Genomic DNA, 143,057 nt, shown 5'->3' with positions numbered 1-143,057 from the left:
CCTTTTATTACTAAACTGTTCTTCTTTCCAGTTACAGAATCAAACCCCGTGTATCGCGAGGGAAACCGCGTCTGCTCCACAAGAACTTTCCTGAGACGTACATTCATTAAACACGAGTTTCAATACTTGAATGTCCCGCTTGTTGGAACAGTGGCAGTGTCTGATGTGTTTCACTGCACGTTAGGATGTCTCAGTAATCCGTTCTGTTTTTCTGTAAACCTGGCCGCCTTCAAAGGAGCCCATGGAAAGCTTTGGTGCGAATTTTTGTCATCTGATAAGTTCAGAAACTCCACAGAGTATAAAGGGAATAAAAGTTCGCATCATTTTGCCATTGAGGTAGGAAGCATTTCTTAATTTTGACAAATAAACGTGTTAAAAGTTTGACAGCTTTGTCAAGATCGTTAAGAGAAGGCAGTCAGGTTAAAGCCACTGAAAATGGTGTCGGTTTGTTGTCGCATTCATTGTGGTGACAACCGTATTTCCATGGCATGTTGTAAAGCATGCAAACACTTTCTCGTGCCGCGCACCATCTTACTTACCTACCACCCTCTGTTTGCCAGGCACGTCGGCAGACTAAGAAAATACATGTGACTCGGTTGAAAATTTTAGTCAAGATACCAGATTCTGTTTACTTAATTAAAGAATGGATCGTTGTTTAAATCGTCAGTATTTGGTCAGCCTTAAGTCAATTTTTGTTTTAAAATGTTTTATCGACAGACTTCTGCGTTTACTGCGAACGTTCGAAATAGTTAGAAAACCTTCCCAGACTAAAATATAATATAAATTATATTTTTAATCTCATCAAGCCACTTTCTCAAAAACCAACAAAGGAAGTAAACTCAGCCAAAATCTTACTACTGTAGATGAAAATAAAAATAAATAAATAAAAAAATAATTAAAAAAAGCTTAGATACTATCATGTGAGGTCTATACGATGAAAAATTTATACCAAAACAAATCCGGACCGGATTGACGGAATAACGCGGATTGGCAGATTCATGTATTCCCTATTCAAAGTACATGAACAATTTTCCTACTTTGTTTTTCTACAGTCACCTTGCTCTTCGTCACCTTGTCAACACGAGGCTACCTGTGTCACGTACTACAGAGATGGTTCATTCGGATGCCGCTGTGCAAAAGGCTTCATAGGAGAATATTGTGAAAAAGGTGAACAGTTTGGCATGGCATTAAATACTATAATTCTCAAGTGACTGATATAAATATTTTTACTTAACTTTGCGGCTCGAAAATGTTCTAAAATAGCTAGCGAAAATAGATAACTAAAAAACATTTAATGCAATGCATAAAGATGTTGTATCTGTCGATGCTCAAGTTAATTAAGGATCTGACGGAGATATCGAAGGTCTGAGGTGGAGAACTGAATATTTATTTTTGTTTTTACTAACTTCTCTTTAGGGACCAATTATCATTTACCACGGGGGAGGGGGGTGGAGGATTTGGAGGATCACATTATTTTCAGGGAGACTGAGGAGAGCGGATACATGAGAATATTGCAAAGCCTTGACTTAGGGGGAGGGGAGAGTTAATTTTATCTTGCCACAACCAAAATCCTCTCACCTCCCCCCCTCCCTCGGCAGTAAATTGTAACTGGTACCAAAGTAATATTTAACATCTCTTATTGCTCAAAGATTTTACTAATAGCTTGATACAAGAATGTACAACGACTCTACTTTTGTGTCCCCTACTGGACTGTGATGGAACAGAAATATTTCAAACACCTGACTTTTATTTTTTTCTTTATATTTAGTGATTGGGTCCTGCAAAGAAGCTTACAACCTTTTCAAGTAAGTGATACCAAATGATTATCTTTTCGAGCATAAAAAAAGAGTCAAAATTATCGAATAGTTTCGACGTCAAGAGAAGATTGTTCGCCGGAAACTAATATTTTCACGGAGTAATTTATTATTATCAACTGAGTTGATAAAGTAAATTGGCAACCGTAAAGAGTTTCAAAGCTGACGTTTCGAGCAATTAACGAAGGGCTCTGACCAAGGGCTAACGCTCGAAACGTCAGTTTTGAAACTCTTTACGGTGGCCTATTTACGTTATCAACTCAGTTGATAATACTAAATTACCCTGTTATACTCTCCCACCGACGCAGCACCACAGTTTCTTGAGAAACTTACCCCCTCTAATAATACGATAAAGAATGGATGTTTTCGCATCAAGCAGGTCAAACGCCAGTCAACTGGTTCCACTGGACCTTGACTCTAAACCAATCAAAGTCCTTTGTCAGATGGGGGATTTTGGATGCGGAGATGGAGGATGGACGCCTCTAATGAAGATTGACGGCAGCAAGGTAAGCCCCATAAGGCGGAATATTCTTGGCGGGGTTTTCTTGCGGGTGATGAAGCGGGAGCAAGAAAGTTTCAGAAGCGTCGAAACTACGATAGAATCTCTTAGCAAATTGCAAATATTCTTATCGCGGTCCCTGCTTGCGGAAATTCCTCTGGCATGAGTGCTACAATACCCTAATATCTAAAACGCCTGCAAGGACCTGCAAGTAGGGTATAGATTGATGGCTTGTACGCTAACTTTATTACTGATTTCATGAGGTCCTTCCTTTGGTGATGCATCTTGTTATTTACATTCAAGGATAAATTAAATCCTCTTAATTCTTTTTAGACAACGTTTCACTATAACTCTGACTACTGGAGTGATAAAAACCAATACAACACTCTTGGCGGGAGGACTGGGTTTGACTCACAAGAGACCAAGTTACCAACCTATTGGATCACACCTTTCTCCAAGATCTGTCTCGGTATGAAGATAAGTGGACAGCTCAGGTTTATTGTCATTAACAAGCAAGCCAACTCTCTGCACTCACTGATTGCTGATGGGACATACCGCGCTACTTCACTGGGTCGTAACGAGTGGAAGAAGTTGATTGGTGCGGAGGGCTCTTTGCATTTGGGCTGTAACAAGGAGGGCTTCAATGCTGTATGTACTGCAAGTTCTCATTCTAAAGCAAGAGTTGGTTATGTAGCTAACCAGGAAAACGATTGTGGCTCTTGTGACTCCAGAATTGGTTTTGGTACCGGAGGATATCCTGATTACTCCGCTACGTGCGGAAACGTAGCAGCTCATTCCCCAGATAACGGTAACAGAAATATCAAAGCTATGGGATATATTTTGGTGCAGTAAACTCTTTCAATCCATGTATTACGTTAGAAAACTCACGAAAAATGTGGGAGGTGAGGTGGGGTACCGAAAAAAGCCCTTTTCCATCTATCCATCCCTCTCCTTTCTCCCCTCAAACGCCAAAGTGAGAACTTGCTAAGGAGACGATAGATTGCTTGCTGTTTAGTTCGGCTTCTAAATTGCTTTTTTTCCAATTTGCGGCGAGTGCGAAGACGGGTGGAGACGACTTTTCCCGCATGGGTTCCATTTGTACAACGTTTTGAGCCCTATGTTTTACGGAAATTCAGTTGACTGGTTACTAAAACTGCTTTGATGTTTAAATCTTAAAAAAGAAGTAAAGCCAGGATAGCAACACGAGACATTTTCAGGCACTCGCCAAACATTACCACTAATAATAGGCCTTTGCTGACCAAATCATATTGAGCTTTATCTGTTTTGCTTTTTGCATATTTCTTTGACAACCCTTAGCTCGTGATTTACAAACCTGTCCTCCTCCTCCAACATCCCACGTGAGTTATTAAGCCAGTAAACTGATAGAAAGTGTGGTCTATTGTTTAATTATTACTAATTATTATTATTAATAATAACTATTATTAATTATTTTTAATCATTAAGATTTGCGAACTAGCCCTTCATGCAAGTATGTAATCACTTGTAAAGACTATATACTATACCTAACACCAGGGCCTAGTTGTATAAAGGGTAGATAACGCTCTCCAACTAATCAATCGCTATCCAGCGGATAAAATAGCAAAACGTAGAGCGTTATCCACTGGATAGAGATTTATCCAGTGGATAGCGTTATCCGATCTTCGAACAACCGGGGCCTGATCTGTACGAAGAAATACGTCCGACACAAGAACCTTATTATGCAGCAATTTCTCCACAACCGCTAAAAAAAGTGCATATGATAATTTGATGACAGTAGGTATAAAATAAATGAAAAACAAGTAAGTCATTATTCACCACTTGGATGGTTTATTTGGACCAGCTCCCAGTTGGCTCATTAGCTCAGTTGATAGAGCGCTGCACCGGTGTCGCAGAGGTCATGGGTCCAAATCCCGTGCGGGCCTGAATTTTTTTTCAGGTCTTATTTCAACTACTAGTGCAGTAGTGTTCATAGCTGCGAGGATCGTTTATATTCGTTTCTTCACCGCATTGAACAAATATGATTTTTCATATATTTATAGTCATTAGGCAAAAGATTATTTGAATAAAAATAAGTTAAAAAGAGGGGCGCCGAGACACCATATTAGAAACACCACAGTAAGACAATACGACTAGAATCAAGATTTCTAATTCAAATTCATAATTATGTAAATTTTTTGCAATTAGAAGAATTACAATATAGTGGAGTAATCTTAGAATTGAATGTTCACTGTGCCAAATACAAGAGTTCATCAGATACTTAAAATAAGATGATGTCTGCTCGGAATAAAGGTTACAAATAATGAATACCGTATATCCTCGACTGAGCGCCCACGCTCTAATAAGTACCCTTCCCCGAATAAGTGCCTACTCCCTCTTTCATAATGTCAAAAAAGCGTCCCCCCCTTTGAATAAGCGCCCACCCCTTCCCTCACTTTCTCAGTGGTAGGAATACAAGATAAAATTGTTTCTATTGGCATGTTTGAGTGAACAATGACCGCATTGGTTTGCACGTCAGAAAAGTCGAAGCAGCTGCAATCATTTTTAAAATTCTATTGGTTGAAGTCAGCGCCATGGAAATGTTCACAGGAAAATTAGCTCTTGACTGCAGTTCGTCACTGATCGCATTTGAAACAAAGCTAAGATTCGTTCCTTTGCTGACGAGAAGATTCGATTTCTTTTAACATGTTTTTTTATTTTTGTCTATTCCGTTTTATTTCAATTCTCTGCTCTGATGTCAGAAACAGCGTTTTCTCAAGGTTTTTTTATTTGCACTTGATACTTGTTTGATGTTAGCATCTGAATATCGCTTTTGCCCGTTATTATTCGTTTATACTTGGGAAGAGGAACAAAAATTTTTTTAATTATCTGGACACACGCCCAATGAATCATGCCATCAACGCTTAAACATTTCCTCGTTAAGAGGAAATTTGTGCTCTGAAGTGTTGCTAAAAACCAAACTTTATTGAGAATTAATCATACGTTGGTACATTTATTTCGAAGTCCTTTATGTAAATTATTGAGTTAACACGTAAATAGGAACCCATTTTCACAACTTATTAAAAATTTAAACCAAAAGACTCTCTTTAAAAGTTTTTTTTGTTATCAGTCTTTAATGATATGTATAGGTTTCCAACACCTAGTAATTGATTTCTGTTTTTTTTTTTTGTCATAGCGCAGAATTTCACGACAACTCTTCGATTTTCCTTCTTGCAAAGTCATCTGTACTGTCATTTGCGTTTTCGTCGGCAAGTTTTTCCTTAAATAGCAACTTTGGCCTTGATATACTCGAAATTATCTTTCATTAACACTGCCGTCGCAAACTTGTCAATGGGAAAACTTATCAGGTTACACTTCCTTTATCATTGTTATTAACCCTTCCCTCGCACTCCTAATGGCCACCAAAAAGATCTAACTCGCAGTATTATAAATTTTCCAGGAAAATAAGCGACGAAAGGAAAAGGAAGATAGGGAATAAACGATTTTGTTTGTGTTAACGCTAAAATGTCACAGCGGAGAAATGTTCGACAGACGGTGCGCAGAGTTGGTATACAGATCCCACAAGTTAGCGAGTTGATACGGCGGCGTTCGTTTAATACAACGTTTTCCGCGATTGCAACACTAGTGACATGGAAATGTTTTCAGGCCTTGTGATTTCGGTGATTCTACAACATTATTTCAAAGCACTCAGTCTTAGTTGAGCATTTCTCGTGAGGCCTGCGTTTACAAACTGGATATTGTGAGTTTATCCTAATTTTAAAACAGAGAATTTTATCTGGACGATTTAGGCTGCCTTCAGAAACAAACCCAAACGACTGGATGTTACTGGCAAGCTTAGATGTAAATAAATGCTCATTGCGCGATCAGTTCATTAGATATTATTTAAATGTTTCCTTTTTGGAACTAAGGGAAGAGTAAAACGGAAATTGAGTCATGGGATCATTTTATAACTAAAACGAGTTCAAACCCCATTTTTTGACTCGTTTTCCCCTCGGCCCTTATAAAACTCAGCCATAGCACTGAGACATGTTTTTGTTGCAAAAACAAAGGAAAGGGCTGGCTTGGTTTGTACGTCAGCAAATTGGGGGCAGCTGGAATCACTCAAATTATATTGGTTGTAGTCAATATTTCAGTTGATTACAAGTCGCATAAGGGGCAAGGCAAAATATCTCCGGATCAGCGACGAGATCTCCTCTCCGGCAACATGTTTTCTGGTCTTTTTTTATCCCATCCTATTTGAAATTTTTGCTCTAATTCCAGATCTAACCTTTTCAAAAGGTTTGTTAGATGCGTTTGCATTGTATCTCTTATTGTTTTTAGTGTTAGAACATTAATGTTGGCAATATTCATTCATTTGTATTCATTCAACCCAGAATCTGGATATAAGTCCGATGTTCCCTGACTTCCATCAGTCTTCGTTTTTTTTTGGTTATATTTTCTCTTGACATGTGGTGATGGGAGTTGAATGCTCTTTAGAATCTTGTTTCGACAGTTTTCTTTATAACTGATATCTTAGGACGCTATTGAATGGCATAATCTCAATGTTTAATTAACTTCCTTTCATATATACCTGCTGTTGTAAAATTTAATTCGTGCAAGTTACACAGTTGAAGTCGATCTGTTGCCCTGTAACGTCCAGCCCTTCAACTTGGTTAAATGCAAATAGCACTCCATCACTCCACATTAAAAAATGTTTTTCAAGACTAAGCTAAGTCATTGATTGAAAAAGCCTTTATTCAACTTCAAGTTAAATTCTAAATGTTGCCAGAAAACAGCAACATTTCTTTAGACCTGGATAAAATTGCGGAGGTTAACTACAGGCTTTCGACCTTGCCAAGCTTTTACTCAAAATAGTTTATCAAAGACTTCCAAAATTTGGTTCGTAGAAACATTCGTATCTTATGCCTATCAGATCATTGACGGATTTTCTTCCTTTTTCTGAAGGAAAGTTCGAAAACAATATGTTATAGTTAGATAATTAATCTTGAGGAAGAGAACTAATGATAACATTACAACACCGAAGAGCTAGAAATGTTTACAATTTGAAGGTTTGTGACTTTATTTGCAAAATGCTATTCTAAGATGTTGCCTCAGTGAATAAATACATTTAAGTCTCTCAGAATGCACGTATATCTATAATAAATGACACGGCAAATGTTGATAACTGAGAAGGTAGGATAATAAAAATTTCTATGAAAAAAATGTTTATGAGCTCCCTGAACAAATATTGAATAAATTAAAATCGAAATGGCTTGTTGAAATGGCTGCTATATGATCATTTTAAGTGTTCCACAAAACGGTTTTTTTTCCACCGAGCTGAATTTTTCACATGTTATCCTTCTTTATCTTGCGAAATATCGCCTGATTTTGCCCAACTTGACCGAGGGCCTCCAAGGCTGAGCACCAAACAAAGTTTGGGGACAACAGTGGAGGAAAATTGTTAATAAAATTTGGCGAAAGTCAAAGGGCCCAAGATGTTAAGACAGCTAAAAGCTATTGAAAATAATCACTGCTTTGCTTCCAATTGGCAAAATTTATGAATTCTGAAATTAAAACAGGTACCATAATAACAGTGTCGCAAGATTTTCCAACTTTTCAGGTATTTGGAATGGATAGCTACCAAATAAACACGAGGGAGCTGACAAAATTTGCCTGCAACTAGAAAAAAATTCATGGAGAAGCTAGAATTCTTTATTAACGACTGTTTACCTTGGTCTCGTATGATCTAATAGCACTTTTAGGCCTCTAATCAAACGTCACATATCTTTCCGTAAATAGAGGGCCCAATCGTGTAAATCACTTAAAATAACTCGCATGTTTGTTTTCATGACGAACTAAAGTTAAACTTGTATTAAGTGGTCACCCACGGGGAATGCAGGGCTGACCGCTTAAAAAGGTTCTAAAGATTAAGGTTAATTTAGGCAACGATAAAAAGGCACCATTTTGTGCCATAATTGACAACTTTTTGTACAAAACCTCGCTCAAAAGTACTACTTACATTGATTTCGAAAGGGAAATATAGATCAAATTTTTCTTGAAGGATAATTCTTCGATTTATTCAAGTAGTTCCGCTTTGTGACCGCTCAATACAGGTGGAAGATAATACAAAGAGGCCGTTCAGATTCACTCAAAGGTGATTGCGACCGCTTCATAAAGGTGACCGCTTAACTGAGGTGAAAATCACGGGGAAACAAATTCGGGACTTACTGAGCCGCATCAGGTTTGACTGTAATTTTGAATCAAGTAAGCCAACATTTTCATTTGTGTGGGTTTAAGAATAAGCAAAGAGACTGTCAATGATTGTGTTGTGGAAAAAAGGACAGTGAAACAACGTCCAACACAACTTGTAAATGGTTAATCAGCTGATAACCATGACAACAATTCTGGCATAGAACTGAGCGCTGTCCCGAAAACAAAGCGAGAGAAAATCGCATGCATTAGCTTAAAATTAGCTCTCGATACTTCAAAATATCCCTGAATTTTTTTCATTTCTATTGCTTTCCACCATTCTCAGTGACCTATTCGCTGTACTCCACAACATCCTAATACAGCAGGAATACAAATTCCGTTTTAGTCACAAAGAGGCAGGGGTCACCCCGGAATTATTGAAAGAGCCGGGAGAGAAGTGGAGGGGGGGGGGGGGTCCCATAGTTATGATAAACATCAATTCTTTTGAACGATATGGGGAAGGAGGGTGCATGTTACGGTATAATCTTACTGACAGAAAAACGCTTCAATTCCATAAACTCAACTACTATATTAAACGGCGAAAATGTTCTTAGCGAGGAGCGACTCCTAACAGTGATACAATACTTATCGTTAATAAACCACCACAGTTTATATCCCAGCTCACCACTGATACAATCTCAGTGCTGCCTCCAAAGTCCCCTAGAACGGGCAATCTTCCGCAGTAACTCTCTCTCGGTATAGCTTTCAAAAACAGTCGTCGCTCCGACGATAACAATTACCCCTACTACTACTACATAAGCGAGTCTTTATATATATTCACAAAGTGTTCTGGAAAATTCTAAAAGCTTATTTAAGAACTATATATTTTAGAAGTATTACCTAATAAATACATGACTTGATAAAAATTTCCGGAAAGCTCTACGGTATGCAAGTCAGCATGACTCAGCCGTCTGGAAATTTCTGGAAGATTATATTAACAACAATTACTCATAACAGGGGGTGGTGTTCTATAGGCAACTTTATCCTCTCTTCTAACTAGCCAGTCCCTTCCACGCTGCGATACCACCGTCAGTATTCATTAACAACAATTACTCATAACAGGGGGGAGTGTTCTATAAGCAACTTTATCCTCTCTTCCAACCATCCAGTCCCTTCCTCGCCGCTCTCTCCTGTGAGTAATGCCATCATGTCCTTTTATTACTGAACTGTTCTTCTTTCCTGTTACAGAATCAAACCCCGTGTATCGCGAGGGCGACCGTGCCTCCTCCACAAGAACCTTCCTGAGACGTACATTCATTAAACACGAGTTTCATCACTTGAGTGTACCGCTCGTTGGAACAGTGGCAGTGTCTGATGTGTTTGACTGCACGTTAGAATGTCTCAGCGATCCGTTCTGCTTTTCTGTAAACCTGGCCGCCTTCAAAGGAGCCCATGGAAAACTTTGGTGCGAATTGTTGTGATAAAAGTTTGACAGCTTTGTGAAGATCTTAGAGCGAAGGCAGTCAGGTTAAAGCCACTGCAAATGATGTCGGTCTGTTGTCGTATTCATTGTGGTGACAACCGTATTTCTAAGGCATGTTGTAAAGCATGCAAACACTTTCTCGTGCCGCGCACTATCTTACTTACTTACCTCCTTTGTTTCCCAGGCACGTCGGCAGACTAAGAAAATACATGTGACTCGGTTGAAAATTTGAGTCAAGATACCAGATTCTGTTTATTTAAAGAATGGAATCGTTGTTTAAATCGTCAGTGTTTGGTCAGCCTTTAGTCGATTTGTGTTTTAAAATGTTTTACCGACAGACTTCATTTTTCTGCGAACGTTCGAAACAGTTAGAAAAGCTTTCCATACCCATAGATCCCAACGGCTTAGCAGTATATTTTTAATCTCATAAAGCCACTTTCTCAAATACCAGCAAAGTCAGAAAAACTTAACTAAAATCTTAATACAGTAGATGAAAATAAAAAAAACATAGATGCTATTATATGAGGTCTTTACCATGAAAAATTTATACTAAAAATAAATCCGGACCGGATCGACGGATTAGTGCGGATTGGCGGATTCATGTACCCCCTCTTTATCGCATATTCATAGATTTACAACTGCGTTTCGAAATACATGAACCACTTTCCTACTTTGTCTCTCTACAGTCACCTTGCTCTTCGTCACCTTGTCAACACGAGGCTACCTGCGTCACAGACTATAGAGGTGGTTTATTCGGATGCCGCTGTGCAGAAGGCTTTGTAGGAGAATATTGTGAAAAATGTGAATAGTTTGGCATGGTTTTGTGACTGATATACATCCAACAACATTAAATACTATAATTCTCAAGTGACTGATATAAATTTTTCTGCTTAACCTTGCAGCTCGAAAACTTTCTAAAATAGCTAGCGAAAATATATAACTAAAAATAATTAACACAAAGTAAAAAGATGTTGAATTTCTCGATGCTCAAGTTGATTGAGCATCTGACTGCGAAATCAAAAGGTCTGACGTGGGGAACTAAATGTTAATTTGTATTTTTACCCTTCCGTGGGGATCAATTATCATTCACCACGGAGGAGGGGGGAGGACTTTAGAGGATCACATGATTTTCAGGGGGAAAGGAGGGGGAAACAGTTGTCGCCGACAGAGTTTAAAGGGGGGGGGGGGAACTGTAGAAATTGACTGCTAATTTTAAAACTGCCAATGAGTAGGGGTCGTAAGAATATTGCAGAGCCTTAACTGAGAGGGAGGGGGGCGATCTGATTAATTTTATTGTGACACAACTAAAATCTTCTGACCCTCCCCTCCCTTGGCAGTAAATTATAACTGGTACCTATGTAATATTTATCATCTCCTATTGCTCAAAGATTTTGCTAATAGCTTGAAACAAGAATGTACAACGACTCTAGTTTTTAGTGTGTCCCCTACTGATCTGTGGAAGAGCCTAAATATCTTATATATCTCACTGTTATTTATTTTTTTCTTTACATTTAGTTATTGGGTCCTGCGAAGAAGCTTACAACATTTTCAAGTAAGTGATACCAAATGATTATCTTTTCGAGCATAAAAAAGAGACAAAATTATCGAATAGTTTAGACGTCGAGGGAAGATTTTTCGCCGCAAACAAATATGATCACGAATGGATTTCTTTTCGTATCAAACAGGTCAAACGCCAGTCAACTGGTTACATTAGATCTTGGCTCTAAGCCAATCAGAGTTCTCTGTCAGATGGGGGATTTTGGATGCGGAGATGGAGGATGAACCCCTGTAATGAAGATTAACGGCAGCCAGGTAAGCCTCATACGGCGGAATATTCTTGGCGGGGTTTTCTTGCGGGTGATGAAGCACAGCAAGAAGTTTTCAGAAGCATCAGAACTACGTTAGAATCTATATTAAAGTTCACACGGCAACCAGGTGGACAATCAGACATGGTTTGATGCTACTCTGGTTTACAGATTTAATAAATGTAACCGAAGAAGTTACAATTCATAGACCCAACGTTTCGACACTCCTGCCTAGTGCCTTCATCAGGAGTGATCTAAACGCTGCAACAAGAGGTCCTTTTATATGATCCCTAATTAGCTGCCTTTTTTCTGACGAGGTGTAAATAGGCGTCAGGAACCAAGTCGCCATCGTCACGATTTAAAGGAGCGTGGGCAGAGTTAAGAGGGTGTCTCTGTAAGAGCGGTCCGGTCGATTTTGCTTGAGACACGGATTTCGCTCGTTTCTCGTGTGTTGTAAGACATTCATGTACCTATACTAAAACCACAATCAGTTTGATCGGATCTCTTTATTTTTCAGAGTTTTACGGAAATTAAATTTCACTCGAGCGAAGGCTTGTTGTGACACTTTTCAAGACTTTAATTTCATACAACTTTAGAGGACAATTTACAAAAAACTACGGAACTCAGCAAAAAACAAATACCACAGCCATGTATATTAACTCTATCTTATCTATCGAGGCGACTTTCGTAAACATCACGTGTCAATCAAGGAAACAGGAAGACTTGAATGACACCTTATCGGTTCGCCTAAATCAAACACGCCAAAACCGATCAAATTCAAGGTAAATTTTTGAAAAAGTGAGGCGTTCTTAACTGATCCAACTAACATAGCTAGGAAGTAGGTGCCATAGAAAAGATAACTACAGAAAAAAACTTTGCGGCCCGACCTTTACGAGAACTTTATAACTCCGTGAACTTACCTAATTTTCGGCAATCTCCAAGTTTGGCCGCCATTTTGAGGGACTTGTCAACATGAAGCGTAACCGATATAAATCAAGCAGGTAAATCTAAAACCGTCAGAAATACATACGAAAGCAATTCAAATGAACTTTTCTTTCAATTCAAGCGGCAAAATTTGAAATTGTTCGTTAAACTTACAATCCTCATGCGACCATTTCTTTCAACAATTCAAATACTACAACTAGTGTTCGAATTCCCCTCGTCGATTCCACCGCAAGAAATAACCTGTGCCACCCAAGCTTCGACTCGAATATGAAGTACGAATCAAGTAACATAATTGCTTCATCTTCGCGGCAATATCACGCTGGTATTTTGATTTTCCGATCGACAAGAACGGTGATTAGGAATAGATCGGTTTGTTTACCTCGTAAACGTGACCTCTGACCAGCCGCTAAGTGAAAATAGCATAGCGCGGGGTGGGGTGGTTGGCGGGCTTATCGTCATAAGATATTCGAATGCATGCTCAAAAAGTTTTAGGACTATCAGTCTAAACAGTGAAGGCATGCTTCGAGGTACAGACAATTTTTATTTTATTCTCATAGCTTTCTCCTTTAAATTAGAACTGGTATTAATTAATAGAGCTATCAATATATTTTTGGAGGGGTGTAATAAGGGGTGTTTTAGTCTGCAAATTTAATCATATCGGTTAATGATCATGAAAATCATACAAACTGAGGAAAACTGACCGCAAATAATTGTGAACCGTACGCATGAGTAAGTAGATTGCGTTGTCAGGTGATTTGATCTTCTACAAAAACATTATTGATTATCAACCGAGCAACTTTGTACATACTTCCATCTGTGATGAAAAGCACTTACACATAGATCTATTTTTTTCAACGTGATGTGTACTTAAGTACCCTTCATCTAATAAAGAATTTCTTCTCTTTTCGAGCAGATATGTCACGTGACAAAAATAGATAACAGAAAATGTTACTGAAGACCACCTGATTCAACTGGAATAATAACTCCAAACAGCTTTTGAACGTCCTGAGACATATGCAAGACATATGTAAGGTAATTACATCTGCCTTGGATACGCTTCCTGACACCATCATGATCAGGATACTGACGTGTTACCTTTGCACTTCTCCAAAACTTCCCTAGAGTGTAGCGATGCCTATAGCAAATCCACATTTTTTTGTTTATCCTCCTGAGCGAGGTGAAATAGGCCAATTCTTGCCAAGATTAGCTCATTTTCACTTAAAAACCTCTTTAGACAGGTGACAGCTTATCAAATGATGTTTTACTTCGTCATTGCATTCAGACAGTCGTACCAAACCACTTAAGCCACACGATGAACCAAATTTTTTTTCCATCTTTGCTATTCAAAAAGCAGTCCTGAGACATAATGAACGTCTCGCTTGTGAACGACTTCTTCCTTTACTTGTAATTGTTTCCAACGCGATACAAGTTCGGGAGATCTAAAGGAACTCATTATAACTTTGTATATTCGATACGATTTCAATTTCCGCGTCAAAGGAGAAGCCTACTGTAATTCGTGAGTGGTCAGTGGTTACGCTCGTGAGGTAAAGAATGGGCTTGTGACTTTTTCATTCAATTGAAAGACTCGCGTCACTCTTATAAAATGGTTGAACGGAATACAGACTTCGAGTAGTCTCTTATTTTTCTTAAAGATAGTGAGGTCACGCGTATCCTGTGAGCATGGTGAATCCGCGAGACGCGAGACTCGTATCTCGCGTCTTCGCCGCTCCACGCTCTCAGAGTTGGGCAAAGACAAGAAACATTATTTCCGGTGCGATACAAGAGGTTCAATGGTTATCTCGATTATCTAAACACATTTATTTACGTGGTAAAGATTTGTTTTTAAATCTATGAACTGATGCTGGTCCTATTTGGAACGAAGTGTATTTGAAATAAAAAAGAATACTAAGTAAAACAAAAGTTGTCTGCAACACGAAGTATGCCTTTGCATTAAGACTGAGAATCCTAATGTTTATCGAATGTTCCCAAAAACCTTCTGATAATCTGCCCGCATCCACCCCTCACCCCGCTCCTTGCCACTGAACCGTACTGTTTTCACTCAGCAGCTGGTCAGCGGTCACGTTCACGAGGTAAACAAACCGATCGATTCTTGATCGCCGTTCTTGTCGATCGGAAAATCAAAATACCAGCGTGATGTTGCCGCGAAGATGAAGCAGTTATGTTACTTGATTCATACTTCACATTCGAGTCGAAGCTTGGGTGGCACAGGTTATTTCTTGCGGTGGAATCGACGAGGGGAATTCGAACACTAGTTGTAGTGTTTGATCATGAATTGTTGGAAGAAATGGTCGCATGGGGATGGTAAGTTTAACGAACAATTTCAAATTTTGCCGCTTGAATTGAAAGAAAAGTTCACTTGAATTGCTTTCTTATATATTTCTGACGGTTTTAGATTAACCTGCTTGATTTATATCGGTTACGCTTCATGTTGACAAGTCCCTCAAAATGGCGGCCAAACTTGGAGATTGCCGAAAATTAGGTAAGTTCACGGAGTTATAAAGTTCTCGTAAAGGTCGGGCCGCAAAGTTTTTTTCTGTAGTTATCTTTTCTATGGCACCTACTTCCTAGCTATGTTAGTTGGATCAGTTAAGAACGCCTCACTTTTTCAAAAATTTACCTTGAATTTGATCGGTTTTGGCGTGTTTGATTTAGGCGAACCGATAAGGTGTCATTCAAGTCTTCCTGTTTCCTTGATTGACACGTGATGTTTACGAAAGTCGCCTCGATAGATAAGATAGAGTTAATATACATGGCTGTGGTATTTGTTTTTTGCTGAGTTCCGTAGTTTTTTGTAAATTGTCCTCTAAAGTTGTATGAAATTAAAGTCTTGAAAAGTGTCACAACAAGCCTTCGCTCGAGTGAAATTTAATTTCCGTAAAACTCTGAAAAATAAAGAGATCCGATCAAACTGATTGTGGTTTTAGTATAGGTACATGAATGTCTTACAACACACGAGAAACGAGCGAAATCCGTGTCTCAAGCAAAATCGACCGGACCGCTCTTACAGAGACACTCTCTTAATATGCCAAGCCTCCAAACAAAGGCGCTGGTGGTAACGCCGATTAGTGGTAATGATTTTACAATTATCCCACCCAACTGTATGGTTGGTTAGGCTGGTTCCCTTTCATCAAGGGAGTTTCTAGTTATAACTTGTTTTTGGCAGTTACGGAGAAAGGTTTTTATGTATAGCCATTTGCCTTTAGGACATTACAAACACATTTCCCAGACAGTCAGCCCTCCTGAGTAAAGTTTTGGCTACAGACTTTTTATGGCAAATAGGGTAGTGAGAATCCAAAGCGAGGTATTTCACGGTGTGGGTAGGTTTACGTTAGATACTTGTCTCTAAATTACCCTGAACCCCTCTGGACACATTTAAATCAAGGAAGGGCAAATGTCTACCCTTTTCACGCTCAAGGGGAATTGGATAGACGGGTCTACTGAATTCAGGATAGGAATTCTACTGATAGAAAATGCTTTATTTCCGGATACCGCAGAAATAACATCATCGACATATCGTTTCCAGAAAAAGGGTTTAACCGGTGCAGTGACTAAGGCCTTTTGTTCCACGTCTTCTATTACCATGTTGGCAATGACAGTAGAGACGGGCGAACCCATAGCTGTACCAAAAACTTGTTGATAATAGGTGCCGTTATGTACGAATTGCGTGGTTTTGAGGCAAAAAGACAGAATCTCTTAGCAACTCGTCCATATTCTTCTCGCGGCCCCTGTTTGCGGAAATTCTTCTGTCATAAATGCTACAATACCCCTAATATCTAAAAACGCGACAAATTTCTAATTAACCCGCCTGCAAATAGAGTATAGATTGATGGTTTTTACACTAACTGTATCATTGATTTCATGATGGTCCTGCCTTTGGTTATGCATCGTGTTATTTATGTTTAAGGATAAATTAAATCCTCTTAATTCTTTTTAGGCAACGTTTCACTATGACTCTCACTACTGGAGTGAGAAATACCAACACAACACCCTTGGCGGGAGGACTGGGTTTGACTCACAAGAGACCAAGTTACCGACCTATTGGAACACACCTTTCTCCAAGATCTGTCTCGGTATGAAGATAAGTGGACAACTCAGGTTTATTGTCTTTAACAAGCAAGCCAACTCTCTGCACTCACTGATTGCTGGGACATACCGCGCTACTTCCCTGGGTCGTAACGAGTGGAAGAAGTTGATTGGTGCGCAAGGCTCTTTGCAACTGAACTGTAATAAGGAGGGCTTTAATGCTGTAGGTATTGTAAGAATTGGCTGTGTAGCTAACCAGCAAAACGATTGTGGCTCTTGTAACTCCAGAATTGGGTTTGGTACTAGAGGAGGTTTCAATACGTGCGGAAACGTAGCAGCTCTTTCCCCAGATAATGGTGACAGAAACATCAAAGCTATGGGATATATTTTAGTGCAGTAAAGTCTTTCAATCCATGTATTACGTTAGAAAACTCACTTAGAATGAGGAAGGGCAGGTGAAGTACTGAAAAGAGCCCTTTTTCATTTATCATTCGCCTCCCCCTTCTCCCCTCAAACGCCAAAGTGAGAACTTGCTAAGCCGATTATAGATTGCCGTTTACGGCTCATGACTTCTCTTCCTCCTCCAAAATCCCACGTGAGTTATTAAGCCGGTAAACTGATAGACAGTGTGTTCTATTGCTTTATTATTACTAATCGTTGTTACTAATAATAATTGTTATTAATCATTATTACTTATTAAGATTTCCGAACTAACCCTTAATGCAAGTATAAAATAAGTTATAAAGACTTTTAGTATGCCTAACACCAGGTCTGCACAAAAAACACTTCTGACACAAGAACCTTATTATTCTTTAATTTCTCTACAACAGCTAGAGAAAGTGCATATGATAATTTGATAACAAGAGCTATAAAATAAATGAAAAACAAATAAATAATAGGTAAAATAATATTTGAATAGGAACTAATAAAAAAAGAAGGCGCCGAGACACCATATTAGAGACGCCACAGTAAGACAATACAACTAGAATTAAGATTTCTAATTCAAATTATAACATAGTAAAATTTTTGCAGTTGAAAGAGTTACAGTGTAGTGGAGCAATCTTGGAATTAAATGTTCACTGTAAGCAAGTGACTTAAGTAACTTTATTTCAACTCAGGTTAATGGGGCTGATTAGGCCCCTAGAAGAACATAGGTAGAAAAAGTGTGTATGATAATTTGGTAACAATAGGTATAAAATAAATGAAAAGGGCAAAAATAGTATTTTAATAAGAACTAATAAAAAGGAGGGCGCCGAGACACCATATTAGAAACGCCACAGTAAAACAATACAATTAGAATCAAGATTTCTAATTCAAATTCCTAATTAAGTAAAATTTTTGCAATTAAAAAGTTTACAATACAGTGGAGTAATCTTAGAATTGAAGATTCACTGTGCCAAATACAAGAGTTCATCAGATACGTTAAATAAGATGATGTCTGCTCGGAAAAGGGGCCGGTATAAATAATGAATACCGTGTTTCCTCGACTATGCACCCACGTTCTAATAAGTGCCCTTCCCCGAATAAGTGCCTACCCTCTATTAGATCTTGACTGCAGTTCGTCACTTATCGCATTTGAAACAAAGCTACAATTTTTTCCTTTATTGACGAGAAGATTTTAATTCTTTCAACATGTTTTTTTATTTTTGTGTTTTCCGTTTTAGTTCAGTTCTCTGCTCTGATGTCAGACATCGCGTTTCCTCAAGGTTTGTTATGTGTTTATTGTTAAGGAGGCTGATAGAGTTTTTGCTTAAAGTTGGCGCGCGCGCCAGCGTATTATTTTTCTAGAAAATTTTTATTATAGACTAACATCAAAAAGGCGATGAGCAAGGTTCACAGTCTGGAAAAGCCGAAGTTGTTACACACGGGAACTTAAAAGTCGGCGACATGTCACTTTAAAATCTCCTTTCCTCTTACAGTTTCCTTTTTGTGAACTGTGCGATAATGCTGATAAACAATCAAATCATAGACTAATGATTGTTTTGTTCTATACAAAAGCCATATTTGCTGATTTCAACAACTCTCCAAAGTGATAAACGACAGAAGAAAGAAACGCTTCGATTTTCCCATCAACATTTCGCCCACATACATCTCTCTAAACGTGAAATTTTCCGTTCCTAACAACACTCTCGCAAGTTGTTCACACTTTTTTGGCTTCCTTGATCAATCATCTTGTATAAAGAGATATAGAATGCGGGTTTATTTGCTCACGTGACCGCCTAGGGCCGGAATTGCGTGACAGTAGTTGCGAGAAGCTTGTCACAGTCGCAGATTTTAAAAGGCATCCAAGACAAAAATACGGCAGCGCCCACAGATGTTTTTGATGATTTCAGAAATCAAATGATGGATTATAAAGGGGAATTAAAATAATTGTTGTGGCTTTCTGGCAAGGGGAGATAATTGACCTCAAAGTTATCAATCATTTAAATGAATCGAAAAGTCTGAAAACAGAGTCATTTATTTGCCTCCGTTGATTGACATGCCGTAAGTCAAATTGACTGATTCTTGAGTCGTACATTCAGTAAGGATGTAGCAATATGTATACAAACCTTCAGAGTAATCAGGCAAATATCATCGCATTGAGAGCTTCATGCATTTTACCTATTTTAAGGCGATTTCCATGGTGAAAAACAAGAAAAACCTTTGGGGGGGGTTGGTCTATTTCCCCTCGGAAATAACCAAAACAGAAACCAGTTTGCCTGTTTGAGTTTTGGGGTAGACCCTTTAAATTTTGACAACTCAAAATAAGGGACTTTTATATTCTCTTGATCTTGAGCTTGAGGAAATTTAACTCGCACGACGATAAACTAATAGACTGCTCTCGCAAGAAACGCCACAGATAATTTTCAATGCAAATTCTAGATGACGATCTCTTTATTTACAAGCCATGAATGAATCTAAAACCGATTTTTTTTGTTTTCGAAAGAAGCTTTCTGGGTAATTTTGGGTCTATTTCAGCCCGGATGGCAAATGATAAGTAGGTCGAAAAGCTTGTATTAGGACCGAATTTGTTTATTGTGAAATTTTTTTTGAGTCAGCTCTACTCATCAAGTTCTTCAACACATTTTAATTAAAAGACATCACTTGTGCTCATGAATCAGGAAAACGCATCCGCGTTCATTAGATGTCCTAAGTTTTGGGTTTTGAAAATGCAACGGATGGCTCAAAAAGTATATGTAGTATATAAAAAAATATTGTATGATCACTGACACGGTACGTTTATTTCGAAGTTCTCTTAGTAAATTATTGAGTTAACACGTGAATAGGAACCCATTATCACAACCTATTAAAAATTTATACTAAAAGACTATCTTTGAAAGTTTTTTTGGTATAAATCTTTAATGTTATGTCTAGGTTTTCAACACCTAATGTACTTCTTCATAACGCACATGTGGCATTTCTGTTTCTATTGTCATAACGCAGAATTTCACGAAAACCTTCTGATTTTCCTTCTTGCCATGTCATCTGTACTGTCGATTGATTTTTCGTTGGCAAGTTTTTTCTTGAAATAGCAACTTCCCTCACAACAAAACTGGCCTTGATGTACTCGAATTTTTTTCCATTGACACTGCAGTCGCAAACTTGTCCCCGGGAAAACTTATCAAGTTACTCTTCCTTTATTATTAGTAACTCTTTCCTCGTACTCCTAATGGCCAGTAAAAAGATCTAACTCGCAGTATTATCATTTTTCTAGGGAATTATGCCATTAAGAGAAAGGGAGCTAGGAAACGATTTTTTTTTGTTTTAAAGCTAAAATGTCACGGCTGAATTACGGAGAAATGTTTGACAGACGGTGCGCAGAGTTGATTTTCAGATTTCAGCTGGACGATTTAGAACGGCGTACGTTTAATACAACGTTTTCAACGATTGCAATACTGGTAACATGAAAACTTTTTCAGGCCATGTGATTTCGCTCATTCTACAGCATCCATGGTTTCAAAGCTTTTAGTTTTAGCTTAGCATTTCACGTGAGGCCTGTTTTTTTCATACGGAATATTGGGAATTTATTCCAATTATAAAACAAAGACTTGCTTATCTGGACGACTCGGGTTGCCCTTAGTAACAAACTCAAGCCACCGGGTGTTACTGCAAGCTTATATAGATGTAAGTGAATGCCCATTGCGCAATCAGCTCATCAGAAACTATTTAGAAAATGATGCCTCTTTGGAGTTATGGGAAAGGTAAAGCGGAAATTGGGTCATAGGATTTTAAAACTAAAACAACTTAAAAACCTGATTTTCGACTCGTATTCCCATCCGCTCTCATAAAACTAATCATAGCACTGAGACATCCATTGTTGCAAAAACAAAGGAATGTGCTGGTTTGTAGGTCAACAACTTAGGAGCAGCTGGAATCGCTCAGTCTATTGGTTGTAGTCAACATCTCAGTCGCTTACAAGTCAGTTACATCAGAGGCAAGGCTAAAGATCTCACATCAGCGACGAGATCTCCTCTCAACATGTTTTTTGGTCTTCTTTATCCCCTTCTATTTGAACTCTCTGCTCTAATTCCAGATCCAGCCTTTTCACAAGGTTTGTTAGACGCGTTTACTAATGCGTATCTCTTTTTGTTTTCAGTGTTAGAACATTGATGTTGGTAATATTCAGTTATTTATAGTAACTCAACTCAGAATCTGGATATAAGTCAGATGTTCTCAGAATTCGATCATTCTTCGTTTTTTGTTATAGTTTCACTTGGCTAGTGATGGGCGTTGAATGCTCTAAGGAAACTTGTTTTAACAATTTGCATTATAACTTATAATTTGGGACGCTGTTGAATGGCACAAAGTTTAGTTAACTTCCTTTGATATATATCTGCTGTTACAAAGTTGCATAATTCAAGTCAATCTGTTGCCCTCCAACGTTCAGCTTTTCAACTTGGTAAAATGCAATTAACATTCCATCACTCTATATCGAAAAATGTTTTTCAAGAGTAAGCTTAGTCATTGATTGAAAAAGCCTTTATTCAGCTTCAATTTAAATTCTAAATGTAGCCAAAAAAACAGCTACACTCCTTTAAACCTGGATAAAATTACATAGGTTTACCACAGGCTTTCGACCTTGCCATGCTCAAAATAATTTATCAAAGACTTCCAAAATTGGGTTCGCAGAAACATTCGATTCCTATGTCTATCATATAATTGATTGATGTTCTTCATTTTTCCGAAGAAAAGTTTGAAAGCAGTTTGTTATAGTTAGATAATTAATTCTGAGGAACACAAATGAATGATAACATTACAGCACCGAAGAGCTAGAAATGTTTACAATTTAAAGGTTTGTGACTTTAATTGCAAAATGTTATTCTAAAATGTTACTTCAGTGAATAAGTATATTAAAGTCACTCAAAATGCGTGTATATTTATGGTAAATGACACGGCAGATGTTGATAACTGAAAAGGTAAGACAATACAACTTTATGTTTGAGAGGTTCCTGAACGACTATTGAATCAAGATCAAGTAAAGTAAGATCGAAATGGCTTGTTGAAATGGTTGCGAAAAATCTATCTGTGATGTGATCGTTTTAAGTGTTCAACGAAGCGAATTTCTCTTTTTTTTTACCAAACTTAATTTTTCACATTTTATCCTTCTTTATCTTGCAAATTATCGCCTGAATTTACCCAAGTTGAGCTAGGGCCTCCTGGGCTAAGCACCAAACAGAGTTTGGCGACAACAGAGGAGGAAAATTGTTAATCAAATTTGGCGGAGGTCAAGGGACCCAAGATGTTAAGACAGCTTCAAGCTGTTGACAAAATAATATCTGTTTTGCTTCCAATTGCCAAAATTTATGAATTCTAAAATCAAGAAAGGTACCATAGTAACAGTGTCGCAAGATTTCTCCAACCTTTCAGGTACTTGGAATGGATAGCTGCTGAATAAAAACGAGGGAGCTGACAAAATTCACCTCCAATTAGAACAAAAAATTTATGGGGAAGTTAAAATTATTTATTAAAGGCTGTTTACCTTGGTCTTGTATGATCTAAAGGCACGTTTCGGCCTCTAATCAAACGTCACATATTGTAAATGCTCAGAATGTTTTTAAATATCTTCGTATTTTACTAGAGGGCTAAATATCGTGTAAAACACTTAAAATATCTCATAGGTTTAATCAGCTGATAACCATGACAACAATTCTGGCATAGAACCGAGCATCGTCCCGAAAACAAAGCGAGAGAAAAAATGCACGATAAGCTTAAATTAGCTCTCGATACTTCAAAATATATCTCGATTTTATAAATATCCTATGCTTTCCACCATTCTCAGTTACCTCTTCTATGCACTCGACAACATCCTAATACGGCAAGAGTACAAATTTTGTCTTAGTCGTAGAGAGGCAGGGGTCACCCCGAAATTATTGAAAAGAGCTGCGAGGGAAGGAGAGGAGATGAATGAGAAGGACAAAGGCTGATACTGATCGGCCTTGAAACCATTCCTGAAAAGGTTTTTTTTAGGGTAGGCCTCAAACGTTGCAATTTAATGAAGCTGATTCACTACTGACTATAGTAAAATGATTTTTTATCTCCCTACACAGTGGATTTCGCTAAATGAACGTTCATAAGATCTAACGCCTCATAGTTATGATATAACTCAATTATTTTGAGTGGTACGGGGTGGGGGAGAAGTGTTCTATAGGCCACTTTATCTTTTCTTGTACCCAGCAAGTCTCTTCCTCCCCACTCCCTCTTGTGAGTGGTGCCATCATGTCCATGTCCTTTTATCATTGGACTGTTCTTCTTTCCTGTTACAGAATCAAACCCTGTGTATCGCGAGGGCAATCTCGCCTCCTCCACAAGAACCTTCCTGAGACGTACTTTCATTAAACACGAGTTTCAATACTTGAATGTGCCGCTTGTTGGAACAGTGGCAGTGTCTGACGTGTTTGACTGCACGTTAGAATGTCTCAGCAATCCGTTCTGTTTTTCTGTAAACCTGGCCGCCTTTAAAGGAGCCCATGGAAAACTTTGGTGCGAATTGTTGTCATCTGATAAGTTCAGAAACTCCACAGAGTATAAAGGGAATAAAAGTCCTCATCATTTTGCTATTGAGGTAGGAAACATTTCTTGATTTTGACAAATAAACGTGTCAAGATCTTAAAGAGAAGGCAGTCAGGTTAAAGCCACTGCAAATGGTGTCGGTCTGTTGTCGTATTCATTGTGGTGACAACCGTATTTCTCGTGGCGCGCACTACCTTACTTACTTACCGCCTTTGTTTCCCAGGCACGTCAGCATGCTAGGAAAATACATGTGACTCGCTTGAAAAGTTTAGTCAAGATACCAGATTCTGTTTATTTAAAAAATGGAATTGTTGTTTAAATCGTCAGTATTTGGTCAGCCTTAAGTCAATTTGCGTTTTAAAATGTTCTATCGATAGACCTCTTCATTTTCTGTGAAGGTTTGAAGCAGTTACAAAACCTTCCCAGACTCACAGATCCCGACGGCTTAGCAATATACTTTTAATCTCATAAAGCCAATTTTTCAAATATCGGCCAAAGTCTTAATACTGTAAATGAAAATAAAAAAAACTAGATGCTATCATATGAGGTCTATGCCATGAAATATTTATAGTAAAACAAATCCGGACCAGATTGGCGGATTCATGTACCCCCCTATTCACCACATATATATAGATTTACAACTGCGTTTCAAAGTACTTGAACTATTTTCCTACTTTGTTTCTCTATAGTCACCTTGCTCTTCGTCACCTTGTCAACACGAGGCTACCTGTGTCACAAACTATAGAGATGGCTCATTCGGATGTCGCTGTGGAAAAGGCTTCAAAGGAGAATATTGTGCAAAAAGTGAATAGTTTGGCATTGTTTTGTAAATAATATACATCCAACAGCATTAAATACTATAATTCTCAAGTGACTGCTATAAATTTTTGTGCTTTAACTTGCAGCTCGAAGACTTTTTAAAATAGTTAGCGAAAATATGTAACTTAACGTAATGAATAAAGATGTTGAATCTCTTGGTGCTCAAGTTGATCAAACATCTGACAGCGAAGTCGAAAGGTCTGAGGTGGGGAACTGAATATACCTACTTTCCTCAGGGACCAATTATTAGTTACCCGGGGCAGTGGGGGGTAAAGGATTTTGGAGGATGACATGATTTCCAGGGGAAAAGGAGGGGGAATCAGTTGTCGCTGACAGAGTTTAAATGGGGGGGGGGGGGGGAAGAAGACTATAGAAATTGACTGCCAATTTTAAAACTGCCAATAAGTGGAGATCGTAAGAACATTACAGAGCCTTAACTGAGGGGAGAGGGGGGGTGGTTAATTTTATCGTGACACAACCAAAATCCTCTGACCCCCCCTCCCTCCCTCGGCAGTAAATAATAACTGGTCCCTAAGTAATGTTTATCATGTCTTATTGCTCAATGGTTTTGCTAATAGCTTGATACAGCAATGTGCAATGACTCTAGTTTTCAGTGTGTCCCCTACTGGATTGTGATAGACCCTAAATACCTTAAACACCACACTTTTTTTTTTTCGTTACATTTAGGTATTACGTCTTGCAAAGATGCTAACAACCTTTTCAAGTAAGTGATACCAAATGATTACCTTTTCGAGCATAAAAAATGTCAAAATTATCGAATAGGTTCGATGTCGAGAGAACATTTTTTGCCGCAAACTAAAATGATCACGCATGGATTTCTTTTCGTGTCAAACAGGTCAAACGCCAGTCAACTGGTTACATTAGGCCTTGACTCTAAACCAATCACAGTTCTCTGTCAGATGGGAGATTTTGGATGCGGAGATGGAGGATGGACGCCTGTAATGAAGACTGACGGCAAGAAGGTAAGCCTCATATGGCGGAATATTCGAATTCTTGTTGGGGTTTTCTTGTGAGTGATGAAGCGCAAGCAAGACATTTTCAGTAGCGTAGAACTACGAGAGAATCTCTTAGTAACTCGCCCATATTCTTCTCGCGGCCTCTGCTTGCGGAAATTCTTCTACAATACCCTAATATCTAAAAACGTGACAAATTTCTATTTAAACCGCCTACAAGTAAGGTATAGATTGATGGCTTGTACACTAACTGTATTACTGATTTCACGAGGGTCCTTCCATTGGTGATGCATCGTGCTATTTAAATTCAAGGATAAATTAAATCCTCTTAATTCTTTTTAGGCAACGTTTGACTATGACTCTCACTACTGGAGTGATAAAAACCAATACAACATCCCCGGCGGAAGGACTGGGTTTGACTCACAAGAAACCAAGTTACCGACCTATTGGAACACACCTTTCTCCAAGATCTGTCTCGGTATGAAGATAAGTGGACAGCTCAGGTTTATTGTCATTAACAAGCAAGCCAACTCTCTGCACTCACTGATTGCTGATGGGACATACCGCGCTACTTCCCTGGGTCGTAACAAGTGGAAGAAGTTGATTGGTGCGCAAGGCTCTTTGCAGCTGAACTGTAATAAGGAGGGCTTTAAAGCTGTAGGTATTGCAAGAATTGGCTATGTAGCTAACCAGCAAAACGATTGTGGTAGTTGTAACTCCAGAATTGGGTTTGGTACTAGAGGAGGTTCCAATACGTGCGGAAACGTAGCAGCTCTTTCCCCAGATAATGGTGACAGAAACATCAAAGCTATGGGATATATTTTAGTGCAGTAAAGTCTTTCAATCCATGTATTACGTTTAGAAAACTCACTTACAATGAGCAAGGGGAGGTGGGTTACTGAAAAGAGCCCTTTTTCATTTATCATTCGCCTCCCCCTTCTCGCCTCAAACGCCAGAGTGAGAACTTGCTAAGCAGATTATAGATTGCTACTTACGGCTCGTGATTTACAAACTTCTCTTCCTCCAAAATCCCACGTGATTTATTAAGCCGGTAAACTGATAGACAGTGTGTTCTATTGCTTAATTATTACTAATCGTAGTTACTACTAATGATTATTATCAATTATTATTAGTTATTAAGATTTGCGAACTATCCCTTAATTCAAGTATAAAATTAGTTGTCAAGATTTTAGTATACCTAACACAAGGTCTGTACAAAAAATGCGTCCCACGCAAGAACCTTATTATACTGCAATTTCTCCACAACAGCTATAGAAAGTGCATATGATTATTTGATAACAATAGCTATAAAATAGATGAAAAACAAATAAATAATAGGCAAAATAATATTTGAATAAGAATGAATAGGTGCCTAGGCAGCTCGTCACTAATCGCATTTGAAACAAAGCTGCAATTCTTTTCTTTGCTGACGAGAAGATTTTATTCCTTTCAACATCTTTTTTTATTGTTGTGTTTTCCGTTTTAGTTCAATTCTCTGCTCTGATCTCAGACATCGCGTTTTCTAAAGGTTTGTTATGTGTTTATCATTGTAAAGGAGGCTCATGGGATTTTTGCTCAAAGTTGGCAATTTAGAAAATTTTTATGATCTCGCTTTTCTAGGTTACTAGAAAAAAAAAAGGGCGATGAGCAAGGTTCACAGTCTGGAAAAGTCGAAATTGTTACACACGGGAACTTAAAAGTCAAAAAGCACGCGACAGGTCACTTTAAAATCTCCTTTCCTCTCACAGATTCCTTATTGTAAACTGTGCGATAATGCTAATAAATAATCAAATCATAGACTAATGAGTGTTTTGTTCCATGCAAAAGCCATATTTGCTGATTTTCCCATCAACATTTCGCCCACATACATCTCTCTAAACGTGAAATTTTCCATTCCTAACAAAACTCTCGAAAGTCGTTCACATTTTTTTGGCTTCCTTGATCAATCATCTTGTATAAAGAGATATAGAATGTATGTTTACTTGCTCAAGTGACCACCTAGGATCGGAATTGCGTGACAGGTGTAGCTAGGTGAAGCTTGTCACAGTCGCAGATTTTAAAACGCATCCAAGACAAAAATACGACAGTACCCAAAGATCTTTTTGATGGTTTTCAGAGATGAAATGATGGATTATAAATGGGAACTAAAATTAGTGTTGTAGCTGTCTGGCAAGGGGAGATAATTGACCTCAATATATATCAAATATTTGGATGAATCGAATAGTCTAAAAACATAGTCATTTCTTCCCTTTGTTGATTAACAAGTTGTCAACCAAATTGACTGATACTCAAGTCGTACTTTCATTAAGGATGTACAATATTTATGCAAAACTTCAGAGTAATCAGGCAAATATCATCGCATGGAGAGCTTCATGCATTTCACCTATTTTGAGACAATTTCCATAGTGAAAACCAAGAAAAACCGTAGGGGGGGGGGGTCGGTCTATTTCCCCTCGGAAATAACCAAAACAGAAACCAGTTTGCCTGTTTGAGTTTTGGGGTAGACCCTTAAAATTTTGGCAACTGAAAAAAAGAGGACCTCTTGATCTTGAGCTGAAAGAAATTTAACTCGTACGATGATAAACTAGTAGACTGCTTACAGAAACGCTAAAAATAATTTTCAAAGAAATTCTAGATGTCGATCTCTTTATTTACAAGCCGCGGATGAATGTAAAACCGATTCTGTTGGTTTTGAAAGAAGCTTTCTAGGTAATTTTGGGACTATTTCAGGCCGGATGGCAAATGATAAGTAGTTTTGTATGTCGAAAAGCTTGTATTAGGACCATATTGTTTATCTTGAAAATTTTTTTGTGTCTACTCTACTTAAAAGACATCACTTGTGCTCATGAATCAAAAAACAAACCCGCGTTCATTAGATATCCTAATTTTGGGTTGTGGAAATGCAACAAATGGTTCAAAAAGTTTAAAGTGTTAGCCATATTGTATAACCAAGGACACGGTACGTTTATTTCGAAGTTCTCTTAGTAAATTATTGAGTTCACACGTAAATAGGAACCCATTATCACAATCTATCAAAAATTTATGCTAAAAGACTCTCTTTGAAAGGTTTTTTTGTTATTAATCTTTTATGATATGTGGCATTTCTGTTTCTTTTGTCATAGCGCCAAGTTATCTGCACTGTCAATTGATTTTTCGTTATTATTAGTAACTCTTTCCTCGTACTCCTAATGGCCACCATAAAGGTTTAACTCGCAGTATTGTCAATTTTCTAGGAAAACATGCGATTAAGAGAAAGGAATATAGGAAATAAACGATTTTTTTGTTTTAAAGCTAAAATGTCACGGCTGAATTACGGAGAAATGTTTGACAAACAGTGCGCAGAGTTGATTTTCAGATCCCAGTGGTGAACGATTTAGAACGGCGTACGTTTAATACAACGTTTTCACGATAGCAATACTAGTAACATGAACATTTTTTCAGGCCTTGTGATTTCGCTCATTCTACAGCATCCATTGTTTCAAAGCTTTCAACTTTGGCTTAGCATTTCACGTGAGGCCTGTTGAAGTCCTAAATGTAATAACTGTCCTAAATGTAAAACTAGAGTCGCTGTACATTCTTGTATCAAGCTATTAGCAAAATCTTTGAGCAATAGGAGATGATAAATATTACATAGGTACCAGTTATAATTTACTGCTAAGGGAGAGGAGGGTCAGAAGATTTTGGTTGTGTCACGATAAAATTAACCAGATCGCCCCCCCCCCCTCCCTCTCAGCTAAGGCTCTGCAATATTCTTACAACTCCCACTCATTGGCAGTTTTAAAATTGGAAGTCAATTTCTATAGCCCCCCCCCCCCTTTAAACTCTGTCGGCGACAACTGTTTCCCCCTCCTTTCCCCCTGAAAATCATGTGATCCTCTAAAGTCCTCCCCCCTCCTCCGTGGTGAATGATAATTGATCCCCATGGAAGGGTAAAAATACAAATTAACATTTAGTTCCCCACCTCAGACCTTTTGATTTCGCAGTCAGATGCTCAATCAACTTGAGCATCGAGAAATTCAACATCTTTTTACTTTGTGTTAATTATTTTTTAGTTATATATTTTCGCTAGCTATTTTAGAAAGTTTTCGAGCTGCAAGGTTAAGCAGAAAAATTTGTATCAGTCACTTGAGAATTATAGTATTTAATGTTGTTGGATGTATATCAGTCACAAAACCATGCCAAACTATTCACCTTTTTCACAATATTCTCCTATGAAGCCTTCTGTACAGCGGCATCTGAATGAACCACCTCTACAGTCTGTGACGCAGGTAGCCTCGTGTTGACAAGGTGACGAAGAGCAAGGTGAATGTAGAGAGACAAAGTAGGAAAGTGGTTAATGTATTTCGAAACGCAGTTGTAAATCTATAAATATGCGATAAAGAGGGGGTACATGAATCCGCCAATCCGCACTAATCCGTCGATCCGGTCCGGATTTATTTTTAGTATAAATTTTTCATGGTAAAGACCTCATATAATAGCATCTATGTTTTTTTTTTTTATTTTCATCTACTGTATTAAAATTTTAGTTAAGTTTTTCTGACTTTACTGGTATTTTAGAAAGTGGCTTTATGAGATTAAAAATATACTGCTAAGCCGTTGGGATCTATGGGTATGGAAAGCTTTTCTAACTGTTTCGAACGTTCGCAGAAAAATGAAGTCTGTCGGTAAAACATTTTAAAACACAAATCGACTAAAGGCTGACCAAACACTGACGATTTAAACAACGATTCCATTCTTTAAATAAACAGAATCTGGTATCTTGACTCAAATTTTCAACCGAGTCACATGTATTTTCTTAGTCTGCCGACGTGCCTGGGAAACAAAGGAGGTAAGTAAGTAAGATAGTGCGCGGCACGAGAAAGTGTTTGCATGCTTTACAACATGCCACGGAAATACGGTTGTCACCACAATGAATACGACAACAGACCCACACCATTTGCAGTGGCTTTAACCTGACTGCCTTCGCTCTAAGATCTTCACAAAGCTGTCAAACTTTTAGCACGTTTATTTGTCAAAATCAAGAGTGTTCCCTACCTCAATTGCAAAATGATGCGAACTTTTATTCCCTTTATACTCTGTGGAGTTTCTGAACTTATCAGATGACAACAATTCGCACCAAAGTTTTCCATGGGCTCCTTTGAAGGCGGCCAGGTTCACAGAAAAACAGAACGGATCGCTGAGACATTCTAACGTGCAGTCAAACACATCAGACACTGCCACTGTTCCAACAAGTGGCACACTCAAGTGATGAAACTCGTGTTTAATGAATGTACGTCTCAGGAAGGTTCTTGTGGAGGAGACGCGGTTGCCCTCGCGATACACGGGGGTTGATTCTGTAACAGGAAAGAAGAACAGTTCAGTAATAAAAGGACATGATGGCACCACTCACAGGAGAGAGCGGCGAGGAAGGGACTGGCTGGTTGGAAGAGAGGATAAAGTTGCCTATAGAACACTACCCCCTGTTATGAGTAATTGTTGTTAATGAATACTGACGGTGGTATCGCAGCGAGGAAGGGACTGGCTAGTTAGAAGAGAGGATAAAGATGCCTATAGAGCACCGCCCCCTGTTATGAGTAATTGTTGTTAATATAATCTTCCAGAAATTTCCAGACGGCTGAGTCAAGCTGACTTGCATACCGTAGAGCTTTCCGGAAAATTTTATCAAGTCACGTATTTATTCGGTAATACTTCTAAAATATATAGTTCTTAAATAAGCTTTTAGAATTTTCCAGAACACTTTGTGAATATATATAGACTCACTTATGTAATAGTAGTAGCGGTAAGTGTTATCGTCGGAGCGACGACTGTTTTTTAAAAGCTACACCGAGGGAGAGTTACTGCAGAAGATTGCCCGTTCTAGGGGACTTTGGAGACAGCACTGAGATTGTAACAGTGGTGAGCTGGGATATGAACTGTGGTGCTTTATTAACGATAAGTATTGTATCACTGTTAGGAGTCGCTCCTCGCTAAGAAAATTTCTCGCCGTTTAATATAGTAGTTGAGTTTATGGAATTGAAGCGTTTTTCTGTCAGTAAGATTATACCGTAACATGCACCCCCCTTCCCCATATCGTTCAAAAGAATTGATGTTTATCATAACTATGGGACCCCCCTGTTGAAGTCCTAAATGTAATAACTGTCCTAAATGTAATAAAGTCCTAAATGTAATAACATTTGGTCCTAAGTGTAATAAAGTCCTAAATGTAATAACGTTTGGTCCTAAATGTAATAAGCCTCCAATGCAATCGTTTAACTGCGCTAGCGCACTGTTGTTATAGCAGACATCCACATTGAGATGTTAAAGTGACAGCTGTTGCACCAAAGAATCCTCTGACCAATCCTCATGGCATATTGCGAGCTCGCTGATGTTAATCAGCATCTTTTTATATGCTAAAGACGTAGGTTGAGAAGCATTGTCTACAAAACCTTATACTGATGTGCTTTTGGCATCAAATTGACAGACGCAAAAACAATGAGAACGCTGACCAAGAGCTCTCTTTATATCATTGGCTCAAACTCTTAAGTGAAACAGATTTTGACGATAACTTGTGTGATCAGTGCTGAAGTTAACACCTTATGAACCGCGTTACAAGAAAAAGGTAGTCCACTGACCGATACGTCTGACAAATTCCGGGCTCGGAAGTGCATTTTTTGTACTGTCTTCCCTTGCAAGATTTGTATGAGTCTGCATGAAATATATTCCTATGCGTTATTGACCAAGCGTGAGGTCAAATGGCTGGATATTGGCCGAGTTTTTTATTTGTTTTTGCGTTTTTAGGGACTGAGACGAAGTCTTGGTCCAAAAAAAAGGAGAAAAAGAACGAGGCTAATATCCAGTCATCTTGACCGAACAAGCTTGGTCAATGCAAGAGAGTTTATATTCTCTTGGCTTAAACGTTAAGGGATTCATTGTATAGCAAAAGATTTCGCTTTGATAAGAATCAAGAATGACTTGTTTATTTCGAGAGCCGAGAGTGAAAGCCAACTGTTTTTGTAGTACAATAAACCCAAGAGGTCGTTTAATTTTTTCTAAGTATATGTCGACATTGTCCAAAATTTACGAACTTTGTGAGTTTTCTTGCGCAGTATCAATTCGGGGAATCTCGAACGGGCGAGGGAATTATCTTGCCCGCTCAGGTATCCAATCAGAACACAGGATTCACTTCATCTTGCCCGCGGGCGCTGCTAGCTATATGATAAAGTGACTTACAGAGCTAGATATCTATTGACCAATCATATCTTATCCCATTTCACGATCACAGGTCTCGACATGTGGCTTTTTTTCCACGCGAGCGTCAAATTGAACTCTTGAGCTACAGCATTCAACACATGATGGTCAGTTGATGGTCTAATGAACCATTCTTTTTTTTTCCTTTAGCCCCTTAAGACAGGTTCATCAGTTCCCGAACCGAAATATCGGGAAAAAATATATACCGCAGTCAATCTCAAGTTTTTATTTCATTTTTTTGTCTTCATCTCTTCTCCCCGTCGTGAGGGGAGAAAATGAATAGATAAATAAATAAATGAAAAAAGATAGCTCAACAGTTTCCACTTATAGTCATATGGTACATGAACTGTTACCGAGGCGGAGTGAAGCCATAGAGGGCTAGAAATGCAACATCCTAGGTTCAAAATTGAATAAATCAAGATAGTCATTCTTATAAATGAACTCAAATGCTTCATTAAATCATTTGACACTGAATAACATTGATGTTCAAAATTTCAGTAACACTACTGATAATAATACTTTTGGATTAACATGTGATACAGCGAAATCATTCAAACTACTCTAAAATGGTGCATCACTACTAACGACTTTAACACGAATGATAACATCAACAATAGCATGCTAGTTTATCATCAATTGCCGTCAATTTCTCTTCCAAAAAATTCCAATGATTACGTACCAATCGAGTTCATCCACTTGAACTTCCAGCCAAGCATTAGCCCACTTTGGACTAGAAATGATTTTCTTCAGCTCGATCAATAGACCGCTTAAAGGACCATACTTTTTTAGAAGGCTTCGAGCGCTGATTAAACAAGACTTCAATCCACCAGAAACATGAAGCCTTGGTAGAAATCGTTTCAGACGTTGCACCGACGCTCTGAATCGTGTATTAACTTTACTTAATGTTTGGTATGTGTGGCATGCATTACCAGCAAACAGGATGGCCGATGACGCTAACACTATTTCTAAGATTTTTTCTAAAACTTCATTGGGAAGTTTTCCAATGTGACATTCGTCATCTCCTCTCGCCGCAAATAAGTCGATGTCTACATCTGAAACAAACTGAACCTCCATCAGCTTATCACCATCATTCGCTATACCATTGTCGACTTCATTTTGCAATTCATACTCTGTCTCGTTTGTTCGGCTTCCATGAGTAAGTCCCTTAGCTGTATCTGTAGCAATGTCCGTGTCGTCACCAATGCCGACGATACTGTCAAGTCCAGTTTTTGCGTCAGAGTCACCCATTTCAAAATCAACGACGTCCTGCTCTATGTGCATTTCATTCGCATAATCCTCGGGAATTTCTCCTTCTCCTGGGTCATTTTCATCGTATTCTTTTTCACTAGCGTCGTTGTGATCCGCAACTTGTTCCAAGCTCACATAGTGTTCGCCTTGGTTCTCAGCAAGATGTCCAAGGTACACGGTAGCTGCTGAAACACTTGCTGACGGACTGAACACATGCTGCCCACCAACTCCTAGAGAGGAAACTATTTGGATATCGATATTATACAAGTTTGCTGCTGCATAAAGCGTAATCTGATCCCCATAGGTCCCATCTCGCACCATATGAGTTATATAATCGTCCCAGCAAGCGAACTCATCATCTGCCAAATGCTCCAAAAGTGGGAAGCCATCGCTATCGTACGGATTACTTTTTAAGTACTCTACTATTTCTTTCCTCATGGTTTCAGGAGATCTCAAAATGCCTAGTCTCTTTGCCTGATGCGATAGTGCAGCAAATTGGCAATTGCCATCTCCAAGAGGATTGTAGACCAATTTAAAACCCTGATCTTCAATAGCCTTTGCATAATCGTCTCTTCTCATAGGTATGTAATACTTTTTGTAGTGGTCAATTTTTTTCTTTTTAGACAGCTTGGCGCATTTTTGTTTCTGTTTTTCTCGCTCTAGTGTTATGCTTGTGATATCGTCCACGGTGACCCATTTCCTTTCTTCCTTTCCTGAAAGCGGTGAGGTGTACGAAACCTTATAGGTATGCAACTTGATCTTACGTTTCTCGATACAACCCTCCGTCACATGCCGTTTATTCGATGGTTTCCCTCTCAAACGTATATACACTTTTTCTCCGATGCTGTAAACCGAGGGAAGATTTAAGCGAAGTTGTGCTCGCTGCATCCGCTTGTCACATCTGCTCGTGGCTCTTTTTGCTTGCTTTCGTAATTTCAAAGTTTGCCGGGAACGCCGATTACGGTCATTGTTAGTTGGGCGAACCCTCCCAGCGCTAGGAAGGATTTCGTCTTGTAATCTGCTCTCTCTAAAGGCGTTGCACTTTCGTGAAAAGTATATTTCGAATGGTGTTTTGTAAGCTATTACTTCCTTAGGGTCGTTATTTAGAATTCTTTGATAAAGAGGGAGCTGTTTCGCCCAGTTTACACCGTCTTGACCCATTTTTTGAAGGTCATATTCCATCTTGGATCTTAGTGTCCTGTGGCAACGTTCCACCTTGCCTTGTGATTGGGGATGGCGCGGGCGACTGTAAATCAATTTTATATTCATGCGATCGCAAAGTAATTTCAAAGCTTTCTTGAACTCCCCTCCTTGGTCGCACTGTATTATTTCTGGCGATCCATGTTCCATATAAATAGATTCCAATTCACTTGCAATAACCTGGCTTGATTTGCTTTCCAAAGGACGAAGCCAAAGGAAGCGGCTGAAAACATCAATCACTGTTAGAACGTATCTGTAAAAATGTCCATTCATCTTCACGGATTCTCTTTTGCTCATATCCATCAAATCTATTTGGTGCCTAACATGAACATCTCTGGCTCTGATAGGTTTCAGCTTCGCCTTATTAAGAAACTTAGCATTTCGGCGATAATGACTTTTGTCCGTGTTTAGAATGGTTTGTATTTTAGCTCGACTTACTCCTATAAAGTTGTCCCTCAGTGAGCAAGCCAACTTCACCGCACCAGATCCTTTCGTCTTTTCAAATTCCTCAACCACTACTTTGTTAACCTCTGATGATTTTTACAGTCGCCGCCCCTCGTAATAAAGTGCCTTATCACCATGGTCTGCTTTCACTGATATCTTTCCGCCGGCTCTCCAGTATCGCACAGCAGCTGCACGCATTGCTCTCGTCCGTTCTTTCACCGGTGGTTGTGCCTTGCCTTCAACAAGGTCAAGCAGTGCTTCATGAACGTCGTCTGCTAAAACAGAGGGTTTCCGATTCCCTTCGAAGTTTTCACGATCTTTATGAGCCACAGACCTATCCCACAATGATGCTAGTAATGCTAAAATCATAACAGCTAAAACAATAAATCTCATGTTGAATCAATGCAAGCACTAGCGTTCCACATTCGATCTAGATCTTAAAGAAAACTGCCGGAATATTTCACAGGCTCGTGAAATGTTTATCAGTCGGATCCGCACTCAAGAATTTTTCCACACTCAGTTCAACCAATCAATTCAACGTTGCTGGGCAAATCTTTGTGTTACTGCCAGTTATTTTGAAACTGGAAAGTTAAGCGCTTTACGTGCATATTATTCTCATAGTGCTAATTCAGTAGAAGAAAAGTCCGTTTTTTTAATTCTTTAAATCAATTAGTATACCGTTAAAAAACGGCTCACACGATTAGTTGTACTCACATCTCGGAGAAAGCAAGGGAACAAATTTTTGCGTGAGTTTTTGGGGACCGGGACATCATTTACAGCCTTCAACATAAACAACCATTTTTAATGTTCATTATAAATCACTCGTGTGACTGTTTCCGGCCTTATATAAAACGTAATCAAGCAACAAGTATGCGCTAAAAAGACTTGTTGCTTATTTCGAATTGCAGTACTACCTCTTCCATAGGAACCTTTTTCCGTTCCTTTTAATTTTGAAGCTCAAAAATTTTGCATCAGTGAGCTCGTTCATGACATGCACCAGATTTTTGTTAAGTGTCTGTTTTGTGATTGGCAATCTGAGCCGGTGATTTGTGATGATGTACTGGTCAGTAACTTCTTTGCATTTACACCTGTTAAATGTAAGTCACTGAGTATATGATTCGATGGAGACACATGCAATACCTTATTCGTTTGTCGGATTTGTTGCAGGCATTTCAAGATCAGGAGAACATAATTGTCCCACTTTTGTTCTCTCGAGGAGAACAATAATTTTGTCCATATTCATATACTCAGGGAGATATTCGAGAATTTTAAAGTAACAACCCTCTAGAGTGCTGTCACGAGACCCGAATTGGTAAACAAAATGTGCATGCTAAGAAGGTCTATGCAGGCATGGAAAGAAAAAAAAAATTTGTAGCCCAGCCTGCAAATTGTCCGACCTACAAGTCAGCGGACTCCCTTGTCCAAGTTTGTAATTTGGTTTATGACTTGTTAAGTCCATCACCGATCACACATGTATAATGTTATCCAATTTTTCCAAAATTAATTGTACCTAAGAGTCTGAGCCAGTGACATATGAAGAGGTTTTGGTCAGCGTACTCATTATTTTGTCAGCTGTCATTTGATGCCATTTTTTTATCAGTATAACGGTTTTCGGCCAATGCTTCTCGACTTATGTCTAGCAAGTAAAAAGACGCTGATCGGTATCAGCGAGCCCGTAATGAGACATGTATACTGGTCAGCGGTTTTTGGTGCAACAGCTGTCACTTCAACATCTCAATGTGGATGTCCGCCGTAACAACAATGCACTGAAGGAGTTATACGATTGCATTGGAGGCTAATTACACTTAGGGCCAACTGTTATTACATTTAGGACTTTATTACATTTAGGACCAAATGTTATTACATTTAGGACTTTATTACATTTAGGACCAAATGTTATGTTGAAGTCCTAAATGTAATAACTGTCCTAAATGTAATAAAGTCCTAAATGTAATAACTGTCCTAAATGTAATAAAGTCCTAAATGTAATAACATTTGGTCCTAAATGTAATAAAGCCCTAAATGTAATAACGTTAGGTCCTAAATGTAATAAGCCTCCAATGCAATCGTTTAACTGTGCTAACATTGAGATGTTAAAGTGACAGCTATTGCACCAAAGAATCCTCTGACCTGTATTCATGGCATATTGCGGGCTCGCTGATATTAATCAGGGTCTTTTTATTTGCTAAAGACGTAGGTTGAGAAGCATTGGCTACAAAACCTTATACTGATGTGCTTTTGGCATCAAATTGACGGACGCAAAAGCAATGACAACGCTGATCAATAGCTCTCTTTATATCATGGGCTCAGACTCTTAATTAAGTGTAACAGATTTTGACGATATACTTGTGTGATCAGTGCTGGAGTTAACACTTCATGAACCAAATTACAAGGAAAAGGAAGTCCACTGACCTATACGTTAGACAAATTCCGGGCTCGTAAGTGCATTTTTTGTACTGTCTTTCCTTACCAGATTTGTATGGGTCTGCATAAAACATATTCATAAGTGTTATTGACCAAGCGTGAGGTCAAAATGGCTGGATATTGGGCGAGTTTTTTTTTGTTTTTTTTTTTGTTTTGCGTTTTTATGGACTGAGACGAAGTCTCGGTCCGTAATAAAGGTAAAAAAAGAACGAGGCTAACATCCAGTCATCTTGACCGAACAAGCTTGGTCAAAAGAGTTTGTATTCTCTTGGCTTAATCATTAATTAAAGGATTCATTGTATAGAAAAAGATCTCGCTTTGATAAGAATCAAGAATGGCTTGTTTATTTCGAGAACCGATAGTGAAAGCCAACTGTGTTTGCAACACAATAAACCCAAGAGGGTCGTTTATTTTTTTTTCTATGTATATGCCGACATTGTCCAAAAGTTACGAACTTTGTAAGTTTTCTTGCGTGGGGTCAATACGGGGAATCCAAAGCGGGTGAGGGTAGGCCCATCATGCCCACTCAGGTAGCCAGTCAGAACACAGGATTCACTTCATCTTGCCCGCGCGCGCTGCTAGCTATATGATAAAGTGACTTACAGAGCAAGATATCTACTGACCAATCATATATTATTCCATTTCACGATCACAGGTCTCGACATGTTGCCTTTTTTCCACGCAAGAGCATTGAGCTACAACATTCAACGCATGATGGTCAGTTGATGGTCTGATAAACCATTCATTTTTTTCCTTTATCCCTTTATGACAGGTTCATCAGTTCCCGAACCGAAATGTTGGGAAAACATATATTTTACAGTTGATCTCAAGTGTACATTTCATTTTTTGACTTCATCTCTTCTCCCTGCCGTGAGGGGAGAAAATGAATAGATAAATAGATGAATGAAAAAGGAAAGCTCAACAGTTTCCATTTATAGTCATATGGTACATGAACTGATTACTGAGGTGGAGTAAAGCCATAAAGGGCTACAAATGCAATATCCCAGGTTCAAAATTGAATAAATCAAGGTAGTCATTCTTAAAAACGAACTCAAATGCTTCATTAAAATCAATTGACACTGAATAACATAGATGTGCAAAATTTCAGTAATCTCCTCATAACTCCAATACGTGTGGAAACGCAGCAGCTTATTCCCCAGATAACGGTAACAGAAATATCAAAGCTATGGGATATATTTTGGTGCAGTAAACTCTTTCAATCCATGTATTACGTTAGAAAACTCACGAAGAATGGGGGAGGGGAGGTGGAGTACTGAAGAGTCCTTTTCCATCTATCCATCCCTCTCCTTTCTCCCCTCAAACGCCAAAGTGAGAACTTGCTAAGCAGACGATAGATTGCTTGCTGTTTAGTTCGGCTTCTAAATTGCTTTTTTTCTTATATGCGGCGAGTGCAAAGACGGGAAGAGACTTGAATAAGGACTTTACCCGCATGGGTTCCATTTGTACAACTTTGTGAGCCCTCAGTTTTACGGAAATTCAGTCGACTGGTTACTAAAACTGCTATGATGTTTAAATCTTAAAAAAGAAGTAAAGCCAGGATAGCAACACGAGAACATTTTCAGGCACTCGCTAAACACTACCACTAATAGGCCTTTGCTGACCAAATCATATTGAGCTTTATCTGTTTTGTTTTTTGCATATTTCTTTGACAACCCTTAGCTCGTGATTTACAAACCTCTCTTCCTCCTCCAACAATCCACGTGAGTTAAGCCAGTAAACTGATAGAAAGTGTGGTCTATTGTTTAATTATTACTAATTATTATTACTAATAATAACTATTATTAATTATTTTTAATCATTAAGATTTGCGAACTAGTCCTTCATGCAAGTATGTAATCACTTGTAAAGACTTTTACTATACCTAACACCAGGGCCTAGTTGTATAAAGGGTGGATAACGCTCTCCAACTAATCAATCGCTATCCAGCGGATAAAATAGCAAAACGTAGAGCGTTTTCCACTGGATAGAGATTTATCCTGTGGATAGCGTTATCCGATCTTCGAACAACCGGGGCCTGATCTGTACAAAGAAATACGTCCGACACAAGAACCTTATTATACAGCAATTTCTCCACAACCGCTAAAAAAAGTGCATATGATAATTTGATAACAATAGGTATAAAATAAATGAAAAACAAGTAAGTCATTATTCACCACAGGATGATTTATTTGGACCCAACATATAAACCAGCTCCCAGTTGGCTCATTAGCTCAGTTGATAGAGCGCTGCACCGATGTCGCAGAGGTCATGGGTTCAAATCCCGTGCGGGCCTGAGTTTTTTTTCAGGTTTTATTTCAACTACTAGTGCAGTAGTGTTCATAGCTGCGAGAATCGTTTATATTCGTTTCTTCACCGCAGTGAACAAATATGATTTTTCATATATTTACAGTCATTAGGCAAAAGATTATTTGAATAAAAATAAATTAAAAAGAGGGGCGCCGAGACACCATATTAGAAACACCACAGTAAGACAATACGACTAGAATAAAGATTTCTGATTCAAATTCATAATTATGTAAAATTTTTGCAATTAGAAGAATTACAATATAGTGGAGTAATCTTAGAATTGAATGTTCATCAGACTTAAAAATAAGATGATGTCTGCTCGGAATAAAGGTTACAAATAATGAATACCGTATATCCTCGACTGAGCGCCCACGCTCTAATAAGTGCCCTTCCCCGAATAAGTGCCTACTCCCTCTTTCATAATGTCAAAAAAGCGTCCCCTCCCCCCTTTGAATAAGCGCCCACCTCTTCCCTCACTTTCTCAGTGGTAGGAATACAAGGAAAAATTGTTTCTATGGACATGTTTGAGTGAACAATGACCGCACTGGTTTGCACGTCAGAAAACTCGAAGCAGCTGCAATCATTTTTAAAATTCTATTGGTTAAAATCAGCGTTACGAGGAAATTTGTGCTCTGAAGTGTAGCGAAAAACCAAACTTTATTGAGAATTAATCATACGTTGGTACGTTTATTTCGAAGTCCTTTATATAAATTATTGAGTTAACACGTAAATAGGAACCCATTTTCACAACTTATTAAAAATTTATACCAAAAGACTCTCTTTAAAAGTTTTTTTTTGTTATTAATCTTTAATGATATGTATAGGTTTTCAACAGTTAATACTTGTTCATAACCCACATATGGTATTTCTGTTATTTTTTGTCATAGCGGAGAATTTCGCGAAAATCTTCTGATTTTCCTTCTTGCCAAGTCATCCTTACCGTCAATTGAGTTTTCATTGGCAAGTTTTTCCTTAAATAGCAACTTCCCTTCTTCCAAAACTGTCCTTGATGTATTCGAAATTATTTTTCATTAATACTGCCGTCGCAAACTTGTCAATGGGAAAACTTATCAGGTTACACTTCCTTTATCATTGTTATTAACCCTTTCCTCGCACTCCTAATGGCCACTAAAAGATCTAACTCGCAGTATTATCAATTTTCCAGGAAAATAAGCGACGAAAGGAAAAGGAAGATAGGGAATAAACGATTTTGTTTGTTTTAACGCTAAAATGTCACAGCGGAGAAATGTTCGACAGACGGTGCGCAGAGTTGGTATATAGATCCCAGAAGTAAGCGAGTTGATACGGCGGCGTTCGTTTAATACAACGTTTTCCGCGATTGCAACACTAGTGACATGAAAAGGTTTTCAGGCCTTGTGATTTGGGTGATTCTACAACATTATTTCAAAGCACTCAGCCTTAGTTGAGCATTTCTCGTGAGGCCTGCGTTTACAAGCTGGATATTGTGAGTTTATCCTAATTTTAAAACATAGAATTTTATCTGGACGATTTAGGCTGCCCTTAGAAACAAACCCAAACGACTGGATGTTATTGGCAAGCTTAGATGTAAATAAATGCTCATTGCGCGATCAGTTCATCAGATACTATTTAGAAAATGTTTTCTTTTTGGAACTAAGGGAAGAGTAAAACGGAAATTGAGTCATGGGTTCATTTTATAACTAAAACGAGTTCAGACCCCATTTTTGACTCGTTTTACCCTCCGCCCTTATAAAACTCAGCCATAGCACTGAGACATGTTTTTGTTGCAAAAACAAAGGAAAGGGCTGGTTTGTACGTCAGCAAATTGGGGGCAGCTGGAATCGCTCAAATTATATTGGTTGTAGTCAATATTTCAGTTGATTACAAGTCGCATAAGGGGCAAGGCAAAATATCTCCGGATCAGCGACGAGATCTCCTCTCCGGCAACATGTTTTCTGGTCTTTTTTATCCCATCCTATTTGAACTTTCTGCTCTAATTCCAGATCCAACCTTTTCAAAAGGTTTGTTAGATGCGTTTGTATTTTATCCCTTTATTGTTTTTAGTGTTAGAACATTAATGTTGGCAATATTTATTCATTTATATTAATTCAACCCAGAATCTGGATATAAGTCCGATGTTCCCTGAGTTCCATCAGTCTTCGTTTTTTTTGGTTATATTTTCTTTTGACTTGTGGTGATGGGAGTTGAATGCTCTTTAGAAACTTGTTTTAACAGTTTTCTTTAAACCTGATATCTTAGGAAGCTATTGAACGGCATAATCTCGATGTTTAATTAATTTCCTTTCATATATACCTGCTGTTGTAAAATTTAATTCGTGCAAGTTACATAGTTGAAGTCGATCTGTTGCCCTGTAACGTCCAGCCCTTCAACTTGGTTAAATGCAAATAGCACTCCATCACTCCACATTAAAAAATGTTTTTCAAGACTAACCTAAGTCATTGATTGAGAAAGCCTTTATTCAACTTCAAGTTAAATTCTAAATGTTGCCAGACAGCAGCAACATTTCTTTAGACCTGGATAAAATTGCAGAGGTTAACTACAGGCTTTCGACCTTGCCAAGCTTTTACTCAAAATAGTTTATCAAAGACTTCCAAAATTTGGTTCGTAGAAACATTCGTATCTTATGCCTATCAGATCATTGACGGATTTTCTTCCTTTTTCCGAAGGAAAGTTCGACAACAATATGTTATTGTTAGATAATTAATCTTGAGGAAGAGAACTAATGATAACAACAACACCGAAAATCTAGAAATGTTTACAATTTGAAGGTTTGTGACTATATTTGCAAAATGCTATTCTAAAATGTTGCCTCAATGAATAAATGCATTTAAGTCTCTCAGAATGCACGTATATCTATAATAAATGACACGGCAGATGTTGATAACTGAGAAGGTAGGACAATACAAATTTCTATGAAAAAAACGTTTATGAGCTCCCTGAACAAATATTGAATAAATTAAAATCGAAATGGCTTATTGAAATGGCTGCTATATATTCATTTTAAGTGTTCCACAAAACGGTTTTTTTTTTCACCGAGCTGAATTTTTCATATGTTATTCTTCTTTATCTTGCGAAATATCGCCTGATTTTACCCAACTTGACCGAGCGCCTCCAAGGCTGAGCACCAAACAAAGTTTGGGGACAACAGTGGAGGAAAATTGTTACTTAAATTTGGCGAAAGTCAAGGGGCCCAAGATGTTAAGACAGCTAAAAGCTATTGAAAATAATCACTGTCTTGCTTCCAATTGGCAAAATTTATGAATTATGAAATTAAAATAGGTACCATAGTAACAGTGTCGCAAGATTTTCCAACCTTTCAGGTATTTGGAATCGATGGCTGCCAAATAAACACGAGGGAACTGACAAAATTTGCCTCCAACTAGAAAAAAATTCATGGACAAGTTAGAATTCTTTATTAAAGACTGTTTACCTTGGTTTCGTATGATCTAATAGCATTTTTAGGCCTCTAATTAAACGTCACATATCTTTCCGTAAATAGAGGGCTAAATATCGTGTAAAACACTTAAAATAACTCGCATGTTTGTTTTTTTTTTATGACGAGCTACAGTTAAACTTGTATTAAGTGGTCACCCACGGGGAATGCAGGGCTGACCGCTTAAAAAGGTTCTAAAGACCAAGGTCAATTTAGGCAACGATAAAAAAGCGCCACTTTATGCCATAATTGACAACTTTTTGTACAAAACCTCGCTCAAAAGTACTACTGACGTTGATTTCGAAAGGAAAATATGGATCAAATTTTTCTTGAAGGATAATTCTTCGATTTATTCAAGTAGTTCCGCTTTAAGTGACCGCTCAATACAGGTGGAAGATAATACAAAGAGGCCGTTCAGGTTCACTCAAAGGTGATTGCGACCGCTTCATACAGGTGACCGCTTAACTGAGTTGAAAATCACGGGGAAACAAATTTGGGACAGGTTGACTGCTCAATACGGAGCCGCATAAAGCAGGTTTGACTGCAATTCTGAATCAAGAAAGCCAACATTTTCATTTGCGTGAGTTTAAGAATAAGCAAAGAGATTTTCGATGATTGTGCTGTGGAAAAAAGGACAGTGAAACAACGTCCAACACAAATTGTAAATGGTCAATCAGCTGATAACCATGACAACAATTCTGGCATAGAACTGAGCACTGTACCGAAAACAAAGCGAGAGTAAAACGCATGGATCAGCTTAAAATTAGCTCATGATACTTCAAAATATCCCTGGGGGTAGTGTTCTTTAGGCCAGTTTATCATGTCCTTTTATTACTGGACTGCTCTTCTTTCCTGTTACAGAATCAAGCCCTGTGTATCGCGAGGGCAACCGTGCCTCCTCCACAAGAACCTTTCTGAGACGTACTTTCATTAAACACGAGTTTCATCACTTGAATGTGCCGCTTGTTGGAAGAGTGGCAGTGTCTGATGTGTTTGACTGCACGTTAGGATGTCTCAGCAATTCGTTGTGTTTTTCTGTAAACCTGGCCGCCTTCAAAATAGCCCATGGAAAACTTTGGTGCGAATTGCTGTCATCTGATAAGTTCAGAAACTCCACAGAGTATAAAGGGAATAAAAGTTGGCATCATTTTGCCATTGAGGTAGGAAACACTCTTAATTTTGACAAATAAACGCGTTAAAATTTTGACAAATAAACGCATTAAAATTTTGACAGCTTTGTTAAGATCGTAAAGAGAAGGCCGTCAGGTTAAAGCCACTGCAAATGGTGTCGTTCTGTTATCGTATTCATTGTGGTGACAACCGTATTTCTATGGCATGTTGAGTTAAAAGTTCGCATCATTTTGTCATTGAGGTAGGAAGCATTTCTTAATTTTGACAAATAAACGGGTTAACAGTTTGACAGCTTTGTCAAGATCGTAGAGAGAAGGCAGTCAGGTTAATTAAAGCCACTGCAAATGGTGTCGGTCTGTTGTCGTATTCATTGTGGTGACAACCGTGTTTCTATGGCATGTTGTAAAGCATGCAAACAGTTTCTCGTGCTAAATAATCCCGGACCGGATTGACGGAATAGCGCGGATTGGCGGATTCATGTACCCCCTATTCATCACATATTTACAGATTTACAGCTGCGTTTCAAAATACATGAACCATTTTCCTACTTTGTCTCTCTACAGTCACCTTGCTCTTCGTCACCTTGTCAACACGAAGCTACCTGCGTCACAAACTATAGAGATGACTCATTCGGATGCCGCTGTGCAAAAGGCTTCAAAGGAGAATATTGCGAAAAAGGTGAATAGTTTGGCATGGTTTTGTGATATACATCCAACAACATTAAATATTACAATTCTCAAGTGACTGCTATAAATTTTCTACTTAACCTTGCTGCTCGAAAATGTTCTAAAATAGCTAGCGAAAATATATAACTAAAAAACATTTAATGCAATGTATAAAGATGTTGAATCTCTCGATGCTCAAGTTGATTAAGCATCTGACTACGAAATCAAAAGGTCTGAGGTAGGAAACTGGATGTTTAATATTATTTTTACTTCTTCGCGGGGACCAATTATCATTAAGCACGGGGGAGGGGGGTGGAGGACTTTAGAGGATCACATGATTTTCAGGGGGAAAGGAAGGGGAATCAGTCGTTGCCGACAAAGGTGGGGGGGGGGGGGGGTTAGGAAACTGTAGAAATTCACTGCCAATTTTAAGACTGCTAATGAGTGGGGATCGTAAGAATATTACAGAGCCTTAACTGAGGGGGAAGTATCAGGTTAATTTTATCGTGACACAACCAAAATCCTCTGACCCCTCCCCCCCTCAACGCGGCAGTAAATTATAACTGGTACCAAAGTAATATTTATCATCTCTTATTGCTCAAAAGATTTTGCTGATAGCTTGATACAAGAATGTACAACGACTCTACTTTTGTGTCCCCTACTGAACTGTGATGGAGCCTAAATATCTTAAACACCTCACTTTTGATTTTTTTTTCTTTACATTTAGGTATTGGGTCCTGCAAGGAAGCTTACAACCTTTTCAAGTAGGTGATACCTAATGATTATCTTTTCGAGCATAAAAAAGACAAAATTATCGAATAGTTTCGACGTCGAGATAAAATGTTTTGCGGCAAACAAATATGATCACGAATGGATTTCTTTTCGTATCAAATAGGTCAAACGCCAGTGAACTGATTCCATTAGACCTTGACTCTAAACCAATCACAGTCCTCTGTCAGATGGGGGATTTTGGATGCGGAGATGGAGGATGGACGCCTGTAATGAAGACTGACGGCAATAAGGTAAGCCTCATTTGGCGGAATATTCTTAGCGGGGTTTTCTTGCGGCGATGAAGTGCGAGCAAGACATTTTCAGAAGCGTTAAATCTACGATAAAATCTCTTAGCAACTCGCCCATATTCTTCGCGCGGCCTCTGCTTGCGGAAATTCCTTTGGCATGAGTGCTACAATACCCTAATATCTAAAAACGCGACAAATTGCTAATTAATTCGCCTGCAAGTAGGGCATAGATTGATGGCTTTTACACTAACTGTGTTTCTGATTTCATGAGGGTCCTGCCTTTGGTAATGCATCTTGTTAGTTATGTTTAAGGATAAATTAAATCCTCTTAATTCCTTTTAGACAACGTTTCACTATGAGTCTCACTACTGGAGTGATAAAAACCAATACAACATCCTTGGTGGAAGGACTGGGTTTGACTCACAAGAGACCAAGTTACCAACCTATTGGAACACACCTTTCTCCAAGATCTGTCTCGGTATGAAGATAAGTGGACAGCTCAGGTTTATTGTCTTTAACAAGCAAGCCAACTCTCTGCACTCTTTGATTGCTAATGGGACATACCGCGCTACTTCCCTGGGTCGTAACGAGTGGAAGAAGTTGATTGGCGCGGAGAGCTCTTTGCAACTGAACTGTAACAAGGAAGGCTTCAATGCTGTGGGTACCTCGAGGTATAATTCTAAAGCGAGAATTGGTTATATTGCTAACCAGCAAAACAATTGTGGCTCTTGTAATTCCCGAATTGGGTTTGGTACCGGAGGACATCCTGATAACTCCAGTACGTGTGGAAACGCAGCATCTCTCTCCCCAGATAATGGCGACAGAGACATCAAAGCTGTGGGATATATTTTGGTGCAGTAAACTTTTTTAAAATTGTAAAATTAACAAAAAATGGGCAATATTCCTTCAAGCTGAGGTTACCCCTTGATGCCAACTTCAGCCGTTACTTTCTGATGTTTTCTTTTATGATTATTATTATTTTAGAGCTCAGAATAAGTTATAGCTTTACATAGATTTACAAGCATCTTTTATATACACGTACTTATAGACAAGAATATACACTCTCAATTGAAATGGTTTTGACAAAGAAAAAGAAGCAGATATGAATAAAGGAAAAGGCCAAAGAGGAACTGTTTGGAGAAATCCAAATTCTAAGTATTCATGTCGGATACTGCGCATGTGTGAAAAATAAGTCAAAAGATAGGAGAGAACAAGTACTTCAAACTTACTAACACTTCAAAACAAATGTTTCATAACTGTTCAATTCCTAAGAAGGAAATTTATATGCTGATCAAATCATATTGAGCTTTTTCCGTTTTTCTTTCTGCATATTTCTTTGACAACCTTTATACAATAAGTTGTACTTGTATTCATTCAACTTTATAAGATACCTGAGATACCGTAGAACCCGTATTTAGTGGTCACCCTGCATCGAGCGGTCACTAGTCAAAGTCCCGAATTTCTTTCTCCTTAAACACTGCAATTTTCACCTCTATTAAGCGGTCATCTTTATTAAGTGGTCGCAGCTAACCTATATCTAGTCTCAATGGCCTATTTTTATTGCTATCCACCTGTATTGAACGGTCACTGAAAGCGAGGCCATTCAAATAAAACTAAGAATGATTTTTCAAGTAATTTTTTAATCCATGTTTCTCTCCCAAAACTAAAGTAAGTGATATTTTCGAGCGAGGTTTTGTACACTGAGTAGTCAATTACGAGGGGTATTTACCGTTTTATATAATATCCCTAATCTGTGGAACCTGTATCAAGCGGTCACCCCGTCATTTCCCGTGGGCTTGATACAGGTTTGACTGTACCACGAACGTCCTGATTGGTCAAAAACCAATCGTTTATTGCATCAGTCACCCTCAGCTCATGATTTACAAACTTCTCTTCCTCCCCCAACATCCCACATGAGTTATTAAGCCTGTAAATTGATAGTGTGATCTATTGATTGCTAATAATAATTATCACTAATTATTACTAATTATTAAGATTTGCGAACCAGTCTCTTAATGCAAGGATACAATTAGTTGTAGAGACTTTTAATATACCTAACACCAGATCTGTACAAAAAATACCCCCAACACAAGAGTTTCATTTGACTGCAATTTCTCCATAACAGCTAAAAAACGTGCACACGAGAGTTTGATAACAATTGGTAAAAAACAAATGAAAAACAAATAAGTAGTAGGCAAAAGAATATTTGAATAAGAAGGAATAAAAAAGAAGGGCGCCGAGACACTATATTAGAAACACAACAGTGACACAATACAACTAGAATTAAGATTTCTAATTAAAGTTCATGATTATGTAAAATTTTTGCAATTGAAAAAGTTACAATGTAGTGGAGTAATCTTAGAATTGAAAGTTCACTGTGTCAAACTGACAAGAGTCCATCAGATACCCTAAATAATATGATGTCTGCTCTGGAAAAAGGTTACAAATATTGAATACCGTATATCCTCGACCAAGCGCTCACGCGTCTACCCCCTACTTCATCAGGGGTCTTATGATCAGGGGTCCCACATTCAGGGGTTCTCATACTCAGGGGTTTATATCAGTGTCTTACGTGTCCACGTGTCTTACACAACAAGTCTGTGACCAGATGTTGACTTCTGTGTTGATCGTAAATTTTACATCTATTGCGTACCCTGTGCTCAGATATTGATATTGACCTTACAATGTCACATCCATGTTAAACCCATGTCCTAATATTTATGCCGATGGTAAAATCTTACATCGAGGGGTCTGCGCACAGATGTTGATGTCGATCGTGAACACTTTCGTTGCATCCAGTGGTCTAAGATTGGTAACTTACATCTAAGGGTTTTCAATTGTACCTCTGAGTAGTCGCTATGTAACAATGACGACTTATCAGTAAGGGTTTTCTTTTTGGTAAAATTGTACGGTAATTATATTTATTACATCCATTTTGAAATCACTGGTGGTCCCTGTAATCTGATTGGCTCTAATTGGTACGATTTATTCACGTGAAAGCTACACTTAAAACAAAACAACCAATCAGATTTCAAGGCTTGTTTAAAGTAACCGATCAAATTGCAGTAAAATGAAAGACAAAGAGTATCATGTGGCAAATTTTGCAACTTTTGTTTCCAAACTCCTATCCCCCCCCAAAAAAATGGATGAATTTAATTTCTTCCAGTATTTTAATGATGACGATGAGATCCTTCAGGCTGAAGACCAACATTCCAGGGACTTTCCCACTTTTCGTGTACATTTTGGTGAATATTTTGACGATTTTCTACCTTCTCAAGCTCAAAATCCGCGCGAGCCCGAGTCCACCAAGTCAGCAACAAACGAAGAAAATCAAAAGCCACCACAAAAGTTGGATATTTCAAGATTTCCTGTCATTTCAAGCGATGAAATACATGGGCTTAAGTCTGTCGCTTCGAATAAAAATACGTCCCCTCCACAAAACAATGGATGAATGTTTTCAGAAGCTGGTGTCAATGTCGCCATCTTGAATATGTCTCCATCGAAACAATGGCGCCTGAAGAACTTGACAAGGTCTCGAGTAAGTTTTACGCCGAAGTGAAAAAAAAAAAAGGACGGAGATGATTACGAGCCAGAATCCCTTAAAATCATGCACAGTGCCATTGAAAGGTATCTAAAGGAGAAGAACTATCCATTGAGCATCGTGCGATCGAGGGAGTTTCACTCCTCACAAGAAATCCATAAGAAATCCTCAATACAAAAACAATTTCCCTGCGTTAACAAGGAAAGGGAAAGAGATCCAACAATGCCCAGCCAGTCACATCTGAAGAAGGGTCAGCCCTGTGGGAAAAGGTCAGTTGGATGATTTCAATGGAAAGGTCTTGACCAATGTCAGCTTCAAAAATTTGACGGAACAACTGGGATTTCGTGGTCGCCAAGAACACGACGATGCATACGTGGAAGACGTAATTATAAGACAGCGAGAAGATGGAACTGAAGTTGTTGAGTTCCGGGAAGGTCCCACTAAAACACGGAGCGGTGGTCTCACCATTAGGCGAAGAACAAAACCACAAGCGATGTTCAGCACCGATGGCGGAAAAAGCGATCCAGTGCGGATACTCAAGCTTTGGTTGTCCAAGCGACCCGAAGGAATGAAGAACACATGGCCACTCTATCTAAGCATAATAAATCGTCCTAAATCAGCAGATGTTTGGTACACCAAAGTTCGAATGGAACAAAACACCATCGGCAATTTAATAAAATCCATGACCTCCTGTCTCAAGAAGAATAAGAAGGTGACGAACTACAGCATGAGGAAAACATTGGTATCAAAACTGAAGAAGTCTGGTCAACCGCACAATGTCATTTGTGAAATAACAGGCTATGCACGTGAATCTTCGTTAGACGACTACGATGAAATAGAAGAGAATCACAAGAAAGAACTTTCTCACATTATCAGTGGATATAAAGAAGTGTCAAACGAAAATCAAGTGTCAAACGAAGTCTCCCGCCAAAATACTGCAAATGATGCCTCAAATCAAGAGATTGCAGTCCAACATAAACGAACACCTCTGGTTCCTATTTATCAAGTCCAACAACAAGGCCAAATGCATCAGGCCAAGGGCTCCAATCCTGATTTTCAGCCAGCAGAATTTTCAGGATTTCCACTACGTTTTGCATTGCGGTCTCAGTACCACATAGAAACCTTCAGTTGTGCTACTCCTGTTCCATCGCAGAATTACACAGGCTACACCTTCAATTTCTTCTCCAGAGAAAGCCAGAATTGAACTTTAACGCTTCACTATTTTTCTGAGTTATTGAGGACTTCTCGAATTTCTTGAATGAAAGTTGTCTTCCTTTTAATACGCTTGACTGAGTTTTTGACACATGACGTCAAAGTCTTTCTGTTTTGCATACAAAATGAGATGTAAAAGCGTTTCCGGTTCCGCTTTTTATTTAAGAGCGACGGTCAGGAAATATCGACCATTGAGTGGCAAGAGTTGAAAAATGAATTTCGCTTATTTTCTGACTATAAAAAGCTACTAAGAATAGAAGAAATTTAATGTATTTCTTTTTCTTCCGGAGCGCTTTAATTCTGAGAAAACTGAGAAAAACGAATTTGACCCGCGACGATCCCGAAAGGTCCCGCAAGCAAATGTGAAATTGATATTTTAAACTGACTTTTGGTCTTCAAGGAAAAAACGATTCAAAGGATCATGACACCGAATTTTGATAGAGTGAGTGCCGTACTATCCCAGAAACTATATGACTTATCTTTATTGTTGTTCATTAATAGCAAACAACGCGCAGGAAAGTACTGTATTTTCAAACGTGAAAAATCCGCAAATACCTCCTTAATTCAAATGTTTTTTTTCACTTTGTGGTATAATTCAGATTTTCCTTTTAACTATGTCATTAGAGGGATTTAAGGTTGTCCTCTATAATATGTTAGAATCAGCACGGGTTTCCTTTACAGCGCCTCACACGAAGGTTTTGAAATGACAGTAATTCATTCAATTTTTTTACAACGACTGAGTAAACAATTCTTGTTGCGTGACCGTAACGTCAAGCGGAGTTTTTACACAGCAGGCCGGAATATACACGAAAGCGTACTGAAAACGATTCTGGTGTGAGCTTTTCGTCCTTTTTTATTGAAAAAAAGGCAATCGGCCGAAGAGGGGTTATTTTTTATCATTGTTAAGGTGAAAGTTTTCCTTTTCAGAGTAAGATGTTTTCCCTGATAAATATCAGGATGTAATTTGATTAGCTCTCGGCTAACCTGTTTAACTTTTATACTTGTTTTTTTCGCTTCCTTTGGTTTCAGAAGAATCGGAACAGAAAGAAAAAAATCATAGATGCTTTTTAAATTGATATTTTCTTCAATTGTGAGGATTCATTTTTATTATTTGTTGAAGAAATGACAGAGTTGGCTAAAGCTCGAAGCAGTTTACTAGCCGTGGTAAATTGAATTAGTCAATTAAATGCAAAGAGGGAAAATTTAATTAGCGAAGTTGGAGTGAATTTATTTTGCCAGTTTTGTGTCATCACGGACGTTAAGTACTCTTTTAGCTCCTTAGTCGGCGGTTCTTGCTCTTATGACCCCGGAGATAGGAGCAGATCAACTGAGCTTATTCCATTTCTGAACTGCAAAAGAGACATCGCGGGTCATAAGTCTTCCTTGTCAATAACTGACGTAGAAACCGAAATCGAACTTATTTTGGGAAGAGTATCTACATCCTTTTCTTCGGAGTTAGACCTTTCGGAATTAACAATTTGTCCCCGGCACTGCTCATCCCTCGGTATTGGGTGGCGTCGAGGATCGAATCTGTGCCGAGTTCCTCCGCCAATCTCGAAGCACGGCGGACAAGCCCAAAAAAACGCAAAGGCAGAAAGAGGACTTGGCAAAAGTGCTTGTTATTTGATATGGAAGAACTGGGAATTTTTATGCCAGTTGGTTCACGTATGTATACATCATTTTTCATCTTTTTCAACCAAACACACCAGCTCTAAAATGGCGGTCCAATCTGACACTTCAATTAAAGCACTTTGTAAGCACTTTTCTTTTTTTTTTATTTTGACTTTTTCAATAATTAAGTAGCCGTGACGGTCGCAAATTCAATAGCCTTTGTTTATTTACGTGTTTCTTTTCCTTTCATTATTCTAACATTTTATATTAGTGATTGTAGCAGCAAAAAGGAAAGTTTAGAAGCCTTCACCGGACTCCTAAAATTACAGCTTTTTAAAGCAGATTCCCCGATGGCCTATAGATAGTTACAGGGAGACTCAGCCCCTAAAGGGTACCTTTATCAGGCTTCAGGTATATCAAAGGGTAGGGAATTGAAGAGTTGAAGTATATGAAAGGGCAGGAAAATCTATCATTTAAGTTTTTTAAAACAGGTTCCCTTACTTGTGTAAATTAAGACCGTAGTTGTTCAGAATAGTGATTAAATCGTATCAGCAAAAACCTGTATTTTCCATCGATTCACTCAACAGGTATTTGTCGCAACTGCCGGGTTAATCTTGACATGCAGAAAATAGGGGAGCTGCCCACAAAGCTTCCGGAGACCAAGAACCTTTCTTACGAGGAAACTGAGGCCATTGAGACTTCTGTAAGTTCTGAACTGGCACTCAATGGAAATAGTGTTATTAACAGTGGCACCAAACAAGGCCCGCGGGGCAAAAAAGATAAAAAAAAAAAAAATGGATAAGGACCTTATCATCACAAAGTCTGCATGAGTGGGCCCCGTTTCCTTGCTGCCTTTCCTTAAAATGTAACGAATAAGGATAGAGAGCACAAATTAACCGATTTCGTAGACCTCAAACTGTGTGCTGGTATCCAAGAAAACAATGCCATATGCTTATTTTGTGCTTTCTACGTCAGTTTTTCCTGAGTTCCGCAGATAATGAAGAGGTTTAATACCCAGTGCATTTTATGTCGCCCTTGCGTCTGCACACAGTTTAAATTTATTCAGCGGATTTTGTATTTTTATTCTCACCAAAATCTGAGAACTTGAAGCAGTGGCAACAAGTTAAAGACCACGTAGCCCGCGATGGTAAGCTAAGTCGTTAGCATTGACGTTACCATGGCAACCGAGTTTTGAGAGCCATATTTTCCAAAACTTGCTGTTTTACTCATTCAATTATACCTTACACTGTTCTCATACGCCGTCAAGAAATGCAGTGTTAATATTGTGATTCCGTGACTGGTCGACTCCCCAATATCACGTTTAGTCACGAAACAATTCGTCACGCGGAGTCTCCGGTCGATAGAGTTTAGCGTTTCAAAATGGCTAAAATTCACCCAGTTTGGCTTTTCTATCTCACTCTTTAAGTAAAAACGCAACTTTGCAACTGTAAAACCTACAAGGATTAAGAAAAATGAGTATTTGGGGATCAAATATCCACTTTCATGGATCTCGAAACTGGAAGTGTTTACACAATTACCGCTGACCCACCATGAAAATTCCTTAACTTCGATACCGCCCTATAGAGATTTCATTCAATAACCCAAGCTAATTCCCAGGTATGTTTTAGATGTATGTCTAAATGTGGGATTTAACTAGAATGAAGTCAATTTGGAGTTATACCACATGTGCAATATTGCCGTCGAAAATCAATAACAAAACGGAGTTTTTGTTATCCATAAAACCTATTCCTCATTTTTGAATAATTTCTGCTCGGTGAGTGTCGCTTTTGCTCTAAAAGAATCTTCTAGTAAAAGAAGAACAGTGATTCTGTTGAATTAAAGTGTCCAAATTTCTCCGTGCGACTTTGTTTGCGAACGAGAGGCAAGTTGATGTATGCAAATTTCACGTAAATGATTAGCCAATTTTGTGACTCCGACCACAAAAACCGATATTCTAATTTTTCTAAAAAATAAAAGGCTTTTGGCGGGAACAATCCACATCAGGTATCTTATCCACCTAAAAGCTATTTATGGACAAAAAGCGAAAGAAAGCGATTTTTCAACTCTTGTCACGAAATTAAGATTTTGGTCGATATTTCCTGACCATCGCTCTTAAAAACCGGCTCAGTACTGCATCAATAAAATAATTGAATTGACCAAGTCCCGTCACTTATTGTATACGTCTCCTCTCGGCGACATTATAAGAAGACATAATATGAACTTTCATTTCTATGCAGATGACTGTCAGATTTATTTTTCGCTCGACTCGGTTTCATCAGTTACTACTACAAGAATCGAAGCCTGCCTACAAGATATTGGAACTTGGATGTCATTGAACAAGCTTAAATTAAACGGTGGTAAGACTGAGCTTTTGGTCATCGGATCGGGCAATTTATCTGCTTCTCAGCTTCCTTCTTTTACAGCGATTGATGGATCTGTTATACAGCCTTCGCACTCTGCCAGGAACATAGGTGTAATCTTTGACAATAAGTTAGATATGGAACGTCAAGTTTCTGCTATTTGTAAATCTGCATTTTTTCACATCCGGAATATTTCTCGGATAAGAAAGTTTTTGTCAGTTAGTAGTACTAAGGCGTTAGTGCACGCCTTCGTCACATGCAGGTTAGACAACTGTAACTCTCTGTTATATGGTCTTCCGAAACATTTAGTTCATAGACTGAAATTAGCCCAGAACTGTGCGGCACGGCTGAACTTATGTGGTCGCAAGCATGATCACGTTACTCCTTTACTGAGGGAACTGCACTGGCTCCCCGTAGAGCAGAGGATTATTTTTAAAATCGTATTTTTGCTTTTAAAGCTTTAAATAATTTATGCCCTAGTTATATCAGTGACTTGTTAGAAACTTATAAGCCTACTATGTCTTGACGATCATCGAGTAGGAACTTGTTAGTGATTCCTCGCTCCAAGTTGAGATCTTATGGCGATCGCGCCTTTTCTGTCTCTGTACCTAACTTCTGTGGAATGACATTCCTGAAACCATAAAATGTAGAGTAGATCTTAACGCTTTTAAGCGTAATCTTAAAACTTATCTTTTTAAGCGTTATTTTTATGAATGATTACGTTTGATTATTATTTTTATTTTTACTTTGATTGTGAAGCGCCTTAGAGCTTTTGGATAGGGCGCTATATAAATTGTCATTTATTTATTTATATATTTTTATATTCATGGCGATCTTCGGTCATCGCGGTGAAGCAAGCCTCAGGAAGTACATCGGCCGCCCTTCGAGTGAAAAAATAAGAGCTTGCTCTGATTTCCTTTCCGATACGTTGAGTAGAAGACCACATCAGTCACTGCAGGCGAGTGTCACGGCGCTGTCATCCCCAGCGATCTTTATGTTCCGGTAAATTCGTATGTCGTTCATACATGAAACACTCGCCTTGAACTATTTGTTTTCTACTTGTCATGTGAAAAAACTAGCATGTTTTTATGAGCCACAATTCTGCTGAGTTTTACTGAACATTTCACTTACATAAATTTTGTATTAGTGACTAAAAACTTCAGGCAGAAGTGTTAAATTCGACCTGCCGAGCTATTCAAGTTTTTAAACTATTACAGAATGTGAACTTTGATGGTTTGACATTTTTGACAGCTTTAGTCTAGTACAGCCAATCAGATTATTTAAACCATTCTAACAAGGATTTTGACTGAGCATGCTGAGACACAGTTGTTCGCCTTGGAAATAAAGTTTGTTTTGAAAATTGAAAGTAATGTTTGGGAGTTTGCTTGGGGAATTTAACGGATTCTTTATTATAAAACAAATAGAGAAGCCTTGACAATGCTCTGTTCTGTTGTAAAGCACCTAAGAAGCGGCTACAGTACTCAACACGTCTCGTGTTTCTCCCTACACTTCTTTCGTGCTCTAGCCACTTCCTGCGTGTTTTACAACAGAACAGAGCACAGTCAAGGCTTCTCTGTTTGTTAAATAAACCTCTTGTCGGGAAATTCAATTCTTGAACCATACCACAAAAGCTCCAATGAGGTCGAGAATCTTCTTTCTGTGAATACCACACGATCCCCAATCAATTGAAAATAAATATATCAATGTCAAATACAATCAAAGTAGCGGCCAGCTTTATTTAATAACACCAAGGCGGAATTTGAGGCTTTTTCCTTTTTTGCTACATGCTTTCAATTTTGCAATGCTTTCATTAGAACCAGTTGCAACAGAAACTTCCCAAAAGATTTTTACCAAGGATAGTATTAAAGAATTCAAAAAGCACTAGAGAATCAATCCTGACGAAAAGAAGAAGATTAAATGAAATTACCGAACATAAATATTGAACATATTTGGGATACGGGAGAAGCTGGAGTTTATTCATAAATTTTGAAGATGCCCCTACGGATTCGATTGACGTTATTCAAGATGGTTATATACGAAGTAATTGACACAACAGAAATTGATTAAATTGAAATCGATACTCATCCAGTTCCTCAAGACACTCTTGTCAAAGACATCAATCGTGCTCATGAATCACAAAACGCACTCGCGTTTATTAGATATCCTAAATTTTGTGTTGTGGAAATGCAATAGATGATTAAAAAGTTTAAGGTGGTAACGACATTGTATATTCACGGACACGGTACGTTTACTTCGAAGTTCGCTCTGTAAATTGTTGAGTTAACGCGTAAATAGGAACCCATTTTCACAACCTATTAAAAATATATACCAAAAAACTCTCTCTAAGAGGTTTTTTTGGTATAAATCTTTAATGATATGTCTAGGTTTTAAACACTTAATACTTGTCCATAACGCACGTTTGGCATTTCTGTTTCTTTTGTCATAGCGCAGAATTTCACGAAAACCTTCTGATTTTCCATCATCTGTACTATCAATTGATTTTTCGTTGGCAAGTCTTTCCTTGAATAGTAACTTCCCTTCCTCCAAAACTGGCATTGTTATATTCGAAATTATTTTCCCACTAACACTGCGGTCGCAAATTTGTCAACGGGAAACTGAACTTATCAACGTACACTTCCTTTATTATTATTAGTAACTCTTTCTTCGCACTCCTAGTGACGACCAAAAAGATCTAAATCTCAGTATTATTAATTTTCCAGGAGAATAAGCGACGAAGATAAAGGAAGATAGGAAATAAACGATATTAATTGTTTTAACGCTAAAACATCACAGCGGAGAAATGTTATTTTAAAACAGAGAATGTTATCTAGACGATTCAGGTTACCCTTAGAAACAAAACCCAAACGACTGAGTGTTGCTGGCAAGCTTAGATGTAAGTAAATGCTCATTGTGCAATCAGTTCATCAGATACTATTTAGAAAATGTTCCCTTTTTGGAGTTAAGGGAAGAGTAAAGCGGAAATCCGGTCATGGGATTATTTTATAACTAAAACAAGTTCAAACCCCGTTTTTGTCTCGCTTTCCCCTCCGCTCTTATAAAACTCAACCATGGCACTGTGACATGTTTTGTTGCAAAAACAAATGAAAGTGCTGGTTTGTACGTCAGCAAATTAGGAGCAGCTGGAATTACTCAAATTCTATTGGTTGTAGTCAACATTCCAGTTGTTCATAAGTCAGTTGCATCAGAGGCCAGGCTAAATATCTCACATCAGCGACGAGATCTCCTCTCAACATGTTTTTTGGTCTTCTTTATCCCCTTCTATTTGAACTCTCTGCTCTAATTCCAGATCCCGCCTTTTCACAAGGTTTGTAAGATACGTTTGCATCGTATCGTTTATTGTTTTTAGTGTTAGAACATTGATGTTGGTAGTATTCATTTATTTATATTAATTCAACCCAGAATCTGGATTTAAGTCCAATGTTCCCTGACTTCCATCAGTCTTCGTTTTTTGTTATATTTTCTCTTGACCAGTGGTGATGGGGGTTGAATGCCCTTTAGAAACTAGTTTCGACAATTTTCTTTAAACCTGATATCTTAGGACACTATTGAATGGCATAATCTCAATGTTTATAATTAACTTCCTTTCATATATATCTGCTGTTGTAAAATTTAATTCATGAAAGTTGCGCAGTTGAAGTCGATCTGTAGCCCTGTAGTGTTCAACACTTCAACTTGATTAAATGCAAGCAACACTCCATCACTCTACATTAAAGATGTTTTTCAAGACTAAGCTAAGTCATTGATTGAAAAAGCCCTTCTTCAACTTCAAGTTAAATTCTAAATGTAGGCAAAAAAGCATCTACCTTCCTTTAAACCTGGATAAAATTTCGGAGGTTCACTACAGGCTTTCGATCTTGCTAAGCTTTTACTCAAAATAGTTTATCAAAGAGTTCTAAAATTTGGGTTCGCAGAAACATTCGCTTCCTATGCCTATCAGATCATTGATTGATGTTCTTCCTTTTTCCGAAGGAAAGTTCGAAAGCAATATGTTATAGTTAGATAATTATTACTGAGAAACAGAAACGAATGATAACATTACAGCACCGAAGAGCCAGAAATGTTTATAATTTAAAGGTTTGTGACTTTATATGCAAAATTTTGTTTGAAATGTCACCTCAGTGAATAAATGTATTTACGTCACTTTCAATGCGCGTATATCTATAATAAATGACACGGCAGATATTGATAACTGAGAAGGTAAAACAATACGAATTTATGTTTATGATCTTCCTGAACAAATATTGAATAAATTAAAATCGAAATGGCTGGTTGAAATGGCTGCGAAAAATCTATCTGCGATATGATCGTTTTAAGTGTTCCACAAAACGGTTTTTTTTTTCACCGAGCTGAATTTTTCACATGTTATCCTTCTTTATCTTGCGAAATATCGTCTATTTTTCCCCAGCTTGACCGACGGCCTCTGGGGCTGAGCACAAACAAAGTTTGGGGCAGCAGTGGAGGAAAATTGTTAATTAAATTTGGTGAAAGTCAAGGGGCCCAAGATGTTAAGACAGCTACAAGCTATTGACAAAATAATATCTGTTTTGCTTCCAATTGGAAAAATTTATGAATTCTGAAATTAAAACAGGTACCCTAGTAACAGTGTCGCAAGATTTTCCAACTTTTCAGGTATTTGGAATCGATGGCTGCCAAATAAACACGAGGGAACTGACAAAATTTGCATCCAACTAGAAAAAAATTCATGGAGAAGTTAGAATTCTTTATTAACGACTGTTTACCTTGGTTTCGTATGATCTAATAGCATTTTTAGGCCTCTAATCAAACCTCACATATCTCTCCGTAAATAGAGGGCTAAATATCGTGTAAAACACTTAAAATAACTCGATGTTTTAAAGACGAACTACAGTTAAACTTGTATTAAGTGGTCACCCACGGGGAATGCAGGGCTGACCGCTTAAAAAGGTTCTAAAGACTAAGGTTAATTTAGGCAACGATAAAAAAGCGCCACTTTATGCCATAATTGACAACTTCTTGTACAAAACCTCGCTCAAAAGTACTACTGACGTTGATTTCGAAAGGAAAATAGGGATCAAATTTTTCTTGAAGGATAATTCTTCGTTTTATTCAAGTAGTTCCGCTTTAAGTGACCGCTCAATACAGGTGGAAGATAATACAAAGAGGCCGTTCAGACTCACTCAAAGGTGATTGCGACCGCTTCATAAAGGTGACCGCTTAACTGAGGTGAAAATCACGGGGAAACAAATTCGGGACTTACGGAGCCGCATCAGGTTTGACTGTAATTTTGAATCAAGTAAGCCAACATTTTCATTTGTGTGGGTTTAAGAATAAGCAAAGAGACTGTCAATGATTGTGTTGTGGAAAAAAGGACAGCGAAACAGTGTCCAACACAACTTGTAAATGGTTAATCAGCTGATAACCATGACAACAATTCTGGCATAGAACTGAGCGCTGTCCCGAAAACAAAGCGAGAGAAAAACGCATGGATCAGCTTAAAATTAGCTATCGATACTTCAAAATATCCCTGAATTTTGTTTATATCTATTGCTTTCCACCATTCTCAGTGACCTATTCGCTGTACTCCACAACATCCTAATACAGCAGGAATACAAATTTCGTTTTAGTCACAAAGAGGCAGGGGTCACCCCGGAATTATTGAAAGAGCCGGGAGAGAAGTGGAGGGGGGAGGGGGGGGGTCCCATAGCTATGATAAACATCAATTCTTTTGAATGATATGGGGAAGGGGGGTGCATGTTATGGTATAATCTTACTGACAGAAAAACGCTTCAATTGCACAAACTCAACTACTATATTAAACGGCGAGTAATGTTCTTAGCGAGGAGTGACTCCTAAAAGTGATACAATACTTACAATACTACCACGGTTTATATCCCAGCTCACCCCTGATGCAATCTCAGTGCTGTCTCCAAAGTCCCCTTGAACGGGCAATCTTCCACAGTAACTCTCTCTCGGTATAGCTATCAAAAACAGTCGTCGCTCCGACGATAACACTTACCGCTACTACTATTACATAAGTGAGTCTTTACATATATTCACAAAGTGTTCTGGAAAATTCTAAAAGCTTACTTAAAAACTATATATTTTAGAAGTATTACCTAATAAATACGTGACTTGATAAAGTTTTCCGGAAAGCTCTACGGTATGCAAGTCAGCATGACTCAGCCGTCTGGAAATTTCTGGAAGATTATATTAACAACAATTACTCATAACAGGGGTAGTGTTCTATAGCTAACTTTATCCTCTCTTCTAACCAGCCAGTCCCTTCCTCGCCACTCCTTCCTGTGAGTGGTGCCATCATGTCCTTTTATTACTGAACTGTTCTTCTTTCCTGTTACAGAATCAAACCCTGTGTATCGCGAGGGCAACCGCGCCTCCTCCACAAGAACCTTGCTGAGACGTACATTCATTAAACACGAGTTTCAATACTTGAATGTCCCGCTTGTTGGAACAGCGGCAGTGTCTGATGTGTTTGACTGCACGTTAGAATGTCTCAGCAATCCGTTCTGTTTTTCTGTGAACCTGGCCGCCTTCAAAGGAGCCCATGGAAAACTTTGGTGCGAATTGTTGTCATCTGATAAGTTCAGAAACTCCACAGAGTATAAAGGGAATAAAAGTTCGCATCATTTCGCCATTGAGGTAGGAAACATTTCTTAATTTTGACAAATAAACGTGTTAAAAGTTTGACAGCCTCGTCAAGATCGTAAAGAGAAGGCAGTCAGGTTAAAGCCACTGCAAATGGTGTGGGTCTGTCGTCGTATTCATTGTGGTGACAACCGTATTTCCATGGCATGTTGTAAAGCATGCAAACACTTTCTCGTGCCGCGCACTATCTTACTTACTTACCTCCTTTGTTTCCCAGGCACGTCGGCAGACTAAGAAAATACATGTGACTCAATTGAAAATTTTAGTCAAGATACCAGATTCTGTTTGTTTAAAGAATGGAATCGTTGTTTAAATCGTCAGTATTTGGTCAGCCTTTAGTCAAGATACCAGATTCTGTTTATTTGAAGAATGGAATCGTTGTTTAAATCGTCAGTATTTGGTCAGCCTGTAGTCAATTTGTGTTTTAAAATGTTTTATCGATAGACTTCTTCATTTTCTGCAAACGTTCGAAACAGTTAGAAAAGCTTTCCTGACTTATAGATCCCAACGGCTTAGCAATATATTTTAATCTCATAAATCCACTTTCTCAAATACCGGCAAAGGCAGAAAACTAATCCAAAATCTTAACTGATAAAAATAAAAAAAACACCGATGCTATCAGATGAGGTATGTCTATACCATAAAAATTTATATTGAAACAAATCCGTACCGGATCGACGAAATAGCGCGCCGCGATAGGCGGATTAATGTACTCCCTATTTACCAAACATTTACAGATTTACAGCTGCCTTTCAAAATGAACTATTTTCCTACTTTATTTGTCTACAGTCACCTTGCTCTTCGTCACCTTGTCAACACGAAGCTACATGTGTCACAAACTATAGAGATGGCTCATTTAGATGCCGCTGTACAGAAGGCTTCAAAGGAGAATATTGTGAAAAAGGTGAATAGTTTAGTATGGTGTTAAATACTAAAATTCTCAAGTGACTGCGATAAATTTTTCTGCTTTACCTTGCAGCTCGAAGACTTTATAAAAATAGCTAGCGAAAATAGATAACTAAAAAACATTTAATGCAATGCATAAAGATGTTGAATCTCTTGGTGCTCAAGTTAATTAATCATCTGAGTGCGAAATCAAAAGGTCTGAGGTGGGGAACTAAATATTTATTTTTAATTTTTACCTCTCCTAAGGGATCAATTATCATTCATCATTTACCACGAAGGAGTGGGGGGGGGGGGGGGGGAAGTGGAGAATTTTAGAGGATCACATGATTTTCAGGGGGAAAGGAGGGGGAAGCAGTTGTCGCCGAAAGAGTTTAAAGGGGGGGGGGACATGATTTTCAGGGGGAAAGGAGGGGGGAACAGTTGTCGCCGAAAGAGTTTAAAGGGGGGGGGGACTGTAGAAATTGGCTGTCAATTTTAAAACAGCTAACGAGTGGGGATCGTAAGAATTTTACGGAGCCTTAACTGAGGGGGGGGGGAGCGATCTGGTTAATTTTATCGTAACTCAACCAAAATCCTCTGACCCCCCCTCCATCGGTAGTAAATTATAACCGGTACCAAAGTGATGTTTATTATCTCTTATTGCTCAAAGATTTTGTTCATAGCTTGATACAAGAATGTACAACGACTCTACTTTTGTGTCCCCTGCTGGACTGTGATAAAGCCTAAATATCTTAAACACCTGACTTTTGTTTTTTTCTCTTTATATTTAGTTATTGGGTCCTGCAAAGAAGCTTACAACCTTCTCAAGTAAGTGATACCAAATTATTACCCTATAGAGCATAAAAAAGATACAAAATTATCGAATAGTTTCGAAGTCGAGAGGAAATTTTTTGCCGCAAACAAATATGATCACGAATGGATTTCTTTTCGCGTCAAACAGGTCAAACGCTAGTCAACTGGTTCCATTATACCTTGACTCTAAACCAATCACAGTTCTCTGTCAGATGGGGAATTTTGGATGCGGAGGTGGAGGATGGACGCCTGTAATGAAGATTGACGGCAGGCAGGTAAGCCTCATTTGGAGGAATATTCTTGGCGGCGTTTTCTTGCAGGTGATAAGGCGCGAGAAAGACATTTTCAGAAGCATCGAAACTACGAGAGAATCTCTTAGCAACTCGTCCATATTTCTCTCGCGGTCCCGCTTACGGAAATTCGTCTGGCATAAGTACGACGATACCCTAATATCTAAAAGCGCGACGAATTGCTAATTAACCCGCCTACAAGTAGGGTATTTACGTTAACAGTATTATTGATTTCATGAAGGTCCTGCCTTTGATGATGCATCGTGTTGTGTATGTTTAAGGATAAATTAAATCCTCTTAATTCTCTATAGGCAACGTTTCACTATGACTCTCACTACTGGAGTGATAAAAACCAATACAACATCCCAGGCGGGAGGACTGGGTTTGACTCACAAGAGACCAAGTTACCGACCTATTGGAACACATCTTTCTCCAAGATCTGTCTCGGTATGAAGATAAGTGGACAGCTCAGGTTTATTGTCTTTAACAAGCAAGCCAACTCTCTGCACTCACTGATTGCTAATGGGACATACCGCGCTACTTCACTGGGTCGTAACGAGTGGAAGAAGTTAATTGGTGCGGAGGGCTCTTTGCAACTGGGCTGTAACAAGGAGGGCTTCAATGCTGTGGGTACCGTGAGGGTTGGTTCTAAAGCAAGAATTGGTTATATTGCTAACCAGGTAAACCTTTGCCACAGTTGTGACTCCAGAATTGGGTTTGGCACCGGAGGACGTCCTGATAACTCCACTACGTGTGGAAACGTAGCAGCAGTTGGCCCAGATAATGGTGACAGATACATAAAAGCTATGGGATACATTTTGGTGCAGTAAACTCTTTCAATCCATGTATGACCTGAGAAAGCTCACTATAAAAGGGGGAGGGGAGGAGGGGTACTGAAAAAATGTTCTTTCCATCTATCCATCCCCTCCCCCTTCTTTTCTCAGACGCCAGAGTGAGAACTTGCTAAGCAGACTATAGATTGCTACTTGACAAATAGGTGTTGCCACGTGTCTGTTCGGTAAGAACTCGCAAATAGCGTCAAAATGTTTGTAGAAACAAAAATTGTAACAACAAGGCGCAGTCAAGTTTGTCACTGATGTTCCTTCCACATTTTGACGTCATCTTTCATTTATAACGAAACAAACTCACGGCATTCTGATGTTGATGACGACGTCACCCATTGCGTCACCATGCCAACTTCAGCTGTTACTTTCTGATGCTTTAATCTCAGAATTAGTTGTAGCTTTATGAAGCAAACCTTCTTTATGTATTCTTACCTATAAACACGGATATATACTCTCGATTGAAATGATCTGTCAAAGAAAACAATCAGAAATGAATAAAGGAAATAGCCAAATATGAACTGTTTGGAGAAATCTAAATTCTTAGTATTCATGTTGGATACTGCAAATGAGTGAAAAACAAGTCAGAAGATAGGAGAGAAGTAGTACTTCAACCTAACTCACATTTCAAAGCAAGTGATTCAAAACTGTTAAATTCTTAGGAGGGCTTTTTCCGTTTTGCTTTCTGCATAATTCTTTAACCACTTTTTTTGCTATAAGTTGTACATTATCTAAGTTTCTTCAACTTTATGAGATAACTGAGATATAGTATTTAGTATTTAGCGGTCACCCAGTAAACCAAAAAATTAACTTACAAATTTAAAAAAAATATGTAAGTCACTCACCTTCGGCTCGTGATTTACAAACTTCTCTTCCTCTCCCAACCTCAAAATACTCTATGAAGCCTCCTTAAAATCTGAATATTGCTTTTCCCGTCATCATTCGTTTACTCTAAGGAAGAGTCTCATATATTTTTTTTAATTATCTGGACACACGTCTAATGAACAATGCCATCAACATTTACACATTTCTTCGTTACGCGGAAATTTGCGCGTTGAAATGCAGCTCAAAATCAAACTTTTTGGAAAATTTGGTTTGTAATTAATACTCTACAACAGTGACATGACGTTTCGGAGAATTCTTTTTCCGGTTGTCACAAAACATTGACCCCCTCTTAAATTTACTTGGAAAAATGAACTTCCAAACTCCTTGTTGAATAAATTGGACGTCATTTGACCGATACGCCCGTTGTTTCAATTTTTCTTTTTTCTCGGGCTGTTGGAAAACAGACCGTGAATTGGCTAATGAATAAACTACACTCTCTTTTTTGCGTGCAAACCATGGGAAGACAAAGTTTTAAAACATTTGACGAGAATTTCATGGGGCTCAATAGGAAGGTTACCTTGCCGTATCGTCGGCAAGTGACCTCGCCCACGATTGAAATAATTATAATAATGATGATGAGAAAGTAAAAATTTGTATTTGATAAGCCTACTTTAATGCAAATAATAAATAAGTTGTCTTTTTTCGATTGAAGCAAGCGGAAAAAATTCGCCAGGTGCGCCAACGGTGTTGTACATGCGCGACACTTTTTGGACATATTATGTAAGAGTACATAATCTTTTTTGAGGGTCACAGATTTCGTGTAAATGTTTGACCCCTTAACACATTACATACTCGTCCATGTGACGTCTCTAGTTTACAAAGGTCTTAAAATACTTCGATGCATAGAGTTGCCTTCGGCAGCTAGAAGGCTAAAAGCACATTTCAGTCAACCAGAAAGGATTTCAGTTCTGGTCAGTACTGACTTTTCATAACCTACTTCCAAATCTAAGGGAACGCCCTGAGGGAATCAAAAAACATACATATATGATAATGCACGAAAGAAATTAAAATACAGAGAAAGAAAAAGGAGAAAACATAGGAACCTGTGTTGCTTGCCCTTTTGCAGCGTGCAGAAATCTCTTGCGCCAGACCTACACATCCAAACCCACGCAGCACGCAGCACGCAGCACGCAGCACGCAGCACGCAGCTCGCAGCACGCAGCACGCAGCACGCAGCACGCAGCACGCAGCACGCAGCACGCAGCACGCAGCACGCAGCACGCACCACGCACCACGCACCACGCACCACGCACCACGCACCACGCACCACGCACCGCGCACCACGCACCACGCACCACGCACCATGCATCCAAACTCGAAAGAGCGCTGCGTAACACATGATTCGCACGTGCATGCAGAAAAGGCCATGAAATTCAGCAAAAATAATAGCAGATGCAGATGCTATTGGCAATTAAAAAAAACAGGCAAATAAAATAACAGAAGGTTTAAGAATTTTCTAAAAGTGTTACCTTGAAAAAGAAAGGTAAACAGTTTTTTGTACTTCTTAAGAGAGGTCACGCAGTCACGCTACAAATACGGCTTCTGCGTGGAATTTCTTGATGGTGGAAACTGGGAACAACATTTTCCAGTCTCGTTTTCTGGAAACATAGCGCAGTTTACAAATTTCATGGGGCTATTGATATTTCCTTTCAAACGAGAGGGCAGAGTTTCCCGTCATCCATTGTCTAGTAAAGCCGAAGTTGTTACACACTGGAACTTAAAAGTCAAAAAGCACGCGACATCTCCTTTCCTCTCACAGTTTCCTTATTGTAAACTGTGCGATGATGCTAATAACCAATCAAATCATAGACTAATGAGTGTTTTGTTCCATACAAAAGCCATATTTGCTGATTTCAGTAACTCTCCAAAGTGATACACGACAGAAGAAAGAAACGCTACGATTTTCCCATCAACATTTCGCCCACATACATCTCTCTAAACGTGCAATTTTCCATTCCTCTCTCTCGAAACTCTCGAAAGTTGTTCACATTTTTTGGCTTCGTCGATCAATCACCTTGTATGAAGAGCTATAGAATGTAGGTTTATTTGCTCAAGTGACCACTTAGAGCCGGAATTGCGTGACAGGTGTAGTTGAGAGAAGCTTGTCACAGTCGCAGATGTTAAAAGGCATTCAAGACAAAAATAGGGTAGTACCCAAATATTTTTTTGATGGTTTTGAGAGATGAAATGATGGATTATAAAGGAGAACTAAAACTAGTGTTGTAGCTGTCTGGCAAGGGGAGATAATTGGCCTCAAAGTTATCAAATATTTGAATGAATCGAAAACACAATCATTTGTTTGCCTCTGTTGGTTGACAAGCCGTCTACCAAATCTACTCATACTCAAGTCGTACATTCATTAAGGATGTAACAATACGTATGCAAACCTTCAGAGTAATCAGGCAAATATCATCGCATTGAGAGCTTCATGCATTTCACCTATTTTAAGGCGATTTTCATTATGAAAACCAAGAAAAACCTAGGGGGGGGGGGGGGGGAATTTCCCCCTGGAAATAACCAAAACAGAAACCAGTTTGCCTGTTTGAGAATTGGAGTAGACCCTTTAAATTTTGACAACTAAAAATAAGGACACCTTTATATTCTCTTGATCTTGAGCTGAAGGAAATTTCACTCGCACGATGATAAACTAATAGACTGCTCTCGCAAGTCTTACAGAAACGCCACAGATAATTTTCAATGCAAATTCTAGATGTCGATCTCTTTATTTACAAGTCACGAATAATTGTAAAACCGATTCTGTTGGTTTCGAAAGAAGCTTTCTAGGTAATTTTGGGACTATTTCAGCCCGGATGGCAAATGATAAATAGTTTTGTATGTCAAAAAGCTTGTATTACGACCGAGTTTGTTTAAAATTTTGTGAAAATTGTTTTGAGTCAACTCTACTCATCAAGTTCTTCAAGACATTTTAATTAAAAGACATCACTTGTGCTCATGAAACACAAACGCCCCCCGCGTTCATTAGATATCCTAATTTTGGGGTTATGGAAATGTAAAGGATAATTAAAAAGTTTAAAGTGGTAACCACATTGTATATTCGCGGACACCTACGGTACTTTTATTTCGAAGTTCTCTTTGTAAATTATTGAGTTAACTCGTAAATAGGAACCCACTATCACAACGTATTAAAAATTAATACCAAAAGACTCTCTTTGAAAGGCGTTTTTGGTAGAAATCTTAAATGATATGAATAGGTTTTCAATACCTACTATACGTGTTCATAACGTACTTATGGCATTTCTGTTTCTTTTGTCGTAACGCAGAATTTAACGTAAACCTTCTGATTTTCCTTCTTGCCAAGTCATCTGTATTGTCAATTGATTCTTCGTTGTCAAGTTTTCCTTTAAATAGCAACTTCCCTTACCACAGAAAGAAAGGAAGCTAGAAAGGAAGCTAGGAAAAAAACGATTTTGTTTGTTTTTACGCTGAAATGTCCGGCTGAATTACGGAGAAATGTTTGACAGACTGTACGCAGAGTTGATTTCCAGATCTTAGAGGTAAACGAATTAGAACGGCTTAAGTTTAATACAACGTTTTCCACGATTGCAATACTGAATAACATGGAAATTTTTTCAGGCCCTCTGATTTCGCTCATTCTACAACATCGTTTCAAAGCACTCAGCTTTTGCGTAGCATTTCACGTGAGGCCCGCTTTTACAACCTGAATATTGTGAATTTATTCTAATTGTAAAACAGAGACTTGTTTATCTAGACGATTCAGGTTGCCCTTAGTAACAAACTTAAACCACCGGGTGTTACTGCAAGCTTATATAGATGTAGGTGAATGCTCATTGCGCAATCAGCTCATCAGAAACTATTTAGAAAATGACGCCTCTTTGGAGTTACGGGAAAGGTAAAGCGGAAATTGGTTCACATCATTTTATAACTAAAACAACTTCAAACCTGATTTTCGATTAATATTCCCTTCCGCTCTCATAGAACTCAATCATAGCACTCAGACATCCGTTGTTGAAAAAACAAAAGAAAGTGCTGGTTTGTGCGTCAGCAAATTAGGAGCAGCTGGAATCGCTCAAATTCTATTGGTTGTAGTCAACATTTCAGTTGCTCACAAGTCAGTTGCATCAGAGGCGAGGCTAAATATCTCATATCGGCGACGAGATCTCCTCTCAACATGTTTTTGGTCTTCTTTATCCCCTCATATTTGAAGTCTCTGCTCTAATTCCAGATCCAGCCTCTTCACAAGGTTTGTTAGACGCGTTTACTAATACGTATCTCTTTTTGTTTTCAGTGTTAGAACATTGATGTTGGTAATATTCAGTTATTCACAGTAATTTAACTCAAAATTTGGATATAGTCAGATGTTCCCTGAATTCTATCAGTCTTTGTTTTTTGTTATATTTTCACTTGGCTAGTGATGGGCGTTGAATGCTCTAAGGAAACTTGTTTCAACAATTTGAACTATAACTTATAATTTGGGACGCTGTTGAATGGCACAAAGTTTAGTTAACTTCCTTTCATAAATATCTGCTGTTATAAAGTTGCAAAGCTCAAGTCAATCTGTTGCCCTCCAACGTTCAGCTTTTCAACTTGATCAAATGCAATTAACACTCCATCACTCTATATCGAAAAATGTTTTTCAAGAGTAAGCTTAGTCATTGATTGAAAAAGCCTTTATTCAGCTTCAATTTAAATTCTCAAGGTAGCCAAAAAAACAGCTACACTCCTTTAAGCCTGGATAAAATTACATAGGTTTACTACAGGCTCTCGACCTTGCCATGCTTTTGCTCAAAATAATTTATCAAATACTTCCAAAATTGGGTTCACAGAAACATTCGATTCCTATGTCTATCAGATCATTGATTGATGTTCTTCATTTTTCCGAAGGAAAGTTTGAAAGCAATTTGTTATAGTAAGGTAATTAATACTGAGGAACACAAACGAATGATAACATTACAGCACCGAAGAGCTAGAAATGTTTACAAATTAATTGCAAAATGTTATTCTAAAATGTTACCTCAGTGAATAAATATATTAAAGTCACTCAAAATGCGCGTATATTTATAGTAACTGACACGGCAGATGTTGATAACTGAAAAGGTAAGACAATGCAATTTTATGTTTGAGAGGTTCTTGAACAACTATTGAATAAATTAAAATCGAAATGGCTTGTTGAAATGGCTGCGAAAAATCTATCTGCGATATGATCGTTTTAAGTGTTCAAGGAAGCGAATTTCTCTTTTATTCCCAACTTAATTTTTCACATGTTATCCTTCTTTATCTTTCAAATTATCGCCTGAATTTACCCAAGTTGATCGAGGGCCTCCTGGGCTGAGCACCAAACAGAGTTTGGCGCCAACAGAGGAGGAAAATTGTTAATCAAATTTGGCGGAAGTCAAGGGACCCAAGATGTTAAGACATCTTCAAGCTGTTGACAAAATAATAACTGTTTTGCTTCCAATTGGCAAAATTCATGAATTCTAAAATCAAGAAAGGTACCATAGTAACAGAGTCGCAAGATTTCTCCAACCTTTCAGGTACTTGGAATGGATAGCTGCTGAATAAAAACGAGGGAGCTGACAAAATTCACCTCCAATTAGAACTAAAAATGCATGGGGAAGTTAAAATTATTTATTATAGGCTGTTTACCTTGGTCTTGTATGATCTAAATGCACGTTTTGGCCTCTAATCAAACGTCACATACCTTTCGTTCCGTAAATGCTCAGAATGTTTTTAATATCTTAATATTTTACTAGAGGGCTAAATATCTTGTAAAACACTTAAAATATCTTATAGGTTTAATCAGCTGATAACTCTGACAACAATTCTGGCATAGAACTGAGCACTGTCCCGAAAACAACGCGAGCGAAAAACGCATGGATCAGATTAAATTAGCTCTCGATACTTCAAAATATCACTCGATTTTATAAATATCTCATGCTTTCCACCATTCTCAGTTACCTCTTCGATGTACTCTACAGTGCAACATCCTAATAAGGCACGAGCACAAATTTTGTTTTAGTCGTAGAGAGGCAGGGGTTACCGCGAAATTATTGAAAAGAGCTGCGAGGGAAGGGAGGAGATGAATAAGAAGGAGGAAGGCTGATACTGATCGGCCTTGAAACCATTCTTGAAAGTTTTAATTTTTTATGGTATGCCTCAAACGTTGTAATTTAATGAAGCTGATTCACCACTGATCATAGGAAAATGGTCATTAGCGGATTTCGCGAAATGAATATTCATAAGATCTAGAGTCACACAGTTATGATATACATTATACATTAATTATTTTGAGTGGTATGGGGGAGGGGGGGGTAGCGTTCTATAGGCCACTTCATCCATTCTTGTAACCAGCAAGTCTCTTCTCTGAGTGATGCCATCATGTCCTTTTATTACTGGACTGTTCTTCTTTCCTGTTACAGAATCAAACCCTGTGTTTCGCGAAGGCAACCTCGCCTCCTCCACAAGAACCTTCCTAAAGCGTACATTCATTAAACACGAGTTTCATCACTTGAATGTCCCGCTCGTTGGAACAGTGGCAGTGTCTGATGTATTTGACTGCACGTTAGAATGTCTCAGCAATGACAGCCGTATTTCCATGGCATGTTGTAAAGCTTGCAAACACTTTCTCGTGCCGCGCACTATCTTACTTACCACCTACTGTTTCCCAGGCACGTCGGCAGACTAAGAAAATACATGTGACTCGGTTGAAAATTTGAGTCAAGATACCAGATTCTGTTTATTTAAAGAATGGATCGTTGTTTAAATCATCAGTATTTGGTCAGCTTTAAGTCGATTTTGTTTTAAAATGTTTTATCGACAGACTGCTTCAGTTTCTGCGAACGTTCGAAACAGTTGGAAAACCTCTCCAGACTGATAGATCCCAACGGCTTAGCAATATATTTTTTAATCTCACAAAGCCACTTTCTAAAATACCAGCAAAGGAAGTAAACTCAGCAAAAATCTTAATACTGTAGATGAAAATAAAAAAATAAATACATAAAAAAGCCCAGATGCTATCATGAAAAATTTATACTAAAATGAATCCGGACCGGATTGACGGAATAACGCGGATTGGCAGATTCATGTACCTCCTATTCAAAGCACATGGAACATTTTCCTACTTTGTTTCTCTACAGTCACCTTGCTCTTCGTCACCTTGTCAACACGAGGCTACGTGTGTCACAAACTATGGAGATGGCTCGTTCGGATGCCGCTGTGTAAAAGGCTTCAAAGGAGAATATTGTGAAAAAGGTGAAAAGTTTGGCATGACATTAAATACTATAATTCACAAGTGACTACTATAAATTTTTTACTTAAACTTGCGGCTCGAAAATGTTCTAAAATAGTTAGCGAAAATATATAACAAAAAAAAATATTAAATGTAATGCATGAAGATGTTGAATCTGTCGATGTTCAAGTTAATTAAGCATCTGACGGAGAAATCGAAAGGTCTGAGGTGGGGAACTGAATATTTATTTTTCTTTTTAACTCGTGAATTGCGCGCATGCGCAAGAGCGAGTTATAGATACGATGTGGGGAATGCCATTCGCTCGCTCGCTCGCTCGCTCGATTGGTCGATTCCTGTAAACTTTTTTTAGATTTTAGGCTTTTGAGTGCATTTGATAGTTTTTGGCGAGCAATAAACAGAAGAAATGGCGACCTTTGTTGCTAAGAATAGTGGTGGGGTGAAAAAGAAGCCAATTATAATCTTAAAAGAGTTTTTTTTTTTTTCGTTTTAGTTTCAACAAGCGGCGCCAGTGACTGGCAGGCATGCAAGGATTCACACTGAAATAACAGAACAACCTTCGTTTTTCATAAAATTGTAATTTACAATCCTTGAACTTGAAAACAATCCGAAGATTCATTGAAAATATCACTTACTGCGAAGCGCTCGGAGTTTACAGATGTCCAAAGGCTTTTTCTGTTATGGCGTGAGATTGAGGACAAAATTGATCATTAAGTTTCGTCGCGTGTGTTTTTCCTGTGTGAAGCAACAAAAGATGCCGGCGACTGACGAAATAACAAGTTAACGCGAAAATCAAATAACACCTAAACAAACAATTTTAGCTACCGATTTTCAGTGAATTTTTAAAGAACAATTTTCTTTTAAGTTTCAAGACAATTTGAAGATTCAATATACATACAACGTACTAAAATGCGAAAGTTACACACCACAAAATTGATAAATAGGCCTGAAATGAAATTCTATCTTGTTATTGATTATACGTTGCCTAGCACGTGACTTAAATCTACCCAGGCGGAGATCCAAAATGACGGTGGCAGGCTTGGCTTAGTTATATCACTCAAAACTCGTTCCCGTTTGTCTCATTTGATAAAAAGGGAATCGTTAATGTTTTCATTAAGACAGTATTGCCTTGATTTTCTAATATTTACAACGAAAGACAGTTAATTTTACTTTTCACCCACATTTACCTCCAACCTTTTCTTTTGAACCAGAAACAAAAATGATAGACGTTTAAAACACATGACATCATCCACCTTGTCAAATGTAATAGCATGATCATTTCAATTGTAATGCCTTCTTATCCCAACGTTACTTTGTTTCTTTGCTACATTAGCGAACACTGAACTACTGCTCGTACTCTAGATATGACAATCAACCACAAAATTCCCTAAACCAGATAACATTAAACATAGTCTAAAAAATCATGTGTCAATTCACGAGTTTGCTCACAGAGCACTTTGATTACTAACTTCTCCTCAGGCACCAATTATTATTTTTTATCACGGGGGAGGGGGGTGGAGGATTTGGAGGATCACATGATTTTCAGGGAGACTGAGGAGAGCGGATACACGAAAATATTGCAGAGCTTTGACTGAGGAGGGGGGGGGTTACTTTCATCGTGCCACAACCAAAATCCTCCCCCCCCCCCTCCATCGGCAGTAAATTATAACTGGTACCAAAGTAATATTTAAAATCTCTTATTGCTCAAAGATTTTGCTAATAGCTTGATACAAAAATGTGCAACTACTCTACTTTTGTGTCCCCTACTGGACTGTGATGGAGCCTTAATATCTCAAACACCTGACTTTTATTTTTTTTTCTTTACATTTAGGTATTGGGTCCTGCAAAGAAGCTTACAACCTTTTCAAGTAAGTGATACCAAATGATTATCTTTTCGAGCATAAAATAAAGACAAAATTATCGAATAGTTTCGACGTCAAGAGAAGATTGTTCGCCTGAAACTAATATGATCACGGGGTAATTTATTATTATCAACTGCGTTAATAACGTAAATTGGCTGCCGTAAAGAGTTTCAAAGCTGACGTTTCGAGCAATTGGGGTAAAACGAGTCAAAAATGGGGTTTGAACTCGTTTTAGTTATAAAATGATCCCATGACTTAATTTCCGTTTTACTCTTCCCTTGGTTCCAAAAAGAAAACATTTTCTAAATAGTGTCTGATGAACTGATCGCGCAATGAGCATTTATTTACATCTAAGCTTGCCAATAACATTCAGTCGTTTGGGTTTGTTTCTAAGGGCAGCCTAAATCGTCCAAATAAAATTCTATGTTTTAAAATTAGGATAAACTCACAATATCCAGTTTGTAAACGCAGGCCTCACGAGAAATGCTCAACTAAGGCTGAGTGCTTTGAAATAATGTTGTAGAATCACCGAAATCACAAGGCCTGAAAACCTTAATAAAGGAAGCGTAACCTGATAAGTTTTCTCATTGAAAAGTTTGCGACGGCAGTGTTAATGAAAAATAATTTCGACTATATCAAGGCCAGTTTTGGAAGAAGGGAAGTGCTATTTAAGGAAAAACTTGCCAATGAATATACGGCTGAGTGCTTTGAAATAATGTTGTAGAATCACCGAAATCACAAGGCCTGAAAACCTTTTCATGTCACAAGTGTTGCAATTGCGGAAAACGTTGTATTAAACGAACGCCGCCGTATCAACTCGCTTACTTGTGGGATCTGTATACCAACTCTGCGCACCGTCTGTCGAACATTTCTCCGCTGTGACATTTTAGCGTTAAAACAAACAAAATCGTTTATTCCCTCTCTTCCTCTTCCTTTTCGTCGCTTATTTTCCTGGAAAATTGATAATACTGCGAGTTAGATCTTTTTGGTGGCCATTAGGAGTGCGAGGAAAGGGTTAATAATAATAATATTAAAGGAAGCGTAACCTGATAAGTTTTCCCATTGACAAGTTTGCGACGGCAGTGTTAATGAAAAATAATTTCGAGTATATCAAGGACAGTTTTGGAAGAAGGGAAGTTGCTATTTAAGGAAAAACTTGCCAATGAAAACTCAATTGACGGTAAGGATGACTTTGCAAGAAGGAAAATCAGAAGATTTTCGCGAAATTTTGCGCTATGACAAAAAATAACAGAAATGCCATATGTGGGTTATGAACAAGTATTAACTGTTGGAAACCTATACATATCATTAAAGATTAATAACAAAAAAAACTTTTAAAGAGAGTCTTTTGGTATAAATTTTTAATAAGTTATGAAAATGGGTTCCTATTTACGTGTTAACTCAATAATTTACATAAAGGACTTCGAAATAAACGTACCAACGTATGATTAATTCTCAATAAAGTTTGGTTTTTAGCTACACTTCAGAGCACAAATTTCCTCGTAACAAGGAAATGTTTAAGTGTTGATGGCATTATTCATTAGTCGGGTGTCTAGATAGTTAAAAAAATTTTTGTTCCTCTTCCCAAGTATAAACGAATAATAACGGGAAAAAGTAATATTCAGATGCGATTATCAAACAAGTATCAAGTGCAAATAAAAAACCTTAAGAAAACGCTGTTTCTGATATCAGAGCAGAGAATTGAAATAAAACGGAATAGACAAAAATAAAAAAAACATGTTAAAAGAAATCGAATCTTCTCGTCGGCAAAGGAAAGAATCTTAGCTTTGTTTCAAATGCGATTAGTGACGAGCTGCAGTCAAGAACTAATATACCTGTGAACATTTCCAAGGCGCTGCAAACCAATGCGGTCATTGTTCACTCAAACATGTCAATAGAAACAATTTTTCCTTGTATTCCTACCACTGAGAAAGTGAGGGAAGAGGTGGGCGCTTATTCAGAGGGGGGGGGGGGGACGCTTTTTGGACGTTATTAAAGAGGGAGTAGGCACTTATTCGGGGAAGGGCACTTATTAGAGCGTGGGCGCTCAGTCGAGGATATACGGTATTCATTATTTGTAACCTTTATTCCGAGCAGACATCATCTTATTTTAAGTATCTGATGAACTCTTGTATTTGGCACAGTGAACATTCAATTCTAAGATTACTCCACTATATTGTAATTCTTCTAATTGCAAAAATTTTACATAATTATGAATTTGAATTAGAAATCTTGATTCTAGTCGTATTGTCTTACAGTGGTGTTTCTAATATGGTGTCTCGGCGCCCCTCTTTTTAATTTATTTTTATTCAAATAATCTTTTGCCTAATGACTGTAAATATATGAAAAATCATATTTGTTCACTGCGGTGAAGAAACGAATATAAACGATCCTCGCAGCTATGAACACTACTGCACTAGTAGTTGAAATAAGACCTGAAAAAAAATTCAGGCCCGCACGGGATTTGAACCCATGACCTCTGCGACACCGTTGCAGCGCTCTACCAACTGAGCCAACGAGCCAGTTGGGAGCTGGTCATTATGTTGGATCCAAATAAACCATCCAAGTGGTGAATAATGACTTACTTGGTTTTCATTTATTTTATACCTATTGTTATCAAATTATCATATGCACTTTTTTTTTTTAGCGGTTGTGGAGAAATTGCTGTATAATAAGGTTCTTGTGTCGGACGTATTTCTTTGTACAGATCAGGCCCCGGTTGTTCGAAGATCGGATAACGCCATCCACTGGATAAATCTCTATACAGTGGATAACGCTCTACGTTTTGCTATTTTATCCGCTGGATAGCGATTGATTAGTTGGAGAGCGTTATCCACCCTTTATACAACTAGGCCCTGGTGTTAGGTATAGTAAAAGTCTTTACAAGTGATTACATACTTGCATGAAGGGCTAGTTCGCAAATCTTAATGATTAAAGATAATTAATAATAGTTATTATTAGTAATAATAATTAGTAATAATTAAACAATAGACCACACTTTCTATCAGTTTACTGGCTTAACTCACGTGGATTGTTGGAGGAGGAAGAGAGGTTTGTAAATCACGAGCTAAGGGTTGTCAAAGAAATATGCAAAAATCAAAACAGATAAAGCTCAATATGATTCGGTCAGCAAAGGCCTATTAGTGGTAATGTTTAGCGAGTGCCTGAAAATGTTCTCGTGTTGCTATCCTAGCTTTACTTCTTTTTTAAGATTTAAACATCGCAGCAGTTTTAGTAACCAGTCAACTGAATTTCCGTAAAACTTAGGGTTCAAAACGTTGTACAAATGGAACCCATGCGGGAAAAGTCGTCTCCACCCGTCTACGCACTCGCCGCATATTGGAAAAAAGCAATTTAGAAGCCGAACTAAACAGCAAACAATCTATCGTCTGCTTAGCAAGTTCTCACTTTGGCGTTTGAGGGGAGAAAGGAGAGGGATGGATAGATGGAAAAGGGCTTTTTTCGGTACCCCACCTCCCCTCCCCCAGTCTTCGTGAGTTTTCTAACGTAATACATGGATTGAAAGAGTTTACTGCACCAAAATATATCCCATAGCTTTGATATTTCTGTTACCGTTATCAAGGGAATGAGCTGCTACGTTTCCACATGTAATGGAGTTATCAGGATATCCTCCGGTGCCAAACCCAATTCTGGAGTCACAAGAGCTACAATCGTTTTCTTGGTTAGCTACATAACCAACTCTTGCTTTAGAATGATCACTTACGGTACATACTGCATTGAAGCCCTCCTTGTTACAGCCCAGTTGCAAAGAGCCCTCCGTACCAATCAACTTCTTCCACTCGTTACGACCCAGTGAAGTAGCGCGGTATGTCCCATCAGCAATCAGATAGTACAGAGAGTTGGCCTGCTTGTTAATGACAATAAACCTGAGCTGTCCACTTATCTTCATACCGAGACAGATCTTGGAGAAAGGTGTGTTTCAATAGGTCGGTAACTTGGTCTCTTGTGTGTCAAACCCAGTCCTTCCGCCGGTGATGTTGTATTGGTTTTTATCACTCCAGTAGTGAGAGTCATAGTGAAACGTTGCCTGAAAATAATTAAGATTTCATTTATCCTTAAACATAAATAACAAGATGCATCACCAAAGGAAGAACCCTCATGAAATCAGTAATACAGTTCGCGTAAAAGCCATCAATCTATACCCTACTTGCAGGTCCTTGCAGGCGTTTTAGATATTAGGGTATTGTAGCACTCATGCCAGAGGAATTTCTGCAAGCAGGGACCGCTATAAGAATATGGGCGAGTTGCTAAGAGATTCTATCGTAGTTTCGATGCTTCTGAAAATTTCTTGCTCGCGCTTCATCACCCGCAAGAAAACCCCGCCAAGAATATTCCCCCTTATGGGGCTTACCTTGCTGCCGTCAATCTTCATTAGAGGCGTCCATCCTCCATCTCCGCATCCAAAATCCCCCATCTGACAGAGGACTGTGATTGGTTTAGAGTCAAGGTCCAGTGGAACCAGTTGACTGGCGTTTGACCTGCTTGATACGAAAACATCCATTCTTGATCATATTATGAGAGGGGGTAAGTTTCTAAAGAAACTGTGGTGCTGCGTCGATGGGAGAGTATAACAGGGTAATTTAGTATTATCAACTGAGTTGATAACGTAAATAGGCCACCGTAAAGGGTTTCAAAGCTGACCTTTCGAGCGTTAGTCGCATAAAGCAGGTTTGACTGCAATTCTGAATCAAGAAAGCCAACATTTTCGTTTGTGTGAGTTTAAGCAAAGAGATTGTCGATGATTGTGTTGTGGAAAAAAGGACAGTGAAACAACGTCCAACACAAATTGTAAATGGTCAATCAGCTGATAACCATGACAACAATTCAGGCATAGAACTGAGTACTGTCCCGAAAACAAAGCGAGAGTAAAACGCATGGATCAGCTTAAAATTAGCTCTCGATACTTCAAAATATCCTTGGGGGTAGTGTTCTTTAGGCCAGTTTATCATGTCCTTTTATTACTGGACTGCTCTTCTTTCCTGTTACAGAATCAAACCCTGTGTATCGCGAGGGCAACCGTGCCTCCTCCACAAGAACCTTCCTAAGACGTACTTTCATTAAACACGAGTTTCATAACTTGAATGTGCCGCTTGTTGGAAGAGTGGCAGTGTCTGATGTGTTTGACTGCACGTTAGGATGTCTCAGCAATTCGTTGTGTTTTTCTGTAAACCTGGCCGCCTTCAAAATAGCCCATGGAAAACTTTGGTGCGAATTGCTGTCATCTGATAAGTTCAGAAACTCCACAGAGTATAAAGGGAATAAAAGTTGGCATCATTTTGCCATTGAGGCAGGAAACACTCTTAATTTTGACAAATAAACGCGTTAAAATTTTGACAAATAAACGCATTAAAATTTTGACAGCTTTGTTAAGATCGTAAAGAGAAGGCCGTCAGGTTAAAGCCACTGCAAATGGTGTCGGTCTGTTATCGTATTCATTGTGGTGACAACCGTATTTCTATGGCATGTTGAGTTAAAAGTTCGCATCATTTTGTCATTGAGGTAGGAAGCATTTCTTAATTTTGAAAAATAAACGGGTTAACAGTTTGACAGCTTTGTCAAGATCGTAGAGAGAAGGCAGTCAGGTTAATTAAAGCCACTGCAAATGGTGTCGGTCTGTTGTCGTATTCATTGTGGTGACAACCGTGTTTCTATGGCATGTTGTAAAGCATGCAAACAGTTTCTCGTGCTAAATAATCCCGGACCGGATTGACGGAATAGCACGGATTGGCGGATTCATGTACCCCCTATTCAACACATATTTACAGATTTACAGCTGCGTTTCAAAATACATGAACCATTTTCCTACTTTGTCTCTCTACAGTCACCTTGCTCTTCGTCACCTTGTCAACACGAAGCTACCTGCGTCACAAACTATAGAGATGGCTCATTCGGATGCCGCTGTGCAAAAGGCTTCAAAGGAGAATATTGCGAAAAAGGTGAATAGTTTGGCATGGTTTTGTGACCGATATACATCCAACAACATTAAATATTACAATTCTCAAGTGACTGCTAAAAATTTTCTACTCAACCTTGCTGCTCGAAAATGTTCTAAAATAGCTAGCGAAAATATATAACTAAAAAACATTTAATGCAATTCATAAAGATGTTGAATCTCTCGATGCTTAAGTTGATTAAGCATCTGACTACGAAATCAAAAGGTCTGAGGTAGGGAACTGGATCTTTAATTTTATTTTTACTTCTTCGCGGGGACCAATTATCATTAAGCACGGGGGAGGGGGGTGGAGGACTTTAGAGGATCACATGATGTTCAGGGGGAAAGGAAGGGGAATCAGTCGTTGCCGACAAAGGTTAAAATGGGGGGGGGGTTAGGAAACTGTAGAAATTCACTGCCAATTTTAAGACTGCTAATGAGTGGGGATCGTAAGAATATTACAGAGCCTTAACTGAGGGGGAAGTATCAGGTTAATTTTATCGTGACACAACCAAAATCCTCTGACCCCTCCCCCCTCAACGCGGCAGTAAATTATAACTGGTACCAAAGTAATATTTATCATCTCTTATTGCTCAAAAGATTTTGCTGATAGCTTGATACAAGAATGTACAACGACTCTACTTTTGTGTCCCCTACTGAACTGGGATAGAGCCTAAATATCTTAAACACCTCACTTTTGTTTTTTTTCTTTACATTTAGGTATTGGGTCCTGCAAAGAAGCTTACAACCTTTTCAAGTAGGTGATACCTAATGATTATCTTTTCGAGCATAAAAAAGACAAAATTATCGAATAGTTTCGACGTCGAGATAAAATGTTTTGCGGCAAACAAAGAAGATCACGAATGGATTTCTTTTCGTATCAAATAGGTCAAACGCCAGTGAACTGATTCCATTAGACCTTGACTCTAAACCAATCACAGTCCTCTGTCCGATGGGGGATTTTGGATGCGGAGATGGAGGATGGACGCCTGTAATGAAGACTGACGGCAATAAGGTAAGCCTCATTTGGCGGAATATTCTTAGCGGGGTTTTCTTGCGGCGATGAAGTGCGAGCAAGACATTTTCAGAAGCGTTAAATCTACGATAAAATCTCTTAGCAACTCGCCCATATTCTTCGCGCGGCCTCTGCTTGCGGAAATTCCTTTGGCATGAGTGCTACAATACCCTAATATCTAAAAACGCGACAAATTGCTAATTAATTCGCCTGCAAGTAGGGCATAGATTGATGGCTTTTACACTAACTGTGTTTCTGATTTCATGAGGGTCCTGCCTTTGGTATTGCATCTTGTTAATTATGTTTAAGGATAAATTAAATCCTCTTAATTCCTTTTAGACAACGTTTCACTATGAGTCTCACTACTGGAGTGATAAAAACGAATACAACATCTTTGGCGGAAGGACTGGGTTTGACTCACAAGAGACCAAGTTACCAACCTATTGGAACACACCTTTCTCCAAGATCTGTCTCGGTATGAAGATAAGTGGACAGCTCAGGTTTATTGTCTTTAACAAGCAAGCCAACTCTCTGCACTCTTTGATTGCTAATGGGACATACCGCGCTACTTCCCTGGGTCGTAACGAGTGGAAGAAGTTGATTGGCGCGGAGAGCTCTTTGCAACTGAACTGTAACAAGGAAGGCTTCAATGCTGTGGGTACCTCGAGGTATAATTCTAAAGCGAGAATTGGTTATATTGCTAACCAGCAAAGCAATTGTGGCTCTTGTAATTCCCGAATTGGGTTTGGTACCGGAGGACATCCTGATAACTCCAGTACGTGTGGAAACGCAGCATCTCTCTCCCCAGATAATGGCGACAGAGACATCAAAGCTGTGGGATAGATATATTTTGGTGCAGTAAACTTTTTTAAAATTGTAAACTTAACAAAAAATTGGCAATATTCCTTCAAGCTGAGGTTACCCCTTGATGCCAACTTCAGCCGTTACTTTCTGATGTTTTCTTTTATGATTATTATTATTTTAGAGCTCAGAATAAGTTATAGCTTTACATAGATTTACAAGCATCTTTTATATACACGTACTTATAGACAAGAATATACACTCTCAATTGAAATGGTTTTGACAAAGAAAAAAAAGCAGATATGAATAAAGGAAAAGGCCAAAGAGGAACTGTTTGGAGAAATCCAAATTCTAAGTATTCACGTCGGATACTGCGCATGTGTGAAAAATAAGTCAAAAGATAGGAGAGAACAAGTACTTCAAACTTACTAACACTTCAAAACAAATGTTTCATAACTGTTCAATTCCTAAGAAGGAAATTTATATGCTGATCAAATCATATTGAGCTTTTTCCGTTTTTCTTTCTGCATATTTCTTTGACAACCTTTATACAATAAGTTGTACTTGTATTCATTCAACTTTATAAGATAACTGAGATACCGTAGAACCCGTATTTAGTGGTCACTAGTCAAAGTCCCGAATTTCTTTCCCCTTAAACACTGCAATTTTCACCTCTATTAAGCGGTCATCTTTATTAAGTGGTCGCAGCCAGCCTATATCTAGTCTCAATGGCCTATTTTTATTGCTATCCACCTGTATTGAACGGTCACTGAAAGCGAGGCCATTCAAATAAAACTAAGAATGATTTTTCAAGTAATTTTTTAATCCATGTTTCTCTCCCAAAACTAAAGTAAGTGATATTTTCGAGCGAGGTTTTGTACACTGAGTAGTCAATTACGAGGGGTATTTACCGTTTTATATAATATCCCTAATCTGTGGAACCTGTATCAAGCGGTCACCCCGTCATTTCCCGTGGGCTTGATACAGGTTTGACTGTACCACGAGCGTCCTGATTGGTCAAAAACCAATCGTTTATTGCATCAGTCACCCTCAGCTCATGATTTACAAACTTCTCTTCCTCCCCCAACATCCCACATGAGTTATTAAGCCTGTAAATTGATAGTGTGATCTATTGATCGTTTTTTCTTATCATTGTTGCTAAAAATAATTATCACTAATTATTACTAATTATTAAGATTTGCGAACCAGTCTCTTAATGCAAGGATACAATTAGTTGTAGAGACTTTTAATATACCTAACACCAGATCTGTACAAAAAATACCCCCAACACAAGAGCTTAATTTGACTGCAATTTCTCCATAACAGCTAAAAAACGTGCACATGAGAGTTTGATAACAATTGGTAAAAAACAAACGAAAAACAAATAAGTAGTAGGCAAAAGAATATTTGAATAAGAAGGAATAAAAAAGAATGGCGCCGAGACACTATATTAGAAACACAACAGTGACACAATACAACTAGAATTAAGATTTCTAATTAAAGTTCATGATTATGTAAAATTTTTGCAATTAAAAAAGTTACAAAAAGTTACAAAAAGTTCACTGTGTCAAACTGACAAGAGTCCATCAGATACCCTAAATAATATGATGTCTGCTCTGGAAAAAGGTTACAAATATTGAATACCGTATATCCTCGACCAAGCGCTCACGCGTCTACCCCCTACTTCATCAGGGGTCTTATAATCAGGGGTCCCACATTCAGGGGTTCTCATACTCAGGGGTTTATATCAGTGTCTTACGTGTCCACGTGTCTTACACAACAAGTCTGTGACCAGATGTTGACTTCTGTGTTGATCGTAAATTTTACATCTATTGCTTACCCTGTGCTCAGATATTGATATTGACCTTACAATGTCACATCCATGTTAAACCCATGTCCTAATATTTATGCCGATGGTAAAATCTTACATCGAGGGGTCTGCGCACAGATGTTGATGTCGATCGTGAATACTTTCGTTGCATCCAGTGGTCTAAGATTGGTAACTTACATCTAAGGGTTTTCAATTGTACCTCTGAGTAGTCGCTATGTAACAATGACGACTTATCAGTAAGGGTTTTCTTTTTGGTAAAATTGTACGGTAATTATATTTATTGCATCCATTTTGAAATCACTGGTGGTCCCTGTAATCTGATTGGCTCTAATTGGTACGATTTATTCACGTGAAAGCTACACTTAAAACAAAACAACCAATCAGATTTCAAGGCTTGTTTAAAGTAACCGATCAAATTGCAGTAAAATGAAAGACAAAGAGTATCATGTGGCAAATTTTGCAACTTTTGTTTCCAAACTCCTATCCCCCCCCCAAAAAAAAATGGATGAATTTAATTTCTTCCAGTTTTTTAATGATGACGATGAGATCCTTCAGGCTGAAGACCAACATTCCAGGGACTTTCCCACTTTTCGTGTACATTTTGGTGAATATTTTGACGATTTTCTACCTTCTCAAGCTCAAAATCCGCGCGAGCCCGAGTCCACCAAGTCAGCAACAAACGAAGAAAATCAAAAGCCACCACAAAAGTTGGATATTTCAAGATTTCCTGTCATTTCAAGCGATGAAATACATGGGCTTAAGTCTGTCGCTTCGAATAAAAATACGTCCCCTCCACAAAACAATGGATAAATGTTTTCAGAAGCTGGTGTCAATGTCGCCATCTTGAATATGTCTCCATCGAAACAGTGGCGCCTGAAGAACTTGACAAGGTCTTGAGTAAGTTTTACGCCGAAGTGAAAAAAAAAAGGACGGAGATGATTACGAGCCAGAATCCCTTAAAATCATGCACAGTGCCATTGAAAGGTATCTAAAGGAGAAGAACTATCCATTGAGCATCGTGCGATCGAGGGAGTTTCACTCCTCACAAGAAATCCATAAGAAATCCTCAATACAAAAACAATTTCCCTGCGTTAACAAGGAAAGGGAAAGAGATCCAACAATGCCCAGCCAGTCACACCTGAAGAAGGGTCAGCCCTGTGGGAAAAGGTCAGTTGGGTGATTTCAATGGAAAGGTCTTGACCAATGTCAGCTTCAAAAATTTGACGGAACAACTGGGATTTCGTGGTCGCCAAGAACACGACGATGCATACGTGGAAGACGTAATTATAAGACAGCGAGAAGATGGAACTGAAGTTGTTGAGTTCCGGGAAGGTCCCACTAAAACACAGAGCGGTGGTCTCACCATTAGGCGAAGAACAAAACCACAAGCGATGTTCAGCACCGATGGCGGAAAAAGCGATCCAGTGCGGATACTCAAGCTTTGGTTGTCCAAGCGACCCGAAGGAATGAAGAACACATGGCCACTCTATCTAAGCATAATAAATCGTCCTAAATCAGCAGATGTTTGGTACACCAAAGTTCGAATGGAACAAAACACCATCGGCAATTTAATAAAATCCATGACCTCCTGTCTCAAGAAGAATAAGAAGGTGACGAACTACAGCATGAGGAAAACATTGGTATCAAAACTGAAGAAGTCTGGTCAACCGCACAATGTCATTTGTGAAATAACAGGCTATACACGTGAATCTTCGTTAGACGACTACGATGAAATAGACGAGAATCACAAGAAAGAACTTTCTCACATTATCAGTGGATATAAAGAAGTGTCAAACGAAAATCAAGTGTCAAACGAAGTCTCCCGCCAAAATACTGCAAATGATGCCTCAAATCAAGAGATTGCAGTCCAACATAAACGAACACCTCTGGTTCCTATTTATCAAGTCCAACAACAAGGCCAAATGCATCAGGCCAAGGGCTCCAATCCTGATTTTCAGCCAGCAGAATTTTCAGGATTTCCACTACGTTTTGCATTGCGGTCTCAGTACCACATAGAAACCTTCAGTTGTGCTACTCCTGTTCCATCGCAGAATTACACAGGCTACACCTTCAATTTCTTCTCCAGAGAAAGCCAGAATTGAACTTTAACGCTTCACTATTTTTCTGAGTTATTGAGGACTTCTCGAATTTCTTGAATGAAAGTTGTCTTCCTTTTAATACACTTGACTGAGTTTTTGACACATGACGTCAAAGTCTTTCTGTTTTGCATACAAAATGAGATGTAAAAGCGTTTCCGGTTCCGCTTTTTATTTAAAAACCGGCTCAGTACTGCATCAATAAAATAATTGAATTGACCAAGTCCCGTCACTTATTGTATACGTCTCCTCTCGGCGACATTATAAGAAGACATAATATGAACTTTCATTTCTATGCAGATGACTGTCAGATTTATTTTTCGCTTGACTCGGTTTCATCAGTTACTACTACAAGAATCGAAGCCTGCCTACAAGATATTGGAACTTGGATGTCATTGAACAAGCTTAAATTAAACGGTGGTAAGACTGAGCTTTTGGTCATCGGATCGGGCAATTTATCTGCTTCTCAGCTTCCTTCTTTTACAGCAATTGATGGATCTGTTATACAGCCTTCGCACTCTGCCAGGAACATAGGTGTAATCTTTGACAATAAGTTAGATATGGAACGTCAAGTTTCTGCTATTTGTAAATCTGCATTTTTTCACATCCGGAATATTTCTCGGATAAGAAAGTTTTTGTCAGTTAGTAGTACTAAGGCGTTAGTGCACGCCTTCGTCACATGCAGGTTAGACAACTGTAACTCTCTGTTATATGGTCTTCCGAAACATTTAGTTCATAGACTGAAATTAGCCCAGAACTGTGCGGCACGGCTGAACTTATGTGGTCGCAAGCATGATCACGTTACTCCTTTACTGAGGGAACTGCACTGGCTCCCCGTAGAGCAGAGGATTATTTTTAAAATCGTATTTTTACTTTTAAAGCTTTAAATAATTTATGCCCTAGTTATATCAGTGACTTGTTAGAAACTTATAAGCCTACTATGTCTTGACGATCATCGAGTAGGAACTTGTTAGTGATTCCTCGCTCCAAGTTGAGATCTTATGGCGATCGCGCCTTTTCTGTCTCTGTACCTAACTTCTGTGGAATGACATTCCTGAAACCATAAAATGTAGAGTAGATCTTAACGCTTTTAAGCGTAATCTTAAAACTTATCTTTTTAAGCGTTATTTTTATGAATGATTACGTTTGATTATTATTTTTATTTTTACTTTGATTGTGAAGCGCCTTAGAGCTTTTGGATAGGGCGCTATATAAATTGTCATTTATTTATTTATATATTTTTATATTCATGGCGATCTTCGGTCATCGCGGTGAAGCAAGCCTCAGGAAGTACATCGGCCGCCCTTCGAGTGAAAAAATAAGAGCTTGCTCTGATTTCCTTTCCGATACGTTGAGTAGAAGACCACATCAGTCACTGCAGGCGAGTGTCACGGCGCTGTCATCCCCAGCGATCTTTATGTTCCGGTAAATTCGTATGTCGTTCATACATGAAACACTCGCCTTGAACTATTTGTTTTCTACTTGTCATGTGAAAAAACTAGCATGTTTTTATGAGCCACAATTCTGCTGAGTTTTACTGAACATTTCACTTACATAAATTTTGTATTAGTGACTAAAAACTTCAGGCAGAAGTGTTAAATTCGACCTGCCGAGCTATTCAAGTTTTTAAACTATTACAGAATGTGAACTTTGATGGTTTGACATTTTTGACAGCTTTAGTCTAGTACAGCCAATCAGATTATTTGAACCATTCTAACAGGGATTTTGACTGAGCATGCTGAGACACAGTTGTTCGCCTTGGAAATAAAGTTTGTTTTGAAAATTGAAAGTAATGTTTGGGAGTTTGCTTGGAGAATTTAACGGATTCTTTATTATAAAACAAATAGAGAAGCCTTGACAATGCTCTGTTCTGTTGTAAAGCACTTAAGAAGCGGCTACAGTACTCAACACGTCTCGTGTTTCTCCCTACACTTCTTTCGTGCTCTAGCCACTTCCTGCGTGTTTTACAACAGAACAGAGCACAGTCAAGGCTTCTCTGTTTGTTAAATAAACCTCTTGTCGGGAAATTCAATTCTTGAACCATACCACAAAAGCTCCAATGAGGTCGAGAATCTTCTTTCTGTAAATACCACACGATCCCCAATCAATTGAAAATAAATATATCAATGTCAAATACAATCAAAGTAGCGGCCAGCTTTATTTAATAACACCAAGGCGGAATTTGAGGCTTTTTCCTTTTTTGCTACATGCTTTCAATTTTGCAATGCTTTCATTAGAACCAGTTGCAACAGAAACTTCCCAAAAGATTTTTACCAAGGATAGTATTAAAGAATTCAAAAAGCACTAGAGAATCAATCCTGACGAAAAGAAGAAGATTAAATGAAATTACCGAACATAAATATTGAACATATTTGGGATACGGGAGAAGCTGGAGTTTATTCATAAATTTTGAAGATGCCCCTACGGATTCGATTGACGTTATTCAAGATGGATATATACGAAGTAATTGACACAACAGAAATTGATTAAATTGAAATCGATACTCATCCAGGTCCTCAAGACACTCTTGTCAAAGACATCAATCGTGCTCATGAATCACAAAACGCACTCGCGTTTATTAGATATCCTAAATTTTGTGTTGTGGAAATGCAATAGATGATTAAAAAGTTTAAGGTGGTAACGACATTGTATATTCACGGACACGGTACGTTTACTTCGAAGTTCGCTCTGTAAATTGTTGAGTTAACGCGTAAATAGGAACCCATTTTCACAACCTATTAAAAATATATACCAAAAAACTCTCTCTAAGAGGTTTTTTTGGTATAAATCTTTAATGATATGTCTAGGTTTTAAACACTTAATACTTGTCCATAACGCACGTTTGGCATTTCTGTTTCTTTTGTCATAGCGCAGAATTTCACGAAAACCTTCTGATTTTCCATCATCTGTACTATCAATTGATTTTTCGTTGGCAAGTCTTTCCTTGAATAGCAACTTCCCTTCCTCCAAAACTGGCATTGTTATATTCGAAATTATTTTCCCACTAACACTGCGGTCGCAAATTTGTCAACGGGAAACTGAACTTATCAACTTACACTTCCTTTATTATTATTAGTAACTCTTTCTTCGCACTCCTAGTGACGACCAAAAAGATCTAAATCTCAGTATTATTAATTTTCCAGGAGAATAAGCGACGAAGATAAAGGAAGATAGGAAATAAACGATATTAATTGTTTTAACGCTAAAACATCACAGCGGAGAAATGTTTGACAGACGGAGCGCAGAGTTGGTTTTCAGATCCCAGAGGTTCGTTTAATACAACGTTTTCCGCGATTGCAATACTGATAACATGAAAATTTTTCAGGCCTTGTGATTCCGGTGATTCTACAACATCATTTCAAAGCACTCAGCTTTGGCTGAGCATTTAGTTCCATTTCACGTGAGGCCTGCTTTTAGAAACTGGATATTGTGAATTTATCCCAATTTTAAAACAGAGAATGTTATCTATACGATTCAGGTTACCCTTAGAAACAAAACCCAAACGACTGAGTGTTACTGGCAAGCTTAGATGTAAGTAAATGCTCATTGTGCAATCAGTTCATCAGATACTATTTAGAAAATGTTCCCTTTTTGGAATTAAGGGAAGAGTAAAGCGGAAATCGGGTCATGGGATTATTTTATAACTAAAACAAGTTCAAACCCCGTTTTTGACTCACTTTCCCCTCCGCTCTTATAAAACTCAACCATGGCACTGTGACATGTTTTGTTGCAAAAACAAATGAAAGTGCTGGTTTGTACGTCAGCAAATTAGGAGCAGCTGGAATTACTCAAATTCTATTGGTTGTAGTCAACATTCCAGTTGTTCATAAGTCAGTTGCATCAGAGGCCAGGCTAAATATCTCACATCAGCGACGAGATCTCCTCTCAACATGTTTTTTGGTCTTCTTTATCCCCTTCTATTTGAACTCTCTGCTCTAATTCCAGATCCCGCCTTTTCACAAGGTTTGTAAGATACGTTTGCATCGTATCGTTTATTGTTTTTAGTGTTAAAACATTGATGTTGGTAGTATTCATTTATTTATATTAATTCAACCCAGAATCTGGATTTAAGTCCAATGTTCCCTGACTTCCATCAGTCTTCGTTTTTTGTTATATTTTCTCTTGACCAGTGGTGATGGGGGTTAAATGCCCTTTAGAAACTAGTTTCGACAATTTTCTTTAAACCTGATATCTTAGGACACTATTGAATGGCATAATCTCAATGTTTATAATTAACTTCCTTTCATATATATCTGCTGTTGTAAAATTTAATTCATGAAAGTTGCACAGTTGAAGTCGATCTGTAGCCCTGTAGTGTTCAACACTTCAACTTGATTAAATGCAAGCAACACTCCATCACTCTACATTAAAGATGTTTTTCAAGACTAAGCTAAGTCATTGATTGAAAAAGCCCTTCTTCAACTTCAAGTTAAATTCTAAATGTAGCCAAAAAAGCATCTACATTCCTTTAAACCTGGATAAAATTTCGGAGGTTAACTACAGGCTTTCGATCTTGCTAAGCTTTTACTCAAAATAGTTTATCAAAGAGTTCTAAAATTTGGGTTCGCAGAAACATTCGCTTCCTATGCCTATCAGATCATTGATTGATGTTCTTCCTTTTTCCGAAGGAAAGTTCGAAAGCAATATGTTATAGTTAGATAATTATTACTGAGAAACAGAAACGAATGATAACATTACAGCACCGAAGAGCCAGAAATGTTTATAATTTAAAGGTTTGTGACTTTATATGCAAAATTTTGTTTGAAATGTCACCTCAGTGAATAAATGTATTTACGTCACTTTCAATGCGCGTATATCTATAATAAACGACACGGCAGATATTGATAACTGAGAAGGTAAAACAATACGAATTTATGTTTATGATCTTCCTGAACAAATATTGAATAAATTAAAATCGAAATGGCTGGTTGAAATGGCTGCGAAAAATCTATCTGCGATATGATCGTTTTAAGTGTTCCACAAAACGGTTTTTTTTTTCACCGAGCTGAATTTTTCACATGTTATCCTTCTTTATCTTGCGAAATATCGCCTATTTTTCCCCAGCTTGACCGACGGCCTCTGGGGCTGAGCACAAACAAAGTTTGGGGTAGCAGTGGAGGAAAATTGTTAATTAAATTTGGTGAAAGTCAAGGGGCCCAAGATGTTAAGACAGCTACAAGCTATTGACAAAATAATATCTGTTTTGCTTCCAATTGGAAAAATTTATGAATTCTGAAATTAAAACAGGTACCCTAGTAACAGTCCAACTTTTCAGGTATTTGGAATCGATGGCTGCCAAATAAACACGAGGGAACTGACAAAATTTGCATCCAACTAGAAAAAAATTCATGGACAAGTTAGAATTCTTTATTAACGACTGTTTACCTTGGTTTCGTATGATCTAATAGCATTTTTAGGCCTCTAATCAAACGTCACATATCTCTCCGTAAATAGAGGGCTAAATATCGTGTAAAACATACACTTAAAATAACTCGCATGTTTTAAAGACGAACTACAGTTAAACTTGTATTAAGTGGTCACCCACGGGGAATGCAGGGCTGACCGCTTAAAAAGGTTCTAAAGACTAAGGTTAATTTAGGCAACGATAAAAAAGCGCCACTTTATGCCATAATTGACAACTTCTTGTACAAAACCTCGCTCAAAAGTACTACTGACGTTGATTTCGAAAGGAAAATAGGGATCAAATTTTTCTTGAAGGATAATTCTTCGTTTTATTCAAGTAGTTCCGCTTTAAGTGACCGCTCAATACAGGTGGAAGATAATACAAAGAGGCCGTTCAGACTCACTCAAAGGTGATTGCGACCGCTTCATAAAGGTGACCGCTTAACTGAGGTGAAAATCACGGGGAAACAAATTCGGGACTTACGGAGCCGCATCAGGTTTGACTGTAATTTTGAATCAAGTAAGCCAACATTTTCATTTGTGTGGGTTTAAGAATAAGCAAAGAGACTGTCAATGATTGTGTTGTGGAAAAAGGGACAGCGAAACAGTGTCCAACACAACTTGTAAATGGTTAATCAGCTGATAACCATGACAACAATTCTGGCATAGAACTGAGCGCTGTCCCGAAAACAAAGCGAGAGAAAAACGCATGGATCAGCTTAAAATTAGCTATCGATACTTCAAAATATCCCTGAATTTTGTTTATATCTATTGCTTTCCACCATTCTCAGTGACCTATTCGCTGTACTCCACAACATTCTAATACAGCAGGAATACAAATTTCGTTTTAGTCACAAAGAGGCAGGGGTCACCCCGGAATTATTGAAAGAGCCGGGAGAGAAGTGGAGGGGGGAGGGGGGGGGGGTCCCATAGCTATGATAAACATCAATTCTTTTGAATGATATGGGGAAGGGGTGCATGTTACGGTATAATCTTACTGACAGAAAAACGCTTCAATTGCACAAACTCAACTACTATATTAAACGGCGAGTAATGTTCTTAGCGAGGAGTGACTCCTAAAAGTGATACAATACTTACAATACTACCACGGTTTATATCCCAGCTCACCCCTGATGCAATCTCAGTGCTGTCTCCAAAGTCCCCTTGAACGGGCAATCTTCCACAGTAACTCTCTCTCGGTATAGCTATCAAAAACAGTCGTCGCTCCGACGATAACACTTACCGCTACTACTATTACATAAGTGAGTCTTTACATATATTCACAAAGTGTTCTGGAAAATTCTAAAAGCTTACTTAAAAACTATATATTTTAGAAGTATTACCTAATAAATACGTGACTTGATAAAGTTTTCCGGAAAGCTCTACGGTATGCAAGTCAGCATGACTCAGCCGTCTGGAAATTTCTGGAAGATTATATTAACAACAATTACTCATAACAGGGGTAGTATTCTATAGCTAACTTTATCCTCTCTTCTAACCAGCCAGTCCCTTCCTCGCCACTCCTTCCTGTGAGTGGTGCCATCATGTCCTTTTATTACTGAACTGTTCTTCTTTCCTGTTACAGAATCAAACCCTGTGTATCGCGAGGGCAACCGCGCCTCCTCCACAAGAACCTTGCTGAGACGTACATTCATTAAACACGAGTTTCAATACTTGAATGTCCCGCTTGTTGGAACAGCGGCAGTGTCTGATGTGTTTGACTGCACGTTAGAATGTCTCAGCAATCCGTTCTGTTTTTCTGTGAACCTGGCCGCCTTCAAAGGAGCCCATGGAAAACTTTGGTGCGAATTGTTGTCATCTGATAAGTTCAGAAACTCCACAGAGTATAAAGGGAATAAAAGTTCGCATCATTTCGCCATTGAGGTAGGAAACATTTCTTAATTTTGACAAATAAACGTGTTAAAAGTTTGACAGCCTTGTCAAGATCGTAAAGAGAAGGCAGTCAGGTTAAAGCCACTGCAAATGGTGTGGGTCTGTTGTCGTATTCATTGTGGTGACAACCGTATTTCCATGGCATGTTGTAAAGCATGCAAACACTTTCTCGTGCCGCGCACTATATATCTTACTTACTTACCACCTTCTGTTTCCCAGGCACGTCGGCAGACTAAGAAAATACATGTGACTCAGTTGAAAATTTGAGTCAAGATACCAGATTCTGTTTGTTTAAAGAATGGAATCGTTGTTTAAATCGTCAGTATTTGGTCAGCCTTTAGTCAAGATACCAGATTCTGTTTATTTGAAGAATGGAATCGTTGTTTAAATCGTCAGTATTTGGTCAGCCTGTAGTCAATTTGTGTTTTAAAATGTTTTATCGACAGACTTCTTCATTTTCTGCAAACGTTCGAAACAGTTAGAAAAGCTTTCCTGACTTATAGATCCCAACGGCTTAGCAATATATTTTAATCGCATAAAGCCACTTTCTCAAATACCGGCAAAGGCAGAAAACTAATCCAAAATCTTAACTGATAAAAATACAAAAAACACCGATGCTATCAGATGAGGTATGTCTATACCATAAAAATTTATATTGAAACAAATCCGTACCGGATCGACGAAATAGCGCGCCGCGATAGGCGGATTAATGTACTCCCTATTTACCAAACATTTACAGATTTACAGCTGCCTTTCAAAATGAACTATTTTCCTACTTTATTTGTCTACAGTCACCTTGCTCTTTGTCACCTTGTCAACACGAAGCTACATGTGTCACAAACTATAGAGATGGCTCATTTAGATGCCGCTGTACAGAAGGCTTCAAAGGAGAATATTGTGAAAAAGGTGAATAGTTTAGTATGGTGTTAAATACTAAAATTCTCAAGTGACTGCGATAAATTTTTCTGCTTTACCTTGCAGCTCGAAGACTTTATAAAAATAGCTAGCGAAAATAGATAACTAAAAAACATTTAATGCAATGCATAAAGATGTTGAATCTCTTGGTGCTCAAGTTAATTAATCATCTGAGTGCGAAATCAAAAGGTCTGAGGTGGGGAACTAAATATTTATTTTTAATTTTTACCTCTCCTAAGGGATCAATTATCATTCATCATTTACCACGAAGGAGTGGGGGGGGGGGGGGGGAAGTTGAGAATTTTAGAGGATCACATGATTTTCAGGGGGAAAGGAGGGGGAAGCAGTTGTCGCCGAAAGAGTTTAAAGGGGGGGGACTCTAGAAATTGGCTGTCAATTTTAAAACAGCTAACGAGTGGGGATCGTAAGAATTTTACGGAGCCTTAACTGAGGGGGGGGGGGAGCGATCTGGTTAATTTTATCGTAACTCAACCAAAATCATCTGACCCCCCCTCCATCGGTAGTAAATTATAACCGGTACCAAAGTGATGTTTATTATCTCTTATTGCTCAAAGATTTTGTTCATAGCTTGATACAAGAATGTACAACGACTCTACTTTTGTGTCCCCTGCTGGACTGTGATAAAGCCTAAATATCTTAAACACCTGACTTTTGTTTTTTTCTCTTTATATTTAGTTATTGGGTCCTGCAAAGAAGCTTACAACCTTCTCAAGTAAGTGATACCAAATTATTACCCTATAGAGCATAAAAAAGATACAAAATTATCGAATAGTTTCGAAGTCGAGAGGAAATTTTTTGCCGCAAACAAATATGATCACGAATGGATTTCTTTTCGCGTCAAACAGGTCAAACGCTAGTCAACTGGTTCCATTATACCTTGACTCTAAACCAATCACAGTTCTCTGTCAGATGGGGAATTTTGGATGCGGAGGTGGAGGATGGACGCCTGTAATGAAGATTAACGGCAGCCAGGTAAGCCTCATTTGGAGGAATATTCTTGGCGGCGTTTTCTTGCGGGTGATGAAGCGCGAGAAAGACATTTTCAGAAGCATCGAAACTACGAGAGAATCTCTTAGCAACTCGTCCATATTTCTCTCGCGGCCCCGCTTACGGAAATTCGTCTGGCATAAGTACGACGATACCCTAATATCTAAAAGCGCGACGAATTGCTAATTAACCCGCCTACAAGTAGGGTATTTACGTTAACAGTATTATTGATTTCATGAAGGTCCTGCCTTTGATGATGCATCGTGTTGTGTATGTTTAAGGATAAATTAAATCCTCTTAATTCTCTATAGGCAACGTTTCACTATGACTCTCACTACTGGAGTGATAAAAACCAATACAACATCCCAGGCGGGAGGACTGGGTTTGACTCACAAGAGACCAAGTTACCGACCTATTGGAACACATCTTTCTCCAAGATCTGTCTCGGTATGAAGATAAGTGGACAGCTCAGGTTTATTGTCTTTAACAAGCAAGCCAACTCTCTGCACTCACTGATTGCTAATGGGACATACCGCGCTACTTCACTGGGTCGTAACGAGTGGAAGAAGTTAATTGGTGCGGAGGGCTCTTTGCAACTGGGCTGTAACAAGGAGGGCTTCAATGCTGTGGGTACCGTGAGGGATGGTTCTAAAGCAAGAATTGGTTATATTGCTAACCAGGTAAACCTTTGCCACAGTTGTGACTCCAGAATTGGGTTTGGCACCGGAGGATATCCTGATAACTCCACTACGTGTGGAAACGTAGCAGCAGTTGGCCCAGATAATGGTGGCAGATACATAAAAGCTATGGGATACATTTTGGTGCAGTAAACTCTTTCAATCCATGTATGACCTGAGAAAGCTCACTATAAAAGGGGGAGGGGAGGAGGGGTACTGAAAAAATGTTCTTTCCATCTATCCATCCCCTCCCCCTTCTTTTCTCAGACGCCAGAGTGAGAACTTGCTAAGCAGACTATAGATTGCTACTTGACAAATAGGTGTTGCTACGTGCCTGTTCGGTAAGAACTCGCAAATAGCGTCAAAATGTTTGTAGAAACAAAAATTGTAACAACAAGGCGCAGTCAAGTTTGTCACTGATGTTCTTACCACATTTTGACGTCATCTTTTATAACGAAACAAACTCACGGCATTCTGATGTTGATGACAACGTCACCCATTGCGTCACCATGCCAACTTCAGCTGTTACTTTCTGATGCTTTTTTCTTTTTCCTTTAATCTCAGAATTAGTTGTAGCTTTATGAAGCAAACCTTCTTTATGTATTCTTACCTATAAACACGGATATATACTCTCGATTGAAATGATCTGTCAAAGAAAACAATCAGAAATGAATAAAGGAAATAGCCAAATATGAACTGTTTGGAGAAATCTAAATTCTTAGTATTCATGTTGGATACTGCAAATGAGTGAAAAACAAGTCAGAAGATAGGAAAGAAGTAGTACTTCAACCTAACTCACATTTCAAAGCAAGTGATTCAAAACTGTTAAATTCTTAGGAGGGCTTTTTCCGTTTTGCTTTCTGCATAATTCTTTAACCACTTTTTTTGCTATAAGTTGTACATTATCTAAGTTTCTTCAACTTTATGAGATAACTGAGATATAGTATTTAGTATTTAGCGGTCACCCAGTAAACCAAAAAATTAACTTACAAATTTAAAAAAAATATGTAAGTCACTCACCTTCGGCTCGTGATTTACAAACTTCTCTTCCTCTCCCAACCTCAAAATACTCTATGAAGCCTCCTTAAAATCTGAATATTGCTTTTCCCGTCATCATTCGTTTACTCTAAGGAAGAGTCTCATATATTTTTTTTAATTATCTGGACACACGTCTAATGAACAATGCCATCAACATTTACACATTTCTTCGTTACGCGGAAATTTGCGCGTTGAAATGCAGCTCAAAATCAAACTTTTTGGAAAATTTGGTTTGTAATTAATACTCTACAACAGTGACATGACGTTTCGGAGAATTCTTTTTCCGGTTGTCACAAAACATTGACCCCCTCTTAAATTTACTTGGAAAAATGAACTTCCAAACTCCTTGTTGAATAAATTGGACGTCATTTGACCGATACGCCCGTTGTTTCAATTTTTCTTTTTTCTCGGGCTGTTGGAAAACAGACCGTGAATTGGCTAATGAATAAACTACACTCTCTTTTTTGCGTGCAAACCATGGGAAGACAAAGTTTTAAAACATTTGACGAGAATTTCATGGGGCTCTATAGGAAGGTTACCTTGCCGTATCGTCGGCAAGTGACCTCGCCCACGATTGAAATAATTATAATAATGATGATGAGAAAGTAAAAATTTGTATTTGATAAGCCTTCTTTAATGCAAATAATAAATAAGTTGTCTTTTTTCGATTGAAGCAAGTGGAAAAAATTCGCCAGGTGCGCCAACGGTGTTGTACATGCGCGACACTTTTTGGACATATTATGTAAGAGTACATAATCTTTTTTGAGGGTCACAGATTTCGTGTAAATGTTTGACCCCTTAACACATTACATACTCGTCCATGTGACGTCTCTAGTTTACAAAGGTCTTAAAATGCTTCGATGCATAGAGTTGCCTTCGGCAGCTAGAAGGCTAAAAGCACATTTCAGTCAACCAGAAAGGATTTCAGTTCTGGTCAGTACTGACTTTTCATAACCTACTTCCAAATCTAAGGGAACGCCCTAAAGGAATCAAAAAACATACATATATGATAATGCACGAAAGAAATTAAAATACAGAGAAAGAAAAAGGAGAAAACATAGGAACCTGTGTTGCTTGCCCTTTTGCAGCGTGCAGAAATCTCTTGCGCCAGACCTACACATCCAAACCCACGCAGCACGCAGCACGCAGCACGCAGCACGCAGCACGCAGCACGCAGCACGCAGCACGCAGCACGCAGCACGCAGCACGCAGCACGCAGCACGCAGCACGCAGCACGCAGCACGCAGCACGCAGCACGCAGCACGCAGCACGCAGCACGCAGCACGCAGCACGCAGCACGCAGCACGCAGCACGCAGCACGCAGCACGCAGCACGCAGCACGCAGCACGCAGCACGCAGCACGCAGCACGCAGCACGCAGCACGCAGCACGCAGCACGCAGCACGCAGCACGCAGCACGCAGCACGCAGCACGCAGCACGCACCACGCACCACGCACCACGCACCGCGCACCACGCACCACGCACCACGCACCATGCATCCAAACTCGAAAGAGCGCTGCGTAACACATGATTCGCACGTGCATGCAGAAAAGGCCATGAAATTCAGCAAAAATAATAGCAGATGTAGATGCTATTGGCAATTTAAAAAAAACAGGCAAATAAAATAACAGAAGGTTTAAGAATTTTCTAAAAGTGTTACCTTGAAAAAGAAAGGTAAACAGTTTTTTGTACTTCTTAAGAGAGGTCACGCAGTCACGCTACAAATACGGCTTCTGCGTGGAATTTCTTGATGGTGGAAACTGGGAACAATATTTTCCAGTCTTGTTTTCTGGAAACATAGCGCAGTTTACAAATTTCATGGGGCTATTGATATTTCCTTTCAAACGAGAGGGCAGAGTTTCCCGTCATCCATTGTCTAGTAAAGCCGAAGTTGTTACACACTGGAACTTAAAAGTCAAAAAGCACGCGACATCTCCTTTCCTCTCACAGTTTCCTTATTGTAAACTGTGCGATGATGCTAATAACCAATCAAATCATAGACTAATGAGTGTTTTGTTCCATACAAAAGCCATATTTGCTGATTTCAGTAACTCTCCAAAGTGATACACGACAGAAGAAAGAAACGCTACGATTTTCCCATCAACATTTCGCCCACATACATCTCTCTAAACGTGCAATTTTCCATTCCTCTCTCTCGAAACTCTCGAAAGTTGTTCACATTTTTTGGCTTCGTCGATCAATCACCTTGTATAAAGAGCTATAGAATGTAGGTTTATTTGCTCAAGTGACCACTTAGAGCCGGAATTGCGTGACAGGTGTAGTTGAGAGAAGCTTGTCACAGTCGCAGATGTTAAAAGGCATCCAAGACAAAAATAGGGCAGTACCCAAATATTTTTTTGATGGTTTTGAGAGATGAAATGATGGATTATAAAGGAGAACTAAAACTAGTGTTGTAGCTGTCTGGCAAGGGGAGATAATTGGCCTCAAAGTTATCAAATATTTGAATGAATCGAAAACACAATCATTTGTTTGCCTCTGTTGGTTGACAAGCCGTCTACCAAATCTACTCATACTCAAGTCGTACATTCATTAAGGATGTAACAATACGTATGCAAACCTTCAGAGTAATCAGGCAAGTATCATCGCATTGAGAGCTTCATGCATTTCACCTATTTTAAGGCGATTTTCATTATGAAAACCAAGAAAAACCTAGGGGGGGGGAATTTCCCCCTGGAAATAACCAAAACAGAACCAGTTTACCTGTTTGAGAATTGGAGTAGACCCTTTAAATTTTGACAACAAAAAAATAAGGAGACCTTTATATTCTCTTGATCTTGAGCTGAAGGAAATTAACTCGCACGATGATAAACTAATAGACTGCTCTCGCAAGTCTTACAGAAACGCTACCGATAATTTTCAATGCAAATTCTAGATGTCGATCTCTTTATTTACAAGGCACGAATAAATGTAAAACCGATTCTGTTGGTTTCGAAAGAAGCTTTCTAGGTAATTTTGGGACTATTTCAGCCCGGATGGCAAATGATAAATAGTTTTGTAAGTCAAAAAGCTTGTATTACGACCGAGTTTGTTTATTGTGAAAATTATTTTGAGTCAACTCTACTCATCAAGTTCTTCAAGACATTTTAATTAAAAGACATCACTTGTGCTCACGAAACACAAACGCCCCCCGTGTTCATTAGATATCCTAATTTTGGGGTTATGGAAATGCAAAGGATGATTAAAAAGTTTAAAGTGGTAACCACATTGTATATTCACGGACACCTATGGTACTTTTACTTCGAAGTTCTCTTTGTAAATTATTGACTTAACTCGTAAATAGGAACCCACTATCACAACGTATTAAAAATTAATACCAAAAGACTCTCTTTGAAAGGCGTTTTTGGTAGAAATCTTAAATGATATGAATAGGTTTTCAATACCTACTATACTTGTTCATAACGTACTTATGGCATTTCTGTTTCTTTTGTCGTAGCTCAGAATTTAACGTAAACCTTCTGATTTTCCTTCTTGCCAAGTCATCTGTATTGTCAATTGATTCTTCGTTGTCAAGTTTTCCTTTAAATAGCAACTTCCCTTACCACAGAAAGAAAGGAAGCTAGGAAAAAAACGATTTTGTTTGTTTTAACGCTGAAATGTCCGGCTGAATTACGGAGAAATGTTTGACAGACTGTACGCAGAGTTGATTTCCAGATCTTAGAGGTAAACGAATTAGAACGGCTTAAGTTTAATACAACGTTTTCCACGATTGCAATACTGAGTAAAATGGAAATTTTTTCAGGCCCTCTGATTTCGCTCATTCTACAACATCGTTTCAAAGCACTCAGCTTTTGCGTAGCATTTCACGCGAGGCCCGCTTTTACAACCTGAATATTGTGAATTTATTCTAATTGTAAAACAGAGACTTGTTTATCTAGACGATTCAGGTTGCCCTTAGTAACAAACTTAAACCACCGGGTGTTACTGCAAGCTTATATAGATGTAAGCGAATGCTCATTACGCAATCAGCTCATCAGAAACAATTTAGAAAATGACGCCTCTTTGGAGTAACGGGAAAGGTAAAGCGGAAATTGGTTCATATCATTTTATAACTAAAACAACTTCAAACCTGATTTTCGACTAATATTCCCTTCCGCTCTCATAAAACTCAATCATAGCACTCAGACATGCGTTGTTGAAAAAAAACAAAAGAAAGTGCTGGTTTGTGCGTCAGCAAATTAGGAGCAGCTGGAATCGCTCAAATTCTATTGGTTGTAGTCAACATTTCAGTCGCTCACAAGTCAGTTGCATCAGAGGCGAGGCTAAATATCTCACATCGGCGACGAGATCTCCTCTCAACATGTTTTTTGGTCTTCTTTATCTCCTTATATTTGAAGTCTCTGCTCTAATTCCAGATCCAGCCTTTTCACAAGGTTTGTTTGACGCGTTTACTAATGCGTATCTCTTTTAGTTTTCAGTGTTAGAACATTGATGTTGATAATATTCAGTCATTCATAGTAATTTAACTCAAAATTTGGATATAGTCAGATGTTCCCTGAATTCTATCAGTCTTTGTTTTTTGTTATATTTTCACTTGGCTAGTGATGGGCGTTGAATGCTCTAAGGAAACTTGTTTCAACAATTTGCATTATAACTTATAATTTGGGACGCTGTTGAATGGCACAAAGTTTAGTTAACTTCCTTTCATAAACATCTGCTGTTATAAAGTTGCATAGCTCAAGTCAATCTGTTGCCCTCCAACGTTCAGCTTTTCAACTTAATCAAATGCAATTAACACTCCATCACTCTATATCAAAAAATGTTTTTCAAGAATAAGCTTAGTCATTGATTGAAAAAGCCTTTATTCAGCTTCAATTTAAATTCTCAAGGTAGCCAAAAAACAGCTTTACTCCTTTAAGCCTGGATAAAATTACGTAGGTTTACTACAGGCTTTCGACATTGCCATGCTTTTGCTCAAAATAATTTATCAAATACTTCCAAAATTGCGTTCGCAGAAACATTCGATTCCTATGCCTATCAGATCATTGATTGATGTTCTTCATTTTTCCGAAGGAAAGTTTGAAAGCAATATGTTATAGTAAGGTAATTAACACTGAGGAACACAAACGAATGATAACATTACAACACCGAAGAGCTAGAAATGTTTACAAATTAATTGCAAAATGTTATTCTAAAATGTTACCTCAGTGAATAAATATATTAAAGTCACTCAAAATGCGCGTATATTTATGGTAACTGACACGGCAGATGTTGATAACTGAAAAGGTAAGACAATGCAACTTTATGTTTGAGAGGTTCCTGAACAACTATTGAATAAATTAAAATCGAAATGGCTTGTTGAAATGGCTGCGAAAAATCTATCTGCGATATGATCGTTTTAAGTGTTCAAGGAAGCGAATTTCTCTTTTTTTCCCAATTTAATTTTTCACATGTTATCCTTCTTTATCTTTCAAATTATCGCCTGAATTTACCCAAGTTGATCGAGGGCCTCCTGGGCTGAGCACCAAACAGAGTTTGGCGCCAACAGAGGAGGAAAATTGTTAATCAAATTTGGCGGAAGTCAAGGGACCCAAGATGTTAAGACAGCTTCAAGCTGTTGACAAAATAATAACTGTTTTGCTTCCAATTGGCAAAATTTATGAATTCTAAAATCAAGAAAGGTACCATAGTAACAGAGTCGCAAGATTTCTCCAACCTTTCAGTTACTTGGAATGGATAGCTGCTGAATAAAAACGAGGGAGCTGACAAAATTCACCCCCAATTAGAACAAAAAATTTATGGGGAAGTTAAAATTATTTATTAAAGGCTGTTTACCTTGGTCTTGTATGATCTAAAAGCACGTTTCGGCCTCTTATCAAACGTCACATACCTTTCGTTCCGTAAATGCTCAGAATGTTTTTAAATATCTTAATATTTTACTAGAGGACTAAATATCGTGTAAAACACTTAAAATATCCTATAGGTTTAATCAGCTGATAACTCTGACAACAATTCTGGCATAGAACTGAGCACTGTCCCGAAAACAACGCGAGCGAAAAACGCATGGATCAGATTAAATTAGCTCTCGATACTTCAAAATATCACTCGATTTTATAAATATCTCATGCTTTCCACCATTCTCAGTTACCTCTTCGATGTACTCTACAGTCCAACATCCTAATAAGGCACGAGCACAAATTTAGTTTTAGTCGTAGAGAGGCAGGGGTTACCGCGAAATTATTGAAAAGAGCTGCGAGGGAAGGGGAGGAGATGAATGAGAAGGAGGAAGGCTGATACTGATCGGCCTTGACGCCATTCCTGAAAAGTTTTGTTTTTTATGGTATGCCTCAAACGTTGTAATTTAATGAAGCTGATTCACCACTGATCATAGGAAAATGGTCATTAGCGGATTTCGCGAAATGAATATTCATAAGATCTAGAGTCACACAGTTATGATATACATTATACATTAATTATTTTGAGTGGTATGGGGGAGGGGGGGGTAGCGTTCTATAGGCCACTTCATCCATTCTTGTAACCAGCAAGTCCCTTCCTCCCCACTCCCTCCTGTGAGTGGTGCCATCATGTCCTTTTATTACTGGACTGTTCTTCTTTCCTGTTACAGAATCAAACCCTGTGTTTCGCGAAGGCAACCTCACCTCCTCCACAAGAACCTTCCTGAAGCGTACATTCATTAAACACGAGTTTCATCACTTGAATGTCCCGCTTGTTGGAACAGTGGCAGTGTCTGATGTGTTTGACTGCACGTTAGAATGTCTCAGCAATCCGTTCTGTTTTTCTGTAAACCTGGCCGCCTTCAAAGGAGCTCATGGAAAACTTTGGTGCGAATTGTTGTCATCTGATAAGTTCAGAAACTCCACAGAGTATAAAGGGAATAAAAGTTCGCATCATTTTACCATTGAGGTAAGGAACACTCTTAATTTTGACAATTAAACGTGTTAAAAGTTTGGAAGCTTTGTCAAAATCGTAGAGAAAAGGCAGTCAGGTAAAAGTCACTGCAAATGGTGTCGGTCTGTTGCGGTATTCATCGTGGTGACAGCCGTATTTCCATGGCATGTTGTAAAGCTTGCAAACACTTTCTCGTGCCGCGTACTATCTTACTTACCACCTACTGTTTCCCAGGCACGTCGGCAGACTAAGAAAATACATGTGACTCGGTTGAAAATTTGAGTCAAGATACCAGATTCTGTTTATTTAAAGAATGGATCGTTGTTTAAATCATCAGTATTTGGTCAGCTTTAAGTCGATTTTGTTTTAAAATGTTTTATCGACAGACTGCTTCAGTTTCTGCGAACGTTCGAAACAGTTAGAAAACCTTTCCAGACTGATAGATCCCAACGGCTTAGCAATATATTTTTTAATCTCACAAAGCCACTTTCTAAAATACCAGCAAAGGAAGTAAACTCAGCAAAAATCTTAATACTGTAGATGAAAATAAAAAAATAAATACATAAAAAAGCCCAGATGCTATCATGAAAAATTTATACTTAAATGAATCCGGACCGGATTGACGGAATAACGCGGATTGGCAGATTCATGTACCTCCTATTCAAAGTACATGGAACATTTTCCTACTTTGTTTCTCTACAGTCACCTTGCTCTTCGTCACCTTGTCAACACGAGGCTACGTGTGTCACAAACTATAGAGATGGCTCGTTCGGATGCCGCTGTGTAAAAGGCTTCAAAGGAGAATATTGTGAAAAAGGTGAAAAGTTTGGCATGGCATTGAATACTATAATTCACAAGTGACTGCTATAAGTTTTTTACTTAACCTTGCGGCTCGAAAATGTTCTAAAATAGCTAGCGAAAATATATAACAAAAAAAATATTAAATGCAATGCATGAAGATGTTGAATCTGTCGATGTTCAAGTTAATTAAGCATCTGACGGAGAAATCGAAAGGTCTGAGGTGGGGAACTGAATATTTATTTTTCTTTTTACTAACTTCTCCTCAGGCACCAATTATTATTGGGGGAGGGGGGTGGAGGATTTGGAGGATCACATGATTTTCAGGGAGACTGAGGAGAGCGGATACATGAAAATATTGCAGAGCCTTGACTGAGGGGGGGGGGGGCTTACTTTCATCGTGCCACAACCAAAATCCTCCCCCCCCTCCCTCCATCGGCAGTAAATTATAACTGGTACCAAAGTAATATTTAAAATCTCTTATTGCTCAAAGATTTTGCTAATAGCTTGATACAAAAATGTGCAACGACTCTACTTTTGTGTCCCCTACTGGACTGTGATGGAGCCTAAATATCTCAAACACCTGACTTCTATTTTTTTTCTTTATATTTAGGTATTGGGTCCTGCAAAGAAGCTTACAACCTTTTCAAGTAAGTGATACCAAATTATTATCTTTTCAAGCATAAAATAAAGACAAAATTATCGAACAGTTTCGACGTCAAGAGAAGATTGTTCGCCGGAAACTAATATGATCACGGGGTAATTTATTATTATCAACTGCGTTAATAACGTAAATTGGCTGACCGTAAAGAGTTTCAAAGCTGACGTTTCGAGCAATTGACGAAGGGCTCTGACGAAGGACTAACGCTCGAAACGTCAGCTTTGAAACCCTTTACGGTGGCCTATTTACGTTATCAACTCAGTTGATAATACTAAATTACCCTGTTATACTCTCCCATCGACGCAGCATCACAGTTTCTTTAGAAACTTACCCCCTCTCATAATATGATCAAGAATGGATGTTTTCGTATCAAGCAGGTCAAACGCCAGTCAACTGGTTCAACTGGACCTTGACTCTAAACCAATCACAGTCCTCTGTCAGATGGGGGATTTTTGATGCGGAGATGGAGGATGGACGCCTCTAATGAAGATTGACGGCAGCAAGGTAAGCCCCATAAGGCGGAATATTCTTGGCGGGGTTTTCTTGCGGGTGATGAAGCGCGAGCAAGAAATTTTCAGAAGCGTCGAAACTACGATAGAATCTCTTAGCAACTCGCCCATATTCTTATAGCGGTCCCTGCTTGCGGAAATTCCTCTGGCATGAGTGCTACAATACCCTAATATCTAAAACGCCTGCAAGGACCTGCAAGTAGGGTGTAGATTGATGGCTTTTACGCGAACTGTATTACTGATTTCCTGAGGGTTCTTCCTTTGGTGATGCATCTTGTTATTTATGTTTAAGGATAAATGAAATCTTAATTATTTTCAGGCAACGTTTCACAATGACTCTCACTACTGGAGTGATAAAAACCAATACAACATCAACGGCGGAAGGACTGGGTTTGACACACAAGAGACCAAGTTACCGACCTATTGGAACACACCTTTCTCCAAGATCTGTCTCGGTATGAAGATAAGTGGACAGCTCAGGTTTATTGTCATTAACAAGCAGGCCAACTCTCTGTACTCTCTGATTGCTGTTGGGACATACCGCGCTACTTCACTGGGTCGTAACGAGTGGAAGAAGTTGATTGGTGCGGAGGGCTCTTTGTAACTGGGCTGTAACAAGGAGGGCTTCAATGCTGTATGTACCGTAAGTGATCATTCTAAAGCAAGAGTTGGTTATGTAGCTAACCAGGAAAACGATTGTGGCTCTTGTGACTCCAGATTTGGGTTTGGCACCGAAGGATATCCTGATAACTCCATTACATGTGGAAACGTAGCAGCTCATTCCCTAGATAACGGTAACAGAAATATCAAAGCTATGGGATATATTTTGGTGCAGTAAACTCTTTCAATCCATGTATTACGTTAGAAAACTCACGAAGAATGTGGGAGGTGAGGTGGGGTACTGAAAAGAGTCCTTTTCCATCTATCCATCCCTCTCCTTTCTCCCCTCAAACGCCAAAGTGAGAACTTGCTAAGGAGACGATAGATTGCTTGCTGTTTAGTTCGGCTTCTAAATTGCTTTTTTCCAATATGCGGCGAGTGCGTAGACGGGTGGAGACTACTTTTCCCGCATGGGTTCCATTTGTACAACGTTTTGAACCCTAAGTTTTACGGAAATTCAGTTGACTGGTTACTAAAACTGCTGTGATGTTTAAATCTTAAAAAAGAAGTAAAGCTAGGATAGCAACACGAGAACATTTTCAGGCACTCGCTAAACATTACCACTAATAGGCCTTTGCTGACCGAATCATATAGAGCTTTATCTGTTTTGATTTTTGCATATTTCTTTGACAACCCTTAGCTCGTGATTTACAAACCTCTCTTCCTCCTCCAACAATCCACGTGAGTTAAGCCAGTAAACTGATAGAAAGTGTGGTCTATTGTTTAATTATTACTAATTATTATTACTAATAATAACTGTTATTAATTATCTTTAATCATTAAGATTTGCGAACTAGCCCTTCATGCAAGTATGTAATCACTTGTAAAGACTTTTACTATACCTAACACCAGGGCCTAGTTGTATAAAGGGTGGATAACGCTCTCCAACTAATCAATCGCTATCCAGCGGATAAAATAGCAAAACGTAGAGCGTTATCCACTGTATAGAGATTTATCCAGTGGATGGCGTTATCCGATCTTCGAACAACCGGGGCCTGATCTGTACAAAGAAATACGTCCGACACAAGAACCTTATTATACAGCAATTTCTCCACAACCGCTAAAAAAAAGTGCATATGATAATTTGATAACAATAGGTATAAAATAAATGAAAAACAATTAAGTCATTATTCACCACTTGGATGGTTTATTTGGATCCAACATATTGGCCAGCTCCCAACTGGCTCGTTGGCTCAGTTGGTAGAGCGCTGCAACGGTGTCGCAGAGGTCTTGGGTTCAAATCCCGTGCGGGCCTGAATTTTTTTTCAGGTCTTATTTCAACTACTAGTGCAGTACTGTTCATAGCTGCGAGGATCGTTTATATTCGTTTCTTCACCGCAGTGAACAAATATGATTTTTCATATATTTACAGTCATTAGGCAAAAGATTATTTGAATAAAAATAAATTAAAAAGAGGGGCGCCGAGACACCATATTAGAAACACCACAGTAAGATAATACGACTAAAATCAAGATTTCTAATTCAAATTCATAATTATGTAAAATTTTTGCAATTAGAAGAATTACAATATAGTAGAGTAATCTTAGAATTGAATGTTCACTGTGCCAAATACAAGAGTTCATCAGATACTTAAAATAAGATGATGTCTGCTCGGAATAAAGGTTACAAATAATGAATACCGTATATCCTCGACTGAGCGCCCACGCTCTAATAAGTGCCCTTCCCCGAATAAGTGCCTACTCCCTCTTTAATAACGTCAAAAAAGCGTCCCCCCCCCCTCTGAATAAGCGCCCACCTCTTCCCTCACTTTCTCAGTGGTAGGAATACAAGGAGAAATTGTTTCTATTGACATGTTTGAGTGAACAATGACCGCATTGGTTTGCAGCGCCTTGGAAATGTTCACAGGTATATTAGTTCTTGACTGCAGCTCGTCACTGATCGCATTTGAAACAAAGCTAAGATTCTTTCCTTTGCTGACGAGAAGATTCGATTTCTTTTAACGTGTTTTTTTATTTTTGTCTATTCCGTTTTATTTCAATTCTCTGCTCTGATTTCAGAAACAGCGTTTTCTTAAGGTTTTTTATTTGCACTTGATACTTGTTTGATAATCGCATCTGAATATTGCTTTTCTCCGTTATTATTCGTTTATACTTGGGAAGAGGAACAAAAATGTTTTTAACTATCTAGACACCCGACTAATGAATAATGCCATCAACGCTTAAACATTTCCTTGTTACGAGGAAATTTGTGCTCTGAAGTGTAGCTAAAAACCAAACTTTATTGAGAATTAATCATACGTTGGTACGTTTATTTCGAAGTCCTTTATGTAAATTATTGAGTTAACACGTAAATAGGAACCCATTTTCACAACTTATTAAAAATTTATACCAAAAGACTCTCTTTAAAAGTTTTTTTTGTTATTAATCTTTAATGATATGTATAGGTTTCCAACAGTTAATACTTGTTCATAACCCACATATGGCATTTCTGTTATTTGTTGTCATAGCGCAAAATTTCGCGAAAATCTTCTGATTTTCCTTCTTGCCAAGTCATCCTTACCGTCAATTGAGTTTTCATTGGCAAGTTTTTCCTTAAATAGCAACTTCCCTTCTTCCAAAACTGTCCTTGATATACTCGAAATTATTTTTCATTAACACTGCCGTCGTAAACTTGTCAATGGGAAAACTTATCAGGTTACGCTTCCTTTAATATTATTATTATTAACTTTTTTCCTCGCACTCCTAATGGCCACCAAAAAGATCTAACTCGCAGTATTATCAGTTTTCCAGGAAAATAAGCGACGAAAGGAAAAGGAAGATAGGGAATAAACGATTTTGTTTGTTTTAACGCTAAAATGTCACAGCGGAGAAATGTTCGACAGACGGTGCGCAGAGTTGGTTTATAGATCCCACAAGTAAGCGAGTTGATACGGCGGCGTTCGTTTAATACAAATTTTTCCGCGATTGCAACACCAGTGACATGAAAATGTTTTCAGGCCTTGTGATTTCGGTGATTCTACAATATTATTTCAAAGCACTCAGCCTTAGTTGAGCATTTCTCGTGAGGCCTGCGTTTACAAACTGGATATTGGGAGTTTATCCTAATTTTAAAACAGCGAATTTTATCTGGACGATTCAGGCTGCCCTTAGAAACAAACCCAAACGACTGGATGTTATTGGCAAGCTTTGATGTAAATAAATGCTCATTGCGCGATCAGTTCATCAGATACTATTTAGAAAATGTTTCCTTTTTGGAACTAAGGGAAGAGTAAAACGGAAATTGAGTCATGGGATCATTTTATAACTAAAACGAGTTCAAACCCCATTTTTGACTCGTTTTACCCTCCGCCCTTTTAAAACTCAGCCATAGCACTGAGACATGTTTTTGTTGCAAAAACAAAGGAAAGGGCTGGTTTGTACGTCAGCAAATTGGGGGCGGCTGGAATCGTTCAAATTATATTGGTTGTAGTCAATATTTCAGTTGATTACAAGTCGCATAAGGGGCAAGGCAACATCTCCTCTCCGGCAACATGTTTTCTGGTCTTTTTTATCCCATCCTATTTGAACTTTCTGCTCTAATTCCAGATCCAGCCTTTTCAAAAGGTTTGTTAGATGCGTTTGCATTGTATCTCTTATTGTTTTTAGTGTTAGAACATTAATGTTGGCAATATTTATTCATTTATATTAATTCAACCCAGAATCTGGATATAAGTCCGATGTTCCCTGAGTTCCATCAGTCTTCGTTTTTTTTGGTTATATTTTATCTTGACTTGTGGTGATGGGAGTTGAATGCTCTTTAGAAACTTGTTTCGACAGTTTTCTTTATACCTGATATCTTAGGAAGCTATTGAACGGCATAATCTCAATGTTTAATTAACTTCCTTTCATATATACCTGCTGTTGTAAAATTTAATTCGTGCAAGTTACACAGTTGAAGTCGATCTGTTGCCCTGTAACGTCCAGCCCTTTAACTTGGTTAAATGCAAATAACACTCCATCACTCCACATTAAAAAATGTTTTTCAAGACTAAGCTAAGTCATTGATTGAAAAAGCCTTTATTTAACTTCAAGTTAAATTCTAAATGTTGCCAGACAACAGCAACATTTCTTTAGACCTGGATAAAATTGCGGAGGTTCACTACAGGCTTTCGACCTTGCCAAGCTTTTACTCAAAATAGTTTATCAAAGACTTCCAAAATTTGGTTCGTGGAAACATTCGTATCTTATGCCTATCAGATCATTGACCGATTTTCTTCCTTTTTCCGAAGGAAAGTTCGAAAACAATATGTTATAGTTAGATAATTAATCTTGAGGAAGAGAACTAATGATAACCTTACAACACCGAAAAGCTAGAAATGTTTACAATTTGAAGGTTTGTGACTATATTTTCAAAATGCTATTCTAAAATGTTGCCTCAGTGAATAAATGCATTTAAGTCTCTCAGAATGCACGTATATCTATAATAAATGACACGGCAGATGTTGATAACTGAGAAGGTAGGACAATACAAATTTCTATGAAAAAAATGTTTATGAGCTCCCTGAACAAATATTGAATAAGCTAAAATTGAAATGGCTTGTTGAAATGGCTGCTATATGATCATTTTAAGTGTTCCACAAAACGGTTTTTTTTTTCACCGAGCTGAATTTTTCACATGTTATCCTTCTTTATCTTGCGAAATATCGCCTGATTTTACTCAACTTGACCGAGGGCCTCCAAGGCTGAGCACCAAACAAAGTTTGGGGACAACAGTGGAGGAAAATTGTTACTTAAATTTGGCGAAACTCAAGGGGCCCAAGATGTTAAGACAGCTAAAAGCTATAAAAAATAATCACTGTTTTGCTTCCAATTGGCAAAATTTATGAATTATGAAATTAAAACAGATACCATAGTAACAGTGTCGCAAGATTTTCCAACCTTTCAGGTATTTGGAATCGATGGCTGCCAAATAAGCACGAGGGAACTGACAAAATTTGCCTCCAACTAGAAAAAAATTCATGGAGAAGTTAGAATTCTTTATTAAAGACTGTTTACCTTGGTTTCGTATGATCTAATAGCATTTTTAGGCCTCTAATCAAACGTCACATATCTTTCCGTGAATAGAGGGCTAAATATCGTGTAAAACACTTAAAATAACTCGCATGTTTGTTTTTTTTATGACGAACTACAGTTAAACTTGTATTAAGTGGTCACCCACGGGGAATGCAGGGCTGACCGCTTAAAAAGGTTCTAAAGATTAAAGGGCATGTAAACCCAAAAATACATGTTTTTCTTATGCTGTTTAAAAAGTGGCGTAGAAAACGAATTTGAAATTCGTTTTGTCCAATTCGACTTATTTTAGGAGAAAATCGGCATTTTCAACTGAAATTCCATTTCGGGTAAAAACAATAGCGAGAAGTCGTGACGTAAGCGGTGGAACTAAAATATTGCGCAACCCATATTCCCCAATAGAACTGGTGTGGGAGTTCGTGTAAGTAGCGGTAGTTTGGAAGATATTTTTTCAGAAGATAGCGACTCTAATGCCTTAGGCTTAGTACATGACAGCGATGGGGATAATCCAGAATCTTCAGGAGAGTCTGGGCCACGTTCTTAACAATATGAGCCGCGTAGAGTTCACCGAAGCGATCCGCACGAAGACAGTACAGAACATGTCGACAGCGATGCGACCGTCTCGGAAACTCAGACTGGTATTTAATTTACTGTGTGATTTATTTGTATTTGACATGAAAATCCAATAAAGCGAAGGTACAATCTAAAAGAATGCAACAGAAATTTTTTAAACTTGAGCTTCTGAGAGTGTTTTATATAAAATTATCAAAAGTGCGAGTGTGGAACTTGTCAACCAATGCCGACAACTCATGAAAGTGTTTGTTGTACAGAAATCGGGCAATTGTGGCAAAAAGTAGAGTAGCAAGGGCCTGAAACCCAGATAAGTTGTATCACTGAGCATCCAGGTTTTCAGTCAATTTGCCTTGATTTCTGGGTGCTGGAGACGGCCAATTGCGCGTACAGGCAGCAGCAAGGCACAGATAATCACACCGGAAACGAGTAAGCTAAATGTTTTCTTTTTCATCTGTTTTGTTACATTTTGAGATCGATTTGCTTGGGTTGTTTTTGCCATTGACTTAATAATACAATACTAGAGCTAGTTGTTTTTCGCTTCTTTCCTGGCAGGAAATTTCGCTAAATTGCCTACAGATAGCTTATTCGTTGGTGTTGGGAATATCTCGGCAAACACTTCAGGGTCGCTGTGCCATCTTGTGCGTTAAACAATATTCGAAACATTTTTCCAGCGGATTTTGGATCGCCTTACACTGGATTAAAACCGCCAAACCTTTGAGAGAAATAAAGGTATATGTTAATGCAGATCTTAGTTATTTATGTCTTACAGCACTGGAGGTTATTCCCGTTCTTTATGAGATATCTATGTATTGCTTTCCTTCATCTCCGAAGCATTTCTATCGATAAACAAGTTGTACCATATACATTTCCTTGTCAGGCCTTCATAATTATCCAACCCTGTTTGTGTTTGCTTCGATTTGAAATACTGAAAAGATAGTTTTGCAAGCTGAAATCAGGATCTTTTAAGCTGTACTCAAAATGATGAATATTGTCCTACTGACCTTTGAATGTATTTTCACTGCTGTGAAAATCGTGACACAAATTCTTCTGCTGTTTCTCTGCAGGGTTTCTCAAAGGAAGCACCAAGTGGGGCTGGCATGGATTTTCTTATAGAACACAGGGGTTGATAATGGGATCCTGTATAGAATTCTTTGCATCGAACCAACAAAATTCCAGATCACGTTATTACACACTGACATCAACGAATTCTCTTTCTTTGATACGTGTTTCGAATTCAGGCAAAGGATCAGAGGAGTCAGTGTCTTTTATGGGCTCAGCGCTGGCTCCCGAACAACTGGCTTCCCCATAATCTTTTATTAGATGAGAAAAAAGATGTTTTTAGAGAACCAATAAAGCTATCGTTGTTTAATTAACGAAACGTTTTCATGTAAATCGATTTTGTACTGTCTCCGTTGACCTCTAACTTTTGAAGAGCTCAACTTCTTTCTCAGTTCGGTCGGCCACTTCCGAATCCTCGTCGTCTACCGACTATATGGGTCGTTTTTACACTTCCGAATAATTTGCTTCTAGTAAGGCCTGAATCTTCGGTACAGCACCAGGAAGAAAAATTACTGCTACAAACAATTTGTGAAATTTGTCCGAGTGAAAATAGCCGATTTCGTCGAGCCGACGAAATCGGCTATTTTCACTAGTATAAATTTCACAAATTGCCGCTTCAAATTTGCGTCATTTGAAAATATTTGCATTGTATGCCCAGTTTTGTTTAAATCAGTACAAAACTGGACGACACAACGCTTTACCATTACGAAAAAATTGAATATATTGAAGCAAACTGTAAGTAAAAAAATCATGACAAGACCGGCGAACAACGGCTGTAGAAAAGACTCCTTCGTGCTTCCATAGTTAGTAGAGGAGACTCCTCTACTAACTATGGTGCCTCACGCGATTATAAAACAAGACTTTGTAGGGTCCACCCGTGACGTCACAGGAAAGATGGCGCCATTCAAGATGGCGAATGTTTCGAATTTGGAAGAGCTTTTACAAAGTGAAAATGGACTTTTGAGAAAAAAACGACTGGTATCTTTGGTGTACTTGATATATTTACTAAACATCTATGTGAAAAGAAAATGAACGTTTTTTGGGTTTACATGCCCTTTAAGGTTAATTTAGGCAACGATAAAAAAGCGCCACTTTATGCCATAATTGACAACTTTTTGTACAAAACCTCGCTCAAAAGTACTACTGACATTGATTTCGAAAGGAAAATATGGATCAAATTTTTCTTGAAGGATAATTCTTCGTTTTATTCAAGTAGTTCCACTTTAAGTGATCGCTCAATACAGGTGGAAGATAATACAAAGAGGCCGTTCAGACTCACTCAAAGGTGATTACGACCGCTTCATACAGGTGACCTCTTAACTGAGTTGAAAATCACGGGGAAACAAATTCGGGACTTACGGAGCCGCATCAGGTTTGACTGTAATTTTGAATCAAGTAAGCCAACATTTTCATTTGTGTGGGTTTAAGAATAAGCAAAGAAACTGTCAATGATTTTGTTGTGGAAAAAAGGACAGCGAAACAGTGTCCAACACAACTTGTAAATGGTTAATCAGCTGATAACCATGACAACAATTCTGGCATAGAACTGAGCGCTGTCCCGAAAACAAAGCGAGAGAAAAACGCATGGATCAGCTTAAAATTAGCTATCGATACTTCAAAATATCCCTGAATTTTTTTCATATCTATTGCTTTCCACCATTCGCAGTGACCTATTCGCTGTACTCCACAACATCCTAATACAGCAGGAATACAAATTTCGTTTTAGTCACAAAGAGGCAGGGGTCACCCCGGAATTATTGAAAGAGCCGGGAGAGAAGTGGAGGGGGGGGGGGGGTCCCATAGCTATGATAAACATCAATTCTTTTGAATGATATGGGGAAGGGGGTGCATGTTACGGTATAATCTTACTGACAGAAAAACGCTTCAATTGCACAAACTCAACTACTACATTAAACGGCGAGTAATGTTCTTAGCGAGGAGTGACTCCTAAAAGTGATACAATACTTACAATACCACCACGGTTTATATCCCAGCTCACCACTGATGCAATCTCAGTGCTGTCTCCAAAGTCCGCTTGAACGGGCAATCTTCCACAGTAACTCTCTCTTGGCATAGCTATCAAAAACAGTCGTCGCCTGACGATAACACTTACCGCTGCTACTATTACATTAGTGAGTCTTTATATATATTCACAAAGTGTTCTGGAAAATTCTAAAATCTTACTTAAGAACTATATATTTTAGAAGTATTACCTAATAAATACGTGACTTGATAAAATTTTCCGGAAAGCTCTACGGTATGCAAGTCAGCATGACTCAGCCGTCTGGAAATTTCTGGAAGATTATATTAACAACAATTACTCATAACAGGGGGTAGTGTTCTATAGGCAACTTTATCCTCTCTTTTAACTAGCCAGTCCCTTCCTCGCCATTCTCTCCTGTGAGTGGTGCCATCATGTCCTTTTATTACTGAACTGTTCTTCTTTCCTGTTACAGAGTCAAACCCCGTGTATCGCGAGGGCAACCGCGCCTCTTCCACAAGAACCTTCCTGAGACGTACATTCATTAAACACGAGTTTCAATACTTGAATGTCCCGCTTGTTGGAACAGTGGCAGTGTCTGATGTGTTTGACTGCACGTTAGAATGTCTCAGCAATCCGTTCTGTTTTTCTGTGAACCTGGCCGCCTTCAAAGGAGCCCATGGAAAGCTTTGGTGCGAATTGTTGTCATCTGATAAGTTCAGAAACTCCACAGAGTATAAAGGGAATAAAAGTTCGCATCATTTCGCCATTGAGGTAGGAAACATTTCTTAATTTTGACAAATAAACGTGTTAAAAGTTTGACAGCTTTGTCAAGATCGTAAAGAGAAGGCAGTCAGGTTAAAGCCACTGCAAATGGTGTGGGTCTGTTGTCGTATTCATTGTGGTGACAACCGTATTTCCATGGCATGTTGTAAAGCATGCAAACACTTTCTCGTGCCGCGCACTATCTTACTTACTTACCACCTTTGTTTCCCAGGCACGTCGGCAGACTAAGAAAATACATGTGACTCAGTTGAAAATTTGAGTCAAGATACCAGATTCTGTTTGTTTAAAGAATGGAATCGTTGTTTAAATCGTCAGTATTTGGTCAGCCTTTAGTCAAGATACCAGATTCTGTTTATTTGAAGAATGGAATCGTTGTTTAAATCGTCAGTATTTGGTCAGCCTTTAGTCAATTTTGTGTTTTAAAATGTTTTATCGATAGACTTCTTCATTTTCTGCAAACGTTCGAAACAGTTAGAAAAGCTTTCCTGACTTATAGATCCCAACGGCTTAGCAATATATTTTAACCTCATAAAGCCACTTTCTCAAATACCGGCAAAGGCAGAAAACTAATCCAAAATCTTAATACTGATAAAAATAAAAAAAACACTGATGCTATCAGATGAGGTATGTCTATACCATAAAAATTTATATTAAAACAAATCCGGACCGGATCGACGAAATAGCGCGCCGCGATAGGCGGATTAATGTACTCCCTATTTACCGAACATTTACAGATTTACAGCTGCCTTTCAAAATGAACCATTTTCCTACTTTGTTTCTCTACAGTCACCTTGCTCTTCGTCACCTTGTCAACAGGAGGCTACATGTGTCACAAACTATAGAGATGGCTCATTCAGATGCCGCTGTACAGAAGGCTTCAAAGGAGAATATTGTGAAAAAGGTGAATAGTTTAGTATGGTGTTAAATTCTAAAATTCTCAAGTGACTGCGATAAATTGTTCTGCTTTACCTTGCAGCTCAAAGACTTAAAAAATAGCTAGCGAAAATAGATAACTAAAAAACATTTAATGCAATGCATAAAGATGTTGAATCTCTTGGTGCTCAAGTTGATTAATCATCTGACTGCGAAATCAAGAGGTCTGAGGTGGGGAACTAAATATTTATTTTTAATTTTTACCTCTCCTAAGGGATCAATTATCATTCATCCTTTATCACGAAGGAGCGGGGGGGGGGGGGGGGGGGAAGAAGTGGAGAATTTTAGAGGATCACATGATTTTCAGGGGGAAAGGAGGGGGGAACAGTTGTCGCCGAAAGAGTTTAAAGGGGGGGGACTGTAGAAATTGGCTGTCAATTTTAAAACTGCTAACGAGTGGGGATCGTAAGAATTTTACAGAGCCTTAACTGAGGGGGGGGGGGGGGAGCGATCTGGTTAATTTTATCGTAACTCAACCAAAATCCTCTGACCCCCTCCATCGGTAGTAAATTATAACCGGTACCAAAGTGATGTTTATCATCTCTTATTGCTCAAAGATTTTGTTCATAGCTTGATACAAGAATGTACAACGACTCTACTTTTGTGTCCCCTGGACTGTGATAGAGCCTAAATATCTTAAACACCTGACTTTTGTTTTTTTCTCTTTATATTTAGTTATTGGGTCCTGCAAAGAAGCTCACAACCTTTTCAAGTAAGTGATACCAAATTATTACCCTATAGAGCATAAAAAAGATACAAAATTATCGAATAGTTTCGACGTCGAGAGGAAATTTTTTGCCGCAAACAAATATGATCACGAATGGATTTCTTGTCGCGTCAAACAGGTCAAACGCTAGTCAACTGGTTACATTATACCTTGACTCTAAACCAATCACAGTTCTCTGTCAGATGGGGAATTTTGGATGTGGAGGTGGAGGATGGACGCCTGTAATGAAGATTAACGGCAGCCAGGTAAGCCTCATTTGGAGAAATATTCTTAGCGGGGTTTTCTTGCGGGTGATGAAGCGCAAGAAAGACATTTTCAGAAGCATCGAAACTATGAGAGAATCTCTTAGCAACTCACCCATTGCGTCACCATGCCAACTTCAGCTGTTACTTTCTGATGCTTTAATCTCAGAATTAGTTGTAGCTTTATGAAGCAAACCTTCTTTATGTATTCTTACCTATAAACACGGATATATACTCTCGATTGAAATGATCTGCCAAAGAAAACAATCAGAAATGAATAAAGGAAATAGCCAAATATGAACTGTTTGGAGAAATCTAAATTCTTAGTATTCATGTTGGATACTGCAAATGTGTGAAAAACAAGTCAGAAGATAGGAGAGAAGTAGTATTTCAACCTAACTCACATTTCAAAGCAAGTGATTCAAAACTGTTAAATTCTTAGGAGGGCTTTTTCCGTTTTGCTTTCTGCATAATTCTTTAACCACTTTTTTGCAATAAGTTGTACATTATCTAAGTTTCTTCAACTTTATGAGATAACTGAGATATAGTATTTAGTATTTAGCGGTCACCTTGCATTGTGCGGTCAGTTGTCAAATTCCCAAATTTCTTTCCCATTAAACACTGCATTTTCTGCCTTTATTAAGCAGTCACCTCTATGAAGTGGTCGCACTCAACTATACCTAGTCGCAATGAACCGTTTGCTTTTGTCCTCCTCTTGTATTGCACGGCCAGGACCATTCAAAATAAAACTAAGAATAATCCTTGAAGTGATTATTAATCCATATTTCTCTCCCAAAATTAAGTTAAGAAGCATTTTCAAGCGAGTTTTTGTACATTAAGTGGCGTTGTTTATCATTATTTACAATATCCCTAATCCGTACAACCTGTTTTAAGCGGTCAGCGCGTGTTAGCGTGAGTGACCGCTTAATACAGGCTTGACTGTGCTACAGGCGCCCTGATTGGTCAAAAACCTATCGTGTATTGTATCAGTAAACCAAAAAGTTAACTAACAAATTTGAAAAAAAATATGCAAGTCACTCACCTTCGGCTCGTGATTTACAAACTTCTCTTCCTCTCCCAACATCCCACGTGAGTTTTTAAGCCAGTAAACCAATAGAAAGTGTGGTCTAGTGCTTAAGTATCAATAATTATTACTGCTACTAATAATCATTATTAATCATGCTAAAATAGTATTATCAATTACTATTAATTATTAAGATTTGCGAACCAGTCCCTTAACGCAAGAATACATTCAGTTGTGAAGACTTTTAATATACCCAACACCAGGTCTGTACAAAAATACTTTCGACACAAGGGTCTCAATTTACTGCATTTTCTCCACAACAGCTAAAAAAGTGCATGTGATAATTAGATATCAAGAGGTAAAAAATAAATGAAAAACAAATAAGCAATAACCAAAAGAATATTTAAATAAGAATTGATTAAAAAAAGGTTTTTCATTTTTGTCTTTTCTGTTTTAGTTCAATTCTCTGTTCAGATGTCAAACATCGCGTTTTCTCAAGGTTTGTTATGTGTTTATTATTAAGAAGGCTCATAGGGTTTTTGCTGAAAGTTGGCGCGCGTGCCAGCGTATTGTTTTTCTAGAAAATTTTTATGTTCTCGCTTTTCTAGGTTACTAGCATCAAAAGGGCGATGAGCAAGGTTCAGACTATCGTTTGCTGTAGTAAATATTATCAAAATGATTTTCGTTGTTAAGCTGAGACTCCACGAAAGGAAGCGCTTGCCAGTGATAATTGGCTTTGTCTTTGATGACCTCCAATTTGCTTTGGTGCAATCTGTCAAATTTTCAGTGTGCAAAATTTGTCCTGCCGACTATTTATAAGCCGAAAAAAACAGGGATTAGAAAGCCAGTTGCCTCGCTATTTTATTAACAAACACTTGGAAGGGCACAAATATGTTAACGGTCCAGCAAATCTTAGGAAATTCCACCGAAGGAGACGCGATAAATCTTGCTCGGAAGATCTAGATTTGAGCATGCGTAAACTTTCGAATCTGTCGCCTTTTGGCAATCTTCCCCGCAGTGTTTTCTTTTTGATTGACCTCTTTTCCAGGCGTAGAGGACCTATGAATATTGAGGGTGCAGTTTCTGGAAACCTTAGTTTCCATCACATAAAAGCTGTATTGTGTTAAACTGTTTTTAACACACATTTTTCAGATAACAATCGTGCGAACCTATCGAGCCGCCATGTTTGTTTTATATGTTGACACTTTTAAAGCTCGCGCTATGTTCGCACCCAGATCTCGTGCGCTCAAAATACTCTATGAAGCCTCCTTAAAATCTGAATATTGCTTTTCCCGTCATCATTCGTTTACTCTAAGGAAGAGTATCATATATTTTTTTTAATTATCTGGACACACGTCCAATGAACAATGCCATCAACATTTACACATTTCTTCGTTACGAGGAAATTTGTGCATTGAAATGCAGCTCAAAATCAAACTTTTTGGAAAATTTGGTTTGTATTTAATACTCTACAACAGTGACATGACGTTTCGGAGAATTCTTTTTCCGGCTGTCACAAAACATTGACCCCCTCTTAAATTTACTTGGAAAAATGAACTTCCAAACTCCTTGTGGAATAAATTGCACGTCATTTGACCGATACGCCCGTTGTTTCAATTTTTCTTTTTTCTCGGGCTGTTGGAAAACAGACCGTGAATTGGCTAATGAATAAACTACATTGAGATACCGGAGTTTTTCTCTCTTTTTTGCGTGCAAACCATGGGAAGACAAAGTTTTAAAACATTTGACGAGAATTTCATGGGGCTCAATAGGGAGGTTACCTTGCCGTATCGTCGGCAAGTGACCTCGCCCTCGATTGAAATAATTATAATAATGATGATGAGAAAGTAAAAATTTGTATTTGATAAGCCTACTTTAATGCAAATAGTAAATAAGTTGTCTTTTCTCGATTGAAGCAAGCGGAAAGAATTCGCCAGGTGCGCCAACGGTGTAGTACATGCGCGACACTTTTTGGACATATTATGTAAGAGTACATGATCTTTTTTGAGGGTCACAGATTAATGTGTAAAACAGTGTAAATGTTTGACCCCTTAACACATTGCATACTCGTCCATGTGACGTCTCTAGTTTACAAAGGTCTTAAAACGCTTCAATGCATAGAGTTGCCTTTTGCGGCTAGAAGGCTAAAAGCACATTTCAGTCAACCAGAAAGGATTTCAGTTCTGGTCAGTACTGACTTTTCATAACCTACTTCCAAATCTAAGGGAACGCCCTGAGGGAATCAAAAAACATACATATATGATAATACATGAAAGAAATTATAATACAGATAAAGGAAAAGGAGAAAACATAGGAACCTGTGTTGCTTGCCCTTTTGCAGCGTGCAGAAATCTCTTACGCTAGACCTACACATCTAAACCCACGCACCACGCACCATGCATCCAAACTCGAAAAAAGCGCTGCGTAACACCCGATTCGCACGTGCATGCAGAAAAGGCTATGAAATTCAGCGAAAATAATAGCAGATGCAGATGCTATTGGCAATTAAAAAAAAACAGGCAAATAAAATAACAGAAGGTTTAAGAATTTTCTAAAAGTGTTACCCTGAAAAAGAAAGGTAAACAGTTTTTGTACTTCTCAAGAGAGGTCACGCAGTCACGCTACAAATAAGGCTTCTGCGTGGAATTTCTTGATGGTGGAAACTGGGAACAACATTTTCCAGTCTTGTTTTCTGGAAACATAGCGCAGTTTACAAATTTCATGGGGCTATTGATATTTCCTTTCAAACGAGGGGCAGAGTTTCCCGTCATCCATTGTCTAGTAAAGCCGAAGTTGTTACACACTGTAACTTAAAAGTAAAAAAGCACGCAACATCTCCTTTCCTCTCACAGTTTCCTTATTGTAAACTGTGCAATAATGCTAATAACCAATGAAATCATAGACTAATGAGTGTTTTGTTCCATGCAAAAGCCATATTTGCTGATTTCAGCAACTCTCCAAAGTGATAAACGACAGAAGAAAGAAACGCTACGATTTTCCCATTAACATTTCGCCCACATACATCTCTCTAAACGTGAAATTTTCCATTCCTAACAAAACTCTCGAAAGTTGTTCACATTTTTTGGCTTCGTCGAGCAATCACCTTGTATAAAGAGCTATAGAATGTAGGTTTATTTGCTCAAGTGACCGCTTAGAGCCGGAATTGCGTGACAGGTGTAGTTGAGAGAAGCTTGTCACAGTCGCAGATGTTAAAAGGCATCCAAGACAAAAATAGGGCAGTACCCAAATATTTTTTTGGTGGTTTTCCGAGATGAAATGATGGATTATAAAGGAGAACTAAAACTAGTGTTGTAGCTGTCTGGCAAGGGGAGATAATTGACCTCAAAGTTATCAAATATTTGAATGAATCGAAAACACAATCATTTGTTTGCCTCTGTTGATTGACAAGCCGTCTACCAAATCTACTCATACTCAAGTAGTACATTCATTAAGGATGTAACAATACGTATGCAAACCTTCAGAGTAATCAGGCAAATATCATCGCATTGAGAGCTTCATGCATTTCACCTATTTTAAGGCGATTTCCATTACGAAAACCAAGAAAAACCTTGGGGGGGGGGGGGGAATTTCCCCCTGGAAATAACCAAGACAGAACCAGTTTGCCTGTTTGAGAATTGGAAATTTTGACAACTAAAAATAATGAGACCTTTATATTCTCTTGATCTTGAGCTGAAGGAAATTAACTCGCACGATGATAAACTAATAGACTTCTCTCGCAAGTCTTACAGAAACGCCACAGATAATTTTAAATGCAAATTCTAGATGTCAATCTCTTTATTTACAAGGCATGAATAAATGTAAAACCGATTCTGTTGGTTTCTAGAAGCTTTCTAGGTAATTTTGGGACTATTTCAGCCCGGATGGCAAATGATAAATAGTTTTGTAAGTCAAAAAGCTTGTATTACGACCGAGTTTGTTTATTGTGAAAATTATTTTGAGTCAACTCTACTCATCAAGTTCTTCAAGAAATTTTAATTAAAAGACATCACTTGTGCTCATGAATCACAAACGCCCCCCGTGTTCATTAGATATCCTAATTTTGGGGTTATGGAAATGCAAAGGATGATTAAAAAGTTTAAAGTGGTAACCACATTGTATATTCACGGACACCTACGGTACTTTTATTTCGAAGTTCTCTTTGTAAATTATTGAGTTAACTCGTAAATAGGAACCCACTATCACAACGTATTAAAAATTAATACCAAAAGACTCTCTTTGAAAGGATGTTTTTGGTAGAAATCTTTAATGATATGAATAGGTTTTCAATACCTACTATACTTGTTCATAACGTACTTATGGCATTTCTGTTTCTTTTGTCGTAGCTCAGAATTTCACGTAAACCTTCTGATTTTCCTTCTTGCCAAGTCATCTGTATTGTCAATTGATTCTTCGTTGTCAAGTTTTCCTTTAAATAGCAACTTCCCTTACCACAGAAAGAAAGGAAGCTAGAAAGGAAGCTAGGAAAAAAACGATTTTGTTTGTTTTTACGCTGAAATGTCCGGCTGAATTACGGAGAAATGTTTGACAGACTGTACCCAGAGTTGATTTCCAGATCTTAGAGGTAAACGAATTAGAACGGCTTAAGTTTAATACAACGCTTTCCACGATTGCAATACTGAGTAACATGGAAATTTTTTCAGGCCCTCTGATTTCGCTCATTCTACAACATCGTTTCAAAGCACTCAGCTTTTGCGTAGCATTTCACGTGAGGCCCGCTTTTACAACCTGAATATTGTGAATTTATTCTAATTGTAGAACAGAGACTTGATTATCAAGACGATTCAGGTTGCCCTTAGTAACAAACTTAAACCACCGGGTGTTACTGCAAGCCTATATGGATGTAAGTGAATGCTCATTGCGCAATCAGCTCATCAGAAACTATTTAGAAAATGACGCCTCTTTGGAGTTACGGGAAAGGTAAAGCGGAAATTGGTTCATATCATTTGATAACTAAAACAACTTCAAACCTGATTTTCGACTAATATTCCCTTCCGCTCTCATAAAACTCAATCATAGCACTCAGACATCCGTTGTTGAAAAAACAAAAGAAAGTGCTGGTTTGTGCGTCAGCAAATTAGGAGCAGCTGGAATCGCTCAAATTCTATTGGTTGTAGTCAACATTTCAGTCGCTCACAAGTCAATTGCATCAGAGGCGAGGCTAAATATCTCACATCGGCGACGAGATCTCCTCTCAACATGTTTTTTGGTCTTCTTTATCCCCTCATATTTGAAGTCTCTGCTCTAATTCCAGATCCAGCCTTTTCACAAGGTTTGTTAGACGCGTTTACTAATACGTATCTCTTTTTGTTTTCAGTGTTAGAACATTGATGTTGATAATATTCAGTTATTCATAGTAATTTAACTCAAAATTTGGATATAGTCAGATGTTCCCTGAATTCTATCAGTCTTTGTTTTTTGTTATATTTTCACTTGGCTAGTGATGGGCGTTGAATGCTCTAAGGAAACTTGTTTCAACAATTTGAATTATAACTTATAATTTGGGACGCTGTTGAATGGCACAAAGTTTAGTTAACTTCCTTTCATAAATATCTGCTGTTATAAAGTTGCAAAGCTCAAGTCAATCTGTTGCCCTCCAACGTTCAGTTTTTCAACTTGATCAAATGCAATTAACACTCCATCACCCTATATCGAAAAATGTTTTTCAAGAGCAAGCTTAGTCATTGATTGAAAAAGCCTTTATTCAGCTTCAATTTAAATTCTCAAGGCAGCCAAAAAAACAGCTACACTCCTTTAGGCCTGGATAAAATTACATAGGTTTACTACAGGCTTTCGACCTTGCCATGCTTTTGCTCAAAATAATTTATCAAATACTTCCAAAAGTGGGTTCGCAGAAACATTCGACTCCTATGTCTATCAGATCATTGATTGATGTTCTTCATTTTTCCGAAGGAAAGTTTCAAAGCAATATGTTATAGTAAGGTAATTAATACTGAGGAACACAAACGAATGATAACATTACAGCACCGAAGAGCTATAAATGCTTACAAATCAATTGCAAAATGTTATTCTAAAATGTTACCTCAGTGAATAAATATATTAAAGTCACTCAAAATGCGCGTATATTTATGGTAACTGACACGGCAGATGTTGATAACTGAAAGGGTAAGACAACGCAACTTTATGTTTGAGAGGTTCCTGAACAACTATTGAATAAATTAAAATCGAAATGGCTTGTTGAAATGGCTGCGAAAAATCTATCTGCGATATGATCGTTTTAAGTGTTCAAGGAAGCGAATTTCTCTTTTTTTCCCAACTTAATTTTTCACATGTTATCCTTCTTTATCTTTCAAATTATCGCCTGAATTTACCCAAGTTGATCGAGGGCCTCCTGGGCTGAGCACCAAACAGAGTTTGGCGCCAACAGAGGAGGAAAATTGTTAATCAAATTTGGCGGAAGTCAAGGGACCCAAGATGTTAAGACAGCTTCAAGCTGTTGACAAAATAATAACTGTTTTGCTTCCAATTGGCAAAATTTATGAATTCTAAAATCAAGAAAGGTACCATAGTAACAGAGTCGCAAGATTTCTCCAACCTTTCAGGTACTTGGAATGGATAGCTGCTGAATAAAAACGAGGGAGCTGACAAAATTCACCCCCAATTAGAACAAAAAATTTATGGGGAAGTTAAAATTATTTATTATAGGCTGTTTACCTTGGTCTTGTATGATCTAAATGCACGTTTTGGCCTCTAATCAAACGTCACATACCTTTCGTTCCGTAAATGCTCAGAATGTTTTTAAATATCTTAATATTTTACTAAAGGGCTAAATATCGTGTAAAACACTTGAAATATGTTATAGGTTTAATCAGCTGATAACTCTGACAACAATTCTGGCATAGAACTGAGCACTGTCCCGAAAACAACGCGAGCGAAAAACGCATGGATCAGATTAAATTAGCTCTCGATACTTCAAAATATCACTCGATTTTATAAATATCTCATGCTTTCCACCATTCTCAGTTACCTCTTCGATGTACTCTACAGTGCAACATCCTAATAAGGCACGAGCACAAATTTAGTTTTAGTCGTAGAGAGGCAGGGGTTACCGCGAAATTATTGAAAAGAGCTGCGAGGGAGGGGAGGAGATGATTAAGAAGGAGGAAGGCTGATACTGATCGGACTTGAAACCATTATTGAAAAGGTATAATTTTTTATGGTATGCCTCAAACGTTGTAATTTAATGAAGCTGATTCACCACTGATCATAGGAAAATGGTCATTAGCGGATTTCGCTAATGAATATTCATAAGATCTAGAGTCCCACAGTTATGATATACATTATACATTAATTATTTTGAGTCTAAGGGGGAGGGGGGGTAGCGTTCTATAGGCCACTTCATCCATTCTTGTAACCAGCAAGTCCCTTCCTCCCCACTCCCTCCTGTGAGTGGTGCCATCATGTCCTTTTATTACTGGACTGTTCTTCTTTCCTGTTACAGAATCAAACCCTGTGTTTCGCGAAGGTAACCTCGCCTCCTCCACAAGAACCTTCCTGAAGCGTACATTCATTAAACACGAGTTTCATCACTTGAATGTCCCGCTTGTTGGAACAGTGGCAGTGTCTGATGTATTTGACTGCACGTTAGAATGTCTCAGCAATCCGTTCTGTTTTTCTGTAAACCTGGCCGCCTTCAAAAGAGCCCAGGGAATACTTTGGTGTGAATTGTTGTCATCTGATAAGTTCAAAAACTCCACAGAGTATAAAGGGAATAAAAGTTCGCATCATTTTGCCATTGAGGTAAGGAACACTCTTAATTTTGACAAGTAAACGTGTTAAAAGTTTGGAAGCTTTGTCAAAATCGTAGAGAAAAGGCAGTCAGGTAAAAGTCACTGCAAATGGTGTCGGTCTGTAGCGGTATTCATCGTGGTGACAGCCGTATTTCCATGGCATGTTGTAAAGCTTGCAAACATTTTCTCGTGCCGCGCACTATCTTACTTACCACCTACTGTTTCCCAGGCACGTCGGCAGACTAAGAAAATACATGTTACTCGGTTGAAAATTTGAGTCAAGATACCAGATTCTGTTTATTTAAAGAATGGATCGTTGTTTAAATCATCAGTATTTTGTCAGCTTTAAGTCGATTTTGTTTTAAAATGTTTTATCGACAGACTGCTTCAGTTTCTGCGAACGTTCGAAACAGTTAGAAAACCTTTCCAGACTGATAGATCCCAACGGCTTAGCAATATATTTTTTAATCTCACAAAGCCACTTTCTAAAATACCAGGATCGGATTGACGGAATAACGCGGATTGGCAGATTCATGTACCTCCTATTCAAAGTACATGGAACATTTTCCTACTTTGTTTCTCTACAGTCACCTTGCTCTTCGCCACCTTGTCAACACGAGGCTACGTGTGTCACAAACTATAGAGATGGCTCGTTCGGATGCCGCTGTGCAAAAGGCTTCAAAGGAGAATATTGTGAAAAAGGTGAAAAGTTTGGCATGGCATTAAATACTATAATTCACAAGTGACTGCTATAAATTTTTTACTTAAACTTGCGGCTCGAAAATGTTCTAAAATAGCTAGCGAAAATATATAACAAAAAAATATTAAATGCAATGCATGAAGATGTTGAATCTGTCGATGTTCAAGTTAATTAAGCATCTGACGGAGAAATCGAAAGATCTGAGGTGGGGAACTGAATATTTATTTTTCTTTTTACTAACTTCTCCTCAGGCACCAATTATTATTTTTTATCACGGGGGAGGGGGGTGGAGGATTTGGAGGATCACATGATTTTCAGGGAGACTGAGGAGAGCGGATATATGAGGATATTGCAGAGCCTTGACTGAGGGGGGGGGAGGGGTTACTTTCATTGTGCCACAACCAAAATCCTCCCCCCCCCTCCCTCCATCGGCAGTAAATTGTAACTGATACCAAAGTGATATTTAAAATCTCTTATTGCTCAAAGATTTTGCTAATAGCTTGATACAAAAATGTGCAACTACTCTACTTTTGTGTCCCCTACTGGACTGTGATGGAACAGAAATATTTCAAACACTGACTTTTATTATTTTTTTTCTTTACATTTAGGTATTGGGTCCTCCAAAGAAGCTTACAACCTTTTCAAGTAAGTGATACCAAATGATTATCTTTTCGAGCATAAAATAAAGACAAAATTATCGAATAGTTTCGACGTCAAGAGAAGATTGTTCGCCGGAAACTAATATGATCACGGGGTAATTTATTATTATCAACTGCGTTAATAACGTAAATTGGCCACCGTAAAGAGTTTCAAAGCTGACGTTTCGAGCAATTGACGAAGGGCTCTGACGAAGGACTAACGCTCGAAACGTCAGCTTTGAAACTCTTTACGGTGGCCTATTTACGTTATCAACTCAGTTGATAATACTAAATTACCCTGTTATACTCTCCCATCGACGCAGCACCACAGTTTCTTTAGAAACTTACCCCCTCTAATAATATGATCAAGAATGGATGTTTTCGTATCAAGCAGGTCAAACGCCAGTCAACTGGTTCCACTGGACCTTGACTCTAAACCAATCACAGTCCTCTGTCAGATGGGGGATTTTGGATGCGGAGATGGAGGATGGACGCCTCTAATGAAGATTGACGGCAGCAAGGTAAGCCCCATTAGGCGGAATATTCTTGGCGGATTTTTCTTGCGGGTGATGAAGCGCGAGCAAGAAATTTTCAGAAGCGTCGAAACTACGATAGAATCTCTTAGCAACTCGCCCATATTCTTATCGCGGTCCCTGCTTGCGGAAATTCCTCTGGCATGAGTGCTACAATACCCTAATATCTAAAACGCCTGCAAGGACCTGCAAGTAGGGTATAGATTGATGGCTTTTACGCGAACTGTATTACTGATTTCCTGAGGGTTCTTCCTTTCGTGATGCATCGTGTTATTTATGTTTAAGGATAAATTAAATCTTAATTATTTTCAGGCAACGTTTCACTATGACTCTCACTACTGGAGTGATAAAAACCAATACAACATCAACGGCGGAAGGACTGGGTTTGACACACAAGAGACCAAGTTACCGACCTATTGGAACACACCTTTCTCCAAGATCTGTCTCGGTATGAAGATAAGTGGACAGCTCAGGTTTATTGTCATTAACAGGCAGGCCAACTCTCTGTACTCTCTGATTGCTGATGGGACATACCGCGCTACTTCACTGGGTCGTAACGAGTGGAAGAAGTTGATTGGTGCGGAGGGCTCTTTGCAACTGGGCTGTAACAAGGAGGGCTTCAATGCTGTAGGTACTTCAAGTTCTTTTTCTAAAGCAAGAATTGGTTATATAGCTAACGAGCATAACGATTGTGACACTTGTGACTCCAGGATTGGTTTTGGTACCGGAGGATCTCCTGATAACTCCAATACGTGTGGAAACGCAGCAGCTTATTCCCCAGATAACGGTAACAGAAATATCTCAGCTATGGGATATATTTTGGTGCAGTAAACTCTTTCAATCCATGTATTACGTTAGAAAACTCACGAAGACTGGGGGAGGGGAGGTGGGGTACTGAAAAGAGTCCTCTTCCATCTATCCATCCCTCTCCTTTCTCCCCTCAAACGCCAAAGTGATAACTTGCTAAGGAGACGATAGATTGCTTGCTGTTTAGTTCGGCTTCTAAATTGCTTTTTTTCTTATATGCGGCGAGTGCAAAGACGGGAAGAGACTTGAATAAGGACTTTACCCGCATGGGTTCCATTTGTACAACTTTGTGAGCCCTCAGTTTTACGGAAATTCAGTCGACTGGTTACTAAAACTATTGTGATGTTTAAATCTTAAAAAGGAAGTAAAGCCAGGATAGCAACACGAGAACATTTTCAGGCACTCGTTAAACATTACCACTAATAGGCCTTTGCTGACCGAATCATATTGAGCTTTATCTGTTTTGCTTTCTGTATATTTCTTTGACAACCTTTGGCTCGTGATTTACAAACCTCTCTTCCTCCTCCAACATCCCACGTGAGTTATTAAGCTAGTAAACTGATAGAAAGTGTGGACTATTGTTTAATTATTGCTAATCATTATTACTAATAATAACTATTATTCATTATTATTAATCATTAAGATTTGTGAAGTAGCCCTTAATGCAAGTACGTTATCAGTTGTAAAGACGTTTTAGTATACCTAACACCAGGGCCCAGTTGTATAAAGGGGGGATAACGCTATCCAACAGATAAATTGCCATCCAGCGGATAAGTAATAGCAAACCGTATAGCGTTATCCACCAGATAGAGATTTATCCAGTGGATAGTGTTATCCTCTCTTCGAACAACCAGGGCCTGGACTGTACAAAGAAATACGTCCGACACAAGAACCTTATTATACTGCAATTTCCCCACAACCGCTAGAAAAAGTGCATATGATAATTTGATAATAATAGGTATAAAATAAATGAAAAACAAGTAAGTCATTATTCACCACTTGGATGGTTTATTTGGATCCAACATAATGACCAGCTCCCAACTGGCTCGTTAGCTCAATTGGTATGCTCAATTGCTGTACCGGTGTCGCAGAGGTCATGGGTTCCAATCCCGTCTAGGCCTGAATTTTTTTCAGGTCTTATTTCAACTACTAGTGCAGTAGTGTTCATAGCTGCAAGGATCGTTTATATTCGTTTCTTCACCGCAGTGAACAAATATGATTTTTCATATATTTGCAGTTATTAGGCAAAGGAATATTTGAATATCAATAAATTGAAGAGAGGGGCGCCGAGACACCATATTAGAAACGCTACAGTAGGAAAATACAACTAGAATCAAGATTTCTAATTCAAATTCATAATTATGTAAACATTTTTTAAATTTGAAGAATTACAATATAGTGGAGTAATCTTAGAATTGAATTTTCATTGTGCTAAATACAAGAGTTCATCAAATACTTTAAATAAGATGATGTCTGCTCACAATAAAGGTTATAAATAATGAACACCGTATTTCCTCGACTAAGCACCCACGCTCTTATAAGTGCCCTTCCCCGAATAAGTGCCTACTCCCTATTCATAATGTCAAAAAAGCGCCCCCCCCCCCCCCAACCCGCCACCCTTTGAATAAGCGCCCACCTCTTTCCTCACTTTCTTAAGTGGTAGGAATACAAGGAAAACTTGTTTCTATTGACAAGTTTGAGTAAACAATGACCGCATTGATTTGCACGTCAGAGAGCTCGAAGCAGCTGCAAACATTTTTAAAATTATATTATAATCATATTGGTTGAAATCAGCGCCTTGGAAATGTTCACAGGAAAATAAGATCTTGACTGCAGCTTGTCGCTAATCGCATTTGAAACAAAGCTGGGATTCTTTCCCTTGCTGACGAGAAGATTTGATTTCTATAAACATGTTTTTTGTTTTTTTCTATTCCGTTTTATTTCAATTCTCTGCTCTGATGTCAGACACAGCGGTTTCTCAAGGTTTGTTTTTTGCATTTGCTTCTTGTTTGATGTTAACATCTGAATATTACTTTTCTCTGTTATCATTCGTTAACACTTGGGAAGTGTCATATTTTGGTACATGATTTCCGGGGTAAATTGACCCTCCCCCTCCCAAGGTTTCTCTTGGTTTTCACCAAAATAGGTATAATACATAAAATCTCTCAATGCGATGATTCTGAAGGTTTGCATGAATATTGCTACATCCTTAATGACGATCCGGATGAGGGGCGGAGGGGGGTACACTTGTCAGTTAAAATTTTGGCCATTTATCAGTTCTCAGTTAGATTTTTGGGCCATTTGTCAGTTGTCAGTTAAAAGACTGAGAAGTTGTTCTTCAGAAGTTGTCAGTTAAAGTGTTCTTAGCTGCGAGGATCTCTTAATTTCATCTCTCCACCGCAGTGCAAATATATGAATTTTCATATATCTAAAATCTTCATTCACTTGGATGTTTATTTGGACCCATTTCATTGACCAGCTCCCAGTTGGCTTGTTAGCTCAATTGGTAGAGCGCTGCACCGGTATCGCAGAGGTCATGGGTTCAAATCCCGTACGGGCCTGAATAATTTTTTTTTTCAGGTCCTGTTTACAACTACTCGTTTCAGTAGTGTTCTTAGCTGCGAGGATCTCTTAATTTCATCTCTCCACCGCAGTGCAAATATATGAATTTTCATTATCTAAAATCTTCAGACTGTTATTAATTGACTTAGCGACTTAGTTATTACTTTCGACCCTATTTTTGGCTAAAAAGACACATAGAGCGTAAATTCTAAAATCAAGTCGAAAATTGATACAATAAGAACTCCTCTTTTCTCAACTCTGAAATGAAATAATTCTAAGAACTTCCAAATGACTTTCAGTCTGTGTTTGAAGGGTGTCTTTTCCAATTAGGTAATTAAAAATCCAAGCGAAAATGGGCACGAATTGGCCTCCCGGATCAGAAACCGTAGTTAGGGTAATATCTTCATCCTCTCGGTCAGAAAAGTCATTTTCTGAGTCCGTGTCATATTCGTTTGCATATGTTCGCACCTCAGCAACTGCCACTTCAACGACGTAGTCGTCAGCAATGTGACACATGTCACATTCCCAACTTTCGAAATAGCTTGAACGGCTCCTTTGGCGCTGCTGAGCCCTACTGGCTGATCTCTAGAGTTAAAATCGTTCCCTAGTCCTGTCAACAAGTCCACTTTGGTGTAATCTTGCTTCTTCATGTAGACGGCCGGTGGTAAAGCCCCTGCCTTGTCCTTGGCAGTTTCCTCCCGAACTGTCCTTCGCCTCAACGGAAGATGCCTCGCCGCAAATTCTTTTACAGCACTTTCAGTCTCGGGGTTGATCTTTTCTGAAGGTAGGGGTGGCACAAATTTGACATTTGCAAACTCCGTGCTGGTGTGAGGGACAGGATAGTAGGATTTTTCATGAGTAAAATACCTGGCTGCCCATTTTCTTACTCTCTTCAACGACTCCTCGCTAATTATTCCAAAGTCTTGGAAATACTGCAATGCGGTAAAGGCCTCGTGCTTGAAATGGGAAACTGCGTTTAGATTTTCCACAACTGTTGTGAGAAATGTGCAAATCAATGTCTTCGAGAAAACCGTTATCAATTGAAGCTATGTTGCGCAGGCGGCGCATTCTTCGTTCAAGTAAGACTTGAGTTTTATTAGACGCAGTTCCTTCAGGGCCGTTGACTGCTTTGGTTTCCCTTACACTGTACCGTTGTTTCACCTCAGAAACGGTCTTTGTGATGTTGTCACATACGATACTTTGTCTACGGCATCTTGAAGAGACGTGTGTGCTTTTCCTATGCTTTGGGCTTTGATACCAAAACTGTTATAGATACTTCCAAGGACTTTTATGAACGACACAATACCACTGAGTCTCGATTCTAGTTTTATGCAACCTGTAGCAACATCCGATACGAATAGAGTCTTCTCCATAGAACAGATGCCATGAACTTGCGTAAAAGAACATGTTTCATCCGTTCCATCACTTGCTCCTTCCTGACCAGAGCACATCAAGGTTTTAACGTTTTTCTCAGAAGGACGGAAGAACTTTACCTTTCGATCTCCTGAGTCAGTGAACGCTATCCCGTCTTCAAATAATAAAAGTCTTCTGATTTCTTTACAAGACTCCGAGTTGTTCTGTAGAAGTAGGTCAACTTCTAAGCTTAAAGGGTTGTAAACGTAAAGGCCACCGTTTAGACCGACTGCATGCTGTAAAGAAAGCTCTTTGTGTGAGAACTTCCATAAATATGACATTCGAAATGCCAGTCGGGTAGGTAACGAGTTTGAACCGGCAAAGCCAACTCCACTGTAATGTAACATTACTTGAATAATTCCTTTCTGAGGATCGTCTGCACACAACAAAATGTTTTCACTTGCAGCACAGATAGAAGTTGGCTTTTCTAATGGAGGGCGAGCCTGGACAAGCTTCGAGTTTCCGAATTCAGCGGCTAAAGGTTTGTTATGTGTTTATTGTAAAGGAGGCTCATAGGATTTTTGCTCAAAGTTGGCGCGCACTAGCGTATTTGTTTTTGTAGAAAATGTTTATGTTCTCGCTTTTCTAGGTTACTAACATCAAAAGGGCGATGAGCAAGGTTCACAGTCTGGAAAAGTCGAAGTTGTTACACACGGGAACTTAAAAGTCAAAAAGCACGCGACAGGTCACTTTAAAATCTCCTTTCCTCTCACAGATTCCTTATTGTAAACTGTTCGATAATGCTAATAAATAATCAAATCATAGACTAATGAGTGTTTTGTTCCATACAAAAGCCATATTTGCTGATTTCAGCAACTCTCCAAAGTGATAAAAGACAGAAGAAAGAAACGCTACGATTTTGCCATCAACATTTCGCCCACATACATCTCTCTAAATGTGAAATTTTCCATTCCTAACAAAACTCTCGAAAGTCGTTCACTTTTTTTTGGCTTCCTTGATCAGTTATCTCGTATAAAGAGCTATAGAATGTAGGTTTATTTGCTCAAGTGACCGCCTAGAACCTGAATTGCGTGACAGGTGTAGCTAGGTGAACCTTGTCACATTGGCAGATTTTAAAAGGCATCCCAGACAAAAATACGACAGTATCCAAAGATCTTTTTGATGCTTTTCAGAGATGAAATGATGTATTATAAAGGGGAATTAAAGCTATTGTTGTAACTGTCTGGCAAGGGGAGATAATCGACCTCAAAGTTATCAAATATTTGGATAAATCGAAAAGTCTAAAAACTCAGTCATTTATTTGTCTCTGTTGATTGACAAGCTGGCAACCCAAATTGACTGATACTCAAGTCGTACATTCATTAAGGATGTACAATACGTATGCAAACCTTCAGAGTAATCAGGTAAATACATCGCATTGAGAGCTTCATGCATTTCACCTATTTGAGGCGATTTCCATGGTGAAAATCAAGAAAAACCTTGGGGGGGAGGGTGGGGGTTAATCTCTTGTTTTGGGGTATACCCTTTAAATTTTGACAACTAAAAGTAAGGGGACCTTTATATTCTCTTGATCTTGAGCTGAAGGAAATCCAACTCGCACGATAATAAGCTAATAGACTGCTCTCGCAAGTCTTACAGAAACGCCACGGATAATTTCCAATGCAAATGCTAGATGTCGATCTCTTTATTTACAAGGCACGGATGATTCTAAAACCGATATTTTTGTTTTCGAAATAAGCTTTCTAGGTAATTTTGGGACTATTTCAGCTCGGATGGCAAATGATAAGTAGTTTTGTAAGTCCAAAAGCTTGTATTAGAACCGAATTTGTCTATCGTAAAATTTTTTTGAGTCAACTCTACTCATCAAGTCCTTTAAGACATTTTAATTCAAAGACATCACTTGGGCTCATGAATCACGAAACACACTCGCGTTCATTAGATATCCTAATTTTTGGGTTGTGGAAATGCAACAGCTGATTTAAAAGTTTAAAGTGATAACCATATTGTGTGATCACGGACACGGTGCATTTATTTTAAAGTTCTCTTGGTAAATTATTGAGTTAACACGTAAATAGGAACCCATCATCACAACCTATTAAAAATTAAAAAAGCGCAGAGATTCACAAAAACCTTCTGATTTTCCTTCTTGCCAAGTCATTTGCACTGTCAATTGATTTTTCGTTGGCAGTTTTTCTTGAAATAGCAACTTCCCTAACTACAAAACTGGCATTGATATACTCGAATTTTTTTTTCATTGACACTGCAGTCGCAAACTTGTCCCCGGGAAAACTTATCAAGTTACACTTCCTTTATTATTAGTAACTCTTTTCTCGCACACTGAGACATCCATTGTTGCAAAAACAAAGGAAAGTGCTGGTTTGTACGTCAGAAAATTGGGAGCAGCTGGATACGCTCAAATTCTATTGGTTGTGGTCAACATTTCAGTTTCTCAAAAGTCAGTTGCATCGAGGCAAGGCTAAATATCTCACATCAGCGACGAGATCTCCTCTCAACATGTTTTTTGGTCTTTTTTATCCCCTCCTATTCGAGCTTTCTGCTTTAATTCCAGATCTAGCCTTTTCACAAGGTTTGTTAGACGCGTTCATTAATGCGTATCTCTGTTTGTTTTCAGTGTTAGAACATTGATATTGGTAATACTCGTTTATTCATAATAATTGAACTTCGAATCTGAATAGAAGTCCGATGTTCCCTAAATTCTATCAGTCTTTGTTTTTTGTTATATTTTCACTTGGCTAGTGATGGGCGTTGAATGCTCTAAGGAAACTTGTTTCGACAATTTGCTTGATAACTTATAACTTAGGACGCTGTTAAATGGCACAATCTCAACGTTTAGTCAACTTCCTTCATATACATCTTCTGATATGAAGTTGCAAAGTTGAAGTCAATCTGTTGCCCTCTAACGTCCAGCACTTCAACTTGGTCAAATGCGACTAACGCTCCATCATTCCACATTGAAAAATGTTTTTCAGGACTAACCTAAGTCATTGATAGAAAAAGCCTTTATTCGACTTCAGTTAAAAACAGCTACACTCCTGTAAACCTGGATAAAATTACATAGGTCAACTACAGGCTTTCGACCTTGCCATGCTTTTGCTCAAAATAAGTTATAAAAGACTTCCAAAATTGGGTTCGCAGAAACTTTTGCTTCCATTGTCTATCAGATCATTGATTGATGTTCTTCTTTTTTCCGAAGAAAATTTTTTAAAGCAATATGTTATTGTTAGATAATTAATCACGAGAAACAGAAACGAATGATAACCTTACAGCACCGAATAGATAGAAATGTTTTGAATTTAAAGATTTGTGACTTTATATGCAAAATGTATTTTGAAATGTTACCTCAGTAAATAAATATATTTAAGTCACTCAAAATGCGCGTATATTTATGGAAAATGATACGGCAGATGTTGATAACTGAGAAGGTAAGTCATAACATATTTATGGTTAAGAGGTTCCTGAACAAATATTGAATAAATTAAAATCGAAATGGTTTGTTGAAATGGCTGCGAAAAATCTATCTGATATGATCTTAAAGGTGTTCAACGAAGTGAATTTCTCTTTTTTACCAAAATAAATTTTTTATATGTTATCCTTCTTTATCTTGCAAAATATCGTCTGATTTTATCCAACTTGATCGAGGGCCTCCTGGGCTGAGCACCAAACAAAGTTTGGCGACAACAGTGAAGGAAAATTGTTAATCAAATTTGGCAGAAGTCAAGTGACCCAAGATGTTAAGATAGCTACAAGCTATTGAAAATAATGACTGTTTTGCTTCCAATTCGCAAAATTTAGGAATTCTAAAATCAAGAAAGGTACCATAATAACAGTGTCGCAAGATTTCTCCAACCTTTTAGCTACTTGGAATGGATAGCTGCTAAATAAAAAAGAGGGAGCTGACAATTAATTAGAACTAAAAATTCATGGGGAAGTTAAAATTATTTATTAAAGACTGTTTACTTTGGTCTCGTATGATCTAGAAGCACGTTTCGGCCTCTAATCAAACGTCACATACCTTTCGTTCCGTAAATGCTCAGAATGTTTTAAATATCTTAATATTTTACTAGAGGGTAAATATCGTGTAAAACACTTTAATAATCTCATTGGTTTAATCAGCTGATAACCATGACAACAATTCCGGCATAGAACTGAGCACTGCCCCGAAAACAAAGCGAGAGAAAAACGATCACTCGATTTTATAAATATCTTATGCTTTCCACCATTTTCAGTTACCTCTTCGATGTACCCTACAACATCCTAATACGGCACGGGTACAAATTTTGTTTTAGTCGTAGAGAGGCAGGGGTTACCCCGAAATTATCGAAAAGAGCTGCGAGGGAAGGGGAGGAGATGAATGAGAAGGAGGAAGGCTGATACTGATCGGCCTTGAAACCATTCTTGAAAAGTTTTAATTTTTAGGGTATGCCTAAATGAAGCTGATTCACTACTGACCATAGCAAAATGGTCATTAGCGGATTTCGCTAAATGAATGTTCATAAGATTTAGAGTCCCACAGTTATGATATACATTAATTATTTTGAGCGGTATGGGGGAGGGGGGGGGGGGTAGTGTTCTATAGGCCAATTCATCCATTCTTGTAACCAGCCAGTCCCTTCCTCACCACTCTCTCCTGTGAGTGGTGCCACCATGTCCTTTTATTACTGGACTGTTCTTATTTCCTGTTACAGAATCAAACCCTGTGTATCGGGAGGGCAACCTCGCCTCCTCCACAAGAACCTTCCTGAAGCGAACATTCAGTAAACACGAGTTTCATCACTTGAATGTGTCCCTTGTTGGAACAGTGGCAGTTTCTGATGTGTTTGACTGCACGTTAGAATGTCTCAGCAATCCGTTCTGTTTTTCTGTAAACCTGGCCGCCTTCAAAGGAGCACATGGAATACTTTGGTGTGAATTGTTGTCATCTGATAAGTTTAGAAACTCCACAGAGTATAAAGGGAATGAAAGTTCGCATCATTTTGCCATTGAGGTAGGAAACACTCTTAATTTTGACAAATAAACGCGTTAAAAGTTTGACAGCTTTGTCGAGGTCGTTAAGAGAAGGCAGTCAGGTTAAAGCCACTGCAAATGGTGTCGGTCTGTTGTCGTATTCATTGTGGTGACAACCGTATTTCTATGGCATGTTGTAAAGCATGCAGACACTTCCTCGTGCCGCGCACTTTCTGTTTCCCAGGCACTTCGGCAGACAAAGAAAATACATGTGACTCGGTTGAAAATTTTAGTCAATTTACCAGATTCTGTTTATTTAATTAAAGAATGGATCGTTGTTTAAATCGTCAGTACTTGGTCAGCCTTTAGTCAATTTTTGTTTTAAAATGTTTCATCGACAGACTTCTTCAGTTTCTGCGAACGTTCGAAACAGTTAGAAAACCTTTCCAGACTCATAGATCCCGACGGCTTCGCAATATATTTTTAATGTCATAAAGCCACTTTCTAAAATACCAGCAAAGGAAGTAAACTCAGCAAAAATCTTAATATTGGAAATGAAAATTTAAATAAATAAACAAATAAAAAAGCCTAGATGCTATCATATGAAGTTTATACCATGAAAAAATTATACTAAAACAAATCCGGACCGGATTGACGGAATAACGCGGATTGGCAGATTCATGTATCTCCTATTCAAAGAACATGGAACATTTTCCTACTTTGTTTCTCTACAGTCACCTTGCTCTTCGTCACCTTGTCAACACGAAGCTACGTGTGTCACAAACTATAGAGATGGTTCGTTCGGATGCCGCTGTGCAAAAGGCTTCAAAGGAGAATATTGTGAAAAAGGTGAAAAGTTTGGCATGGCGTTACATACTATAATTCACAAGTGACTGCTATAAATTTTTTACTTAACCTTGCGGCTCGAAAATGTTCTAAAATAGCTAGCGAAAATATATAACAAAAAAAATACTAAATGCAATGCATAAAGATGTTGAATCTCTAGATGCTCAAGTTAATTAAGCATCTGACGGAGAAATCGAAAGGTCTGAGGTGGGGAACTGAATATTTATTTTTCTTTTTACTAACCTCTCCTCAGGCACCAATTATTATTTTTTATCACGGGGGAAGGGGAGTGGAGGATTTGGAGGATCACATGATTTTCAGGGGGACTGAGGAGAGCGGATACATGAGAATATTGCAGAGCCTTGACTGAAGGGGGGTTACTTTTATCGTGCCACAACCAAAATCCTCTGACCTCCCCCCCCCTCCCTCAGCAGTAAATTATAACTGGTACCAAATTAATATTTATCATCTCTTATTGCTCAAAGATTTTACTAATAGATTGATACAAAAATGTACAACGACTCTACTTTTGTGTCCCCTACTGGATTGCGATGGAGCCTAAATATCTCAAACACCTAACTTTTATTTTTTTTTCTTTACATTAAGGTATTGGGTCTTGCAAAGAAGCTTACAACCTTTTCAAGTAAGTAATACCAAATGATTATCTTTTCGGGCATAAAATAAAGACCAAATTACCGAATAGTTTCGACGTCAAGAGAAGATTGTTCGCCGGAAACGGGGTAATTTATTATTATCAACTGAGTTAATAACGTAAATTGGCTACCGTAAAGAGTTTCAAAGCTGACGTTTCGAGCAATTGACGACGGGCTCTGACGAAGGGCTAACGCTCGAAACGTCAGCTTTGAAACTCTTTACGGTGGCCTATTTACGTTATCAACTCAGTTGATAATAGTAAATTACCCTGTTATACTCTCCCACCGACCCAGCACCACAGTTTCTTTAGAAACTTACCCCCTCCAATAATATGATCAAGAATGGATTTTTTCGTATCAAGCAGGTCAAACGCCAGTCAACTGGTTCCACTGGACCTTGACTCTAAACCAATCACAGCCCTCTGTCAGATGGGGGATTTTGGATGCGGAGATGGAGGATGGACGCCTCTAATGAAGATTGACGGCAGCAAGGTAAGCCTCATATGGCGGAATATTCTTGGCGGGGTTTTCTTGCGGGCGATGAAGCGCGAGCAAGAAATTTTCAGAAGCGTCGAAACTACGATAGAATCTCTTAGCTACTTGCAAATATTCTTATCGCGGTCCCTGCTTGCGGAAATTCCTCTAGCATGAGTGCTACAATACCCTAATATCTAAAACGCCTGCAAGGACCTGCAAGTAGGGTATAGATTGATGGCTTGTACGCTAACTGTATTACTGATTTCATGAGGGTCCTGCCTTTGGTGATGCATCGTGTTATTTATGTTTAAGGATAAACTAAATCCTCTTAATTCTTTTTAGACAACGTTTCACTATGACTCTCACTACTGGAGTGATAAAAACCAATACAACATCCCCGGCGGGAGGACTAGGTTTGACTCACAAGAGACCAAGTTACCGACCTATTGGAACACACCTTTCTCCAAGATCTGTCTCGGTATGAAGATAAGTGAACAGCTCAGGTTTATTGTCATTAGCAAGCAGGCCAACTCTCTGTACTCTTTGATTGCTGATGGGACATACCGCGCTACTTCACTGGGTCGTGACGAGTGGAAGAAGTTGATTGGTGCGGAGGGCTCTTTGCAACTGGGCTGTAACAAGGAGGGCTTCAATGCTGTAGGTACTGCAAATTATAGTTCTAAAGCAAGAGTTGGTTATATAGCTAACGATGCAGACCATTGCCACAATTGTGACTCCAGAATTGGGTTTGGTACCGGAGGATATCCTGATAAATCCATTACATGTGGAAACGTAGCATTTCATTCCCCAGATAACGGTAACAGAAATATCAAAGCTATGGGATATATTTTGGTGCAGTAAACTCTTTAAATCCATGTATTACGTTAGAAAACTCGCGAAGAATGGGGGAGGGGAGGTGGGGTACTGAAAAGAGCCCTTTTCCATCTATCCATCCCTCTTTTTTCTCCCCTCAAACGCCGAAGTGAGAATTTGCTAAGGAGACGATAGATTTCTTGTTGTTTAGTTCGGCCTCTAAATTGCTTTTTTTCCAATATGCGGCGAGTGTGAAGACGAGAAGAGACTTGAATAAGGACTTTACCCGCATGGGTTCCGTTTGTACAACTTTGAGCCCTACGTTTTACGGAATTCAGTTGACTGGTTGCTAAAACTACTGTGATGTTTAAATCTTAAAAAAGAAGCAAAGCCAGGATAACAACACGAGAGCATTTTCAGGCACTCACTAAACATTACCACTAATAGGCCTTTGCTGACAATGCCAAAAGCCACCTTTTGGTGTCGGCAAAACTGATAAGCATTGTAAAATTAACAAAAAATGGAATTATTCCTTCAAGTTTATGTCACCCTTGATGCCAACTTCAGTCGTTACTTTCTGATGCTATTTTATTATTATTATTATTTTTTGAGCTCAGAATTAGTTGTAGCTCTACATAGATTTACAAACATCCTTTATATATACGTACTTATGAATGAGATTATATACCCTCAATTGAAATGGTTTTGTCAAAGAAAAAAAGCAGAAATGAATAAAGGAAAAAGCCAAAGAGGAACTGTTTGGAGAAATCTAAATTCTAAGTATTCATGTTGGATACTGCGCATGTGTGAAAAATAAGTCAAAAGATAGGAGAGAACAAGTACCTCAACCTAACTCTCACATCGAAAAAAAGTTTCGTAACTGATCAAATTATATTGAGCTTTCTGTTTTGCTTTCTGCATATTTCTTTGACAACCTTTTTGCGTTAAGTTGTACTTGTATTCATGTCTATTCAACTTTATAAGATAACTGAGATACAATAGAACCTGTATTTAGCGGTCACCTTGTATTGAGCGGTCAGTTGTCACAGTCCCAGAGTCACCGCAATGTTCATCTCTGTTAAGCGGTTACCTCTACTAAGTGGTCAGAGTCAACCTACGTATCTAGTCTCAATAGCCTGTTTTTATCGTTCTACTCCTATATCGAACGGTCACTGAAAACACGACCACTTAAATAAAACTAAGAATAATCCTTCAAGTAATTTTTGATCCACGTTTCTCTCCCAAAATTAAAGTAATATTTTCGAGCGAGGTTCTGTACATCAAGTGGTCAATTACAGCATAAAGAGGGGTTGTTTATCGTTTTTGTAACATTCCTAATCTGTGAAACCTATATCAAGTGTCACCTGCCATTTACCATGGGCTTGATACAGGTTCGACTGTACTACGAGCGCCCTGATTGGTCAAAAACCTGTAAACCCATTTGAAAAGTTTGTAAGTCTTACACCTTTGGTTCGTGATTTACAAACTTCTCTTCCTCCTTCAACATCCCACGTGAGTTATTACGCCGGTATAAAGTGTGGTCTATTGTTTAATTATTATTACTAATAATAACTATTATTAATAATTATTAATCATTAAGATTTGCGAACTAGCCCTTAATGCAAGTACGTAATCA

The 143,057-nt window shown here is 38.4% G+C and overlaps 11 protein-coding genes, 3 long non-coding RNA genes and 3 pseudogenes across 15 annotated transcripts; 15 read left to right on the top strand and 2 right to left on the bottom strand.

The window, feature by feature from the left end:
• The first annotated feature begins 2,145 nt into the window (after positions 1-2,145).
• LOC149044411 (putative skeletal organic matrix protein 5) lies at positions 2,146-4,624 on the top strand. Its single transcript, XM_089210740.1, has 2 exons — positions 2,146-2,320; positions 2,647-4,624. The coding sequence occupies exons 1-2, from the start codon at positions 2,171-2,173 to the stop codon at positions 3,163-3,165; spliced, it is 669 nt and encodes a 222-aa protein (XP_089066866.1). The 5' UTR covers positions 2,146-2,170; the 3' UTR covers positions 3,166-4,624.
• A 7,520-nt stretch (positions 4,625-12,144) lies between these two features.
• LOC149044410 (uncharacterized) lies at positions 12,145-13,051 on the bottom strand. Its single transcript, XR_016187578.1, has 2 exons — positions 12,865-13,051; positions 12,145-12,773 (listed from the first exon to the last, which is right to left on the bottom strand). It is a non-coding gene; the product is annotated as an uncharacterized LOC149044410 (long non-coding RNA).
• Positions 13,052-16,312: 3,261 nt separating this feature from the next.
• Positions 16,313-17,155, top strand: LOC149044409 (putative skeletal organic matrix protein 5 pseudogene; annotated as a pseudogene).
• A 3,355-nt stretch (positions 17,156-20,510) lies between these two features.
• Positions 20,511-27,330, top strand: LOC149044408 (uncharacterized). Its single transcript, XM_089210860.1, has 7 exons — positions 20,511-20,633; positions 21,085-21,286; positions 23,499-23,715; positions 24,435-24,571; positions 25,252-25,288; positions 25,421-25,547; positions 25,881-27,330. Exons 1-7 carry the CDS (start codon positions 20,511-20,513, stop codon positions 26,370-26,372), a joined length of 1,335 nt encoding a protein of 444 aa, XP_089066986.1. The 3' UTR covers positions 26,373-27,330.
• Positions 27,331-39,325: 11,995 nt separating this feature from the next.
• Positions 39,326-131,234, top strand: LOC149044396 (uncharacterized). Its single transcript, XR_016188000.1, has 2 exons — positions 39,326-40,346; positions 130,825-131,234. It is a non-coding gene; the product is annotated as an uncharacterized LOC149044396 (long non-coding RNA).
• Positions 41,495-45,652, top strand: LOC149044407 (uncharacterized). The gene is made up of 3 exons (XR_016187615.1): positions 41,495-42,388; positions 43,709-44,981; positions 45,516-45,652. It is a non-coding gene; the product is annotated as an uncharacterized LOC149044407 (long non-coding RNA).
• Positions 46,519-48,978, top strand: LOC149044406 (putative skeletal organic matrix protein 5). The gene is made up of 2 exons (XM_089209302.1): positions 46,519-46,639; positions 46,979-48,978. Exons 1-2 carry the CDS (start codon positions 46,577-46,579, stop codon positions 47,495-47,497), a joined length of 582 nt encoding a protein of 193 aa, XP_089065428.1. The 5' UTR covers positions 46,519-46,576; the 3' UTR covers positions 47,498-48,978.
• Positions 49,992-51,381, top strand: LOC149044405 (uncharacterized). The gene has a single exon (XM_089210011.1). It carries the CDS (start codon positions 50,671-50,673, stop codon positions 51,379-51,381), a length of 711 nt encoding a protein of 236 aa, XP_089066137.1. The 5' UTR covers positions 49,992-50,670.
• Positions 58,613-65,368, top strand: LOC149044404 (uncharacterized). Its single transcript, XM_089210737.1, has 6 exons — positions 58,613-58,685; positions 61,719-62,017; positions 62,813-62,927; positions 63,700-63,736; positions 63,870-63,996; positions 64,323-65,368. The coding sequence occupies exons 1-6, from the start codon at positions 58,613-58,615 to the stop codon at positions 64,839-64,841; spliced, it is 1,170 nt and encodes a 389-aa protein (XP_089066863.1). The 3' UTR covers positions 64,842-65,368.
• LOC149044403 (putative skeletal organic matrix protein 5) lies at positions 78,355-79,345 on the bottom strand (annotated as a pseudogene).
• Positions 81,403-84,132, top strand: LOC149044402 (putative skeletal organic matrix protein 5). The gene is made up of 3 exons (XM_089210738.1): positions 81,403-81,535; positions 81,667-81,793; positions 82,133-84,132. The coding sequence occupies exons 2-3, from the start codon at positions 81,731-81,733 to the stop codon at positions 82,634-82,636; spliced, it is 567 nt and encodes a 188-aa protein (XP_089066864.1). The 5' UTR covers positions 81,403-81,535; positions 81,667-81,730; the 3' UTR covers positions 82,637-84,132.
• On the top strand, positions 85,140-86,527 carry LOC149044401 (uncharacterized). The gene has a single exon (XM_089210742.1). The coding sequence runs from the start codon at positions 85,817-85,819 to the stop codon at positions 86,525-86,527; it is 711 nt and encodes a 236-aa protein (XP_089066868.1). The 5' UTR covers positions 85,140-85,816.
• Positions 95,357-97,368, top strand: LOC149044400 (putative skeletal organic matrix protein 5). The gene is made up of 2 exons (XM_089210739.1): positions 95,357-95,725; positions 96,052-97,368. The coding sequence occupies exons 1-2, from the start codon at positions 95,564-95,566 to the stop codon at positions 96,568-96,570; spliced, it is 681 nt and encodes a 226-aa protein (XP_089066865.1). The 5' UTR covers positions 95,357-95,563; the 3' UTR covers positions 96,571-97,368.
• Positions 106,601-107,128, top strand: LOC149044399 (putative skeletal organic matrix protein 5 pseudogene; annotated as a pseudogene).
• LOC149044398 (uncharacterized) lies at positions 112,360-113,901 on the top strand. Of its 2 annotated transcripts, XR_016187669.1 has the most exons (4): positions 112,360-112,597; positions 112,790-112,958; positions 113,085-113,261; positions 113,597-113,901. XR_016187669.1 is itself a non-coding variant. In XM_089209386.1 (3 exons), exons 1-3 carry the CDS (start codon positions 112,448-112,450, stop codon positions 113,657-113,659), a joined length of 390 nt encoding a protein of 129 aa, XP_089065512.1. In that variant the 5' UTR covers positions 112,371-112,447; the 3' UTR covers positions 113,660-113,901. The 2 variants fall into 2 exon arrangements, 1 of the variants encoding a protein (XP_089065512.1); XM_089209386.1 differs by lacking the exon at positions 112,790-112,958 and having other exon boundaries at positions 112,371-112,597.
• LOC149044397 (uncharacterized) lies at positions 114,641-130,769 on the top strand. The gene is made up of 6 exons (XM_089210009.1): positions 114,641-114,728; positions 115,997-116,346; positions 117,145-117,259; positions 117,967-118,003; positions 128,786-128,912; positions 129,237-130,769. The coding sequence occupies exons 1-6, from the start codon at positions 114,641-114,643 to the stop codon at positions 129,753-129,755; spliced, it is 1,236 nt and encodes a 411-aa protein (XP_089066135.1). The 3' UTR covers positions 129,756-130,769.
• A 4,947-nt stretch (positions 131,235-136,181) lies between the features above and the next one.
• Positions 136,182-141,469, top strand: LOC149044395 (uncharacterized). The gene is made up of 6 exons (XM_089208754.1): positions 136,182-136,254; positions 138,374-138,672; positions 139,367-139,481; positions 140,085-140,121; positions 140,497-140,623; positions 140,951-141,469. The coding sequence occupies exons 1-6, from the start codon at positions 136,182-136,184 to the stop codon at positions 141,467-141,469; spliced, it is 1,170 nt and encodes a 389-aa protein (XP_089064880.1).
• Positions 141,470-143,057: the final 1,588 nt, after the last annotated feature.

This window comes from Pocillopora damicornis, chromosome 6, assembly GCF_964200805.1.
Source record: "Pocillopora damicornis chromosome 6, jaPocDami1.2, whole genome shotgun sequence".
In the NCBI taxonomy this organism is placed as follows: domain Eukaryota; kingdom Metazoa; phylum Cnidaria; class Anthozoa; order Scleractinia; family Pocilloporidae; genus Pocillopora; species Pocillopora damicornis.
This window is presented reverse-complemented; position numbering and strand designations above follow the sequence as displayed.

What these genes read in the sequence shown, in the direction of transcription:
- LOC149044411 (XM_089210740.1), top strand. Translation starts at nt 2,171, where the DNA reads ATGGATGTTTTCGCATCAAGCAGGTCAAACGCCAGTCAACTGGTTCCA. An exon ending in TGAAGATTGACGGCAGCAAG is followed by an intron (nt 2,321 to 2,646) that starts GTAAGCCCCATA and finishes AATTCTTTTTAG; the next exon opens with ACAACGTTTCACTATAACTC.
- LOC149044408 (XM_089210860.1), top strand. Translation starts at nt 20,511, where the DNA reads ATGTCACGGCTGAATTACGGAGAAATGTTTGACAGACGGTGCGCAGAG. An exon ending in AGATCCAGCCTTTTCACAAG is followed by an intron (nt 21,287 to 23,498) that starts GTTTGTTAGACG and finishes TTCCTGTTACAG; the next exon opens with AATCAAACCCTGTGTATCGC. An exon ending in TGAAGACTGACGGCAAGAAG is followed by an intron (nt 25,548 to 25,880) that starts GTAAGCCTCATA and finishes AATTCTTTTTAG; the next exon opens with GCAACGTTTGACTATGACTC.
- LOC149044406 (XM_089209302.1), top strand. Translation starts at nt 46,577, where the DNA reads ATGGGGGATTTTGGATGCGGAGATGGAGGATGGACGCCTGTAATGAAG. An exon ending in TGAAGACTGACGGCAATAAG is followed by an intron (nt 46,640 to 46,978) that starts GTAAGCCTCATT and finishes AATTCCTTTTAG; the next exon opens with ACAACGTTTCACTATGAGTC.
- LOC149044405 (XM_089210011.1), top strand. Translation starts at nt 50,671, where the DNA reads ATGTTCAGCACCGATGGCGGAAAAAGCGATCCAGTGCGGATACTCAAG.
- LOC149044404 (XM_089210737.1), top strand. Translation starts at nt 58,613, where the DNA reads ATGTTTTTTGGTCTTCTTTATCCCCTTCTATTTGAACTCTCTGCTCTA. An exon ending in AGATCCCGCCTTTTCACAAG is followed by an intron (nt 58,686 to 61,718) that starts GTTTGTAAGATA and finishes TTCCTGTTACAG; the next exon opens with AATCAAACCCTGTGTATCGC. An exon ending in CGCATCATTTCGCCATTGAG is followed by an intron (nt 62,018 to 62,812) that starts GTAGGAAACATT and finishes ATTTGTCTACAG; the next exon opens with TCACCTTGCTCTTCGTCACC.
- LOC149044402 (XM_089210738.1), top strand. Translation starts at nt 81,731, where the DNA reads ATGGGGGATTTTGGATGCGGAGATGGAGGATGGACGCCTGTAATGAAG. An exon ending in TGAAGACTGACGGCAATAAG is followed by an intron (nt 81,794 to 82,132) that starts GTAAGCCTCATT and finishes AATTCCTTTTAG; the next exon opens with ACAACGTTTCACTATGAGTC.
- LOC149044401 (XM_089210742.1), top strand. Translation starts at nt 85,817, where the DNA reads ATGTTCAGCACCGATGGCGGAAAAAGCGATCCAGTGCGGATACTCAAG.
- LOC149044400 (XM_089210739.1), top strand. Translation starts at nt 95,564, where the DNA reads ATGATCACGAATGGATTTCTTTTCGCGTCAAACAGGTCAAACGCTAGT. An exon ending in TGAAGATTAACGGCAGCCAG is followed by an intron (nt 95,726 to 96,051) that starts GTAAGCCTCATT and finishes AATTCTCTATAG; the next exon opens with GCAACGTTTCACTATGACTC.
- LOC149044398 (XM_089209386.1), top strand. Translation starts at nt 112,448, where the DNA reads ATGACAGCGATGGGGATAATCCAGAATCTTCAGGAGAGTCTGGGCCAC. An exon ending in CGTCTCGGAAACTCAGACTG is followed by an intron (nt 112,598 to 113,084) that starts GTATTTAATTTA and finishes CTTTCCTGGCAG; the next exon opens with GAAATTTCGCTAAATTGCCT. An exon ending in AACCTTTGAGAGAAATAAAG is followed by an intron (nt 113,262 to 113,596) that starts GTATATGTTAAT and finishes GTTTCTCTGCAG; the next exon opens with GGTTTCTCAAAGGAAGCACC.
- LOC149044397 (XM_089210009.1), top strand. Translation starts at nt 114,641, where the DNA reads ATGCCCTTTAAGGTTAATTTAGGCAACGATAAAAAAGCGCCACTTTAT. An exon ending in CGCATCATTTCGCCATTGAG is followed by an intron (nt 116,347 to 117,144) that starts GTAGGAAACATT and finishes GTTTCTCTACAG; the next exon opens with TCACCTTGCTCTTCGTCACC. An exon ending in AGGAGAATATTGTGAAAAAG is followed by an intron (nt 117,260 to 117,966) that starts GTGAATAGTTTA and finishes CTTTATATTTAG; the next exon opens with TTATTGGGTCCTGCAAAGAA.
- LOC149044395 (XM_089208754.1), top strand. Translation starts at nt 136,182, where the DNA reads ATGTTTTTTGGTCTTTTTTATCCCCTCCTATTCGAGCTTTCTGCTTTA. An exon ending in AGATCTAGCCTTTTCACAAG is followed by an intron (nt 136,255 to 138,373) that starts GTTTGTTAGACG and finishes TTCCTGTTACAG; the next exon opens with AATCAAACCCTGTGTATCGG. An exon ending in CGCATCATTTTGCCATTGAG is followed by an intron (nt 138,673 to 139,366) that starts GTAGGAAACACT and finishes GTTTCTCTACAG; the next exon opens with TCACCTTGCTCTTCGTCACC.